Here is a 133,187-nt window from a genome sequence, read left to right as displayed (position 1 = left end):
AGCATACAACTCTTTAGACATATCATCAAGGGTCCGACATGCGTCTCCATCCAATAATTGTTGTAGTTGAGTATCTTCAAATTTGGTCGTTCCAGCTGCACTTTTCTTTAAAAGGTAATAATGAAGCATAACTTCCCGCAAATGCTGTTTTTTCGGGACGAACGTAGATATTTTTGACGTCAGATAAAGGATCTTTATGCTTCAAACGAAAGTCAACTACTGCGATCGAGACCTCACATAAGTATACACCTTCAAATCTCCAGTATATTACTAGAGCGAACACAAAAATAGTATCCCAATAAATAATAAAAAAGTAGAATAAAAATACTACATAAGCTCTAAAACAAGTATTAAGTAACAAAATGTTTTCGACAGCAAAAACAATTCACCATTACCGTAATGCTGCTGTGTTTCATTTCGCAATGATATTTGGCACATTTTTCAAGCTCTTTGTTAAGCCACACATTTTTCTATTTGCGTGCTAAATTGCACAGAAGGGATTATAAACCATATTTCTTGCTTAAATTCTACACCTAAGTGCAATATCATAATTCGTATGTACACAATTATGGTACTTATGATTTATCTGGTTTTCTTTTTTCGACATATTTATTTGGAATGCGTGGTATAAACACGACATTTTTAACTGTTTTCAGCGCGTTTTTGTGTCACATATCCCAAAAAAAAGGCAATAACAAAAACATTATCATAGCACAGCAACATGACAAATTGGCTTTGTCGTCGCAAACGTCCAATAAATCACTCGTATAAATTTTGTTCAACACATTCTCGTGCCTATCCCTTTCTTATAAAAACAAAATCTTCCTATGTCTCCGGCCGATTGCTTCCGAAAGCAGCGCTTTGCGACCGTTTCGCACGAAATAACCGACAGGACTGACTGGCACTTGCTTGATACATTGCATTTTTGCTCAACCAAAATTGTTGGTAACTATTGTGGCGTGCTCGCATTTATGAATGAATTTTGAGCAGATGTAAACAAATGCGTAAAAGCTCTGTGGTCGGTCGTATGAAGGAGCTTTAACTTAATCCTTCGTAGGTGTACGAGTATATATGTTTATATGTACAAGTACATATACGTAGATGTAGAAGGAAGTGGGTAGTTTACATCCCACTTGTCTGTCCGTGAGTATTTCAATCAAGCAGGTCTTTAAACTTTAATCTGAGGAAGTTGCAATCACTCACAGCGGATGTTTAAAATCTTGGTAGTTGTATAGTATGTGTGTATGCGCGTGTGTTGATCAAAGAAGATATTTAAGCTAACTGTGGTCTACTTTAATTTAAATAACTTCTGATGGATTGATATTTCAATAATAAAGATAAATGCTTGTCATCCGCATTAAGTTTTCCGCTCACAACTTAAAATGTTGGAAAAAGTTTGTAGCTTTTAAATTTGTAATTTATGCCTAGAAAACTGGAATTCATGTTCCTGTGGCTTTTACGATCTGCTTCCCATTAAAATAATGATACAGATTTGCGGCTGACAGTTGGATAAAAGTTGAGAATTGCGAAATATTGCGCATTGTTAGGAAGTTGAAATTTGCTTTACATTCTCAGACGAGCGTTTCTATGACACAATTGCGGATATTTTATGTTTTTTCTTGCATTTTTTTATCTCATCGCCGGGGCATTCGGCTTCGGCGGCCGCCACCGGCTCAGTATTGCTGTAATAAATTTTAGTAATATTCAGCTTGTTCTTCAACTTCATCATTCATAAAATCATAAACCTTAAGTAACGTTATTATATTGCCACATTAATAATAAAAAAGAGTTGGAGGTGCTTTTTCAACCCCAATGCACGTCGAAGCTACTAAGGTTAGATTTAGTTTACATTTCATAGAGCAGCATCTGTTTTATATTTCATAATAGTTTGGTATTTCATATTAGTATTTTTTATATTTCATAATAGTAATAATATGGAAAACAGAGATGTTATTTATTTTGTTTCATTTTATTTCTTAACATAAAATACAGAAGTCCATTCATTACAACAAAATCATACTGAAAATTCACGCCGCTTTTGTTTTTGAGTTTCAATGGAATGAGTGGACACTTTTTTGTATTTCATGTTGAGAAATGAAATAGAGTAAACTCTGTTTTTCAAATTTTGCAAACTGTCGTGCAATATAGAACTCTTTACAAAAAATCAGCAGCAAATAAGGTGTGAGTGACTTTCCGAAAAATTATTGTATTAAATGACAAAATTTGAATTGAATTTGAAAGTTGTTTGACTCTTCACTTTCGAATTATCTTTACTCTGGCCGTAGATCACACCGGACAAACGTTTTTTTGAGTCATAGCTGCTTAAAGCAGTTCCTGCTTTCAGCCATCCAACCAACTTCAGAAGATGGGTTAATAAAGGGTGGTTAAATTTCAAGGGCCGATGTTGAATGTGAACCACACCTAAACGTCAACGACTCCGTTGGACTTCTTTCTTTGGGGTTATTTGGCAGTTTATAGCCCGGCAGCATCATTGGGCCGTATTTTTTCGAAAATGAGGCCGGTCAGGCAGTTACTGTGCATAGTGTTCACTATCGTGAGATGATAACGAACTTTTTATGACCCGAATTGGAAGATATGGATGTGGACGATATGTGGTTTCAACAGGACGGTGCCACTTGTCGCACAGCTAACGAAACAATGGCTCTCTTGCGCGAAATCAATTGGCCGCCAAGATCATGTGATTTGACACCGTTGGACTTCTTTCTTTGGGGTTATTTGAGATAAAAGGTGTACGTCGATAAGCCAGCAATAATTCAAGAGCTAAAGGATGAGATAATTCGGCACATTAACGGCATAGAACCTCAATTATACCTCAGCGTCATCGGAAATTTGAACCATCGGATGGAGGTGTGCGGCCGAGGCCGAGGCGGCCATTTGACCATTTGTTCCTTACGTAATTGAGCAATACCAATATTATCATAATAAAGAGAAATTAAAATAATTTCCTAAAAAAATTGTATTTTATTCAAAATCAACACCGGCTCTTGAAACTTAACCACCCTTAAGATTTATATATCACTACTTTGTTGTTAAGGCTTAGTTTTGAATTTTTAGCCAACAGCCAGTATAGTTGTCTGAACTTGTTTTTGATTTCATTCCGTTTATTTTGTATATGTCGTTTCCAATTTAGTTTTTCATCTATAGTTATGCAAAGGTAATTTTTTGTTGTTGGGCTCGGTATATCTGCTGTAAATATCAGGTACAATAGAGGCCCTAGGACACTACCTTGGGGTACACCTGGTGTCATTTGCATCATGCTTGAGCATTCGTCTTCGAACTTTATAAAAAAAAGTCGGTTTTCCAGATAACTTTTGACAATGGTGAAGTGATTCCGTGGTAATATTTGGCTGAGCTTATGCAGTAGTCCTTTATGCCACACCCTGTCAAAAGCTTTTGCAATATCCAGGTATACAGCTATACAGAACCTTTTATTTTCCATATCATTTAAACTTAACCATCCTTTATATGGCACGAATGGCAAGGATGATTGAATGCAAGGTTCGGCCATCCGAAGCAAATTGTGAGAGTAAATTCGGCTGCCACGTCATCGAGAATTCGACAGTAGAAGTCTGCCCGCTCATTTCACACGTATTCACACACTCGTCCAGTCAATCATTATTCAATTGACAACGCTATGGTATTGGGATTGACTGCTTTGATTTTTTTTCGTATATCACCAGCACCAGCTCAGTTTTGTTATATACAAAACGCTGACACATCCCCGGTTACGTCAACAAATCAGATGATTTCTTCAAAATCGCTGAGAGCCGGTTAACGGCCACACCCTTACATTCTGCACATCCTGTTGTAATCTATCATCCCTGAGTTGCCGCTAAATCAAGTCAAAGCTGTCATCTTAATTAGCCATTTAGTGTTAATGCTTAATATTGATTAAGATTTTTTATATTAACTAATTTTTTATCGGGTGCCTTCCAAAGAAGACACATTTATTTATTATTTAAATTATTTTTAACTTATTATACAACAGTATTACGGCGGCCGCCGTAGCCGAATGGGTTGGTGCGAGATTACCATTCGGAGTTCGTAGGTTCGAGACTCCGTGAAACACAGAAATGAAGAAAAAGTGTTTTCTAGTAGCGGAAGGCAATGACAAATCTCCAAGTGTGTTTCTGTCATGAACAAGCTCCTCATAAAAAAATATCTACCGCTCGGCTTAAAGCTGTAATTGCAATTTTCCCCCGTTGGGGAACAACATCAAGACGCACACCACAAATAGGAGGAGGAGCTCGGCCAAGCACTTAAAAAGGGTGTAAGCGTCAATTATGTATATATATATATATATATATATATTATTATTTATTAATAAATGTACCAGTCTAATCCATGACAGTTTTGAGTTTGCTTTTCTGATCATAATTTCTCAAAGCAGTGCTAGAGTTAATAAAACTAATCCCATTTATTTTTTAAATTGATTTGTAACTTGTCTTACTGCAACTGCAAAAAAAACCCCTGTTTCATACCAGTTAAATGCAGTAAACGGAAAACGAGTTTTCAAAGTTGTGGCAGAACATTTTTGTCATACATAGCGCCAAAAATTGGAAAAGCCTGTTTAGGCTCACATGAACAGATTTTTTAACAATATTTATGTTGCTCCCTCATAACTACTAAAAAGTTAGGTTTTTTTTGGCGCTGAGGTTGGGTTATAAATGCCTTCGCACCATATAGTGACCGTCTCTACTACGTGTGTGCTGATTCCACTAAAAATATCTCTCGTCTTCTTTTGAATTTTTCCCTCCACCTCGGGACTGCTTCCGCATTGATTCGAGGTAGAGGACCAAGCCGGCTATGCAGGACTGTAAGGAGCATATCCGGGCCCCGGGGGAAAATTGCAAATGTGGGCCCTTTCCAATTATGTCTAATTCATATAAATACCTATGATCTCGAGTCCAGGCCCCTCTGAGAGCTCCGGGCCCGGGGTAAAAAGTACCCGATTCCCCCCCCCCCCCCCCCCCCCTCTCATCGGGCCTGCGGCCATGCTCAATGCTCTTCAGCATAACTTTCCATTTCACGAAATTTGCGACGGCATTGCATTTTTCTACCTATCATCATTTTCTCGATTATTTCTACAGGTATAAATACACCAATGGCTCGTTGCAGGCCTGTTTTCTCTATGTTCTACCTCTCGCATTTCAAGGTGTACTCCGCATCATCATACTCAGTATCTCCATATATGCAGTTTGGTAGGCGCACTTTTCGCATTCGCCACAAATACTTGCGAAAGAACCCATGTCCGGACACAAAATGTGTGAGGTAATAGTTAACCTCACCGTGCTTTCTTCCTACCTACTTTTTTTTAGATCGAGTATTAGTCTTGCTGTCCATCTATCGTACCATTCAGAGTTCCATCTTGCCTAAAAAGTTAGGTCAGGTTGGCCTGGTTGACTTGCATGCATTGGTTCGACCCATAGCAATATCAGATATATGTGGTTCATTATTGGTTGGACGTAGTCCATCCGCATGGTACCTGTTTCCATTAGCAATGTAAGCAGACATTTCCAACCCACTGATGAGATGCCTTCCAATACGTCAAACTGTGGTGCCCCCAAATATTTAAACGTGTTTCGAATAACGTAGGACATCCGCAGAGGAGTTTCTCTTCAGCTTCGCTTGAGCCTCGCTATCTACATTTGCTGCATTCATCGCTGTCCGAGATTTCTCTCTTCTAAGCATACGCAGCTACTGGGCTACGTCCCATCAGCATGTTTATCATAATTTTACAATCTCGTCGTGTTAGTGAAAGTATAAATGAAGTACGACGGTGATCGTCTTGTTTACACATAACTTTTGCATTCATACAAGTGGACAGAATCTGCCATCTTGTCCTGAATTTTTCTGATCAAGTTTTCGTCTACTTCGTTGCATTATATTCGTATTTACTTTGGAATTTTTTTAACAAGATCCGAAGATAGAGACACCCCGTTTTTTACTATATCGTCCACAATTTCGCCCCCTTCAATGCCCTTACGGCCTGGAACTTAATAGAAGTGAAGCTTACAATTCGCTGACTCGATCTTGCACGTTATACTATCTAAGGATGTTGGATGTCTGTTAAAGATAGTCTTGAAGCTGGTCTCAGTAGTAACACAGGCTAGGTCTGCTGCCTTTCTGACTCTTCATTGGGTTTAACTCTGGACAGTTTATGCCAGCGCCTACTCCAATAGTAATTTTGAAACTATCCATATAAAAGATAAATGTATTTCATTGGGAGCTGAAGCCCTTACCCATCCCTCTTTTACGATAGTGATCCTGAACCTTTTTTCCCCTTAAAAATAGGAGCCACATAGTTCTGCTTTATTGAGCTATGCCCATCGGTTCTTTCAGTCTTTCTGCAGAATTTGCTGCAAGATTTTCTGTAAACAGATCGATCGGTAGTAAGCTAAGTATGTATTCGAGTACCGCCGTTGGACTCGTTCTTAGCGCTCCTGCGATGCATAAAGGAACTAGTCGCTGAACCTTTGCTATAGGCGCTATGTAACATATGTATAAAGATCTGCTAGACACAGTCCACCACACCAGACTACCATAGAGCAATATTGGTCTGGCTACTGCTAAGGCCACCCATCATAGAGGGGGATAAACTCCAGGTTACCGCAAGCATTATTTTACGTGTGTAGAGGGCGTCATTGACCTTTTTCACTCTATCCTCTTCATTTCGGTTCCACAGTAACTGGCTATCTATTACCACCCCATGAGGACACTGCAAAGCACTTTTCCTGCAGCTGTCCGGCGTTCTCTAGAATAAGACTTAGGCCGTTGCGGTGCGTTGTTCTGAGCATAAAATGCATACTCTTCCGCTTCCGGATCTCCTAAAATTCATCAATGAATCTAAAAGATTCGCGGTGGAGTGACCTCCAGCCAATTTGCCCGTCTTATTATCCATATAATATCTATCCTGTCTCTCTATTCCTTCCACTGTAATCTATCCGGGTGTATACAATGGTCTTCCTGACTGAGTGCTGGGACTTGTCCCACCCGCTACAAATCTAATCGAATCCAATCTAACTACCATAAGAAACTTTGTGTGATGCTTTAGTATTGGGGGCTTTCACCGTGGGATCTTATATTCTCTTGTAAACAGTATACATAGTATCCGTTTTACCTGCAATAAGGCCCAATCCTGTCCGATCTGCCCATTGCTAAACCGAACTGAGAGTATTTGGCATGATATTACTAATGGTGGTAAGGCATTTCCCCGTTACTACTATGGCAATGTCATCCGCACATGATTTTAGTTTGGGGGCTTTCCCAAAATAATAATACACCACCTTGAAGGGTACCCCTGAGGGGCACTACTCTGACTAGCCTGACGGGTACAAATACAGCTAGAGGTGAGCTAAATTGGAATGGGCCTCCTATCCATTGGAATTAATCAAACTTCTGTGTGAAATTTTCATGAAAATTAATACTTAATTCTGCCTTAACTCAATAGCTCTGCGTCTATGCCTATATATAATATTTTTACTTTTTCACACCAAACTGCAACTTTTTGAACGAACGCGTTTTCATTTGTTTTACCAGCACTTCCACTCATTACGTCGCTGCAGGCGACCTGTGCGTATTGTCTTGCCACCTTCAGAGGAGCACTGCGACAGTCTATGGCACATTAGAACATTCCAGTTACATAGCAAATCCTGTGCTAAGCAATACGCATGCATGCATGTAAACGTTTTGCATTGAATAAATCAAATTAGATTTCTATTCAATGAAAATCTATTCAAAATATCTAATGAAACTTAATTAGCTGGAAATGTGCGGTTGTACGTAACCTTGCTGAGTAAATAAATGGCAAACTGTTAACAGGTTCCATTAGAAAGTTAATTGCATTTCACTTACATTTTATTATGCAAACAAAATTCGTTAATTGAAATGCGAAATCACTTTTGAAGCGGTGCATTCATGTTTTTTTGTAAACGCGTTATGAATTTTTATGCTATTCAAGTGCAATTGTTCTATTTTGGCAAAGCTATTTTTTCAGGAGACTGGATATGCCATCACGTTTGTGGATCCACCGGAGTAGCAGAATCCGTCGCTGCGCTTGTCGGAAATCTCAGTCGTTGTGTAGATTTTTCCACAACTGTTATATCTCAAAGTGCACCCCAACAGTTGTGTCGTAATCTATATGATCTTATGTTAAGCTTCAATATCTATCTATTTTACTGATGAAATAATTGTCGAAATCGTAAAATGGACTAATGCCCAAACGTGGGCCAGTGGGAACATCTAGGCTGTTTTTTGACGGACCACTTTCACTTGTCTCTTAGAGTCGAGCTGAAGACGCCAATGTAAGTGAAACTACCAGAAAATCAGAGATGATTATGTGTTATAATTAAACTAAAGGCGGAGTGGATACACGCAATCAATGTATTCTCTGATATCTTGTAGTAGGAAGACGTATAGATGACTGTGACTACTTTTTATGGGATGATAAATATTGCATGCATTAATGCTTATATTACATACAGCCACATTGTCAGTAGCAAAGGTGAAAATGTTCCATGTCCCAAAAATTTCATGAAAAACCTTAGCACGTCACTAACACCGCCATTTATGATTAAGAGATTAGAATCACCTACTTTAAAGATGTTATATTATCGAATGCACTCAAAGCCGGAGCGTTCGTATTCATTCGGTCGACATGACCCAACCAACTTATCCATCGAATTTTTATTCGCTGCACTATGTCTATGTCGTCGTAAGCTCATACATCTCGTTATTGGACACATAAACTAATTTCGTGCAATGATGAGTGGCTTAAAAGAAAACACGGAGATGTAGACTACCATCTGATACAATTTTTGAGCACTCCAACGCACGCCTCATTGGATATTGTCATCGTGCAAACTTCTCCGTCATACGTTAGGACGGACATGATGAAAGTCTTGTAGAGTGTTAAATTTGTTCGTCGAGAGAAGACTTTAGTGAAATGAAATTTGAATCTTCGAACCAAGGAGCACCAAGAGATTCAGTGGCTCCTAAAACACTCAGGCTAAAAAGTCCATTGTATTTAGAGCTTTGGAAAGAGGGTAAATAGTCAAGGGGGGAAGGAGGAAAGTATCAGAGAAAGAGATAGGAAAAAATAGAGACAGAGATAGAGATAGTTAGTCCTGTGAAAACTTTCCAGATTCTTTGGTAAATATGTAAATATCCTCCGGTTTTATAGAACGAATATTACTCATATCCATGACATCGGAACCCAAAACTCATGGCCTTGCTCTAGCAAAGGCAAAACACTCACCAAGAAAGTGCTCAGTGCTTTCCGCTTCCTCCAAGCAGACAGGCACATTGGGTGCTCAATGATTCTTATGGTGGTCATATGCTGACCCCATGGGTTGTGTCCTGTGATAATACCGGCCATCATCCGAATGTCTTTCCTTCCAGGTTTTAGTAGAAAGTCCGGCAGTTTATTGTGCGAGCTTGTCACAAAACACTTTGCAGTTCTGCAGCGATCTAGACCGGTCCATCACCTGGAACCCATATAAGCGCAAGCCTCTTCTATCTTGCGACAGAATTATGCTTCTTCTTACATTCTCGAGCAATCTTTGAGGTTTGCTTTGCGTTCTCCAGGGTCCTCACGCAATGGAAAAGTTACACCAAATTTCCTTCCAAATGAAACTGTGGGTATCAGGTCGTCTTTCGGTGCCAGAAACAGTGGATACAGCTCAGATATCAACTTAAATATTTCTCTGTGACCCGAAGTTCCGTCTTCGTGCCAGAAACCATATTTATGGAGTCTACACATTGATTTTATTACTTCCTCTGGTACCTTAAGATCTTATATAACTCCCTAGCACCTACTTGCTCTGACTAAATCCTTTCCGTCAAAGTTGTTTAACTCTTTCAGTTTTCGTATGATTTGTTTGAAATTTTTTCTATTATTAAATACATGAAATTAGAAGTTATAAAATTATCATAAAATATTAGATGAAATATAAATATAAAGATAAAGTCTTGCGAACAATTGATACAACTGGTCATAATGACAGCTCAGTAATTCCATTGTTAAATAAGCTCTACGTCCATCAAGCTTTGTTGAGATTATTGGTGCTACCAATCTCGTTTGGTTTTGATTAACCTAAAGCCTTTAGAAGAAAGAAGATCAATCCTCTCGCTTTCATTTGCTCATAATTTCATCAATGACAGTGTTGATTGCTCCTTTCTTTTGGAAAGAATTAATTTCAATATACCGCAAGTGAATTTAATTTAATCTCGGAACCTATCAAACTATATTTTTCATCTCCGAAAAGTGTATTTTCAAGTACTTTTTGTGCTATTTTAAAGGTTTTTAAATCTTAGTCGATAGTTACTCTACTTTCTGTAAAAGAATTGTGTTCATAGCCTAAATAAATAAATAAATACTTAGTTGTGTGTGTATAACATGTGTCTAATGTTAAATTTACTTCAACTCAACGCCTGAACTTAGTTAACCTAAAGCTCATATGTCGTGTTGCCCAGCTGCTGACCCATTGCCGTAGCTGCGGTTGTGGTGACTGAATTGCCAGCCAAGCTGACACAACAAGGCAATAGTTAATTTATGTTACGTCTCTTGTTTGCATGCACACATATAAATTAACAAAATTGGGACAGTAAATTACGATTATGCTCTTCCAGGCAAACCCCACCATTCACAAACCTTCAAAGCTCAACGTGGCGTATAAGCAACAATAATCGTAGTTGGATGTGGAAGTATTTGCGAACTATGCGTGGCAAGGAAATAGTTGTGTTTATATATAGATTGTTGCACAAACATAAACAACTGGTGGCCTTCATTGATATCGGCGGAAATGGCATTTGGTGGAAATGATTGTGTGCATTTGTTGCAACATTACAAGCATATGACCGCTAATTGGAAAGATTATATTTACACTTTATTGTGTTGAATTTCAGATGAAACTAAAATAACTTCAACAACTTTAAACAATTAAATTAATTGTATGTAAGAATTTTTAAATAATTTTCAGAGTAGTAAATCACAAACAGTAGCACTACTACAAACCGTATAAACTTGGCTTCCGGTGCATATGTCGCAGATTTTCAATTGATTTTTTTAGATTCACTTAGAGCAGATATCATCAAAACTTGTACACTCTATTATAACTCCATTAGGTTGAAATTCCACAGTAAAGTTAGAAAGGAAGTTTTGCTATGTCACTCACTGTGACACTATTTTTATTGCCAAATAAAGCGAGATGAATACTCGTATTAATATTTCCACATATTTAAAAAACATAAAAAAAGTAATAGAGAAATTCAGGTTAGGTTATGTTGAGTGGCTGTCATGCGACACAATTAGGCCTGAATAGTCGCATTTTGATACCACTGGTGCTCGTTCTTTACACTCCTGAGCCTTCTTTAAACCAAGTTGTGAACAGAGTGGGACATTTTGACCTACCATTAAATTGCAGTGACACTAATTTTTTAGTGGTAGTGAAAATCAGGGTTCCATTATCACTAAATCTTCAGTTTTTCAGTGTTTTAACTATCCGCTTATTCCATTAACTATTTAGTGCACTATGCCCAGCCCTGGCTGTGGATTTAATGAAGTTTCTTAATTTCGACAGCCATCTGTCAGGGCAATCCGAGATGCTCCACGACTTTCTCTTCTTCAATATCTTGACAGTTTCGGCAAAAGTGATTATGTGGTATACCTCCAGTTATTGTTGTTGTTGTAGCAGTATAAAAATTCCCTATACATGCACGGGGAATGCTGCTAAGTGACAGTCCTTGGCCGAATATAAGTCCGGGTCGTTCTGGTAACGTAGAGCCGACAGTCATGGGAACGACGGTGGTACCCCCAGTCTATTTTCTTGCCTGTCAGTTAGACAATGTCCTGTTAGTCCCGCTATCGTGTTTGCCATATCCTGTCTATTAAGACTTATAGTAGTAGGGATTTTGTACGGCAGTGCTTCCCTTCTGGCCAAGTTTGTCTGATTATTTAGGAAAACGATGATTGCCTCCAATGGGCATTAGTAGCATTGATAGAGTGTCTGGGTGAATATGTAGTGTTGTACCTTTCCTTGCAAGTTCCGCAGCTTTATGTAGAAGGTTACTCTACATTTATATGGTATATTTTAAAATATTGCGTATTCATCGTCGGCGGTTGGTTTTTCTTGATTTTTCGAAAACTTCTGGCAAGCAAATATTTGCATACCTCTCAGAATTGACTGTTTTAAGTTTCTCTGGCGGTACAGCTGCGACAAGAACAGATTTATCGAGAAACAGGTGGCCATTTGCTTTGGGGTGCTTCTTCCGCGAACAACTTTTGTTGCATTAGGCTGGTCTTGGAACACCCACACTATCGATTGCTCTTTTGTTTCCATCTCATATGCGCAGATCCAAGATTCTTTAGCTGTTAAGTTGCCATAGAAGTGCTTTGAATCGGGCTGAACCGCGACTGAATTTCTTCAATATTTCTTTACACCAATCGACACGAGTCCGAGTACTTTTTTGGATAATTTTCAAAATATCCAACAAGAACAAATCGTCTTGGCAATCAAATTCATTTAATTTTGAATGTATGCTGGGTCCACTAATGCCCAAAGATGCCTCTATGACGCGTTATGTCACATGACGTCTAAATTATTCTTCGACTGATTTTCTAATCAGCCCAAGGTGACAAAGTGATAAATTTTATAAATTCATTCAAAAATCAATAAAAGAGCATTATAAAACTAAGCACAGCGAAATATCTGTTTACCTGAAAAGTTTCTTTAAACTTTTGAAGCACGAATTTAAGTACTGCATAAGTACAAATATACAACACTTATATGTAATTTCTTATTCCAAGTTATCAAAACTAAATGCATTTACCATTTGAAAAAAATGCCTTTGAACTCTCAATTCAAAGAAATCAAAACCCATAAAGACTGCATATGAACGTATTTTTTCGTGTAAATTTTGTGTGAAAACAATAGCACACAAACACAGCAATCTTTATTTGATAAGTCAAACGTGACAAGTGCGTAACATTTATGCCAGTTTGTCTCATTAAAACTTAATGTGAATGTACTTTGCCAGACAAATTTAGACAGATTCCTGTAGTCTATTCTTAAGCTTATTCCAACAAACACAAGTTTGTTATACGCCTACAATTTGGTTACTGAAATCTTCATACAGCTTTTCTTTGGAACCGCTTATGCTAAGGTACTCAAATTTCATAAAGTCACATGAACTACAACTGCCATACTTAAGCGACAAAGGGATGTGGCACCTCACATGTAAACTGAAATTTTCAGATCGCCTTTCGTCGGAGCCATAAATGCTGAGGTAATGAAATTTGATACAGTTACACACATTGCCAATGCCTGTTGTATGGTGAAAAGTGGTGGGAATTGATAGAGGGCATCTCCCATACAAACTGAAATTTCCAAATCGTCACAGAGCCACTGAAGCTAAGATGATGAAATACAGTTACACACATCGCCAATGCCTGTTGTATGGTGAAAAGTGGTAGGTATTGGAAAAGGGCGACGGGCATCTCCCATATAAACTTAAATCTCATATTGTGTTTACGAATAAATAAATCAACGGAAGATTCACAAACATGGAACAATTTGTATGAATCACTGCCAGGGTGTGATAGGTATAATTCAATTGAAATTGATACTAGTCTAAGTCTTATGAAAAAGAGAAATGAGAATCTTCAACTACTAAAGTGAAGAAATTTCACGCAATCGATGATGTAAAGCCTATCTACTACTACCCTCATGTAGATGGACGAACTAAGGCGGTCTAGAAAGTATTTTAGGTCTCAAAATTAGCATAGTTTTTAACTTCATTGAAAAAAATGCATTACTCTTGGTGTGAACCACTTTTTAAAACCTTCTGTTGGGCACACGGGTCTGACCTTTTATCGATCGACAATTAAATTTAAGGAAGCTACCTTTATAAGTCGATAGACAATTAAATTTTACAGTCTGTGTCAGAAAAAAGAACCGGTTTTTTTCTTATAACGTCAAGATATACTTCGTTCTGTTTTTTGCTGCATAGTAGTACCACTCAAGAGCTACGACGCCAGTGCTAACTCAGGTTAGTGTCGTTCGAAACTCTCCCGTAAACGCAACCAAACAAAAATGTGTGAGAAGTACCTGAAGCGTTTTGATTTTTTATGCACGCATTCGAAAGGGCCGAAATTATCTTACACCGCGGCTGCAAACAAATTAAAAAAGTTGATGTGATGTGGAATCATCGGTATAAGACGTACAAAAATGTGGATGACTTTTCCGAGCGCGGCTTGAAGCGAGTGACGAAAAAAAAGCAGGATTAAGTTATCGTCCAACTTTTTAAGCGGGCCCCTTCTTTGTGACTACGCCAGGCGCGGTAAGTTCTTGCTAAACAGGGAATAGATGTGAGTATCAACACCACCAAACGTTGACTGAAGTAGGCATCACATCATCAAAACCCCTGCTCTTAGAAAAACACATTGAGAAACAACAAAACAAGCAATTGGCGGCACAGTATTGGACTGGCCTTCCTAGTCCCCCAACCCCATTGAAAATGTGTAGGGAACTATGAAAACACATCTTGCCGGAAGGCCAGTCCATGATTTGAAGCAACTCGTGCGTCAAGTTCCCAAAATCTAGTCCTGTTTGTCGACGAGCCACGCCGAAAAGCTGGTTCAAAGCATGGAAAAGATGCCAGGCTACACTCGACAACGATGAAGACTACACGGCTTATTGAGTAATTGCGACTCGTAGTTTTGTACATACTTTAATGTAAAAAAATTTTAAATATATATCTTTTATACTTCATGAATAATCGCGCCTCCTTTTTTCTGACACAGACTGTAGAAAGCTACCTAGAAGTTCAAGTCGTTAGCTATAATAGAAATATGTTAAATGCACGACCAAAGTCGAAAAAATATCTGGCTCGATCAATGGGAAAAAATGCAATAAATCGCCTTATTAACTACCTGACTTTCTAGCAAAAATTCGTGGTGTTCAACACCGTTGTAATCCATAAAAGCAGTGAGCATCGCTTTCTTTTTTCACTGAAGTCGACATGTTTTTTTGGTCTTGGTTCATTCGCAGCTCTCCACTCACTCGCTTGATGCCTGGATTGCGTGGTATACTCATAAACTCACGTCCCCTACGTCTCGCTCCAGTAATGGTGCGTTTGGTGAATGCTGGGTCGGATTCAGCCTTGGTAATCATCACTTTGACGATATTAAAGCGGTCCCTTTTTTGCATTCAGCATTCAGGTTCATTGGGGCTAACTTTGCAGCAACACGGCGCAAATCCAAATATTTAGCTACTTAACCAGATCCATAAGCAATATTAGAGTCCTCTGCCACTTAGCTGATGATTATTGATCAACTTTTTCCCCCTTTATTGAGGTTTTCATCAGTTTTCGATGTCGGGAGCCAGCCACTAAGATCGACATCCGACGTTGGACTCATGAGCTCTTCTGAAGCGTGGATGCCACTCGTAAACAGCTCCTTTCTTTAGATTATCTTTACTGAAAGTTTCACTAGCGGCCGCCGATAGCCGAATGGGTTGGTGAGAGTGAAAACTCCGTAAAATAGCAAAACGATGAAAATTTTTTTTCTAATAGCGATCGCCCCTCGGCGACAATGGCAAACCTCCGAGTGCATCTCTGCCGGAGAAAGCTCCTCATCTGCCGTTCGGAGTCGGGTTCAAACTGTGGTTTCTCCATTTTGGGAACAACATCAAGACGCACACCACAAATGGGAGGGGGAGCTGTGCCAAATACCTAACAGCCATTTTCGTGTTTTAGAAAAGTGTAAAACATAACTGGTAAGACTTGAGCACATGCACACATTTCCCAATGGGATATTAAATTTATCCATGTGCACACTCATAAGTATGTGTGTGTAAATGTTTCCATGCCGCTGAGTAGCAAAAAAGCAATGAGTACGTAAAAGTATTAGTTACTCAATGGATAAAGCTCACACGCGATGGTATAGAGCTCAAGCTGAAGTGTGCTTGTGTAATAATAACAACAAACGAAAGGAAGGCAAACGTGGTCTGAATATATGTACGTAGTTAACTATGTCATATGTCACTGTGTCTGAGTTTAAGTAGTATCCCAAGTATGAGTATCCTGAATTCTATTCGCCTTCGTAGTATCCCTCATGTGCGCGAAATGGTGAGCGAAATGATCTGTGAGATCACCGCGTGAGATTTTTGATGGCAAATTGAGGTTTAGCACAAGGCGTTGCCCGGCACATGAGATTGGGTTTAGCCAAATTGGATAAAGAAATAAAGAAATTAAGCAAATGAGTCTGTCCGAGGATGCACCAATGAATATGTAATTCGTACAAATACTCACACATATTCACATACATATATAGTACATTGGAAACGATATTAAGTCCGAAAATAATTCAAAGTCAGCAGAAATATTTTTGAAATGAAGCTTCTTAGGCGTCGACGGACGAGCGAGAATGGAGAGTAAAATTTCAAGGCCATGCAATGTTTTGGGCATTTTCGTTCCGCGAGAGAGAAAAAAGATATAACGTAGAGGAAACGGAAAGAGAGAGCTATACCTTATATATATGTCTTAGATACACTTTTGGCTATTTTTCCAGAGTTTTTCTTTGTCGTTGCTAATTTCTAGTGATAAATAAAACTGCCTACTTTTTAACGCTTGTTTGTTGGTGCCTACTGTTTGGGGTGTTTTTTGGTCCCAATTTTTTTGGCGTTTTTTTTGTGCCTACTTTTTGGCGCTTATTTCCGTGCCCTGGCTAGTACTTGTGCGTACTATAAAGTGCTATCCATTCCGGCGTCGGATTTATTGACATTGCCTTGCGGTAATTTGTGCCGTTGATGCGTTTACCTACACCGGTCGACCCTTCTTGCCAAGTGGTAATAAACTCGAGCAATATATAATAAATAATATTCCCTAATAGAATGGCATTCGTGAAACGGAGATCGGGCGAACACTTCGAAAAACTGCGCTTGGAGAACGATTAGGCAAGGAAGCAGCCCAATGATATTGGAATATTTAATCCTCTTAGGCACCATGACCATCTACCGAGAAAATAATGTATTTCTTTTTGGTCAAACTAATATTTTCAGTCCTAGAATTTCTTTTAGAACAATTGATTATTTTTAATGCAAAACTTAACCATATCGCACTCACCTTGCAAATTTACCACTGGACATATTTTATCTTAATAAATATGCAAATTTTTTGGTACACTTTCTAGTAAAAATTTTTAATAAAAACTTTTTCCTAATTTCCAGTTCAATACTCTTTATTTACTTTATAATATTTATTAAAATTCAACTACATAGATACGAATTCGTTTCCATTAAAGTAACAGTAAATAATGGCTTCTGCTATTAACCACCAGCAAGTCAATTTATTATGTAATAACTCTAATAATAGGTATATTATGAGGGCTTATAAAATTCATAGCTATAATATTTTAATATGTAAACTATTTCAGCAAGATTTTGGCAAATATTTAAAAAAAACAAGCATTTTTGAGAATCACGCACATTTCAGTTTAAAAATTTCCGCGCCATTTGCAGGAAATGTCGCAAATACTACATCATTAAAGTCATTAGCCCCATAGCGTTCCACTAAATGTGCCGGGAGTAGCTTAAAATATTTATCTTTAAGCATTTGTATATATTTTGTTGAAGCTTCGAGGGACTCACAGCAAGCGACAATGCAGCCACCCCAACTGAAAAGAGAAAACATGCACACAGTTAAGCGTATGCGATGTGAGGCATATCACATTTCCGTGTAATATAAATGGCGGAAAAATGGATGCTATATATTTTACTTATAAACAGCTTACCCAGCTCCGGTGAGCCGTGCCCCCACACCGAACGCATCGGATAAGGCAATCAATCGGTCCAGATCAACGTGTGAGCACTCGTACAACTCCTTGAGGCTTTGATGTGATTGACGCATCAATTGTGACATGGCTGTAAAACGTTTCATCGCATCTATTTGCTTTCCTTCATCACTTATTTCTTTGGTACTGTTTAAATTCAGATTTCCGTTAACGCCGTTCACACCATTGTTGATATGTGGATGGGAATACTGATTTTCAATATCCATATCGATGGCATTGTTTGTTGTTTGCTCGCAAATTTCACGAAATTTCGCAACACGCAGCGACTCTGTAAGGAAATGTTCAATAATTGTTATGCCAAGTTCCCTTGCTCTTGCCTCCACTCTCACTCACCCTGTATGACATGAAGGGCGCGTTGCCTCAGCTTGAACTGCGTCATTTGCTGTGTATTGGCTGTAAGAAATTCTTCCTCGAATTCATCATTGCTGACCTGCAGCTCGCGTGCACACAACTCAGCACGCGTGTAAATATCTTGTGGCAACCATTTCACCACCAATTCTTCCAACTCACCGAGCGTGCACTGTAACGACTCTTGCAATTGCACAAAGCGAGTCATTCCGCGCCAATTGCTGAGCTTGGTATGCTTTGCAAGAATGCGCGTCGCCAGTCGACATTCCACAACTCGCTCATTGAAATCCGATGAAGCAGCTTTGTTCTTTGCCGCTAAACTGTTGGCCACTATGAAGCATACGCCCGCCGATAACAGTACAGGTGTTGCGTTAAGCTCTGGATGGAATTCAATGAATTGCGCACAACCAGCATTGGCCAAGTAGGCGATGGCTTGATCCATACCCCCACCCTGTGTGCCAATGTAGCGTTCACAACGAGCCGATATGGAGGCCAACTGCTTGCGATGTAAAGGCAACTGGTGTACATATGCCGTGGCGAGTACAGCGGCACTAACCAATGCACTGGAGCTGCTCAAACCCGAAGCCGGTGGTATGTTACCGCTGAGCGCGATTGTCATGCCAATAGGAATGAATGGTTTATTATTTGACTGTTGAATTTGCTCGTAAACGCCCTTCACGCCGCACAGATAGTAATTGTACCATTTCGGGCTGCCAAGCGTGGGCAAATCAATGCTGTGGAGTAACAACGAATGGCGCATAAATGCTTGTCTATTAAACAATACATGGAATCTGTGTTAATTACTACCTTAGGGCATTCAAATCGCATTTGAAGTTCTCGTATTGTGTGGATTCGACGTTTCGCAGTTGAAGAAATGTATGCTCGGCATTATACCCGACAGCCAACAGGATGCACTGCTCAATAGCCATAGGCAGAACTGGGTAGCCACAATAGTCCACATGCTCGCCGATTATGTTGACGCTGTCATTTGATTATAGGAAAGAAGTATTTAAATATAACTACGAGTATGTAGGTGTTTATACAAGGAGCATTTAAGTGTAACTATGTAGTTGTTTGTCCATGTAGGATTTCAAACTAAATTAATAACTTAGTTTTTACTGATTACATGATTGTCACTCTTCCGCCCCATTATCCGTACGTAAACTATAATTAGATAAGTGCATGTCATATACTAAATACGAGTACTCTACCATAATTCTCTAGTCACTGTTTTTGTATGGCCACACACATATGGTCAGAAACACCTTCCATACACAAAATGATTTAAAAATATTTTCATAACCTAAGCCAAAGCTAGTGCGAGTTTATTTTTAGGGATCAGAATGCACATTTGGTAATGCTGCGTATGTGTGTGTAAACCTGCTGAGCGAATTGGAGCTTTTTGAAGTATCTATACCTTACATGAGACTAGGAAATTATTCGATTCTGCAGCCTACAGTATCAAACTAAACACGGAGTGGCAGGAAATTTTTCTCCCCATAAAACTTCCAACTCTTAATCTATGGATCGGAAGTACAGCATTTAAGGGGACAGATACCTATAAACGGCCATATTTTCCCTGATTTTCATTAAAATTATTTAAAATGAAAAAGTCAGTATATTTTTTTCAAAATTGGCATACAGTTTATTTATACATTAAAATAATATAACTTTTTTTTCTATTTTAATCATTTAAAATGGCGGATGTACACTCAATTCTTCCAGGAAGGTCGCAGCGGGGCTTCTCAAACATTTTTGACGTGATAACGTCTTATAATTCGATTTAACAGGCTGCACGCACGAAAAAATTTGTAGTTACCTTGCTCATTAGTGTTACCTTGCTCATTAGTGTTACCTTGCTCATATGTCGTTACCTTGCTCATTGCCGTTACCTTGCTCATTTGTCGTTACCTTGCTCATTGCCGTTACCTTGCTCATTTGTCGTTACCTTGTTCATTGCATTGCATGAACTGCAAGCGAAAGCGCGGAACGAACGACAAAGCAAACAAAGCAAACGAACGGCAACGTTCGACATCTTGCTCTCTCCTACTTAAGTGAGCGTATATATGTATGTATATGCGCATATGTACATATATAAATTCACGTATTTGTATTTGCATATGCCTTCTTATTGATTATTATTAATTTGATTCACTTGAAGAATTTAAAATAAAACCAAGTTTGTTAATAATACCTATTGTTTTAATGTTATTATTATTAATTTTTTTATTATATATGAAGGAAAAAATGTATGGTAATATTTACTTATAAAATATGTTGTCTATACTAATATTATTAAGAGGAAAACTTTGTTTGTTTGTAATGAATAGGCTCAAAACTACTGGACCGATTTTAAAAATTCTTTCACCATTCGAAAGCTACATCATCCACGAGTAACATGGATTATATTTTATTTTGGAAATAGGGCTCGAGATATAGGTCAAAACGTGGACCCGGGTAACCTTCGGATGTGTATGTACAATATGGGTATCAAATGGAAGCTGTTGGTGAATGCTTTAGTCCAGAGTACTTTTCATGCCGCTCCGTGACTAGGGTCTCGAGATAGAGACCAAAACGTGGACCCTAGAATGTGTTTGTACAATATGGATATCAAATTGAAGCTGTTGGTGAATGCTTTAGTACAGAGTATTTTTCATGCCGCTCCGTGACTGGGGTCTCGAGATAAAGGTCAAAACGTGGACCCGGGTAACCTTTGGTTGTGTATGTACAATATGGGTATCAAATGAAATCTGTTGATAAGTGCTTTAATACGGGGTAATTTTCATACCCATTGATGACTAGGGTCTGGAAATATATGCCAAAACGTGGACCCGGCGTGTCTTTGCACCGAATTAAACAAAACTTACACACATTGTTAAGGAGGTATTGAAGATGGTGTCCGTATAGTTTGGATACCTATTGGTAGATAGGGTCTCGAGATATAGGTCAAAACGTGGACCCGGGTAACCTTCGGATGTGTAGGTACAATATGGGTATCAAATGGAAGCTGTTGGTGAATGCTTTAGTTCACAGTATTTCCATCCGCTCCGTGACTAGGGTCTCGAGATAGAGACCAAAACGTGGACCCTAGAATGTGTTTGTACAATATGGATATCAAATGAAAGCTGTTGATAAGTGCTTTAATACGAGGTAATTTTCATACCTATTGATGACTAGGGTCTCGAAATATATGCCAAAACGTGGACCCGCCGTGTCTTTGAACCGAATTAAACCAAACTTACACACATTGTTAAGTAGGTATTGAAGATGATTTCCGTATAGTTTGAATACCTATTGGTAGATAGGGTCTCGAGATATAGGTCAAAATGTGGACCCGGGTAACCTTCGGACGTGTATGTACAATATGGGTATCAAATGAAAGCTGTTGGTGAATGCTTTATGATATGTTATGTTATGTTATGTTATGTTATGTTATGTTATGTTATGTTGTGTTGTGTTATGTTATGTTATGTTATGTTATGTTATGTTATGTTATGTTATGTTATGTTGTGTTGTGTTGTGTTGTGTTGTGTTGTGTTATGTTATGTTATGTTATGTTATGTTATGTTATGTTATGTTATGTTATGTTATGTTATGTTATGTTATGTTATGTTATGTTATGTTATGTTATGTTATGTTATGTTATGTTATGTTATGTTATGTTATGTTATGTTATGTTATGTTATGTTATGTTATGTTATGTTATGTTATGTTATGTTATGTTATGTTATGTTATGTTATGTTATGTTATGTTATGTTATGTTATGTTATGTTATGTTATGTTATGTTATGTTATGTTATGGTATGTTGTGTTATGTTATGTTATGTTAAAGTATATTATGTTATGTTAATGTTAACTCATTCTCTATATCCATACAAAATATCTATCAAACAACTAAAATTAAAATTTTCTTTTGAAAAACGCAACCATTCAATCAGTATTTTCTTATGACGTTATCACGTTAAACTATCGTCAGTAAACCGACTTTACAGACAACCTCTTTTTTTTTGTTTATTAATGTCATAGTTTCTATATGAATTAAACAAAAATGAAAAAAAAAAACATTCACGAAATAAAATGCTTTAAAAAAATGGATTTTGGGGCGAATTTTCCTATTATTTTTGCTTCGAAATAATTATTTTTTCGAAAAAATTTCGAAAACTTGTAAATTCACATAGAAATTAATATCATAAAAAAGATGTGTGCAAAATTTCATGGAGATCGGTCAATAACTTTTCAAGTTATCGTCTACGCCAATTCGAAAAATATATATTAGTTTTGAGAAAAACGCGTCTAAAGTTTGAATACAACGTAACTGTACCTCTCCCAGCGCTCGAACGCAAATAATAGAGTCGTCAAGGTTGACGATCTATAATATAAGAAATACTTAAATTTACGTTCTAACATATTTTTGACATATTCTTAAAGGATTATATTAACATTTTATGAAAACAAATTTTTTTTCGAAATTTTACAGGTATCTGTCCTCTTAAGCATACGCAAATACATCGCCACACATGGAAAATCCGTCGGCAATCAAGAGCGAACGACATGGACCATCTTCTAGTCGATAAACGTCTTGCTAAACGAAGTGCCTTCCGTGACTCTGACCATTACTTAGTAATTGAAAAAGTACGGTAACGAATGCCTTTATTCTTTTTCTTGATTGGCGCGATTTTCGCCAACTTCAAATAAACTTGATAAATTTATTCCAATTATCCATTTTAATCGCCTTTTAATTTAAATTTAGAACTTTGACTGAATTCCTAAATTTAGTTTCGCAAATTGTTATAAGTAAAAATGTATGCAGTAAAAACTTTCAACTTTCCTTAAGATGAAATGTCACTTTCTCTCTCTCTCACTTTCCTCTACTTTGCAATTTTTTTGATAGGTGAACAATTGTTACAAATTATTTGCTTCATGATCAGACCTAAGATATAAGTCAAATACCTTATCACAATAAAAATTTAAGGAAATCAAAGAACCTAAGGAACAAAATGCTTTCGTAAATCCATAAAACCAAAGAGTCTATTCATTTTTTGAAGTTTAAAGAATATAATATACAAAAATCTCTACCGGACAATCAGGTTATAGCCTATAGCATCAGTGACGGAACGGTCGGAAATTTAGTCTTAACATATGAAAAGTGAACGTTTTTTTTGTCCAATCTTCATTGTACGAGTATTTATGGCGGAGCTAAATGAGGTGGGCAGGTGAAGAAGGAAAAGCGGTCACTGCTCGTTGCCTGTAAAAGGGTTATGGTAAAGGATGGGACTCAAAACCGCTCTTAGTACGCTCGTACACTGGCTTTGCACTGCGGTTATAAAGCGAAATGGAAAGGTTTATAGCCTATATTCATGCTTAGCACAGGTCCTCTGCCTTCTACCTCAACCAAGGCTCTTGTGATCCTATCATACCTTCTCCCCATAGACATCTATGGTAAATTTTGCACTAATTGCAACACAATCAAACTGAGTGCGCGCTAAATTACACTACCCCACATTTTTTTGGGATTGTTTAATTTGATTGTTTCTGGACGTTAAGGACCTTGACCGAGTGTCAGGGGCCCAAGACTAAATATTAAGGTCGGAAGTGTCATCCGAATCAAAAATGCTGCAGCTGAACTTAACTTTACTGCTACCTGACTACAGCAGCGTCTCTCAACCTAAGTTAATAGCTATAAAAGAGGCTCTGCTTTGTGTGTTAGGAACTCGTCAGTTGCAGCACAGCCAACCACTAACTGCTCTGACAATCCAATCAAACTACCATATAATAGTCTACAGCGCAATAATACTTCTTCTAAAGTAGCAGTTGAAGGTAGAACTATTCTTAATGAACTGGCAAAGCGGTGCACCACGAATATTGTCTGGGTTTGTGGAAATAGAGAATTTCCTAAAAATTACATCATGGATGAGCTGGATAGGCAGGGAACTAATCTTAAATCAGTCAATTCTGCCCAATATGTGGTCATCCCTTTATCCTCAAGAAAGCTCTAAATCAGGTCGGTATATAATGTCCAAGCCAATACGACCCGCGACGACGAAGCCCACTCGTGAAATAACTGGAAAGTTTTGGCCTAGAAGAAATGAGCATAGAACTAGATCCGTCACCAATCTAGGCGGCCTTCCATTAGTGTCATCACCAGGCACTGCTTAATGAGAAGCGTATGGGTTTTCCCTCAAATGAGAGCGCGTTGAATGAGGTGAAGGTAGCCGACTTGGAATCGGCAACCATCTACAGTATTTTATCGTTTATCCGAGAGACGAAGTGGTTTTACCACATTAGGAATTCGAGGGCGAATTTGAGTCCAAACTGGTGGCATCACAAGGGGACTCTAGGCTTAAGTGGGCCGTATCCACATCCTTATGGAGAGTGGCAACCATTGTAACCTAACTTAACATAAATGAGTTGGGGAGCAATACGTACAGGGTCCGGCACTCGAAGTGTAGCCAATTAAAAAGGCCATACATTTAGTTTGGAAAATTACTTTTATTCAATTCAAAGAAAAAATTTGTGAAAATAATACAAAATTAAGAATTAATTTACTTTTGCTCGATATGACCATCTTTTGCCTTGACTATAGCCTCGAGACCGTCCAGAAACGAATCGCAAGCTGCCCGAATGTGGTATTTTCGTCCACTGGCGGACATTGGCTTTTTTCTGCACCTCGAGACTGGTGAATCTTTTAGTTCAGATCTTGCTCTCCAAATGGCCCTAAGGAAATAATCCGTCGAATTCGCGTCTGCTGCGTTTGAGAGACATTGTGTGGGCGTTATGAAGTTCGGAACGTTGTTTTTTAGCCATTTTTGGTTCACTCGAGCTTTGTGAGACGGTGCCGAGTCCTGTTGAAACGTCCACGGCTTCAAAGCAACCTCAGATTACTTTCCCGATAATATTTCGCATTTACCTTGCGCCAGACTCGATGAAAACGATTGGAGAACGCCCAATTGCCGTTACAGCGGCCCAAACCATTACCTGTGGTGGGTGCTGCCTCCTGGTGGCAAATCGATGACTCTAATTCTCGTATGAACGGTCGATCAAATAAATCATATCGCTTTGTGAGTTTACGAATTGCTCAGTTTAAAAAAAATTGCTCGTCAGAAAACACAATGATCGGAAATCGACCGCTTTAGGTCAAGTGAAGCAACTCCTTCGCTCTCCCAAGCCTGACTTTTTCCTGGTTTGGTGTGAGATCATGCGCCTTTTGGATCTTGTAAGGCTTGAATTTAGAGATCATTTTTCAGTATGCTTCGGAAGCTACGGTCAGATATTTTCAGTTCTTTCGCCATTTGATTGGCACTTCGTAGGGGATTTCGCTCAAGTCGTTTTTTCACTTTTTGAACCATTTGATGTGACGTCGCAGTCTTTTGATGACCACATCCATGACGTTTCGCGATGCTACCAGTATCATTCGCTATCAATCGCTGGTTGTGATTTTCTTTTTTCGCGTTCACTCTCCGCAAAATGCTTCCGCGGACAAAGCTCTGGACTGTCATTTAGCCAACTAACAAACAGCTGATGCCCGTGCATCAGTCGCGCGAGTGGTCTGAAGTTGCTTATACTACGAGTGTCGGACCCTGTATACTACGTTTGAGTGTGTTATTATTATTATTATTAAAAATTGGTGAAATATAAAACATTACACCGATATTTACACCTCACTAGCTGCTGAGGACCCCTAAGTGTATTTACTTTAGTGTAATTAGCGATAAAAAATAGCTGCCGAACTGTTAAAACAACATAGAAAAGAACGGCACTTTAAAGGTGTATTTTGTTAGCCCTTTCGCTATATTGTTGCCATATGGCAACAGTAAACTTTAAAAGGCCGTCAACACTCTCTTGTAAAAAGTATCAACTTTTTTGTTACATATTTTCAAAAATTGAAGTTTAATGGTTAAACAGAAATACACTCTGAAATTTGTATTTTGCATTTTTAGATTTTTGAGGCATTTTGGGCAAATGTTTTCAACAATTTTTGAATAAAGTATATAGAAAAATGTTCAATCTGTCATTTGGCATATAAATATTTTTTCGCTCGCAGCTTTAAAGGCTGTGCTAATTTTTAAAACTAAGCTTGTTGCCATATGGCAACAAATTTCTCGTAAGGTGTTAACTTGCATTAGATTGCAGAAGAAGTTTATTTGCGATTGAAACCAATACAAAACATTTGTTGCCATATGGCAACATTAAAAAAAAGGCACTTAACAAAAAAAATAAAAAAGAAAAATTTATTTGTATTGTTATTGGTCCTAAAATAAATACTCAGACAAAAATTTGGATGGCGCAATAAAAAGATGTAGCGAAAGGGTTAATCACTTTTGATTAGTTAAATAATATCAATCTTCTCCTTCGGATTATTAGTACTGGGCCAAACGCATTACCCGCAAGGACATTTTTTGACCAACTTTGGTATTCGTTGCAAAATTCTTAAAAAAATACTACAAGAGAACTTAAATTAGTTATTAAATATTTAAAAGTTCTGTGGCACAACACAAACTATTAACTTTCACTACTACTATCGCACCACCTACCGTCCAGGCATGCGAACGAAAAATTCCGGTTCCTGTCCAAACTGGCTGCAATAAAACTCAGTAAGCTTGCGTAGACGCGCATACAATACATGCTCCGGCCGAAGTTCCAAGTTCGACATACAGATGGCGCTCTGCGCACTTGCAGACATCTTGTAAGATACCCGCTCCAATACAAATCTGCTCCACTGCACTTATGTATGTTTGTTTGTAAGTTTATTGTTTTGATTAACGCTCTCAATACTAATTTCACGTAAGCTCTTTTAACAACAATAACATCAGCACAAATGATTGACTATATTTACTGTCGGCAAATCAGAATATAAATAAAACCATGTGAAGTAAATCGCGCGAAACAAGAACAAGATTTTGCGCACAAAAGAGTGAATGAACTGGCTGCAAGAAGCGACGCAAGTGCCACGACAATTGTATACGACGGCGAATTGATAAGAACAGGCAGTATACTCGTACAACAAAACTGGCAAGTAACAATAACAATCAATATGAATTGGGGTAAAGTGTTGATTAGGCTCATCAGCTGTGTATGTCACGAGAACATTTTTTTCCTCTCAATTTTGCGAGAATCAGCAAATACTATATATTATATTTTCACACATAATATTTTCACAAATAAATTTTATTAATGCATCCACTGCATTAGGCAGTTACGCGTTTGACTGGGGAAATAACAGAATTTAACACAGAAAGATAGCGACATTGCATTACAGCTGACCGCCTTTTGTTCTAGGAGGGAGTTTTCTAGGGAGAGTACTCATGAAAGCAACGAAAGTGGGTGTGGAGAGAAAGGTGATAATAGGAATGCGCGTATCGCACAGTGTCTTCTTTGTGTTAACAGAGGGAAAAATTTGCCAGCCTTGGTTTTTTTTAAGAACATGGAAAGTTTGGATTTTATAACAAGCTGTACAGCTCTTTTCAATGATTTATTTTATTAAAATGTAAGCAATACATTTGAATTTATTTCGAATAGTTTCCTGAATAAGTCATCTCGGCACAACATAAATGGAAATGATTGCTATGTATAGACGAAATAGGCGGGACTGAAAATATTTTCAAATCCTCTCTGCGGGCTCTAGCCATGCCCACTTATGTAGATATGTACATATGCACATACATACATATTACCTATAACTTTGAAATTAATTTACGTTCACTTTCCACGTATAATAAAATATTAATTTTGTCACGTACAATATTGACACTTCTACAGGTGTGTTCACATCACACGTTTCACACAAAACAAAACAAAAAAACAAAAAAAAATAAACACTTGTGCACATACAATTTAAAATTATTACAGTGTGCATTATTCTATACAGGCCTATAAAAATAAAAAAAACACTTCCACCGCCACCAGATAAACGCAAATCACTTAACGAAGAAAAATGTTTTATAGATAACGTACATATGTGGCTTTTTAAAGAAAGAAAAATTAAAAAATTACGAAAAAAAGAATTTGGGGAAGAATTTTCGTTCACACTCAACCGACGACGACTTAAAATAAACTAAACATTTTTTAAGATGCCTCGCGCATTTCTGCTCCAGTAAGTCACATTTCAAGACGAATCTATACAAGGTGAAACCACTAGAGCAACAACAAAATGTACATGTATTTTGTTTTTGCATTTTGGTAGTTTAAATGTCAAAATTTCAATCGGAATGTTAACAAAAAAAGCAAAAACAGACAAGCGGACCAATTTGATAGTCTGAACGCAGCCTACCGTCACCAAATCAGCATGCGTCCACAAAGGGGAAGTAAACTAGCCCTTTCTAGTGTACCGTACCCCGTACCTCCACGGGGAAGTCCACTGAAACACCTCTTCACAGAGTGCTACATATAGAGAAAGCGTTGCACTATGGAAAATATGCGATTGGAGTCTTCCTTGACTTATCTGGAGCCTTTAACAATGTATCTACGGAAGCTTTGATAGCGAGCCTGGATTGAACTGGTGTGAAACCTGCTGTGTAACACTAGATCGGCAAGCTATTAAAATGTCAGATAGTGATCGCCGAATGGGGGTCCGTTACAATCTCGAAATGGCAAGGGAATAGTGCTTTCCCTTCTTCTATGGAACCTAGTGATAAACCATATTCTCATAAACCTTTGGCATAGCGGACCGAAACTGATGGCTTATGCTGAGGACTAGGCTGTTATTATCTCAGATAGGTATCCACAAACGATGAGTGAATAACTCAAAAGGACGCTTAGAAAGATCTACAGGTGGACGGAAATGGTCGGACTGGAACTAAGCCGGACAAGACGGACTTCGTACTCTTTACAAGGAAGTACAAGATTTCTAACTGGTCACATCCGAGGTTGGAAGGAGTTGAGTTGGCGCCTAAAACGTCGACTAAATATCTAGGCATTGTTGTGGATAGCAAATTGTCGTGGAAATTAAATGTGGATGAGAGAGCAAAGAAAGAGTCTAATGCCCTAAACGCATTCGCAGAAGAATGCTCAGTAAGACTGGGGGCTTATTTGCTCGACTCACGCATTGGATATATGTACATAGCGCTCATTAGACCAATAATGCTCTAAGGCACATATTCGCTTACCCATCACTCATTTCTGTGAAAACAAAACTAAATGAAGAACTAGCTCTGGAAACGCAGTCGATATGGAAACATTCAGCCTCGTACACCTCTGCCAAAATTATGCTTAGCACTTTGAATACCATAACTTTTTATTTATTTTATTTTTATTTTATTACTGTCTAGGAAAGACTGCAAAATATTGATTGGAGTATTGGCGGGACACTGTGTAACCCCACATCCCACAGCCAAAATGTGTTTACTCCAGAGCGCTGCGTGTAACACATGTAACGAAGCGAATGCTAGGTGTACTTTGGAACACCTACTTTGCCACTGCTCTGCACTTTGCAAGACTCGACAAAAGTGCAAAAAGAAATTGAGGGAAGCGAATTTATAAAACATTTCGCTCGAATGAAGAGGTTATCGCTGAAACTGAGGTCTATTTTGAGGCAAGAGATATATTAAATCATTCTACAAAAGTGGTATTGAAGTGTTAGAGCGGCGCTGGAAGGATTGCGTTGTTCTTGATGGAAATTACATTGATGAATAAAGCTAATTTTTACCAAAAAAAAACGTGTTTTCTTGGTTAGACCCGAGACCTTTCAGCCCATGGGCAACTTTTAATTTTTTCTCCTTATCCACTCCTCTCGGGAGCATAGGGCCTCGACAAGACTCAGTCTTGCGTTGGTTTCGTTAATGTTTTTTGATTTCTGACAGGATAGGTGATTAGTCTACCGCTATCTTGGACAAATAATAGTATGTATTTGTACCAACTTTTATTGAAATATATTAAGTTTTGCTCGAGCTATCGTGCGAACGGGCGGACGTACGGATGGACAGATATGGCTAAATCGGCTCCTTACATCATTCTGCGTATTTTGATTGGTCCATATCCATTTCGATTCCTTTATGCTGTTACATACAACCGTTATGTGACCATAATTACAATGCCCTTGGACACAAAACATATCCGCTGCTCTAGTAACAACACCTTGTATGAACTTGCCTTGTCACATTTGTTATCGCAGCGCTTGTTATTGCTGCTTTCGGTCTCATATGTTTCTAACGAGACGTCTTATCAGTCAGTGCATTTTATCTTAATTAAAAATTAAAAACGTATTATATTGTTATACTAAGTATATGTATGTATGTATGTTTGTAGTGTGTCACTATGAGTTTCTAGCAAGAGAAACCGGTAAAATGTGTGTTTTAAATTCAAAAAACTATACTTGTGGTCAGCTTCAATGTCTGATGATACATTTTATCGTTTGTTGAAACCAATTTGGGACAAACAATTTTTGCAATATTTTAAATATTTTAATTAACTGTTAGATATCATTGAGTATTCGGATACTGATGTATCCGTTATTTGAAACGCACGAGTTTTATATGTTGCTCTGGTATTTAGTGCGTTGATAAGCAAAAATAATTTAACCTCGAACACATTCTTGAGTTGGTACTTCAGTGTGATTGTAGTTAAAACAAAAAATGAGGTTCGATTAATTGCTTTTTAAGCATCAAATTATAATAGAGCCCACAATGAAAGTTTCAAGCATAATTTTAATAAGACAAAAAAAATCTGTCATTAAAGCTGTTTTTTTATAATTTTTCTCGGCACTTTCATGTTATATTTCTAAATTTTTTCATATTATCGAAAGCTTCTTCGTTCACTTCATACTTCAGACGACTGAATGTAACGACGCCGGAGTCAAAAAACAAAATAATAAAAAAAAAAATATTTAAAAAAATATAAAAAAAAATAAAAAAATAGCCGGTGGCCAACACGACTTCAGCTGATCTGCTAATCTAAATTCAAATCTAATCTAAATTCAAATTCTTAATTTTTAAACCATTAGAGGTACGTGCGGAGACTTGAAATTGACTCAGGCTAAAAGGCCCATTGTATTCAAAGGAAAGTATTCTGGAAAGTCCTACCCTTTTTTAAACAAAGAGGCAAGGAGAAAAATAACAGAAATAGAGACTGAGAGAAAGGAGCTGTGAGAATTTTCCAGATTCTTTGGCAAATCTGAAAATATCCTCCAGTTTGAGAGAACGAATATAACTCATATCCATGGCATCGGAACCCAAAATTCGTAGCCTTGCTCTAGCAAAGACAGGACACTCACAGAGAAAATGCTCAGTGCTATCCGCCTCCTCATGAATTCGTGGAATCGGAGTTGAATATCTACAAAACATCGATTTATCGAATTTCGACTCATAATTTGGGCTTACGAAAGGTCTGTGCACGTTTCATTCCGTACAAGTTAAGTGAGGACCAAAAATTGCTCAGAATTCAGCATTCGAAAGACCTCCTTAAAGAGGCGAGAAAAGACGGGAACTTGCTTTACAACATTATAACTAGCGATGAAACGTGGTGTTTCCAACATGAACCTGAAACTAAGAGTCAAAATGCCGAATGGAAGGCCCCAGACGAGCCACCACACAAAAAATCGCGTTTGCAGAAGTCAAAAATCAAGTCGATGCTCATTTGTTTTTACGATTCCAAGGGAATCGTCCCCAAGGAGTTCGTGCCAACGGGCCAAACCGTCAATGCAATTTTCCTACTTCGCATTTTGAACCGTTTGTTGCATGGCATTCGTCGATTTCGTCCTGAATACCGCGAAGGAGGAAGCTGGCGCTTATTGCTTGATAATGCACCATCTCATCGATCCACTCTTATGACTGATTTTTTGACTAGAAATCGCATTTCAACCATCAATCCCTCACTGTATTCACCTGATATGGCTCCCTGTGGCTTCCACCCATTCGGAAAATTGCACTTGGCCATGAAAGGAAAACGCTTTGCGTCCGTAGAGGCCATCCAAAAGGCTTGTACCGACATCCTGAAGGACATTCCGGTCAATGACCTGAAACACTCTTTCGAAAAGCTTTTAGATCGCGCAAAACAGTGTATCGAGGCCAGAGGGGACTATTTTGAATAAATAAACTCGAAGTTATCAGAATAAAGCTCCAGTCGTTTCTATTTTAGCTCAGTCTTGTTTAATTTGGACTTCACCTTGTACGTTTGTGAAAGTGGTGGTAGTTTGTATGCGTGTATGCACGTTGGGCTTTCTGAACGGAAATTAGAATGATATTTCCTCATCAATGATTTAACTGAAGAGATTAAATATATGTATGAATGCAGTTCAAAAGCAGTATGAATTATTTTATATAGAAAATAAATGTCTAAATACCAGGTATTAGAAAAACCTATACCTATTTTAAATCAATTCTAATTAAACGAAATACAGAAAATAAAATAAGGGTATCGAACAAAGAAACATGTGTAAAGGACTTGAACCTGAGTCAAATACGGAACCAAAATTGCGTTGATGATTTGTCTTTCATATTTGTGCTAATGATTAATTCTAAATCGCTCATTTATTCAATTCGGTGTGAGCATGTGTTGAATCTGAATTCTCTCACGGTGAAAAGATTTTTAGAGGTGTACTACCTAGCAGACCATTATTCGGCTCTGAGCGAATTTAACAGATATGTCGACGTCATTCGTTTTGTATTTCACTAAGCTAAAACTAAATTTTGTGAGTGACGTAGAATACGAAGTTCCTCTCATAAAAATTTTTGAAGTGAAATTTCTTAGCCGACGATGGACGAGCGAGAATGGAGAATAAAATTTCAAGGCAATGCAACGTTTTGGGCATTTTCGTTCAGCGAGAGAGAAAAAAGTTATAACGTGGAGGAAAAGGAGAGAGAGAGCTATGCCTTATCTTAGATACACTTTACGCTATTTTTCCTGAGTTTTTCCTTGTGGTTGCTAATTTCTAGTGATAAATAACACTGCCTACTTTTTGGCGCTTGTTTGTTGGTGCAAACTTGTAGGAAATATATTTTTGGTGCTTACTTTTTGGCGTTATATTTCCTTGGTGCCTACTGTTTCGGGCTTTTTTTGTCCCATGCTTTTTGGTTTTTTTTATGCCTACTTTTTGGCGCTTATTTCCGTTTCCTAGCTAATGCTTGTGCGTACTATAAAGTGCTATCTATTCTGGCGTCGGATTTATTGGTATTGCCTTGCAGTAATTTGTGCCGTGGCTGCGGTCCTGGAATCGCTTCGTTTGTGCGGGTGATAAATTCTCGGAGTAGTGCGCGTTGTTGCCACGGTTTGTGTCTGGCGTTTACCTACACCGGTCGACCCTTCTCCGTTTTTTGTGAATTTTGTCTATTTGTATTCTCTGCAAATATTGTGAATTTACCATATTTAGATATATATTCTTTCCCTCTCTCTCTCTTTCTCTCTCTCTCATTCTCTCTCGGGTCTCTCCCTCTTTCTTTATCTGCCTTGAAAGTTTACTTCTGTTATGTGTACTACGCTACACGCACTTTTTTTCACCATACCTAATGAGCAACCCTGGTATTTATCTTCCTTGGAATTCTCTGTTGAAACTCTTTACTAGTGTGATAAAAACAGTAAAAATTTGAAATCCCCTACTAGTGTGGTATGTAAAATTCTGAAATCACTTACAAGCGAATCTTCAATTTAGTAATCGAGAAAAACTCATTTAATGTTATTTCATCAATTGGTCGTCAGGTGGTTGTCAAAAACGCGAAAAAGAAAGTAGCGGCTTTGGAAGACGTCACTTTAGTATTCTGTAACCGTGCGCGAGAAATCGGTTGCTTTCAATTGCCATTTCACATTTTGTAGCATCTTCCATTGTGCCAACTTCGTGTGATGCAGTTTTGTCGCTCTCTTACGAAAAATTAAAGATTGCAAGCCAGATTTTCTGGCAGGTGAAGACGACTAGTTATATTTCTAAACCACCTGGAAGCATTTCGCTTAATGCGAATCCATATGTTAATTCGCCTCGATTTCGCCCGGGCGTCTTTGTAAATATTTTCATTTTGTCAGGATAATAAAGATTAATTAACCCTAAGCTCAGTGCTAATAAACAAAAGGGATATGAGTAATATTTACATCCAAGAACCACCCACTTCAGGAAAGGTAAACATTACTTTCTTAATATCCCGTACAAGTATACGATAATATTTCTATTGTAGGTGCTGCTAAAGACTACTGTGGGTGACATAGATATAGAGCTATGGTCTCGTGAATGTCCCAAAGCTTGTCGCAACTTTATACAGCTCTGTATGGAAGGCTACTATAATGGCACAATCTTTCATAGAGTCGTTAAAGGTTTCATCGTGCAAGGTGGCGATCCAAACGGTGACGGTACTGGTGGAGAATCTATCTACGGGCATACATTTAAAGATGAATTCCATTCTCGCTTACGCTATGCCCGACGAGGTTTGGTCGGTATGGCGAACGCCGACAAGGATGATAATGGTTCGCAATTTTTCTTCACCATGGCCGCTACACCGGAACTGCAAAATAAAAATACGTTATTCGGCAAAGTGACCGGTGACACTGTATACAACATGCTGAAGTTAGAAGAAGGTTTAGTGGATCACAATGAACGCCCTATGTATCCGCAGAAAATATTGCGTGCGGAAATATTAAATAATCCATTTAATGATATACTTCCTCGCAAATTGGCGAAAGAGGATAAAAAGGAAAAGACAAAAAAGCGCGAGAAGGGTGTCAAGTAAATAAAAAGAGAATCCAGAATGCGTTTACTTATTATATTCAACATTTGCTTTACAGGAACTTTGGGCTACTCTCTTTTGGTGAGGAGGCTGAGGAAGATGAAGAAGAAACCAAACAGTTTGTGCAGAAAAATTCTGGTAAAGCGAAATCATTGCATGACGTTGTAGATGATCCCAAACTGAGCAAGGACGTCTTGCACATCGAAAATACAAATATAAGTTCCGAAGATGAAGAAGCATTGGAAGAAGAGCGTCAATTAGTACGTATTAAAAAAGAGCCGGTGGATGATGACGATGTAGAAGAGCGTAAGCAGCGCATAAAAGATAAATTACAACCAAAATTGAATGAAGCTAAAAAAGTACCTAAAATTGAGTCCACGCGTATAAAACTTGAAATATCGGACTCTGATGAGGATGTACTATTGACTCAAGAACAGGAGCGTAAAATTAAAAGCGAGAAGAAAAAGTAAGTGCACTCGCAAATTGCGGTGGATGAGTTTTAATTTTATGAATTTCGTTTTTGCGTTTAGAAATGAAATCCAACAAGAAATAATCAACCTCAAAAAGGAGTATCAAAAAGAAAAGCGAGAACGTGAAAAAATTAGTGAGAAAAAACCCGAGAACAGTAGTGTTGTTGAGTTACGTGCCAATGCGGATGACAACGAATTCATAAAGAATTTTATCGAGGAGAAAGAAAAATATAGCGGTTTAAAGTCGAAAATCCCCAAAAAAGGTGCTAGTCGAGAGGATTTCACTTTAAGTTTGCTTTCGAAATTCCGCAATAAATTGGAGACGCTAAAACAAAAGCAGTCTGAGTCGAAAGATAGTAAGGAGTCTCTGGATGATAGCGTTGTAGAGAAAGAGATACATGGAGATGATTGGTTGGCGCATACATTGAAATTTGAGGAAACGGTAGCCGTATTAGCCAAAGATGCATCAACAAAGGGTGATGATTGGTATGATGCATACGATCCTAGAAATCCAATAAATAAACGAAAAAGGGGAGAGGGTAGCCAAAGTGAAAAAAGCTTCAAACAACGAAAATAAATTCTTATACGACCCAATCATTGTTAGGCCTAATTTATATGGATTTCATGTGCAGCATAGTGTGTGCGGCTTTTGTTTTTTGTATGTTGTCTATCTATGTTTACATGGGCATTTTGTTTATGAATTTCTTTACGAACTCTTAAGCATTTTGAGCGAATCATGGTATTTTCATGTGCTTCGCTGAGTCTCACAGTGTTTTCTGAGCAGCAATGATCCAAAATTTTATTGTACCAAATATAGACGCAATGTTGGAATGTTTCAGAAAATTTTTTAATCCTTATCTTAGTCTTAATTTTATCGAAAATATAAAAACTAAAAAAAAAACAAATTTGATTTTCGGGTTCATTGTTTTTGAAGTTTCTTAATATCTTAAAAATATTGTGTGAAAATGTGAAGCGAATCCGACAAATACTTTTCGAGTTATTCAACAATTAACAAAGGGTGCTCGGGCGCTCCGGAGCTAGCTTTAAATGCGTTTTTCTCAAAACTATGTTTTTTAAACTGGTGATCACTGTAACTTAAAAGCCGCTTGAGAGATTTCCATAAAAAAACAAGTCGTGCCCGATCTAAGTTTTTTTTTTTCAAAAATTTCGATTTTTTTAACAATTAATTGTCGGTTTTTTTCTCTAAAATCTGAAAAATATTTTCTAAGGCCGCCATATTGTTAATTTTGAAAATCGATCAGGCACAATATTATCTATTAATAAAACTAATTTCTCTTGTCCGAATGAGTTTAGATGAACCTCCAAGGACTTGTGATGATCACCGCAAGGGACTTCTGGAGAAACAAAAAGCAAAACCCAGGAAAGTATAGGTACATGATTCGCTAATAGAAAAAGAAGAACGATACCATGCGAAGATATTAAATCGTCTTGAATTGCCGGATTCTAGAATTGATAAACGAAATTGTACGTATGGACGTGGCGGCTTATAACTGCATTCTCGAATTGGTGGCGCCTGCAATTGTTACAAAAATACATTAATGCGAGTAGCGATTTCACCAAACGAGAGATTATCCGCTATGTTAAGATTCCTTGCCTCAGGACAAAGCTAGGACAACTGGAAGTTCTTGACAAATACTTCACCCCAGTCCCTCGGCTTAATAGTAGTAGAAACATGCTCAGCAATTCCTTCTGCACTAAAGTCATTTAGTCTGCCCCATGGTCTGTTCTTTTCTCGATTTTCTTCATCTTTTGTTTGTCATAATACTAGCTCGTTTTGAGGCACTCAACTAACTGCACTATTAATTTCTGGCTCAAGCTCATTTTTTTCCGCCGAAGTGCACATTTTAAGCATGAAAATCAAAATTTGATATGTTAGCAATATTATAAATTTGTATGCTAATTTTTTGGGCTGAATTTAATATAAGAAGTTTAAAAACAAATGCACCTCAACCAATTTGAAAAAGTATTTATGTCTATATTTTCGAATAGCAAGAAAGTTAAACAAATTTTAATGTAACGTGCCTAAACTTTGTGCCACTACTGTATATTTCCATGGTGAAAAGGTTCTTAGATGTGCCAGGCGAATTGAGTACCTTAGGTGGCGCCATTAAAAACCAGTTACTATATTTTCCGCAATTTTGACAAGTCTGACCCAATACCTAAGGTACGCAATTCGCCTTGGTATTCTATCATCCTTGGTGAATACATGCGAAATGATCGAGCGGAATTCGACTACCGAATCTCTCTTATTTATGGAGATAGATTTCAAGATTTGCTTGCTAGCTATTGTGAAAATAAAGTGAGTTGGACTTTGACTCCACGTCACTTGGGAGAGATTAATAAAATAAAAACACAATGCATAACAAAAAGTGTAATGGGTATATGATTAGGTGAATACAAAAAAACAACGCTTTTAGCGAATTGTAAAAAGTTATGTGTTTTAAATTAAAATTAGGAATTTGGAAAAACAAGAAACAAACAATGTGGACATTGTTATATTTGAGTTAACGCAAGGGTTATAGGTACAAGAGCTAATTGTAACTATATGTGAGTGTGTGGGAAATCGAAAATACTTAAAGATTAGTTAGCTACGGTTTTTACGCTATCACAATTTAAAATCGCGCACTTCATTTAAATAAAACTATTAATTTTAATTAAAGAATAATTCACTTCAAATAACGCACTTTAATTAGGCACCCTAAAATTAGGTACTTTCGCACATTGGTATTCACCGTATTTGTAAACAAGCCGCTAATATGGCAAGAGCATTGGATGTGTTGATTTTTTTCGCATATCACTAACACAAGCTAAATTTAATTAAGCACATCCTAAGTGACGTCAGATCGTCTGCCGATTCTATCAACGACCAGAGGCGAATAACGAACTGCTGCATAGAACACCCCTAAAAATATTTTCCCCACGGCATCATCCTTGGTATATTCGACGTAAAGAAGAGATAACGCTAAAGCCAACTCTGACGCAAACAAAAAGTGATAAAATGCAGTGCAAAACGAATGTGGAAAATATATTATGACGAAAAAACAAAAACATATATATGTATATGTATGTATTTGATAACAACTGCTAATAACGGCAACCACACAGAGCGCAATGGTCCAAAGTCCAATTGTCAAGTAAATATGTATTAAACTTTCAATAACATTGTACATATTTTGCACAATGTTCAATAATAAAGCAAGAAGAAAGTCATATTTATTCGCATTTCCAACGTAGCAGAGTGAAGAACAAGTTGTCTGGCAAAAACTGTGCATACTTGTATTTAGATATCACTAAGTAACATTTTATAATTATTGTAACTATTGTGCAACCAAATATGGCTTTTTTAAATAAGGTAAGAAAGAAAATGTGACTCGGGTTTAGTATAATGCCGCATGAGCAATTTTACGCAAAATGTAATGAATTATTTATTGAAAGTAAAATATAATATGGAAAACTATAGTGAAGATGCTGAAAGCATTTTAAAGGTAAATAATTGCAAAACAATTATTTCCACAGTGTTGGAAGGTACAGAGTAAAGGTTGTTCGGGTATCACTTCCTAACATGTTCACAAAATTATTATTTATTAATAATTATTATTTATTAACAAATTAACTGAATTAATTACGTTAATGTTGAAAAAGAGTATTAGCTGCCAAGGCTATCAGCTCTACAAAAATATTTAAAAACACTAAGACTATGTTAGAATAAAATGAATATGTTTGTACTTATAAACCTACATATATACCAAATACTGAATGCGGAAAATGTATACTTTATTTAAATTCAGGCTCGGATATGCTTTATAAAGTTGTTGATATCGATTATATTGTCGGATGAAGGGTTTTTCAACAATTCAATCCAGTTCTTCCTCCGATAATGATTTCTGACGTCTACCAAAACAGGGCAATCTTGGAATATATGGTTTAAAGAGAGAGAGAGCTGGAGGTGGTTCCCCGGTCAGAATATATTGGTGTGTGTCAATAGTATGGCGGGAGAAATGTTTTGTTTGTGTTTTCCATACGCCGGTGGGTTATTGTGAAGATATATGCTCTCGGTTTACGATAGTGTTGTTGTTGTTGTTGAAGTGACAGTCCTTGGCCGGGTATAAATCCGGGTCGTTCCGGTAACGTAGAAGCGACTGTCGTGGGAACGCGTAGTGGTGGTCGGTGTAGTCATTTAGTCATTAGCCATTTTAGTTTCGTTCTGGTGTTGAGATAACGTCTAATTGCTGATAGCATATCTCTCTTTTCACATGTGGGATCTTTTGTTATCGATGCTGAGGAGGCTTGTTTAGCCGCACTTTGCCATCACGTTCCCGTGAATTCCTATGTGGAAAAATCAATATGATTTGCCTAAAATTGCTCATGCGGAATTATACTAAACCCTAAAACAATTGCATATTTAAAAAAATTAATAAATTTGTGTGCAGAAATTTCTATTGTTTTTTAATTTGGACTATTGGCCCATTTGGAAACAATAACCCGAAATCAGTGGGTAATTAATTAAAGCGTAACCTTTTTTCATTGCGCAAAGTGACTCCGTGCGACAAAAATGTATCGGTAGTATACTGAGTTGGATAATCCAAGAAAGTACGCTGGTTGTAAACTTATAAGCCTACAGTTTCTTATAAAATAGAATATCAGTACATTTGCTTAAGTTTGTTTTTTACCTTGTCTTTGGATAGACTGATTATTCAGATCTTCTTCAGCAGATATGTTGTAATGTGCCTCCAAGGTACTTGTGTTTACATTTGCCTTTTAATATGTGTCTGACTCTTTTCTCACTCGAGCATTAGTTGAATTTAATGCTATTTCAAAGGGGTTTTTTGATTTTGAACCCTAGATTCTAATATTATATAATAAGCTGAATAAATTGAAATTGAAAATCAAAAAATTGTTTTAAATACACTCCATTTATTTATACTCACTCCATGATATTAATATGGATATCAAACGAAAGCGAACACCCGCACGACACTAACCACCTTTTCACATGTCCCTCTAAACCCACTCATCTAACACCCCTCTCCCTCTGGTGCCAACCTGTCGAAACAGCATGTTTCCTGGACCTACCTTTAGATGAGCTAAATGAAGACGACCGGTGATATACACTGCACCGGCAGGGCTTGTATTATTGCTACAACAACAACAACACCTATGTAGTACATATGTACATATGTATTTTTCTGATTTTTATTTGCGCCAATTCTGTTCTTTGACCCCGTCTAGTTGATTATAACCGCAAAAACCAGAACAAATTAGACATGCGTCATCATCAGTTAACGCTACAACTTATAAACAATGTATCTGTCAATACCACTCTAAAGTCCATTAAAACTGATTGGTATTGCCAGTAATTCAGGTCGAAGAGGGACAGGTCTCCAAAATTAATTATTTTCAATCAAGTCTTTGTGATTTCTGTTTTTCTAATCCTAAACTCTTTTTAACTCGGTACCGGAACTACAGGCCATTATATCCAAGGAGTAATGTATTAGGAATTTGTTATGCTATTACAGCACTAACATCATTTTTTGGGGACTACTATTGTTAAACTTGCATGTTTTAGGGACTAAAACAAAATTTATTTCAAGGATTTATAACATCGAAGAACTCTTTTTAAAAACTTGAGTTAAAAGCAAAGTGTTATCAGATAGGAACAAATTGTTATTATGAAAGCTTATGTATATCTTTATTTTAAATTCCATAAACAGGCAAAAGTCTGATTAAATAACATTGTGCACGGGATAGAGAATATAGAAATGTTGACATCCGCGAACTAAGCACTTAGCTACTTCCAAGTTTTCATCTTTGATCTCACTACTACTCTGAACTTGAACAGATGAGCACTAGAGCAGGTAGCGTAAAATGCGAGACCAACTGTTTGCTCCGCTCCAAACTACGTTCCGTGACTGCTAGTAGTTCAGAGTAATAATTAAAAAAAAAACACAACTGTATAATTCGAATAGTAGCAAAAAACTTGAAATTGGCTGGAGTGCTACTTGCGAAATTATTCATGTGTACTCCAGCTACGGCAACTACTCTCACTTCTGTGCCACTACTACAACTCCCATAGCTGCTATTTGAGCCGTGTTCGTTTTTGTTTTGTTAGATGCATTTATTATGCGTTTTTGCGGAGCTATACAGAAATTATAATCGGCAAATTAGGTATGTCCGTACACTGTTGGTTGTAGGTATGGCTGAATACAATTTAAAATTACACTTTTTGTAGTTCTCAAATACGCCAAAGTTTTACGTTAAAAAAAATCCATCATGATGAACTAAACTATTGATATCTTGACCATTTTTTTTTTTTTTTTTTGGCGATTTCTTTATTTACATATATGGTACTCGTAAATGTATAATTTGGAATATGGAGCTCTATATCATATTCTACGCAGAGAACGTTGATGTATAATATAATGCTCGTGAGACTTCTCTATACATTAACGTTCTCTGTTCTACGTCAAATCGTATGTATATGTATGTACACTGAAGAGCAAAACTGTAACAAAATGTAATACTTTCTATTTCAACACATTTTTTTTAGACATGTTTTAACAAATCAAATATTTTTTTTGCATAACTTTATTGGCATGTATGTACTCTCTCTCTCAAACCGGTTTGGTGTCAATGCAACAACAACAACACTAGTAGCAAGCAATAATGCAAATAAAGACAAATGTTACAGTTTTGCACTCACTCTTAATTTTCAAATTTTCCGTTATTTTTCTCGTAATTATATATTTGGTGGATTTTTAATTATTATAAACGTGACCGTGAATAAGACAAAATGTTAAATCGGGAAGTACAACGCCAAATAATTGATTTGCTGAAGAAGGGCGAGTCTATAAGAAAAATAGCTAAAAAATTCGAAGTGAGCCACATGGCTGTGCAAAGGCTGCGGAAAAATGTACCAGACGCTGTTCCCAGTAACAAAGGAGGCCGGCCAAGGAAGATAAGCGACCGCGATGCCCGCCATCTGGCAAATTTGGTAACAAGCAGCAAGGCGGTCACTCCCAAAGAAGCACTAAAGATGCTGGATATTGATGCCAGTCAGTGGACAGCCAGGCGCAGCCTGTCAAAACTGGGGCTAAAGGCAGCGGAGAAGAAAACCAAGCCAATGCTGACAAAAAGACATGTGCGGTTGAGGCGGGATTTTGTTGCGGCTCACCAAAGCTGGACAGTTGAAGATTGGGATCAGGTACGTCTTTATAAATGGATTATAAAAGAACTTTTTTCATAAAATTTCAAAACGATTGCAGGTTATTTGGTCTGATGAAACCAAAATCAATCGATTTCAGTCAGATGGTCGGGCCTGGTATTGGGTTAAAGACCCAAATGCAGTCCAGCCACATCACATCAAGCAGACAGTAAAACATGGTGGTGGCTCCATTAAGGTGTGGGGCTGCATTTCCAAAAATGGTGTGGGTCCTTTAGTACGAATAGACGGTATAATGCGGAAAGAGGAATACCTGGCCATATTGCAACAAAATCTGCCGGGTGTATTGGAAAGTATGGGTCTTGCTGCTGAAAAAGTAATTTTTCAGCAAGACAATGACCCTAAGCACACCGCACATGTTGTACGAAATTGGATGCAACGCCAAAAATTTCGTAACTTGAAGTGGCCTCCACAATCACCGGACATGAACCCAATCGAAAATTTATGGAGTCATGTAAAATCGAAGCTTGCCGAATATTCAAGTCCGCCCAGTGGAGTTAATGAGCTGTGGGAGCGAACACGCGATGTATGGGATGCTATTCCGACTGACTTTGTCTTGAGGTATACACGAAGTATGCCCAATCGTATCCACGAGCTGAAAAAATCCAAAGGATATTGGACATCTTATTAATATTTATTTTATTTATTGTAAAAAATAAAAAATGGGTTGAGTGCAAAACTGTAACATTTGTCTTTATTTGCATTATTGCTTGCTACTAGTGTTGTTGTTGTTGCATTGACACCAAACCGGTTTGAGAGAGAGAGTACATACATGCCAATAAAGTTATGCAAAAAAAATATTTGATTTGCTAAAACATGTCTAAAAAAAAATGTGTTGAAATAGAAAGTATTACATTTTGTTACAGTTTTGCTCTTCAGTGTATGTAGAACCGCAAACTAACAATGGAATATTTCTGCTTCAGAAATTTATTTGAATATTTTATTTATTAACTGCATATTGAAAATAAGCTGGATATTTACAGAAATACATCAATGATTAATATTTATTTACTACGAATAAAGATTCTCTTTTGAAACACTAAAATACAGACAGACAACAGATCTCCACATTTTTATTGTTATGGTTTCCTTCGCCTCACGACTTTTAGCAGGTAGGCGATTAATAATGCGTCAACAACAAAGGATTGAAGCTAGCGACACTGGAGAAACCTAAAGAAATGCTTGATTTTTACAAATAATCACTTCTGTTAGGTGTTTGGCCGAGCTCCTCCTCCCTTTGTGGGGTACCGCTTGATGTTGTTCCACAAATGGGGGGACCTGGTTCGAAACCATTGAATCGACAACGAGGAAAGCCATAACAATAAAAATTTAGATTTCTGTACTTTCGTGTTTTAAAAGAGAACCTCTACCGTTACATATGTATGTGTGTTGGTACCGAAAAATTCGGAATTCTGGCAACTGTTTTCCAATAAATGTACCATTTCTTTACATTTTATTTTTAGATAGCTACTACCACCTTGCGTCAATTGGCATCTCGCAGTTATGTCGCCGTTTCTCACGTCACGCCTACTGGTCCTTCCTTCGGCATAACGGAAGACCAAAAACAAATGCAGGAACTTACACGCAAATTTGTGGCGGAAGAAATTATACCGGTAGCGGCGCACCACGACAAGACTGGCGAATATCCGTGGGATGTTTTGAAGAAAGCATGGTCATTGGGTTTGATGAACAATCACATACCAGCCGATATTGGCGGCATGGATCTAGATTGCTATACCAGTTGTCTAATTGCTGAAGAGTTGGCTTACGGTTGCACTGGCATTATGACTGCCTTGGAAGCGAGTGCTTTGGGTGTAAGTGCAAGATTTTATTATGCAACTTGTAAACGAGTGAAGATAGATTCATTAATTTTGAATCTTTTTGTTTTTGCAGCAAACACCCGTTATACTAGCCGGCAATCAGGAGCAAAAAAAGAAATATTTAGGGCGTCTATTGGAAGAACCACTTGTTGCTGCTTATGGTGTCACAGAACCAGGTGCTGGTTCCGATGTTAACGGTATTAGAACGAAGGCTGAACGCAAAGGTGATGAATACATTTTAAATGGTCAAAAAATGTGGATCACTAATGGTGGTGTCGCCAATTGGTACTTCGTGCTGGCGCGTACAAATCCTGATCCAAAAGCGCCTGCTTCAAAGGCATTCACCGGCTTCATTGTCGAACGTGAAACTCCTGGTCTTACGCCCGGTCGTAAAGAACAGAATATGGGGCAACGTGCTTCCGATACACGCGGCATTACATTCGAAGATGTTCGTGTGCCCAAGGAGAATGTTTTGATTGGTGAAGGGGCCGGTTTCAAAATTGCCATGGGTGAGACAAATTGCTGTTAGAAAATTGAACTTCCTTAATAAATATCCATTTACTTATATTTTTTCCAGGTACTTTCGATAAAACGCGTCCGCCTGTTGCTGCTGGTGCAGTCGGTTTAGCGCAACGCTGTTTGGACGAAGCATTGAAATATTCACTCGAGCGTAAAACATTTGGCGTGCCAATCGCATACCACCAAGCCGTGCAATTCATGCTCGCCGACATGGCAATTGGTGTAGAAACATCACGTTTAGCCTACCGTCTATCTGCATGGGAAGTGGATCAGGGACGTCGCAACAGCTATTATGCCTCAATAGCTAAGTGTCATGCGGCGGATATGGCAAACAAAATCGCCAGTGACGCTGTTCAGATTTTCGGCGGAAACGGCTTCAACACCGATTACCCAGTTGAGAAGCTGATGCGCGATGCCAAAATCTACCAAATCTACGAGGGCACATCTCAAATCCAACGTCTAATAATCTCTAGAAATATGTTAGATGAGGCTAAACAATCATCGAAATAAGTTAAGAAATTTATTTATAAGCATAGGTTGATATGTAATTTAAACCATCGATTTAGGAAAGTATTTAAAAAATTTTTAATGAATATTATGAAATTTTTGTACGAACTTTTGCTTGACTGTTACAAGTGACTGTTACATGTGATTTGCATAAAAAATGAAATATGTATACATAAATATTGATAAGTAAACATTTACATATATTTTTGATTTGGATTTTATGGGATGCTAGCATACAAATTACCTACTATAACAATCCATTACAAGCATATTTTCAGCTAAACTTTCGTTCTATAACGGGGGGAAATACCAGACAACGGACGTAGTGAACTGGGCAAGGTCGGAGGCCTGGGTCGACCCAGTGTGCTTTGGTTGTTGTTGTTGTAGCAGTAATACAAGCCCTGCCAGTGTAGTGTATATCACCGGTCGTCTTCGTCTAGCTCATCTAAAGGTAGGCCCGGGAAACATGCTGTTTCGACAGATTGGGAGCAAAGGGAGAGGGGTGTTAGATGAGTGGGTTTAGAGGGGCATGTGAAAAGGTGGTTAACGTCGTGCGGGGTGTCTTCACATGCAGGACATGAGTTTGGTATGTCGGGGTCAATTCTGGATAGGTAGGAGTTTAACCTGCTACAATATCCAGAACGTAGTTGTGTCAGTGTTACGCGAGTCTCACGGGGAAGCTGGAGCTCTTCATCTGCTGTAGGTGGTGGTTGGACTCCGATTACGGCATTCGGTAGTCGGGAGTTTAGGAAGGTGGTGACGGTCTCCCGATGAATGTCGTTTATTGTGTGTCTAAACACTGTCTGGTCCAGTAAATGTCTGTTCGTTTTGCCCTGAATCTTGTCGGCGTAATTGAGGAGGTGTCTCCTGATGTACCTGGGAGGCTGCTCTGGCTCAAGCAGGTGTCTGCAAGGGTGAAACCTGCGGTAGCTCCCTAACAGGAACTGCTTGCTGAGCAGTTTATTGTGCTACATTACAGGGAGCATCTGTGTTTCGTTGTGAAGGTGTTGAAGAGGGGACATCAGGAGGCAACCCGTTGCTGTCCGAATAGCAGTGTTTTGGCAAGTCTGGAGCTTTATCCACTGCGTATCATTAGTTCCAAGCGACCAGAGAGGCGCAGCACAGTTTAGAACCGGCCGGCCAATTTCCTTAAATATCGATGGCAACAACTCTTTGTCTTTGCCCCAAGTGCTACCGGCAAGCGATTTGAGGAGCTTGTTGCGATTTTGGACTTTAGTGGCAATAGCGGTTGTGTGCGCAGAGAAGGAGAGCAAACTGTCGAAAGTTATACCCAAAATTTTGGGATTGTTAGCAGTCGGAATTGGTGTGTCATTGACTTTTACCGCGCGATACAACCCAATATTAGGCACATACCTTTTGACTCGACGTACTGAACAATGTCCATAACCTCCCTCGAAGGAGGGGGGATACAGAATCGTATGGTAGGTAGGCGGAGATGGCAATGGGCTCGGCTTGTATCTCGCCAGTACAGTAAGCAAATTTTATCGCAGCGTCATTTTGAGAGCAGAATTCTATTGAATTTTAATCTTATTAGCGATGGATGAGCGCTTCAGAAAGTATTATATTATTCCCGTCATCCTCCTGTTTCCTAACACGCACAGCCATATTCCTTCGATTTGGGCAATTGGCCAGTACACAGTTACAACAACATCCATTGATAAGGTCTGATTAGTCATTCGCCTAAACCCTCACTCCACTGCAAGGCGCCTGTCTTCGCGAGAGGCATATTTATTTATATGCTCGTGCAAACATATGCAAAAGGTGATATAGAAAAGATAACACAGTTTAAACAAGCTATTTACCTTACCATATACAAGAATATTTTGTAAAACAAAACCAGGTATGTTTTCATCTAATCTTTAATACCATCCTTTTGAATGTTCACTTTTTTTTCTAATGCGCAATTTTCTGATAATAAACCACAACTGCGCATTGATTTACTAGTATATTGAACACTCATTCAGAAAAGGAGAACCGGTTCTTGAATAGTCTGTAAGTTTTTCCAATTACCCACTACCTGGACAAAGGAGTTCAAAGTGCAACTTAAGGTAAAAGTCGGCGACAGACCAATACCGGCTGTTAACAACCCCAACATCTTGGGAGTTACCTTCGACAGTTTGCTCTCCTTCTCAGCGCATACAACCGCTATTGCCACTAAAGTTCAAAATCGCAACAAGGTCCTAAAATCGCTTGCCGGCAGTACTTGGGGCAAAGACAAGGAAATGTTGCCATCGATATTTAAGGCACTTGGCGGGTCGGTTCTTAACTATACTGCGCATGTCTGGAACGCATATCTGTCGCCTGGAACAAGTGACTCGCAGTGGACGAAGCTACAGACTTGCCAAAACCCTGCCATTCGGACTGCGACGGGATGTCTACTGATGTCCCCACTTCAACACCTACTCAACGAGGCTCAGATGCTCCCTGTGAAGGAGCACAACAATCTGCTTAGCAAGTAGTTCCTGTTAGGGTGCTACCGCAGGTCCCACCTTTGCAGGCACCTGCTTGAGCCCAGCAGCCTCCCAGGTACCTCCTCAATTACGCCGACAAGATCCAGGGCAAAACGAACAGACAATTACTGAACCGGACAGCGTACAGACAGACTATAAACGAAATTCATCGGGAGACACTTACCACCTTCTTAAACTCCCGACCACCGAATGTCGTAATGAGTCCAACCCTCTCCTACTGCAGATGAAGAGCTCCAGCTTCCCCAAGAGTCCCGCGTAACCTTGGCACAATTCCGTTCTGTATACTATAGCAGGTTAAACTCCTACTTACCCAGAATCGACCGCGACATACTAAACATATGTCCGGCATGTGAAGGCACCCAGCACGACACTAATCACCTTTTCACATGCCCCTTAAAACCCACTCATCTAACACCCCTCTCCCTCTGGACCCAACCCGTCGAAACAGCATGTTTCCTGGGCCTACCGTTGGATGAGCTAGACAAAGGCGACCGGGGATCTATATAACACTGACAGGGTTAAGTATACTGCTACAATAACAACCACATTATACGTTCTAAGCTTTGGACATCCGAAGAAATACTATGAGAACAACTTTGATTGTTATATCATAGGGGATTTGACAGAGGAAGGGGCGAATAAAATGAAAAAAGAGCATGTAGCGTAGTACACATAACAGAAGTGAAACTTTCAAAGCAGACAAAGAAAGAGGGAGAGACCCGAAAAAGAATGAGAGAGAGAGAGAGAGAAAGAATATATATCTAAATAAATTCACAATAGTTGCATAGAATACAAATAGACAAAATTTACAAAAAACAGAGAAGGGTCGACCGATGTAGGTAAACGCCGGACACAAACCGTGGCAACAACACGCACTACTCCGAGCGTTTATCACCCGCATAAACGCAGCGATTTGAGGACCGTAGCAACGGTACAAATTACCGCAAGGCAATACCAATAAATTCGACGCCGGGAAACGGAAATAAGCGCCAAAAAATAGGCACAAAAAAATGCCAAAAAATTGGGACCAAAAAACGCCCCAAACAGTAGGCACCAAGGCAATATAACGCCAAAAAGTAGGCACCAAAAATCTATTTCCTACAAGTTTGCACCAACAAACGAGCGCCAAAAAGTAGGCAGTGTTATTTCTCACCAGAAATTAGCAACCACAAGGAAAAACTCAGGAAAAATAGCATAAAGTGTATCTAAGGTATAGCTCTCTCTCTCTCCTTTCCTCTACGTTATATCTTTTTTCTCTCTCGGGGAACGAAATTGCCCAAAACATTGCATGACCTTGAAATTTTACTCTCCATTCTCGCTCGTCCAGCGACGACTAAGAAGTTTCACTTCAAAAATACTGTGTAAAGTGAAGTTAAATGAATGCAATCAGTTGTTCAGACCATAGATAACTCAAAAGTGCACAAAAGATTAGATTCCAGAAAAAATAAATTTTTTTGTTTACAAAAAATTCAGTCATATGTTAACGAACGTTTGCTTGCAAGAATTAGGAAAAACTATTGTACCACACATTTTTGTGATATCGAACGGAACTAATTTTTTTGTTTATAGACTTTAAAATTTAATAGACCAAAAGCCAAACCTATTACAGGGTAATACATCCAACACCTGCCCCTTCTGCCAAGCAACAGTCAGTGTACATCTCCTACTGGTATCCTTTCCAGAACTTGCTTCTCAAAGGCATCACCACTTCAGCAACACAGATCTTCTTCTACTTCTAAAAGAAGCCACTGAGGAAAACATCAAAAATATTTACAAATTTCTGAAGGACACCGACCTTCTCCGTCGTATCTGATTCAACATATAGTACATCACCAGACAGCCGAAAGCCTCTGCTGCTAGCGCTGCGTTTGCTTAGTTTACTTTTAATTTTATTATCATGTAAGCTTTAAAAAATTAAATAAAAAATAAATAAATTGTTCTTATTGTTTTTGCTCGTTGTTGTTGTCGTTGTAGCAGCATAAACATGCCCCATACATGTACAGGGAATGCTGCTGGGGTGACAGTCCTTGGTTAAATATAAATCATGGGAACGATCTTTGGTTTCAGCAGAATTGCGCACCATTCACGCGGTTCATCAAATAAGCGATCCTGTGGGTACTACATTCCAAAGTGTATTAAGCAAGTATTTGACATAGACTTATTTGAAAAGAAGAAAATAAGCATTTTATTTATTTGTGTGCGCTAATCCGTTTGTATATTTTGTACCTGAGGTACTTGCTCTAATTTTAATGATTTCATTTTCTGACTGCCAGGCATAAACTGAAAAATACTAAAATCACACATAAGCGCCTAGTGATTCCAGTAGCCTCCCAAGAGGCACTTTGTGGCGACCCAATGAAAATAATATCTTCGGTTCCGAGATGGGTCATAATTCACGATCATCGAATTTATTATTTACTTAAAGGAAACTGATAAAAGTTGATTTTTAAAACTACACACATACATACATACATATATTTACAAATTTAATTGTTAAAAATCTTGTTTACAAAAGTGCGTAATCTATTTCGTAACAATGCCAAATATTTAACAGAATAACTCCCATAAAATTCCTAATAAATCCATGTAAAGTTCCATTTACCATTTATTACCAATGCTGATGGAGATCCTTATCATTAATGTACAACAACAAACAATCAGAGTAGGATTTTATTTGTGCTTTCTCGCTCCAATGCAATTGCCACAGACTGCGCAAGCGTCGCTCATATTCATCGTAGTTGTCTGCTATTGTTAATGAGATAAAACTTGGTATTTGCTTCAGCTGCTCCATCTTCTCCAAGCGTTCGTCATCCACTAAGTGCATACAATTCACCGCGCACAACTTGCGCAACTGTGGCAATTTGCCAAACACCATTTGCAAGGCAGCACCGCTTAATTTTGCATTGCCACTCACTGCGAGCAAATCTAAATCGCACGCCTTTTGCAGATTTTCAGTTATTTTATACATGTTCATATCACTAAGATGGCAGCCACAAAGTTGGATACGTCGAAATTTCTCGCATGTGCCACTCTCGAAGAAGGACGTAATATATTCGGCATTCATGCCGGAGTTACGCTCATCCGTACATGAACTTTTTTGCGTATAGCTTAAATTTAACTCTCTTAAACGGGATGCATTCAACTTGGTTAACAGTTGACGCAAGGAATCATTAGTGAGTTGATTGTAGCTTATATCAATTGCACTCAATTGGTAGAAAGCCAGATCATGGTCGTGCAAATTCGTTATATTACAATTTGATAGCGAAAGTTGTTGTAGGGACTTTCCGGCACTACTGTTGCAAAATCGTTCCAAGATACGTAAACTGGCATTCCCCAATGGATTTTGACTCAAACTTAATTCTTCTAGTTCTTCAAGCCCACCTGGCGTTGAAAGCAAAACGTCTACCCCCTCCGAAGTTATAAAGTTACCTTGCAAATTCAGCGTTTTCAGCTGTTTTAGTGTTGGTATAGATTTGGCTAACTGTCGACAGCCCTCGTTTTGTATAAAATTATTCCTTAAATTAATGACGCGCAGATTGGCCTGATGGAGCACTGCCTTGAAGATAGGTTCGGTGATTGGTGGCAGTAACCAAGAGTCAGTTAGACAAATAACATTAGTTGTTTGAGTTTGTTCCAAAGCAGACAAAATCTCGCTATTTACATCTGCAAAATAAAATTAAATCAATTAGGTAAACTTGTTATTGTTTAATCTGGATACAAAAAAGGAATTAGGCCTTCCTTAGATGATTAGAGGGGCCTTCTTCACACATCGATTTAAAGAATTTCATTTCGCTCTCTATAAGAGTACCCACTTGAGCTTAAAACCAAATTTAATTAATTATTTACAAGGATATACGCAAACGGCATTACGAGGGCACCTGTATTTAATATTTTTGCAAATTTAGGTTCATAATAAATGCAAAACTCTCTACGTGAGTTTAAGACAAAAAATATTCCGCTCCCATGACAGTCGGTTCTACGTTACCGGAACGACCCGGATTTATATCCGGCCAAGGACTGTCACTCCAACAGCATTCCCCGTGCATGTATGGGGAATGTTTATGCCGCTACAACAACAACAAAAATATTCTAGAAGTTTTATACCCTACATAGGCACCTCTAGAGGGCAATAAATGCAAGTCAGATTAAATGAATTGTAAATTCTTATTTTGCTTATAAGTTTGAACCGAAAAGTAATAAGAGTTTACTCTAGAACTTTATAAGAAAATTGTATTTTAGTAACTGGAGTGATTAATAAATTGATCAACACAAAATTTAAAACATTGCGAGTTCAGCCATGTAATAGGTTTACATAGAAAAGAAAGACTAAGTTACAAATGTTAGGATTTTCGGTAATTTTTTTTTTTTAAACAAGGGTTATTGAACTTGTTATTATGACCCTTACAAATGCGACGGCAAAAGTTATAGTGCAAGGAGAATGTACGGAACCGTTATCTATTGCCTCAGGAGATAACAAGGAGAAGCCCTCTCAACACTGATATTTAACCTGGTGCTACATGCAATATACATAATTGCCGCGTACACCCTTTTTGGGTGTTTGGCCGAGCTCCTCCACCTATTTGTGGTGTGCGTCTTGATGTTGTTCCACAAATGGAGGGACCTACAGTTTCAAGCCGAAACGAATTTCGACGAACGGCAGATATTTTATGAGGAGCTTTTTCATGGCAGAAATACACTCGGAGGTTTGCCATTGCCTGCCGAGGGGCGACCGCTATTAGAAAAATGTTTTTCTTAATTTTGGTGTTTCACCGAGATTCGAACCAACGTTCTCTCTGTGAATTCCGAATGGTAATCACGCACCAACCCATTCGGCTACGGCGGCCGCCATGCAATACTAAACGAAATTAACCCGAATGAAGCCTACAACAAGCCATTTCAAATGTGTGCCTATGCAGATGATATACTAATAATGGTAAAAACTAGAAATGAGCTGCAGTTCAAAAAGCTGGAGGCAAGAATACATCTAGCTGGACTGATTACACTAGTCTACAAGGAAAAGTATCCGAAATAATTTAAACTAATATCTGCTTCTCTGTCCATGCAAAATTCGGATTGATAACTAAAATTAATTTATTAGTTTGAGTTTTCGAGATATCCTAACCTAAAAGTGCAAAAACCCCCATTTTTGCCCTTATTTGAGGTTATGTAGCCTTGCAGATGTTTTCTTTCACCAAAATTAAAGGATGGCATCTTTAAATACAATCCTTCTTTTTTCAAATGGCGTTTTGTTTGCTCAAATATCATTTTTTTCGCAGAGATATCGCATTTTGAAATTTTCATGTTTCGAAATTTTCCTACACCTGAAAATCGATTAAGATAACATAGACATGATATAGTCGCTTACTAATTTTCTTGGGTTTGAGGGCCTGAAATATATGGATTAATAGTATGTAAATTTGGAGTTTGTGGGAAAGCCTGCTTGCGGTTATGTGGGTTAGCCTGCTCGCGGTATGATAGGGGTGGTTTCTAGGGGTTAGGGCTGTGTGTGACTCGGTACCCAAAGGTTAGATAGTGTAGGGATGTGGTGAGTCAGCACACTTATGGTGTGAGACAAAATTTTAAGAAAAATAAGACTCAATTCAAGAAAATTAGTAATCGAATATATCATGTCTATGTTATCTTAATCGATTTTCAGGTGTAGGAAAATTTCGAAACATGAAAATTTCAAAATGCGATATCTCTGCGAAAAAAATGATATTTGAGCAAACAAAACGCCATTTGAAAAAAGAAGGATTGTATTTAAAGATGCCATCCTTTAATTTTGGTGAAAGAAAACATCTGCAAGGCTACATAACCTCAAATATGGGCAAAAATGGGGTTTTTTGCACTTTTAGGTTAGGATATCTCGAAAACTCAAACTAATAGAGCAATTCTGAGGCCAGATTTGGATTCAGCGCATCATAAACCTTCGGAAATATATAGTCTGGTTTCTGGGTCTGAATGTTGGTTAAATTTTGTCGGCCTGTGTTATCAATGCAGAAAAAACTAAATGACAAGGATCTGGGGTGTGGGGCATACATATTCCAATATGTAAATCAGTTCACCTACTTGGGCATTGCATTATCAGCCAACCAAGACATGTCGGTAGCAATCAATGACAGAATACGGACAGCCAACAAAGCATATAATGCTAACCTAAAATTGCTCAGATCTAAAATATTATCACGTGAGCAAAAATTAAGAATGTATAAAGCGCTGATACGTCTTGTGCTTACTTATGGCTGTGAACTATGGACGCTGAAAGCTAACGAGACAAAACAGCTAATGTGCTTTAAAAGAAGAGTGCTCCGAAAGATCTATGGTCCGCTTAGACTTGCAGATGTCATTTACCGCATTAGGCACAATGCCGAACTGGAAGACATTGTTAAGAAACAAACTATAATAAGACTTATTAAGTCTCAACGACTTAGATGGCTGGGGCATGTGGCTAGAATGGCACTAGATCTTCGCCCAATTGGAGAAAGAAAAAGGGGACGCCCGAGAAAAAGGTAGCTAGAAGATGTAGAAGCTGATCTTAGGAAAATGCGCGTGCAATGTTGGAGGTAAGTGGCTGTGAATTGAGATCGATGGCAAGAAGCTGTGAAGGAAGCCATGGTTCAGCAAGGACTGTGACGCTAAGAAGAAGAACTAAAATACTTTACGCGCACAGGCGCGGATAAAATCTATTGTATACATATGTATGTAAAGTTCAATTCATTCACCTTTCTTCAGCTGATGACACATTTCTTCGTAGCGCTGCGCAAGTGGTGATATCTGCCAGTCCAGCACAGTTGCCAAAATCATATTCTGCTCAAGCGCCACATTTACCGAATCATTTTCTTCGTATGCAAATCCATCCGCAGTTTTCAAACGCAGCACCGGCTTTAATCCCACCAAGCTGTAAGGAATGGCAAGCATAATAAAAAGCATAAATTGATATGTACTACAAATAGACTACTAAGCAAATTTTGTATTACTTATAATAACGTCTTGCCGCCTCCTCAGCCAACCAACGTATATTAATATCGTTTAGCTTTTTCCGTTCAATTGGCACTAACAACAATTCATTCTCTACTTTAATCTTAAATGAAACAGTTGTTGGAATAACTTGTGTGCTTTGTACTTTAATTGGTGACGACTTTGAGGGAGATATCAGTAAATGTATGGATGTTGTCGTTGAATCTGCCTCGTTTGAAAATGAATTGCTTGGCGCCACATCAAGGGAATCCTCGCCAAATCTGGGACTTTCACTGCGAAAGCGACAAAAACCATTATCAAGCAGCGATGACTGTTGCTTTGTTTTACTTTGTTTACTATTTGACAAATTCGAATTGGTACTAATATTGGATGAACCGGACAAACGTAATTTGCGCGCTTGTTTTTGACGCTGTTGCTTTGTGGTACCGGCCGATGCATCTAAAAGCACCTGAAAAGCATCATCGGGTGCTAACACTGCATCTGCACTCCAACTAGAATTTATTGAATCGGTGTGTAAGTTTTCTTTAGAGGTCGATGCTGCTTCTTTAATAGGGGTGTGAAAACGTCTTTTTTTGCATTCTGGACCTAAATCATCAATTAGCCAATCATCATCATCTACTTCATTCGCATCCAGCAATGCGCTGCGTCGAGATTTCAGAGTATTTGAATAACTGGCCGCGCAATTCAAACTCTCGTAAGTATCATCGTTAAGTGTGGTTGATCGATTTGGGTGTTTCAATTGTGCCATTACTGTTTTATACTCCATGCTAGCGGATTTGTCACGTGGAGATTTCTTGATGTACTCCTTAAAAAAACATAAGCCAGTAAAATATATTATTAATTTCACAAATATGTTAGTGGTTCAGTAGCTAAGCAATAAACTGATAATTAGAAATTTATTACATTTCTATTTAGTTAGATACATCTTTTTTTTCTTCTTGAATAATACCTTGGAAACCCTTCTGCTTTCACCAGACCGATTTAAACTTGAACGTATACGTCCGCCACTATGTAATTCTTCTCCTACCAACGTTTTATCACCGCTATCGGACTCCACATCTGATACAGACTCAACTTGTGCATTTGTTAATGCTGCCGCTGGCTTCTTACAAATGCCAGTCTTTGAAAGTGTTGTCAATAGTCTGGCTCTTATCATTTCATACTGTGCTTGTTCGCCCTCCGTTAAAGTTGCTGATCGCCGCCATCTATCTAAGCCAACCAAACATGTTTCGCCAAAATCTGTTTTAATGGCCGTATCAGCGCCACGATCTAATAGTAGTTCAACTACATCGAGAAACCCATTCGAGCAGGCATCGTAAAGTGGAGTTATGCCGTCGCAACTTAAACCTCCTTTATCGTTAATGGCAACAGCTGAACCGCGATCTAGTAGTAGTTCTACTATATCACGAAATCCATGATTGCAAGCTTCATGCAATGGAATCCAGCCCGCATGATCCCGCACATTGACCACATGCCCTTGGTCGAGAAGTCGCCGAACTAGCTCAATATTTCCCGCTATACACGCTTGGTGCAGCTGTGTTTCGCCTTTATTATTGCGCTTAATTGTAAGAGCGCGTACACCACGTGTAGCGCGATGTGGCCGTGGTTTTTCTGTCTCATCTAAATCACTCATATCTGAATCGGTTAGATCATCGAGACAAACATCATCACCTAATTCGGGTGTGTTTTCATCGTTGCAAGCTGCCGAGTCCGCCTCTGACTCAGTGTCGCTTCCATCGTCGTCAAGTTTTAAATTTATGCCTATAAATAAACAGAAAAGCATTTATAGTGCTATCTGCGTAATCCCGGCACGCTATAGTCCGGACACTACTTCAATTTTGAAATTTCACATTTGTTCTCTATAATTGGGACACTACAGTAATGTGCACGGCCTTGGCATTCTGGCTGTCAGGATTACCGAGATGACACTACATATCTGTTAATGTACTTTACCAAAGTGCTTACCTTTCTCCTTAGCTTCCTCTATTAATTCATCTGCCAACATTTGCATTTTGTGTTTTAGCATCAATCTTTTGAGCCGCACAAAAACAACTCGCTCTTGTTTTTTTCGTTCTCTCTCATTATTGTTTTTTGCCGTTTGCTGCTTTGCCTTTTGATAAATATCCTGTATGGTCCAAAATGATTGTCGCTGAAGCTCGCACACGTCAGCAATAGCACATAGTGTTGAAAACGCTTCCGTCGGCACACCTTCATTCAGCTCATATTCTTTCCACAGATATATTAGCGCCTGGTCATATTCTTTGTTGTCTTTGTAGGTCTGATACAGACTGACATAAATTGGTATTAAATTTTTCTCGGGCTCAGAGTTTTTTTCGGCGCAATCCAACATTTGCTGGTAGTACTCGATAGCTTTAGAGTAGTTTTGGAGTTGGCAACATCCATCGCCAAGTTTCTCATATAAAGTTTTCCGCTTTGTGTAGTCAAGTGAGCTGGTGGTGACCAATTCGTCTAAAATTTGACAAATTTTCACGACTAAAAATAGGAAAACACATTAGTAGCAAACAAAACGAATACAAAAAACAATTACTTTTTTCTATTGAACCAACCTACGCGCAGCGATTTTTCAATTATGGTCCGATCATTTTCGTCGGGAGTGTTCTTTTTGTAGGCTTTAGTTAGGATTTGTTTAGCGCTTGCAAAATCGGCATCTTTGATCAAAATCTCCGATTTTGTAATAAGTGTTTCGCAAATTTTCTTGACCCTATTCGGCAAGCGTTTCGCAACTTCCAACGCTAAATTGCAAAAGCGTAGCGCTAAAATCGAGTCATGTTTTTTATAGAAATAAAGCAAACTCATCGAAATGTAACATAAGTGTGTCAATTCGAATATATCATGCGATTTGCTTATTTTAATGGCTTTTTCCATGTATGAAATTGATTCTTCGAATTCTTCCATATGTTCTTTCACAACACCAATATTAAGATAGCAGCGCGCTTGCATATCCAACTGCTCCAGTTTTGAAATCTGACCTGAAAGTCTTCATACAAATATGTCAAGTTATTGTTTTTGAAATACTTATGTTCAACTCACTCCTTAATTAAAAGTAAACTTTTGAGAAAAGCGCGTTCAGCCTGCCTCAGTGGATCCATTGCGTTAGATTTTGAGCTCTCTATAACGTTTTGACCATGCAACAAGTGTGCACGCCCGAGCGTCGCGTATGCCCGTTGCTCCTCCACTTTGTTGTGTAATTTCTTAACAATATCTTTCAATAATTATTAAATTTTATTAATTTGTTTTCAATTCTTCAACATCAATAACTCACCGAGATATAGGTTTATATGCTCCTTAGCCTTGCCAAATTCGCTAAGCAACATGAACATTTCACCAATCATTCGATTCGCTTTCGCCATTTCCAGCTTTTTACCCAATTTGGTGTAAATTTCAGCTTCTTGCTGATATTCATTGACGGCATTTTTATATTTACCTTGCTGATTGTAGAAATCACCTAAATTATTGCAACAAATGGCCAATTGCTGATAGTTGCCTTCACCTCGCGCCTTCTCTTTTCGTTTAATATATCCTTTCAAATAAAGCAATTAATTATATGGGTATTCTTGTCCAAAACACTTTCAAAATCACTTACGTTTCTCATCCATCCGTTAACGTTTGTATTCGAACTACTGCATAAGCTAAAATAATGTAAAACTTCATAAAAAGTAGGATATATATTTTTTGCGTTTTAAATTACTCTCAAATTGCAATTTGGAAATATACAATTATGCCTGATGTGTAGGCTTGGCGCAAATTTTGTAAACAATTGGTGATGGGTAGACATCGGTATATAAGAGGAAGCACTCAATAATTTTCTCATCACCGATAAGAATTTCCAAGTATCTCATTTCGCGTTATCGATACTCAACATATTGAAATTACATGACAATGACAAGTCGAATTCATTAGAGGTGGTGATACTAGACAATTGTACATTGCATAATGCACTATACCTGGCCTAAAGCTGATATCATTAGACCAGTTTATTTTTTTAAATATGTCAGCACAAAATAAAATGACGAAAAGCCGTTTCATTCACATCATCGACGTGTGCTTCTACCTCCAAATGCATGTCAGCTTTTCAACGTACCTCCTTGAACAGAATTGCAGCGGACAGCGTGTAACGGGTTAAGAGGTGCCCGCTGCCAAAGTTAGAAGACATTTAATAGCATGAAATTACAAAGAATTGCGGTAAAATAATTAGATTCATTTCTGTTTTATCCGACGTGCTGAAGGCTCAGGGTTGCTTTTCGTATCTTTTGATGGCAGTGGGTTTATTACAAGCGACAGCAGGCGTAACAAGCAAATAATATTTGATTTGTACAAAAAAGCCGGCAAAGTATCAATTTTTTAGAAATAACCAATAATTATACACATACAAATATATATATAATTGGCGCGTACACCGTTTTTGGGAATTTGGCCCAGCTCCTCCTCCTATTTGTGGCGTGCATCTTGATGTTGTTCCACAAATGGAGGGACCTACAGTTTCAAGCCGACTCCGAATGGCAGCCATTCAGCTACGGTGGCCGCCAATTAATTAGAAATAACAATAATTATTGTAATCACAATAAGTCAGATGGATACGAATTATAAAAATACATCCAAAGGCAATTTTTTTGCGATTTTAGGCGGATGACGCCATGGCAAGAAAGTGTATGGGTGTGTATATTTTTACGGCATTCGGCTACTTTTCCCCGCACACAGCGAATTCGGAAAGCGCAACCTTGTATCTTATCATTCTTGATGTACAACCAGTCCAGGTGGAACCAATTCCTACAGGGTAACTTGCCCAAATAAAAATATATAGTAACATTTTTGTACACAGTGGTAACATTTGATTTATTTTGACAATTCAGGTTTGTTATGAATTTAAAAAATAGCAGTTTTGTGGTTCCTGAAGCCGCCAAACAAATTAATAGGTATTAATTTAACATCCAAGGTGGCCTAGTTTATTCCGCCAAGGTGTATTGAGTAGAGAATAATTAGACCTTAGCACAGAGCACTTCGTTAAAGCAATACTAACAATAACATTGTGGAAGTACAATCTAACGTTTGAGAGCCACCGGGTCACTAAAGCAATGTCTAAGGCAGACCCAGTTAAAATCAAATTTCTCAAATTAGAGGAATAATATAGCATATACATATACAGCTCCGTAAAAAAATCAAATTAAAAAGTTTTTACTAAACATGATCTTTCAGGTCGCAGTGCTAAATCCCTTTATTATATTGCTTAAGTAAACATATTTGCTTCCGAAAAATGGGTGTGAAGGACTTATGGTCGGTACTAACTCCACATGCCGAAAGAAAGCCGCTGTGTGAATTACGTGGTAAAATAGTTGCCATTGACCTATCTGTTTGGGTCTGCGAAAGTTTGAACGTGGTAGATTACTTTGTACACCCCAGGCATCATTTAAAGTAGGTACTAATAACGTAGATAATAAACATTTAATTTTATAAATATTTCACATATGTTTGTATGTGTATCGAACAAAAGAAACCTCTTCTTTCGGACATGCTACTTAATTTGGGAAGACGTGACACCCATTTTTATACTCGAAGGAGCGGCCCCCAAATTAAAAAGTCAAATAATAGGCAAACGCGCTGAATTGCAGTTTCGCGGTACCAAACCAAGTCAAAGCAAGAAAGCTGACACACAAACATCGCAGCCGAAGGATAAGGATAAAGGGAGAACTCGATTTAATCATGTGCTGAAACAATGCGAGAACTTATTACAATCTATGGGTATACAATGTGTTTACGCACCAGGAGAGGCCGAAGCTTATTGTGCGTTTCTCAACAAAAAAGGGGCATGTATAGATCATAACTAATGCATACCAATTCTTGATTGTAATTCATTGTTGCAATAAAAAACTCACTTTCATTCTAGTTAGTAGATGGGGTGATCAGCCAAGATTCGGATTGCTTTGCTTACGGTGCTTTACGTGTCTATCGTAACTTTTCAGTATCCACTCAAGGCGCACAAGCCGCTCAAGGCGGGGCAGTTGATATTTATGACATGCAAGAAATTAGAAAAAAGATGGGTTCGTACACTTAAGGAGCCTTTGAATTTTAATTGGAGATCTTTATTATAAATACATTCACTAGATTTTGGCCAACACAAGACCATTGTAATGGCGCTACTCTGCGGGTGTGATTATTGTCCCGAGGGTATTGGTGGCATTGGACGTGATAGTGTCCTAAAATTGTTCAATAAATATAGAGAGGTGGAAATTTTAGAAAGGTATGAAGGAATGTGAATATTTCAGGCGAATCAGTTAAGACATTTTTAAGATTTTTTATTTAGAATAAGATCTTGGCGACATGAAGACAGTAAATATACTGCGCTGGAGATGCGTGTTGATGATAAAATGATTTGCAGTAATTGTGGGCACATGGGACGTACACAAAGTCATACAAAGAGTGGATGTGGCATTTGCCGTACTAGCCACGGTTGCGATGAAAGTCTATGGAAGTAAGTTTAAGACTGGCGGTTATATTTTTGAGTTAATGACAATTCTACCGTGATGTCAATAGACTTCTTATGTGATAATTTAACTGATTTTGCATAAACCGGCACCTCTTAAACAAAATATTTTTTTCTTCAAGTAAACTTATTTGAAAAGAATTTATTTTTCTTCTATCAAATTTATTTATGTAATAATATTTCTAAGCTTGATACAATATGTTCCTAAAACATTTGGAGACGTTATTTTGTATTTATAGGGAAGAACGTTTATCTTTAAAAACTGAACTGATGCTCCGTAAGAAAGCTTTGGCTGATCCCTCTTTTCCATCTGAAGAAATAATCACGGAATTTCTTAACGAACCTACCACTATGCCCAGATTAAATATGATTTGGCAGCAGCCTAACATAGTAAAGTTTGTAAAACAAATCGGACACCTTCTCCAATGGACTGAAATTTATTGCTTTCAAAAATTTCTACCGATTTTGGCACGTTGGCAGTTACGAAACATGCAACGTATAAAGGAGTTGAATGCAGTCACATATTTATCTGTCAAAGAAATATTAAAAAAACGCATTGTGCGTGGAGTAATCAGCCTTGAAATCATTTGGCAGGATGAGCGTGGTTTCTTTAATGGCCTCATACCACAGGAACAGCTGCACGATTTCGAACAAGAAAATCCCAAAGGGCTTATAGAACTTTGGAGTACGGTAGAACCACTTTGTTTGGTTGAAAATGCTTATCCAAGCATTGTAACGGCATTCATGAAATCGAAAGAAAAACCGCCGAAAGCAGCTAAAACTCGTCGAAAAGCTAAAGTGCCTGATAAGGGGGTACTCAGTTCATTAGAAAATCTTACTGATTTAATAACAGCCACCGAAGAAGTAGCTAAAAATATTAAACAAAAACCCAAAAGGCAATCAAAACGTACAAACCAAAAAAAAGGCTTGCAATTGATTGATAAATTCTTCAAGCAACAAAAACATTCTCCTCCATCTAAAGTATCAGCTGAGGTTCACACACCAAGGAAAAAATATACATTTCATGTTATCACACAGTGCTCTACACCTGTAACGAAAGCCTTGCCGTCGGATTTAGAAAGTGACTGCGATGAATTAACCCACAATATATCAGATATTGTAAAAGGAATCGTTTGTGTCCATGACCGATTTGGGGATCTTACAACTCATAAAGGCCGGCCATTACGTTACGAACCGCTTTCAAAAGACTTGAGTCTTTTATTGAATGAATGGAGTATTAAAGATGATTTAGATTTAATAAGCCAAAAAAGAAATTTATCAATTTGCTCTCAAAAAGATGAAAATAGTTCGCCTTTATCGAAGCGTATATCCTTAGATGATAGTTTCGATGCTTTGGTCAATGCGAAGCGCCACAAATTGCATAGTTTAACAGAAAAAGCCAAAAAAATGAATTTGTTTAACGCTGTAGCCTCACCAGTAGGCACAGTAAGGACACATTTAGATCGCTTTAAAGAACGAAATTTTTTACAATCTTCACCAAAGCAAGCACAGCAGAAAAGTGAAAAAGAAGATGACGACGTTATGAGAGCGAATGAGGAAGCTCAAAATGTCAGTTATTTCTTCGACAAAAGTAATTATGAAAACGACGAGTTCGAGAAGTTAATGGACTTAAGCATATCGAATAAACCAACAAAGAGCACAGACTGCAATGATTCAATAGATTGCTTCGTTATTAGCGAAAGCAGTGACGAATGTTGATGGTTTATAACGCTATTTTATTTTATTTATTTTTATTAGTAATGTAGCACGTTTCTAGTATGTATGAAATGCTAATATTGTATTAATAAACATAAGTAAATTGTGATAATTTGATAATACGAAAAACATACGTAGTTGTCAACGTTCATTATAAGATAAAATTAAATCTCACCACATTGAAAACGCACCTTGTCATACTTTTAAAAATGTATTATATGAATATACTTGTAACCACCAAACTTATTTTATTTTGCTACAATTTTTGCTCACATGTTTCGAAAATTTTTTTGAACTCATATTCGAAAGTATAAAATTTTACACGACATAAAATGCGTTAAAATTATTGGAATTTATATCGCAAAATTCTTCTGTTTTTTGGGAATCGTTCGAATGAGGCGACAATTCAAAGATTGGTGAACAAATTTCCAGGAACTGATTCTGTCGAGGATAGAAAGATGACTGGCAGACCAAATAATGGACTTTCTGTGGCGAATATTGCTGATGTGGCGCAAAGTGTTGCTGAACAACCTTCAACATCGATATCTCGACGCTCTCATTAATTAGGTGTTCATGAATCGACTGTTTGACGGATTTTACCTGTAGACTTGCTTATGGGGGACATTTAAATGATGTTTTTTTTTCACATGTAATTTTTAATACTTGTATTTGAATAAAAATAGTGAAACCCGAAAGAATCAAAACTTGTACATGGTCTATTTTAAAACGACATCTAGGGGTGCCTTTTGAAAGACCCTTTATATATAATTGCGACAAGTCTGTTTCTTGATAGCCACGGAGGTGGAGGGGGACTTTAAATGAAAATATGATTTTTCGCTAAAAATGTGTAATATGTTTTTAATATTTCCCAATTTTTTTAAACAAAATGTGAATTTTTTTGTAAATGCCTAACTGTAGACTAAATTTCTGGCAAATCACGGATGTTAATTTAGGTGTTGAAGCTTTAAAGCTGTTAAGGGGGCAGATACCTGTCAAATTTCGAAAAAAAAATATATTTTTTTTCATAAAATGTTATTATAATCCTTTAAGAATATGTCAACAAATTTTAGAACGTTTATTTTAAGTATTTCTTATATTCTAGATCGTCAACCGTTACGACTCCATTCTTTGCGTTCGAGCGCTGGGAGAGGTATAGTTATGTATTTAAATTTTAGACGCGTTTTTCTCAAAACTATATTTTTCGAATTGGCGTACACGATAACTCGAAAAGTTATTGACCGATGTCCCTGAAATTTTGCACACATCGTTTTTATGATATTACTTTCATTGTAAATTTACAAGTTTTCGAAAATTTTTCGAAAAAATTATTTTTTCGAAGCAAAAATAGGAAAATTTGCCCCAAAATTTAATTTTTTTTCAAGCTTTTTATTCCGCGAATTTTTTTTTAATTTTTTTTGGTTTTTTGTATTCACGTCACTGACGCCGATGCTACAATGCCCGCCGATTGAGAAGCCCCGCTGTGACCTTCCTGGAAGAATTTAGTGTACATCCGCCATTTTAAATAATTAAAATAAAATAAAAATTTCTATATCATTTTAATGTAGGTATAAATAAACTGTATGCCAATTTTGAAAAAAATATATTGACTTCTTCATTTTAAATAATTTTAATGAAAATCAGGTAAAATATGGCCGTTTACAGGTAACTGTACACTTAAGAGATTATACGAGTATACAGTTAGAATTTGCAAAAAATCGAATTATTTTTTTTCTTAATGTACACATATTTCCGAATACCAATAGAAAATTTAATATCGTGCCGGTGAATATTTTTGAAGTTACACGCAAATTTGAAAAGGTGTTGCAGAGTGCTTGAAAGTCAAGGCCGGAGCGGCCGTTGCAGTGCTTTTCAAACTTTAAATGCGTTTTTCTCAAAATGGTGTTTTCAAAGTCGGTGACCAAAATTACTCGAAAACGGCTAAACCGATTAGTCTTAAATTTTAATAAGGAGCTTCTGGAATATATTTTTTAATAATTAATCGAAAATTTTTTCAAACGTTAAATATTTTTTTTCTATAAACTATTTAAGGTCGAAATTTTGGTCAAAAATCATTTTTTTTTTTTGAGAGACCGCCATTTTGCCAAAAAAATTTATTTTGCTTATTCGCCTTCGATTAATTTCTAGATTAACATAATTTAATGATATCTGTTCGGTATTTTAATTTCAGAAAATCCAATTCAGAGATATAGAGGTCACCGCAAAACTTCTTTTTTGAGAGGAGCTCCCGGAGATCAGCTGTAGTTCCCATACTAGTTGATTCTACGTTACCGGAACGCCCCGGACCCCGGCCAAGGACTGTCACTCCAACAGCATTCTCCGTCCATGTATAGGGAATGTTTATGCTGCTACAACAACAACAACATCAGCTGTAGCTCCTTTCCAAATAAATATTTAAAAGATAACATAATATTATATGTGTACAAATTTTTAGATCAATAAATTTAAAAGTGTTCTCAGAAAAAATTCTGGAAAATTCGCTTTTTTCACCATAAATAGGAGGAGGAGCTCGGACAAACACCTAACAGGAATATACGCGCCAATTATTTATATATGTATTTTTTTTTTAGTATTATTAATTCACTTCAAATTGTTTTAAGATTTATATTAATAATATATTTGAGATTGTATCATTAATAATTTAAAATTGTTTTGTATAATGCATATCTTAATGAAAATAGTGAGGCATTTAAATAAAATAATACATTTTTAAAGGTTTTTATATATGTTGAAATTATTTAGAAAACAACTCAAAATCTCTATCAAGTAATTACAGGTTGTCATAAAATAAAGATCAGATCAAATAAATCGTACCTTAGATAGTTTTAAAAAATCATTTACGTAGAAATGCATTTTCTTTTATAGCTTTTCCGTGTTTTATACTTTCTTTCCCTTTAGTCACTTCCATTCTTCTGCACATAACATTTTGTTTCCATAGAAACAGTTAACATTTTTAGACTTGCTCATCGTCGTGCCTACGTATTTTTTACTAATATTGAAAACGAATTTAAATGGAAGACTTATCAGATTACTCCTCAGAAATCATTGAATTTTTGCCAACTCAGCAATTGGAAAAACAAAGAAAATTGATCGAAGCATGTGTAAGCACTGACCCAGAGCCATCGAGTCAGAATAAATCCGTGGAGACTTCACGTCATGCAAACACCGGCACACAAACCGAACTCTTCACCTCCCAGGAGTGTCATGTTAACGAGAGAAAACTTGCCGATTGGCTACGAAAGATATGCCCCGCTGTTGAGGAGCAGCTCCTCAAAGGACCTACTCCGCTAAATGTTACTTACGATAGCCCCAGCTCCTGGGCCGACCAATTTAAAATACAAACATATCAAAAGATCAGCCTGAGTGGATTGGAAAACTCACAGGGTATCGCTGCATGGTTATCAGTGCATACCAACAATTCACCCATGTTGGTAGTAAGCACCCAGGCGCCACACGACGACTGGTGCGACCATCTGCAACAAACGCTCCAGCTATTCGTACCAAAACGTATGCAGACCGGAAATTTAGTTGTGTATACTCAAGTGAAAAGTGTGCTGCTAAAAGCCTGTCTAAGCAGCCTCAGTACGAATGGTTATAATAAGAGTATATTTGCTGGTTCCACCATGGATGGCAACATACTTGTATGGCTATGCCGATCGGGTAGTCGGGCTGGTGGTGGCAACATGAGCGTCAATACCGCAGGCACACATGAACTTGAAGAACTTTGCTGTGCAATATCGCCTCAGGGATGTGCTGTGGAGTTGGACTGGTTAAGTGAAAATCGTTTGCTCAGTTTTCATGCAAATGGTGCGATAATCTGTTGGGCGGTGGGCGAAGAATTGCTTTTGGAAAATGAGTAAGAATGTTTTATTACTAAAACAAAGTGTTTGAACAACGAGTAAAAAAAACTGCCGGGATAACAAATTAATAGGCATAAACTACTCGTTTGAGGTTTTTCTATTATGTTATGTAAATAGTGACTAGTAGTAAATAAAGGACTACCATTCCGAGAAACGGAGAACATTGGTTCGAATCTCCGTGAAATACCACAATATTAATCATCCTGTTTTGTTTTTTGAATAACTTTTTAACAAAATTAAAAAAAAAAATACTTTGAATGATGGATATCTTTATTTTGAACTTTACGCGCTCCCTTTCTTGAGTGTTTGTATACTGCAGCTGTCTAGTTCACAAGTGTCAAATATGATTGACGTGCGTCGCGATTTGCAAACATTTTAAATCTTTCGATGAGGTTATTAATCATAGATAACTAGATGTGAAACTTATTCATTTTGAGAGAGAGCGCGCCCATGAGGACGTTTAAAAACTTGGCAGCACTCACACATTATGGGATTTTGAACAGCTGATAGGCGAAATGGCAGACTGCCAGAAGAAACGCGCCGAAAATAACAGACGAAAACAGTTCGTTTTTGCTTAATGGAGAAATGACGTGTTGCAATGTTTATAATTATTTGTCTTAAAATTAATTCAAATGAAATGTAATAATTTGAATTGAAGTGAGTTTGTAGAATCCAAAGCTCGTTATATCCTTTTCGACTTCTACTTTTAATTAGTCTTATGTACATAATGTAATTTTATTGAAAAGTGTGTGTTGGTTTATGTAAATTTGTATATACGTAAACATTCTATGGTTGAAAAGCGTAGGTAAGGGAACTGAGTTTGTGTTTGAGATATTTTACAAAAATTAAAGGTAATCTGCTTTAACTTATTCTGTTCGTTGTTTGAGAATTTTTGTTTTTTGTTACCCACTTTCTGTGTTATATTAAAAAATTGCAATAAGTCATGTTTTTAATTATAACTTATGTTTTTCGGGTTCATAACTTTATTATTATTAAATTACTTATGTATATCAGTTTTAAATAATTTCATTTACATATAAATTTTTAAATTTTTTGCTTATTTATGTACATATTTCATACGGATTGTGTTTATTTTTAGTATATGTAGGTGTTTACGAGTGATATAAGGCTATTGGGCAACCGCACACTAAATACTAACCTCAATGGTGGTGTGGAAACTAAAAATTCCAGACCTTTGATTCGAAAATACCCAATTCATGTTTCTACCGGTGTGGCAATATTGGAAAATGTTATAAAAAATGCACATTTTTCAGCGCTCTCACGAGAAAAAGAGTTTCACATCTAGTCATCTATGTTATTAATTTTGCACCATCTTTCACCTGAAAAATACGCCTTATTTTAACATACATATATCTCTCTCTACACCAGTTGAATTTTAGAAAATATGAGCGAAGAAAGTTAGAAAAAGTCATTTAGATTTTAAAATGGTCAAGTAGATTTGAGAACAGTCAATTTATTTTAGAAAGGGTCAATTGAATTTTAGAATAGTCTATACACACTTCCAAAATACACACATAAAGATGATCGATTACTTACACATATTACATTTTTAAAATCGAATAAGAAGTATTTATAGCGTCATCCCACAGCAATATTTGGTATTAATCAGAAAACAATTTATGTATAACGTATAAATCAATAAAAACTCCAATTGACCAATATAAAGGTCTAACTGGAAACGGTTCAACATTTCCGAATATCATTTCTTCTGATTTTGCTGCCTTGTGCTACCCAGTGTTTATTACTTAAGCGTAGATTGAACGGATATCGTATGAGTCAGTTATGTAAAAATTGATTTTGTTTACTCAAAATTGTTTAGCAGACATTTAAGTTTTCTTGAGTATTTAACCCGTTGTTATTTTCAGTCCAATAATATACGTCTTTTAATGTGTTTCTATTTCTATACTCACATAGTTTCCTACTGAAACCCCAAGTCAACACCACCAATGAAATCACAGCAGCCGTTTGCTTGAGTTCGAATACTTTCGCGGTTGGGCTCAAAGATGGATCCATATTTTTGTGCACGATAACCAGCTTTAGTGCAATGCGAAAACAAATGAAAATTATAGCATTGAAAAAGCACTTATTCATGATCTCAACATTGCTAAAAACTTTTATGAATGGCCGCCAGACAATAATAAGTTGTGATCTAAGTGGACAAGTTTATTGCCACGGTATAACAAATACGGAAGAGGTGAGTAAGAGAAAAGGCAATTTTAATTTCCCAATTAAACTTTTAAACATATTTTATCGAGATATTGTGTTTGGAATATTTTATAAAGTTTGTTTTCGACGTTTACCTCGTTAAAGTATTCAAATCCTTTTCAGAAGATCAAGATCCCACAGATTATGCATAAATGCACTGTGTAATTCAGAAATTATTTGACTTCAATTCAAAAATGTTCCATATTGTACGTATTAGGAGCTCGGAGCACAAGTGATGCGTCTCCGTTTTATTTTTTTTATTTTTTTTATGAGTATTCATTAAATAAACTGTAAAACTCACTTGAAAGTAGAAAATGTAAGAACTCTAAAATGACGTTAGCTCAACAACTGATTCTGGCAAATTCACTGGGAACCTAGTAGCCGTATAGCGATATGAGCAATGTGATATATCCCTCAACCGTAGTTATACTACTTTCATTTATTTCTCTGATTTCAGATTAAATTTGCAAATAATGGTCTAGTTTTTGAGGTAATCCATGAAGTGAGCTAACTTTCAATTTCTTGGAACTAATGTATGTTTCGAAAAAACTAGAAATAGGAGAAATACAATATCTGGTAAATACGACGATTAGAGTGTTGGATAAGCGTTGTCAGTTTGGATTATCGTGCCTTGTCTCGATTTTCTTACATTTGCCTTTGATTTGTTATTATTCCATACTTCTTTAGGAGCTTAAGGATTCAACAAAAGTACTCCAAACATTTCTATTTCTAGACATAAATCTCAGTTCATTAAATGATTTTCCAGTTTCATTGCGGATAGTCCTTTGCCAAGTCTCCAATGGTCTGCCTCTTCTTCTCGTTCCTTCCAAGTCAAGGCGGCATGCGGTATTTCCTCATAAGGCTTGCGCAGAGTATGCCCTATCCATCCATATTTCCTTTTCTTTATTTCAGAGCTCCTCGTTTGTTATAACTCTTGGCCATCATATCTTAAGTATATTACGCAGACATCTGTTTATAAACGCTTGCAGCTTTGCGTTCGTTGTCGAAGTTACCAACCAAGTTTCGGATCCGTACAGCAACACGGTCTTAACGCAAACGTTAAAAAGTTTAACCTTTGTGCGAGTTGTGATGTTGGAGCGCCATATATGTATGTATATATTTCGAAGCCTGGAGTATGCGTTACGCGCCTTATTTATTTGGTTATTAATGTCACTTTTTGCGCCACTGACTATGGAGATCATACTTCCCAAATAGGGAAAACTGTCAACGTCTGCAATGGTTTTATCACCAATTGTAAACAACGCAGCGTTGTTAGCTTTGATACGCATCTATTCCGTATTTTGACGTGATAACGTCTTATAATTCGATTTAACAGGCTGCACGCACGAAAAAATGTGTCGTTACCTTGCTCATTTATCATTACCTTGCTCATTTGTCGTTACCTTGCTCATTTGTCGTTACCTTGCTCATTGCCGTTACCTTGCTCATTGCCGTTACCTTGAATAAACTGCAAGCGAAAGCGCGGAACGAACGACAAAGCAAACAAAACAAACGAAAGGCAACGTTCGACATCTTGCTCTCCCCTATTTAAGTGAGCGTATATATGTATGTATGTATTTGCATATGCCTTCTTATTGATTATTATTAATTTGATTTACTGGAAGAATTTAAAATAAAACCAAGTTTGTTAATAATACCTGTTGTTTTAATGTTATTATTATTAATTTTTTTATTATATAAGAAGGAAAAAATGTATGGTAATATTTACCATATACCTTATAAGATATGTTGTATACTAATATATGTATATTATATAAACATGCATATACATATACAATTTTCGCGCAATTTTCAAAAAGAACAAATCTATATGTAAAGATGCATACAAATCATATGGACATATCAAATATACGAATCTATTCCGTACGCAAGCAAATGTAAGCTAATGTGCTTGAACTGCAAGCGAGAGCGCGGAACGAACGACAAAGAGCACAATCGACCCCCGCGTTCGTCAACGTTCGACATCTGGCTCTGTTCTACTTGAGTGAGCATATATATGTATGTATATGCGCATTTGTATATAAATTCACATACTTGTATTTGCATATGCCTTCTTCCTGTGTGCATGGTAATAAACCATTTCTCTGTTGAGAATAGGATGATGATAGAAAAAGTAGGAAATGAAAGGGAGTGTTCCGAGTGTAAAGTGTCTTGAAAAAGGCTAATCGATGATGGTGCCTCTTAATGTTGTTGACTTATTAACGTCTGATGCACAATCGAAATTGAACATATCTTTCATGAATTTGATAAATGTTTCGTCATTTTCCACGTTTGTGTAAATGTAACTTGACCTATTCCATTGGAATTCCATTTATCTCCTCCTCTATATCCATACAAAATATCTATCAAACAAATTAAAATTTTGTTTTGAAAATTGCAACCATTCCATCAATATTTTCTTATGACGTTGTCACGTTAAACTATCGTCAGTAAACCGACTTTACAGACATCCTCTTTTTAATATTAATTTTGAGTCCTGATTTTGCGAACTCCTGCCGAAGCAAATTTAATTTCATCTTCATATGTCGATGCGAATGCGAGAGTAAAAGAGAGTCGTCTGCATATTCCAGATCTTCGAGATTGGTGTTCATTCTCCAGGTAATTCTACGGTTTATAGAGTCGAATATTTGAAAAATCCAGTCCTGGGGACAAGACACACACTTGTCGTACTCCAGTAGTGGAGCTTAAAGGTTAACTGAGCTTTCCATTGTGAAGATCTCTACAATTCGCACCATTGTAGCTATTTCTAATTAGATTTATGATTCGCCTCGGTATATCCTAAATAGGTTGGGTTGGCTTCCCATATGTATTCTCTTTCGACAAAGTCAAATGCCTTTTCGTAATCAACGAATGTCATATATAGGGTGGTATTATATTCAATACATTGTTCAATTATCACTCGCATAGTGTTGATGCCATCAATGCAGGAACGGTTTTGCCGGAATCGCGCTTGTTGCCTACGCAGCTTACTATTTATTGGCTCAACAATGCGGTCTAAAATGATTTATTAAATATTTGCCTTTGATTGCTCCCATAAATTGCATTCGTAATTCATTACATCAGCTCTAATCTTTTCAGTTTTAAGAAATATTAAGTATAAAGATGAGCTCACCCTTTATATTTACCAAATCATACATGCATATATATAGAATTTCGATCTAAGCCCTATACTTATCACAACACCCAACCAAAGCCAGTAACCTCAGTAAACCTGGAGTATGAAGCTGGTTGGTGCTGAGCATTTGCATTTATTCTGGCCGTACCAGACCGACATGTCTACTCTAACTACTCGCTATGGCAACGTATTCGAAAAGCAAGAGTAGTGGTGGATATCCCTGGCCTAAGCAGAAGGCTACACAATCTGCAGAGACCAGTGAGAAGAGGGCGCAAAATTAATCATAAATTTGTTTTTGAATAACTTTTTTACTAAATAAAAAAAAATTGTTTGAGGAATGGAAATCTTTATTTTGACCTTTACCCATCTTGTGCACAATTGTGAAGTATGACTGCACACAACGCCATTTGCAAAAATTATAAATCTTCCGATGCGGTGAATAGTATAACTGCGCTATTTGGATATAAAATATAGCATACGAAAGATATAACCACCCAAAAATGGTATATAATATATGTATATAATATTATAATATAATATATGTATATACAATTATATATTATATATACATTGTTTTAATGAAAACTCGGTACACATTTGTAGGAAGGCCAGGATGTCATACAAATACCCTTGCCGTTCAAAAACGCTATCGCCTGCTCTAAAGATGGAAATGTTATCTATTGCCCTGGAACTGATGGCTGTTTGGAGTGTTATAAGTATTTTTTGTTTTTGTATCAAACTATATATGCAATGTTATATACAATACGAATTGTCATTCCAGCATACGCGATGGTGCTCACACTATTATACAAGGTGACTTGAGAGGCAAAGGAAATTTCATCGCATCCAGCGATAATGGGTAATTATTTGATGAATACACATATTCGTGATATTAAATACAATCTTATTAATTATTAGTGATTGATTATTTTTGTATCATTTATTATATCCTTAATACTATCTGAAAACCGGCGTAATTTGCTACATAATTAAAAGGGCTTACACTTTATATATTTTTAAACGAAACAATTTCATTAAGATCAGAAGTGTCAATTTGTCATTTATAGCCTCAATGAGGCAAATATGAATAATTTATTTATATCGGAACAATATATACAACTGACGCTTGCACGCTTTATTTGGAGTTTGGCCGAGCATCTCCTGCAATTTATGGTGTGTGTCTTCATGTTTTCCCACAAACGTCTTCCCTACAGTTTTAACCCGACTCCGAACAGCCGTTGGCTTTTTATGAGGAGCTTTTGCTTGGCACAGATACGCTCAGAGGTTTGCCATTGTTTGCCGAGGGGCGACCGCTATTAAAAAAAAACGTTTTCTATTATCGGAACAATACATGAATATTAATTGAAGTCAGAAAGACTCTTCTAAGGGACAGTTTACCAGTGCTAGTTTACCTATGCTTTTTAGTTAAACTATATTTAAATGCTCAATTTTGCAGTCCACCATAATTAGCAGTGAAAACTTGATCCTAAGCCATTGAATATCCATGAGAAAAAATGCACTTTTCCATACATTCGTATAAAATGTTTACACATCGATATTATTTAGTCTCATCTTTCAACTCTTAGGTGCCTTATTTTCCTAAACAAAAAAATAAATACTTTTATAGTGACCTGGAAAAACCCCAAAATTTAAGAAAATGTTAAAAAATTAGAAAACAAAAAAATATTCGTCCCGTTTTTTCTTACCTTAGAAATTTTTATTAACATAAGACTGCTTAAACAATTTATTTATATCTAATAACTTTTTTATCTAAAGGGAAGTGCTTGAATTCATGGGCTAGTCTACATTTCTGTTGTATTTTATTAAAAATATAAACTATAAAATTAAAAGTATAAACTGAAAAAATAAGAAGATGCTTAAGATACAATTGTTATTGTAAATTGTTCAGAGTTGGTGAAATTTCAAAAGGAAAAAGATTTTTCTAATAGCGGTCGCCCCTCGGCAGGCAACGGCAAAACTCCGAGTGTACTTCTGCCATGAAAAAGCTCCTCAAAAATATCTGCCGTTCGGAGTCGGCTTGAAACTGTAGGTCAATCCATTTGTGGAACAACATCAAGACGCACACCACAAATAGGAGCAGGAGCTCGGCCAAACATCCAAAAAGAGTGTACGCGCCAATTATATACACATATATATATATATTTTATTATTTTCCTTGATATTCTCGAAAATTTAAGCAATTTCTTAAATTTGCTTGATTGTTGTTATTGTAGCAGTTTGCTTGATCGTGTTGTCAGGATCGGTTTGCCCATTAATTAACGTCGTTGAAATCATCTGCGTACCATTTCGGCGGACTCAGACCAAAGGGACAGAGGTGTGAGATAGTTAGTTTTTACGAGAAGACTACCAAGTACTCGAATCCCTTTTTAATTTTCTTTAAATCTACTCGGGCTCCGAAAAAATTTTAGTAGATCTTGTGGTGCCAAGGAGCCAAGGAGGTCGCTTCTTAACACATCACCGCCAAAGACCTCAAGCCTGATTCGAGCGAAGGCTGGGAAGACGCACAGAAAGTGGTCCGCCGTCTCATTCTCCTCTCCACATGCTGGGCAGAGTACAGAGATGCCCAACTTTTCCATGTGCTTTGCCCACAGAAAGTGGCCTGTCATCAGTCCAACCAGCCGCCGACAGTTCCCTCTGCATAGTGACAGGAGGAACTGCGACAGAAAAGGTGGTTAGTACCGCACGGGATTTTTTCACATACATATTGGCCAAACTAATAGCTCTGGTTCCTTGTTTACGGTAAGTGGTGGTTGGTCTCGGTTACGATATTCGTTCAGCGACACTCAAAGAATATCGTGAATTGTCACCGAGTGGTTCTGGCGTACGTATTGGTGAACGTCGGTTTTTAGCACAAAGATATTGCTTTTGATCAAGGCTGATAGATTTACAAGGATTGCTGTTGTTGTTGTTGTAGCAGCATAAACATTATATAAACCATACATATACGGGGAATGTTGCTGAAGTGACAGTCCTTGGCCGAATATAAAACCGGGTCGTTCCGGTAATGTGGAACCGACTGTCGTGGGAACGTACTATGCTCTTTAACTATGGTGAAAAATAATATTGTGAAGGGAACTTCGGCTGCCACGTCAGTTGGGATATTCGGTAGGCGAAATGTGCACGATAATTTCACACATATTCACACACTCGTCCAATCAGTCGTTGCTCAGATAGCTACGAAGCAACATGAGGGAAAGTTGTGTTAATTTGATTTCATATACCACTAACACAACCTTGTTACCAGTCGGAATCTGCACATAATTTCACACATATTTTAAACCATAGAAAAACAAACACATATTCACTCGTCCAATCAATCGTTGTGCAGTCGGCAACGAAGTGTCATTGGATGATTCTTTACGAGTTTCGCCTACACAATCTCGGTTCTTTTGTAAACACACCTCAAGTGACGGCAGCCCATCAGCTGATTCCGTCATTCACATTTGATGTTATTAATGTATCCACCAAATGGTTGGAAATAAACTAATGTTTTTTTCTTTTCAGAAACTGGATTATTACTGGCCCCTATCAAAATGATTTTCAATTGTTTTACGTGGAGATCTGAAAAAGCGAATGATTTTCAAAAATATATATGAAAATAATATATTTTGTATTCGGAATAAGAGCATAAGAACTCTAACTATGCTATAATCGAAGATAAACATGAATACATTCATTCAATGAATGAAAAAACAATAAAAACAATACAAAATAATTTATATTAAATGTAATTTATTTTATATGACTTTACTATATACATATGTGTTTAATTAATATATATGCTCTGTTTATCAAACTTATGCACAAATATTTTTAGTTTTTTTTTTAATTTTTGATACCTTATAGCATAAATTTCCAAGACTCCACAATACAAAATTAAAGATGCTCAAAATAAAACATTTACATATTTGGATGTCTATAACCTGTTAGTTAATATATAAAATAGATACAAACACGCACAATCTTGCATGTGTTTTTCCATTGAATATTTTTATCAAAAATTTATTTAGATTTGTTTACAGATCACAGACACAAAATAGTTAATAAATGTGCTTCATTACTATTATACATACATAAACACTTGCTCCACATATTTTGTTACGTTACTTGTAGCATAATTATGCCAAAAATGATTGCTGAATATAAACAAGACATGCCTGCGATCCAATACAACACGGGGAAGACTATACAGAAACAAAATAGAGACACGAAAAGCATTCGTATATATATATACATATAAGTATATGTGTGTATAGTTGTTGCGATATTTGACCTCGATCTTTGTACATTGCATTATGCGGTTTTGCATTTTTCTTTTCAAAAAATCACACACAATCGAGATATGAAAGGACACATAAAATAATGCAAATATTTATGCTCTTACAACTATGTTTCACGTAATTTCGTTTTCGTAAATATATAATGTAGATTACACAGTTAGGTGCATTTGTTATAATTTTATCCTAAATGACCCTATTTTTTCCTATTTTATAAATAAAATCGTTGATAGAAATATAGTGTTGCTCTCTTTGTAAAGTAACGGATGCAAGGAAAATATTAAAACTCGTTGAGAATATATTGCAAGTTTCGACAATTCACATAAAACATATCAAAAATATATAGAAACTTGTAATGGAATAAGTTGGGTTACATTTACACATCTAATTGAATATTCCCAGCTGTAGAAATAAAAACAAATTTGGCACCGCCCAAATAAAGTGCTGCTAATAAAATAAATAATAGATAAATACAATACATCAGGAATACATACATACATAATGTGTGCTAAAGATAATAGAGCGAATTTCCCAGCCATACATCATCTACATGTGCATATTTTAGTTAGACTAACAATAATGATATCGTAAATAATTCAGCTACATTATTCTGGTACAGCAAACAATCTGCCTCGATGATAAACTGCCGACTGGCTAGGATGGCAGATGCTCGGTTCTTTAACGCGCATCACCTATTAGTTGAACAAGACAGTGTTTGGATCTTCATTGTCCATTTGCTTAACGTGACGTAAAACATCCTTCTTGGTTATAACACCGAGCAACCGGCTGGAAAGTTGAAAATAAAAAAATGTTTACATATTTTACAGGGCCATTGATGAAATATATACAATCATCAATTGGCAACTACAATATTAATTCATTCAATCAATTTTTTGTAATAAATATGTGAGGAGAACATGGTTTATTTACCCATTGTGTGTAACCAGTGTTTGCCGTAAGCCCAACTTTCGGAACATATCCACCACAGTTTCCATGGGTGTCTGATCTGTCACCGTTATCGGTGCCATATCAAGTATTTTCTTTAGTTTAAGCGGTGGTGGTCCCAAATTTTGCGTTGGCGCTGCAGATGTGAATAATACTATTGATGCGCCAGTGATACCTTCGATTAGACGTTTCGCATTTCCTAAATTCAAGCAAATATCAGTAATTATTACATTTTTTTACAGCTGTTTAATAGTTTATAATGTTTAGCCACCTATTGCTAAGTTGAGATCCCTGCGCAGCACGAACCCCACTAAATATTGGCTTTCTTTAGACACTACAACTGGATACCCATTATGCTCCGTTTCCTTTAGTAATGTCTCAATATCATCTACAGTCATTGAATCTTGAGTAATAACATTGAGTGTTTCATTCCTCCTAAAGAAGTTAACAAAATGTATTTAAAATTTTTCCAACACAAACAACAATTGAATTAACTTACTTTGGTTGCATTACGTCAGCTGCCAGAGTTGTATGGGCAAACTCTTCTTTGCTATCGAGGAACGGATAACCGTTCAGAGCGATGTGCGCATCATATATACCCTAGGCGAAAAAGAACAATTTACATCAAAATTTTAAGCAAAAAATTAAATATTCATGTATAATAATTGTCAGCTTTCTACATCTTTTTATATTAGCTGTATTGTTTTACACTTAGCAAAAACACACAAAATAACCTAATTGAGTCAATATAACCGACTTGAGATAAAGGCGCTTAACTATAGGCGACCTGATTAATAGTAGGCCTCTTCTTTTCGCCAAGCGTTAGAAAGTAGCGAATAGATGAACCAACTGGTGTAAATGGACATATCTTTGCAACGCTGGAATAGAGCTGCCCAAAATTACATTTGTTTGTAAGATAGTGATACCATAAGATAAGATAGTTGTACCACTCGCTAGCGGCGAGTTTTACTCGATAACTTTATTGTTGCTTTCACATGCAAATTTTTCGTCAAGTGAGCCTAACAGAGAGAAAGCGAGCAGAGAACAAGCGAATAGAAGAGGCCTAGTATCGCAAAGTAAAAACACTTACTATAAATGGGTCCTGGGCAGTGTTGCCACTCACTTTGTAACGAAAAATATAGCCAATTTTTTAAGCTTGAAATTATAAAAGGTAGCCATAAAGGTTCCATATGTAGAAGTCCACGCAAGTGGGGAAAGTTACTGATCGCTATTCACTTGGGAGTGGCCAGGACGATTCTACATATGGTTCAAGCAGCTCACAACTCCTCTGAGTAGCTTCCGAAAACCCGTCCGTGAGCGAGCCAACGTAAGAAGGCGAAGCATCCTAGGATAGCTGGTTGTGCGCTGGGTTGGGGACCCGCCACCCGAGAAATACGGCTACATATTCAACGGTGATTGTGGAAAGTTTGAAATAATAGACACTAGGCCGGGTCGATTTGTGAGGAGGCAAAAAAAACGCCCATTGCTCTGTGAAAATCATATTCTAGGGATCAAAATAAGAAACTTTGCCGAAGGAACCATACCTCTAAAACGAATTCTGATGTCCCCCAATTTGGGTCGAACTTTTAGTGTCTTTTGTGGGGAGGCAAAAAAAACGCCCATTGCTCTGTGAAAATCATATTCTAGGGATCAAAATAAGAAACTTTGCCGAAGGAACCATACCTCTAAAACGAATTCTGATGTCCCCCAATTTGGGTCGAACTTTTTAGTTTCTTTTCTCATGTAAAGGCCAAAAATTGTGATATTTTGAAATGATTGTATGGGGAACCCCCCAGGGGAGTTCCAGGGGGTGTGCCACTGGCATGGGTGGATCGGCCGTCCAAAGTTAGTGGGGGTCGATCATACATTTGGACTCGATTGGAGCACTCTAAATGGGTCAAAGTGGGATTTTCCGTTCGGGCATCCGCCGTATACTGAAAAATTATCTCAAAGTCAAGCCTTACAAGATCCAAAAGGCGCATGATCTCACACCAAAGCAGCAACAAGTCAGACTTAAGAGAAGGAAGGAGTTATTTCGTTTGGCCGAAAGCGGTCAGTTTCCGAAAATTGAGTTTTCTGACGAGAAAATTTTTCAAATTGAGCAATTCGTAAACTCTCAAAACGATAAGATTTATTTGGCCAACCGTTCATACGGGAATTTGAGTCATCGATTAGCCACCAGGAGGCAGCACCCGGCAGAGAAAATGGTTTGGGCCGCTGTAACCGCAGATGGGCGCTCTCCAATCGTTTTCATCGATACTATCGACAAGATAAATGCGAAATATTATCGGGAAAGTATTCTGGAGGTTACTTTGAAGCCGTGGGCACACAAACATTTCGGTGGCAGACCATGGACGTTTCAACAGGACTCGGCACCATCTCACAAAGCTCGAGTGAACCCAGAATGGGTAAAAACCAACGTCCCGAACTTCATAACGTCCACACAATGACTCTCAAATTCACTAGACGCGAATCCGGGAAATTATTCTCTTTGGGCCATTTTTTTTTATTTATTTATTTATTTTCAATTAATAATATTAAGTACTACAATAATAGAGAGAGAGAGACCTTGGAGAGCAATGTCCGAACTAAAAGATTCACCAGTCTCGAGGCGCTGAAAAAAGCCATTGCCCGCGAGTGGACCAAAATATCTGCAAGTCACATTCGGCAGCTTGCGATTCGTTTCTGCACCGTCTGAAGGCCATAGTCAAGGCAAAATGTAGCTATATCGAGCCAAAGTAAATTGATTCTTAATTTTTTCTTTTGAACAAAAGTAATTTTCCAAACTAAATTTATGGCATTTTTAATTGATTACACTTCAAGTGTGGTCGCTCTTTTAAAAACACAAAAACAAAAAACAAAAACAAAAATTTTAGTAATTTTCATTGTTTTCTATTACCACCTTTGTTGTAATGATCTAAAAACAGGCTTTTAATCCGAAAACCATAAAAAAGGAACGACACATCTTCGAGTATTAGTTAAGGCGTACATATCCTAAAACTTGAGGCAAAAGCTCGTCTCAAACCTGTCAACACTGTATGCCCTATGACATTTTTTTACATTTTTAACATATGTAGATAATTATTTCAATATCAAAACTCACCTGTCTTCCGAGAGCATCGCCCACCCATTTCGAAGCCATAGCTGCTGCCATTAAGGGAACTATATAGCCAACACCGCCTGTTAGCTCAAACATGATGACTACCAATGAGACTGTCATGCGTGTTACGCCACCCAAAGTCGCAGCTGCACCCACCATCGCATATAAACCGGGTGTAATAAGATTTTTGCCATTAACACATTCACCCGTAAAGAGCCAGATATTTGGATAGCTATAAGCGAAACGTTCGACGCCTGTAACGTAAATTAAATAATTCAAATGGTATGAAAGTGCTAAATAACGGACGCTTACCAATTCCTACAATACGCCCCATAATTGAACCTAGTAGGAGGGAGGGAATAAACAAGCCCGCTGGTACCTTCATGCCAAATGTGAAAACAGCCAAAGCTAATTTAAATACGAAAGCTAGTAGCAATAAAATTATCGCATGGTATACGCCAGCGCCCGGTTCTGTCACTTCTATGGAGGATGTAGCGCCATTCGTAATGTTCATACGCTTGTAATCGCTGCAATAGTGTAAAAATTAAATCTTGTTAATAAAGCAAATTAAGTTCAAGTTGAACTTATTGCTACAAACCATAACGGATTGTTGGTTTCCCCCGGCGAACATTGACTGAAGAGTAAATAAATAAGTTCATTCATGTTCATGCGTGTGAATGGATTGGGAAAGCACAAAATACCGGTGACAAGTGTCACTACTAGTACTTCAATGACGGGGTATTGGCCCAACTTGCTAAATTTACGGTAACGGCACCACCATAAATTCGCTTTGATGAAAATAGTTCCGATCACACCCTGATATATAGATTATTGTAGTGTTAAAATCTCATTTAAGGTAAATAATGTTATTCACTTACGCCCATTATTCCTAGGAACACGAAAGGTATAAGTTCGAAAAATATCCAAGGTTTATTGTATTCGACGAAGAATAATACTGAATGCTCATTGCCGAATGGTGTCAACGAACGTAAAACGAACGCGGCTATTAATGCGCAAAAGAATGAACGCCATAATGTCTTCAACGGAAAATAGTACGAGACTTCCTCGAGTGAGAAGAGCACACCACCGATGGGTGCACCAAAAGCCACCGAAACGCCAGCAGCTGCAGCTGCGGATAGAATCTCACGCTTCTTCGCTTCATTTCGTCCATATTTTGGAAACATATGCGAGAATATATTGCCAATGCAGCTGGCAATATGTACCATAGGGCCTTCTTTACCCAGCGTCAAGCCCGCTGATACCGAAAGCATGAGACCAACAGATTTGATTAGCAAAGTCCATTTACCCAAATAACCGCGTATAATAAAGCCCGAAAGAATGGTCTTAATCTCAGGTATACCAGAACCACAAGCGTAGGGAGCAAACATGCGTACCAATGAAGCACTCAATGCGGCAAACATTAGTGCCCATATAATAAACCAGAAGTAAGACATAATATAGGCACCAGTGCCATTGCGATCCATGCCCATAATCTCCGGCCAAGTTTTCCACTGTAATTATAAAACAAAAACAAAAAAGCAATTTGCCATAAATAATAGTTCAGCCGGGGTAGGAGTGCACTTCATATTTACCGTTGAGCAATTGCCCTCTTCAAACACCGACTGCTTGGTTGGCCAACAACATTGCTCGCGATTAAACCAAAATGCTTGTGGGCAAATGCCATGCTTCAAGTCAGACATCCAACTAGCGCCAATGTCGATCATGCCGGCAACAAAGCCAGCAGCAATACCAACAAATAGCACACACAGCCAACCAGACCACGCATCATGAGCACCCTGCAAAAACGTTATTTCGATTTACAAAAATTTTAAAGTCAAATGTCTGAAACGTACCTTCAGCAGGTCCCATAATGAATCCTGTCGTTTTTTAACTATATACCGATGACGCATGCGATCGCGAGCAATATCGCGTTGCCAGTCGATTGTGTGAAAATCATCGTATTGTCCAATTCCAGGTATATCATCGTGTGCATCTGCATATCGAATTTAAATGGAATGTGTAAATATAATGCATAATTTCATTTACGTTCTTCTAACACTTACCCGACGCACCATAGAATGCCATTCCACCTTTAGCAACGAAGAGAAAAAATACAATACAAATAAGTAGGAATAATTGAGTGAGCAAATAAATGCATGTAGTTACATATACGAGTATGCATGTGTAAATGTATGTGCGAGTATAACTAAATGTGAATGTGAAACGAAATATTCAAATATGCAAATTTTAATTAATTATGTATAAATGTAATATATAACGCTGCTTTATTTACTCAAGTGAGCAAAGAGCTTCCAACGGACGATAAATGCGGCGCGATGTTGCTCTTTTTATTTACATTTATGTATCATACTTATTCGCCAGAGTTTTGTTTGCCAATGTCTGTTATAACTTATTTCACCAAGAACTGAACTGCAGGTAACAGCCCGAAATAGATACAAGCAGTTTCACCCAACACAGTTAAATGAAACAGCTGATTTTCGTTTACATTTGAGTATGGCTGGCAATAGATATCTATCAGAGTTGTCCGCATTTTTACATAAAGAGAGTGTGAAGCTTTCGGATATACTTTTATTCATTTCCAATTAATACACAGGGTGGTTCATATAGAGGTTTCTTTTTAAAAATTAAGCAAACCAAAAATCATTTTCTTCGACACATTACATTGGGTATATTCGAAAGAGCAAACATTCCCCAGTAAATTGCCACTCTCGGATACATTGATTGGGCTCTCGAATTTTTGATTCCCAGATCTCGGCATAACCGCCTACATAAAAATGTGATTCATCAAAGTGATTTTGAAATATTTTCAATAAGTGTTTGGGCTACACAACATTGCTTTTGGAATAAGTTTGCAATATTTCTTAACGTCGTTCAAGCGTTAAGCAATTCATTTCGCTTCACGGGAATATGATACTAACTTTTTGTCAAGACTTCCACAGGAAAGAGCTAACACAATCAAAGTGACATATAATTAATATGATTAAAAGATAGCATCAAGTCGAGCACGTTTTGTTCTCTACTTTGTTTCGGGACTTTAGTATTTTTCTAGCAACTCTGAACAAAAAAGTCCATGAAAAATTTATGCATGCGGTACGAAAAATTCTTTTAGGGGTTTATTTAGCATGACAAAGTTGACTCAATTTGACAAATTTCAATTTTCATCAAAATTATCAAATAGGATTGATTTTTGGCATTTTTTTTTTGCTGAGGATTTCGGCGAATGATTGGGAAATAGCTATAATTAAAACTATGGAAATATTAATTATCCCCCGTTTCAAAAATGTTTTGGAAGCCAATTTGATGCTTTAAGGTATCGCCTCACAAGTATTTTATTTAGCGGTATATCCATAATACTGGTTCAAGAGTCGTGAGCATACAAAATATGGGCCTCACAATTAGTACCAAGGTATTTGAGATATCTTGCTGGAGAGGCCCAGAGCATGTATACATTTTAATAGCAATTAACTTTATGCAGTTCCTTAACCGAGATCCCTTTATAGGAGACAACAATGCCGTCCTCCCAGTAAGAGAAGTCTACCAATAATAGGCTGCGATGCTAATGCGATCTTCAACCGGAGGTGTGAGTCTCTATAAAAATTTATCATCAGTAGTGATCTGTATATATGTGCTACATGTCGGTTGTACACCGACATTTGTCACGAGGAACAGACAGGAAGTTCTTGCGATATTTTCCTCCAGCCTCAGACTAAAGGAACATATAGTTGAAGCTGGAAACAGATGTTACTCAAGAACATCTGAGAAAAAACCCCAGGAACTCTGACTAGAATAAGTTTAGGAGTCTACTAGGTATGAACCCACCTAGCATAGGTAACCTTCCACGATTTACTGACTCTATGGAGTTAGAAGTTTAAACAGCTCTATTAGTCCTGACTTTGAGTGCAGTTCTCCTGAGATCAAACCGACAGGCAAAACCACCACGCCGGGAGCTGTGACTCATATCCCGGAGCAATATACTGGATTTTCAAAACCAACATTTATCCTAGGCGCCAAACTTAACTCGAGAAGGCATGCTGATGCAACCTTGTTGTCCACATGGAGTGCAGGAAAATTCTTAGATTGTAGCCCAAAAATCCTTCCAGAGGGATGATATCACTAAGGTAATTCAATAATTCAAAGATATTCATGATCGAACTGGAGTAAACTTGCTTTCGAAAGGAAACTTCAAGTACCCTGCACTCGTATACAGATGGCTCGAGAGCACCTGAAGGTATAGGCGCTGAAATATATCGCCTCAAAATAAGCGGTCTGAGCGGATGAGCAGGCAGTTCTGCATTTTCGACAATTCGTGAACTGCGTTTTCATTTTTCAAATGGGTATGGGAAACCGAAAAAATTGGAAACGAATTTTGCAAGGCAGCAATTTGAGTAACGGGGCCTATTTTAATCTTTCTGGCTTCGTCCATAAACGACGATGCGCTGTCCATTTCGAAGCGAGATACCGAGTGAGTTATGTATGTATATTTGTTTTCTAAGTTTGTTTGAAAGATCTATCAATAAACACGAACAGGTTCATATATTGTTAAGACAAATATTCTTTATGTGAGTCATCGATTAAATTTATTTATGCTAACCAATCAATTTAAAAATCACTGTTTGTTTGCTAATTGGTCGCTAAAGATATAAATAAGGATATAAATTGAACGGGGAAAAATTATATGGCTGTCTTGACCATATGCTTATAGCAGTGGGGAAATTAATATGCATACTTGACACACAGCTTTTCAAATATTGGCATAGTGCATAAACAATGACTAGTTCGCACTTGCAAGCACGACTAATACCACGCGCTACTTAAGAAACCTATTCATTGCCCATTTCCATTGTAACATGAATGGAAGTTCAAATAGCCCATATTGGCATTCAGTTTACTAACTTTTCTTTTTCCTCAGTTATAGTCTTCGCATCATTCTTCCCGCATAACACGCCTCCTTACTTGTTGCTAGATGCTGTCGAATTTGTTTTTCTAATAGATCGCACAGATGCTCAAAAGGATTGAGATTAGGGCGAGTGTGGATGTGTTTTGGAGCGCTGTTCTCGTACAAGACCCAAAGCTTGACCTTCTCGGCTGTGTGTTTTGGGTCGATATCTTGTTGGAACCAAAACGTTCTTAATGAGCCAAGATTTTCGGCACTCTGTTAATAATGTTCAAATACCCCCATTTACCAATTGTCGAATCAATAAATTTTAAGTGACCCCCACCATTTGCTGCCATGCATCCCCACACCATAACTCCATCACCGCCGTGTTTGATTGTACCAACAAAATTTTGTTTCTCAAGAGCAGTGCCTGATTTTCGCCAAACAGTTTGACGACCTCTTATCTCATTCCCTTGGCAGCCGGTTCTACGTTACCGGAATGACCTGGGTTTTCCCCGACCAAGGGCTGCCGCCCCAGTAAGCTAGGCCTGTCTAGTGTACTGTATCCCACCATCCCACGACCTCTTATCTCAAACATACAAAACTTACTTTCATCTGAAAAAATTACTTGTTTCCAAAATTCTGAAGGCTTATTTATACAAATATTAGCAAATTCAATGCACTTTCTTCTGTTCACAAGTGAAATAAACGACTTTCTTCGAGCGACTCTACCATGAAATCCAACTTTATGTAAAACTTTTCTAGCAGTTTCCGCACAAATACTTTTTTTAAATGTTTGGTTTACGTTTTCAACAATCTTTGATAATGTAATTCGCGGGTTAACCTTTGCCATTTTGATTAGGCTGCGCTCTTCTTGGACCGATAATGTTCTTGGACGCCCATACCTGGGCTTAGATGTTAAAATCCCGGTTTACTTAATATTGTTTACTACGCGTTGAACAGAGGAGAACGTTCTGGCAACAACTTTGACAATATTTCGGAAAGTATTTCCATCTTTCCACAACTTTATAATTTATTTTCCTTTGGTTTCCATCTTTTCTTGTTATTGCCATTTTTAAATAAAATGTACCACTGAGTTCCCTCAGTTATTTCATTATAACAAATAATGAAAGGTGTGCAAAAGAAAAAAATCTTAATAAAGTGGTATTATTGAAAGAAACAATCTGTACGCAGACTTTCAGGTTGTTATATTTATATGTTGCTGGAATTACTTATGCAAAAAACGAAGTGAAGAATCTTGTTATTTTCTTTTGCTTTTGTAACTTAAGAATTTAATGAAAGAATAAATAAATGAAATATGAAATGAGTTGTCAAACAATTTAAAGGGTGGGTTAGGTGTAGTCAAAATTTCAAAAAATTGGATATCTTTTTGCATTTTCTTAAAGTATCTTAAAAATAACGCGAGAAAATTCCGAGTGAATCCGGCAAATACTTTTCAAGTTATTCAACAATCAACAAAGGGCGCTCGGCGCTTCGGAGCGTTCGAGAGCAAGTAGCTAGCAGCAGCGCAAAGCAACTGACTTCTCGGGGTTTATTGTTATGAATGTCCATTTTGATGTAGGCAACAGCAAATCGATATTTTGGAAGCTGCTGTGACGTCTAAAGAACTATGGCCCAGGAATCGATGAAACAGTGTAAGTAATTAAACAATTTGAATAACTCGACATAAATCGATAGCAAAACTTTAAATGCGATTTCCTCAAAACTATGTTTTTAGATCTGGTGATCACTGTAACTTAAAAACTGCTTAGTAGATTTCAATAAAATTTATACTGCTTTTGAAAAACATAAAAAACACGAGCCTGATCGAAGGATTTTTTTTTTAATTTCGATTTTGTTTAAACAATTAATTGTGGTTTTTCTCGAAAATCTGAAAAACCTTTCCTGAGGTCGCCATATTGTTACTTTTTGAAAATTTTCAATTTTTAAAAAACAAAACAAAAGATCAGGCACAAAATTATCTATTAACAAAACTAATTTCTCTTGTCCGATTGATTTTAGATGTATATCGAGATAAACGAGCTCCCTACAAACAGCGATAGCTTTTACAATTATTGATTTTTTTTTTATTTTTTTTGAAATTTTATTAAAAGCAAGTCGAAACATGATGTATTAATGCTATGTTTTTATTTTTGTAAAATAAAGCAATTTACTACCAAAACAAAATTATTGAAAATCATAATTTTTTCGGGCCTCTGACAACCCCAAACCCCTTAAGAATATTTTTAAGGGGTACGCAGACTGTATGTGCTATGCATATGTATATACAGCTGTTGTCAGCTAATTAGAAACGCTCCCTTTTGATAAACGCTTGATGAGCATAATATTAAACTGTTTAAATTTACCGTTATTTTTTCTCTTAAAATCATTTGCATTGCTTTTGTTACTCTATTTACTACCCAATGCGCCTAGTTTTGTAGTTGTGAAATTGAAATACCGTTAATATTATCCAACGCAGTGCATGGGTTACTTAGTTCAAGATAAATAAACTGAGACGAGTAATTAGAAACAGTTTAATAGTAATATAATCGACTTTTTGGTATGTATATTGTATATTTTAAATTGGTTGTTTAAAAGCAACTAAAATATTCGTCTTCAAGATGTGTAATGGGAAAAAGCAGCAGCTGTACACCTGCCCTGCGGAGCTCCATTTTTGACCTTCGTAAAGCTGGAAAGTCGTACAGTGAAATTTCTAAGCAAGTCAAATGCTCGAAAAAAATGGTTTTTAACGCCTTAAAGCATATCCAACTTTTTAAGACTGTTGACAATGTTCCACGTAAGAAAAGGCCCCGGAAAACTTCAGCAGAAATTGACCGCAAGATAGCAATCATCTCCAAAAGAGACCCAAAAAAGACGTCCACTGACATCCAACGGGAAATTCAGGATCAATATAATTTCGAAATATCCAAGAGGACAATTGCTCGGCGTCTGGTCGAATCTGGACTGCATGGCAGAGCAGCACGCAAGAAGCCCCTTCTAACTAAGATACAAAGGAGACGGCGAGTAGTCTTTGCGAGATCCCATTGGTCATGGACTCCAAATCAATGGAAATATATCGTTTGGAGCGATGAAACCAAGATAAATCGCATAGGCCCAGATGATAAAAGGTATGTTCGACGGCCAATCAACCAAGAATTCAATCCTCGCTACGTTTCACGGGTAGTGAAGCATTGTGGAGGATCAATCATGGTGTGGGGGTGTTTCTGGTGGAATGGTGTTGGCCCAATCCATAGGATTGATGGAATTTTAAATAAGGAGAAATACGTCGATATACTAAAAAATGTAATGTTGCCGTGGGCTGAGGAAAATTTGCCTGTTATATGGAAGTTTCAACAGGATAATGATCCAAAACACACGGCAAAGTTGGCGAAAAGGTTTTTCGACAAAAATTCCATCAATGTTTTGGAATGGCCATCATCCAGTTCGGACTTAAACCCAATAGAGCATCTCTGGGGTGACGTTAAAAAAGCCGTGAGTGCCAAAAATATCCCAAATATGGATGTCCTTTTTGCCGAAGTAAAAACGGCATGGCAAGCAATACCTGTGGCGCGCCGTCAGAATCTCATTACATCAATGCGCAATCGATGTGAGGCAGTGTTGAAGCAAAAGGGTTATGGAACCAAATACTAACATAATCTTTATGTTGATCTGATAATACATTACTGTCTCTAATTAGTTGCCCTATCCAAATCGTGCATTTCACATGCTTTAAAAAAATATATATATATTTAATAAAGAATTGCGATTAAATTGTTTTCCACTAGTTTTTAAGTTTATCATATGTGTAAATAAAATTGGCAAAAAGTTATGAAAATACGTGTTTAAAAGGAAAATGGAAAATTTATTTTGAAATAAGTGTCGTTTCTAATTAGCTTTCAACAGCTGTTTATACATATTTGGGGCGCACATCCTTATTGGGTGTTTGGCCGAGCTGAGGGACCTAAAGTTGAATTCTGACTCCGAACGGCAGATGGTTTTTTATGAAGAATCTTTTCATTACAGGCGAAAGCTGTTAGAAAAAACCTTTTCTATCATTTGGTGTTTCAAGCCAAGTGTGGGTATCTAACCCGTGCGCCACTGACTGGTAACCGCTTACAAATCATTCGGCTTCGCCGGCTGAATTTCTCACACACAGAGAAATAAATTCAGATTGGTTGATGATTATAAATATATTATATATGTATGAATGTACATACATACATACGTGCATATTGAATCGTATAATATAATTCATTTGCTTTCATTTTTAGTTTCATTATTTCTTTCGAGCACTTAACGCGAATACACTAATTTTGTATCAGTCTAGCCCAGCACCGTATACGAAAGCCGTTAGCAATTCAAGCATACATACATACATATGTCAACAATCGCAAGTGCCAAAAACTTCTTAATTTCTATACTCACTATCATTGATATCACCGAAGGCGCTATGTGTTGGTACATGGTGGTGATTGCGCGAGTAATGATGCTCTCGCTCTCCCTCTAAATCTGAGTCCGCTGAAGTGTGACGCTTGTAATTGAAATTCGACGAGTGACCGCCATCGCCTGGGCTTGAATGTGGTGTGATATCAATCATTTCGTCGTCGTCTTCACCAACTGTGAGTGCAGTTGTTGCTGCAGTGCCGTTAGTTTCCTTTGTTAAAGAGGACGTAGCCAATGGATGATCCTGAGCAGCAGTAATGTCTCCTATGGCACCTGTATGACCGTTCGACTGAAAGAAAGTATTTGTATAAGCAAAACGAAGAGTAATAGAATATACGAATATATTATGCTAAAGTTACACTCTTATCTAAATCTGTAGATCTTCATGAGCGTACATATGCGAGACATCACCCAGTAGGAAAAATTTGCATAATAGTAAAAAATAAATATTTCAACAATATATCATAACATAGAACGACAAAATTTTAAGTATCCTTCAAAACTAAAAACCAGTATTTACGTTTCTAAGGGCTTTTGATATATTAATATAATTCCAAAAGTTAGGCCCAACTCATCAGATGCCCTACATTTATTATTATTATTATTATTATTTCTTTATTAGTTATATATAACTTTTACATTTATAATTCATTTTACATTATTATTTTACATGATATAAAATTCCAAATTCATTTAATTTATATTTAATTTTATAAAATCCACTACAAGTTTTCTAAAGTGAAGCAAATTATTTTCATTTTTTATTACATCAGGTAAAGTGTTGAATAATTTTAAGCCATTATACATTATTGAATTCTGAGTGCTTCTCTTATTAAATCTTCCTAATCTGAAGTCATTTGCTCTTCTCAAATTATAAGGTTGAATATCTCTGACATAGACGAGCTCATCTTGGAGGTACTCAGGAAACATACTGTGCTTTACATTGAACACAAAAACTATGACTCTTAACGCCAAACGTTGCTTTACATTCAACCACATTAACATTTGTAACATAGAAGACGTTGATGTGTATATATTGCACTTGATTATTACACGCATTGCTTTATTTTGCAAAACTTGAAGCCTTTTTTTAATATCATTATTGCACATATAAAGAATAGTTGCACAGTAATCAAAATGTGGCAATATGATTGTGTTAAAAATCATTACTGCATTATCAAAACTCAGTCTTTTTCTAATTCTGCTCAAAAATCCCACCTTTTTACTAATTTGATTGCATATATAGCCAGCATGTTCATAGAAATTTAATTATTTGTCGATTATGACTCCTAAGTATTTTATTGTGCTAACTTCACCTAAGCTTTCACAACCAATTTGTAATCGCAAATTTTCATTCGAGTTGAGAATCGTGAAATGGTATTTAGCTTTAATTTATTCATGCACAGCCATATTTCTAGATTTTTCAAGTCCTCTTGTACCTTGTTATGGATATCACTTAGATTTTTATCAGCTATGTATAGCAAGGTGTCATCAGCAAACAAAGCAATATTACACCACTTTAACACCGTATTTATTTCATTGATATATAGCAAAAAGAGATCCACTCCTAACGTTGAACCTTGAGGCACTCCAATATCTACATGTTCCTCTTGAGAAGTAAATTCCATAATTTTTGTTTGCTGCGATCTTCCACAAAGATAGGATTCAAACCATTTCTTTTCAATACCTGACTCCATAGCCTTCCAATTTCTGAATAAGGATACCGCGATCAATTGTCTCAAAAGCTCTTTTAAAATCAAGGAATATTGCAAGTACTTTGTCTCCAACATCAATCCTCTTTTTCCATTCGTGAATTATCCAAATTAAGGCCGTCTCACAAGAATGACCCTTTCTAAAACCAGATTGCTGCCGAATTATAATATTATTGTCTTGTACGAATTTTGTGAGCTGCTTACTAACCACCTTTTCAATTACTTTTTCTAAAGTTGGCAACATATTTATTGGTCTATATTCTACAGCTGTTTTTGGGTTTGACACTTTTGGAACTGGAATCACTATTGATTTTTTTAAAGTTTTCGGGAATGAACCTTCGGTCATCGACTTATTTAATACATGCAGAATTTCATTTCCAAGATTATCGATATTTTCCAATAATATTTTTGCACTAAGGCCAAACAAGTCTTTTTTTCTAAATATTCAAAAGAGATCATGAAACATTTATTTTTTTCGAAAGGTCGTAAATGTTTCTCAAACCTTAAAACTGTATTTATCTCTGATATATCGTTTATTGAATTTACAGTTGTTGCGAATTCCCCGATATGAAGAAACAGAGTAGAATCAGGTAAAATATTAGAATACGCAAGTTTATAGATCATTCAATTTTAGTATAATACAATGAAAGTTTGAAATGGCTCAACAGTCTCGTTGATTTTTGATAATATTTTTCCTTGACGGTGTTGCATATGTTCTCCATATAACGAATGCGTGACATTTTTTTTTTTAATCTGGAAATTTTGATGAATATTTGTCGAATTTTTATAAATGTCATACAAAATATGAAACTTGGATTAATATGGTGTTTGCTTTAGAATGAACTAAATATATTTTTTTACCAATAGAAGGTGGTCTCTGACTAGTAAATCTTAAAAGGACAAATTGTCTGCTTGGATGCAACAGATCAATTACAAGCGCCCTCACAGGTGTTATAATGGGTCACTGCACTATTGGCCCCGTATCCAGAATGGGTGTACCTCACAATGACTTCTGCAGGAGCTGTGGAGATGAAGAAGAAATAGAGTCAGTAAAACACCTTCTCTGTGAATGTACTCCACTTCAAAGAAGCCGTACCAAATATCTTGGCGATTGATTATTTCTTTGAAGACCTGGGAAATTTGCAAAATGTCTCACTGGAGCGACAAGTTACCTTCTTAAAAAAATCGAAGTGGTTTAAACAACTTAATTAGGGAATGGAAGTCGAATACAGGTAGCACAATGGGCTTAGAAGCCACCGAGAGTCTTGTCTTAGACAAGCAACCTGGCTATATTTTTTATAACAACGTAGTAAGGAAGTGCTAAATTTGGTCCGCACGAAAGTTTATAAGTCGCACGAATTTTAGTAAAATTTAATTTGGATTGTGGCGGTTAATTTTTGGAATCAAAAAAATTTGAATCATAGCTTGTAACTTCAAATAGACGGGCGGAAATTTATTTTTAACATATTAAAAGTGGGCGTAGTTGCTGTCCAATCTCAATAATAATTAAATCGAATCTAAATGAGGTGAGGGGCAATATTTTTTATTGTTTCGTTATTTATTTATTATTTGTACTAACTTCACATTTCTTACATTGTATTATTTCTCGTTTTCCTAATGAATTCTAAACATTTTTTAATGCCATATATCTTGTCTCCTTTTTTATTTCCATTGGTAATGCATTATACAATTTCAGACCAATATAAAACATTGAATGTTTATTGCTTTGTCTACACTTAATTCTAATGTCATCATATTTTTATTACATACTTCTTTTGCGTATTCAGTCCTAATCTTCTGAACTGCCATAAGGGTATTTAGTTCAAATCTTTCTTTTATATTAAGTCACTTTAAAGTCTCTAGCATTACCTTCATTGATGTATGTACATATGTATATTCAATTAATTTGTTGTCATTACTTATTCCTAGATATTCGATTGTTAATTTTTTCAGTTTTTTGTTGTTGTTTATTTGTAATTAATTGTAAATTACCAATAGCGGGACATTGTTAATTTCTATCATTTTTGTCTTTTTTTCATTTAATTTAAGTTTGTTCATTTTTAAACATTTAGTGACCGCGCTAATATTTTATTTTACATTCTTCTTCACTTTCTCCTTCAGCATAAATCAGGGTATCATCATTTAGTACTATTTCATATCTCCTTATAACCATTTCTAAATCAAAAATTTACTTGTACCGTGTTTCTGCTTTTGGGTTCATCATTTATATCAAATTTAAGTAACTTTGCATTATTCATAACGAAAATATAACGTTTTTTTTGCCTTTTTTGAAAATTACCATTATATTTGTGTTGGGCCCGGTTATTGACCGATTTCACCCATTTTCAATTCCGACCTACCTTGGCTAAAGAGTAATTATACGTTTTCACCAAAGACAAGCATCATTATGTTCCATCAGAGGCAATAACTTTAGGACATTGGTAAAGTAAATGGCTCAATGGGGCTGATAGTGGACATTTGAACTTATGTAAGGAGGCTTAAGTATGGATTGTCGGCTTCTGTATCGATTAATAGGGCCCAATAATAGACCAAACTGAGATGAATGTGCAAATTTTTAAATGCTTCTCATATTTTGTCCGGCAGATTTAATTTAGCTGTTCGCAGGCTTGCAGTCTATATGCCTACCAAATGTATTCTCGAACGACCATTTGGTAGGCTTAATTTTCAATGATGATAATTCGCGCTAAAATTTTATATTATTAAACGACTTATCCAAGGCACATTAAACAGGTAGTTATTTAAGTTTTTTACAAAAATTTAGTTCATGCCACATCAAAAACGATATAAGCCAAAGTTTCAAACTTTGTACAAAATTTTAGAAAATTCAATAAATTTTCATCAACATTTCAAACCGCTTAGTCAACATTTTTAGAAAAATGTCCACTATGCACTTTTATGTCCCAATGATTTTTTTTTATAATAAAGTCCAAGTTTGAAGTGGCTCAAAAACCGCGTAATTTTTTTTTTTTTTTTTCAACGGTGTTACACATTTTCTTCCATATAACGAATGCTTGAAATCATTTCTATGTATGTATATAGAGAAATTACACAAGGCGACCAGCAGAAAAAAATTGTCAAAACTCAACCGGTTTTTGAGCCAGTTCCCACTTGAACTTCATTATACAAAATTCTGATTAAAAAGTTTGAAATTTTTATAAAAATTGCAATTGAATTGATACATTTTATACAAAGTTTGAAAATGTACATAAATTTTATGGCTTTTGTTTGGTTTATAAAAGCAAACAAAGAAGACAACTGTGTATGTTCTTTTTTTAATTATTTCCTCTAAATGCTACGTCTCATACACTCTTGGTATCTGGCCTCCGTACTCAGTGCTGCTTGATGGAGAAGTGATGTCGTCCCCAGAAAACCCTCGACGATTTTCAACAAAATGTGATCCAATTATTCCATTGATTAACAATGTACACCAAACCGCCACGTTGGGACAATGACGTGGCTGTTGAGTTTTCATACAGGGTTGTTGTTGTTGTTGTAGCAGCATAAACATTCCCCCTACATGTACGAGGAATGCTGCTGAAGTGACAGTCCTTGGCCGGATATAAATCCGGGCCGTTCCGGTTACGTATTGGATTCTGTCATTTAGATGATCAACAACGGCTATTTTACTTATTTATGCTTCTATTTAATTGAAAATGGACTTCACCACAGCGAAATATAGTGGTTACCGTACGAAATCGCTTCAATATTGTCTGAATATTTCATGCATAATACGTTTTGGAAGTACCAGAGCAGCCGCTGTCTTACGCACAGACTGACACGAATTATCGTGAAGCTAAAGCTAACAGCCAGCGGTTATAATAATAAATATAAATAAATAATAAAATAAATATAAATAAATAATGAAATAAATATAAATAAATAATGAAAAGATATAAATAAATAATAAAATAAATTTAAATAAAAAATAAAATAAATATAAATAATTAATAAAATAAACATAACTATAATTTAAAACCTAATTCTGCCACCGGACACCTTGTACAGAGCATGTTTTTAAAAAACAATAAAAAAAAGTAGTAAAAGTAAATAGTACAAACTTTGCAATATGTTGTGCTGCTATTATTGTAAGCACTGGTGTACCATATATACTATACAATAAAGTGCATTGTGCGTTCTAGTACATTTACACTTGGAATGAGTGTATAAGTATTTAAAATCGTATTATTGGAAATTGATACTGATCATTTTCTATCGTTTTATGATTTTATTTGAAACATAAATTGATATAATAACCAACAATGCTATTGTTATTAGTAATTATCTAGTTTACGACCCGGTTGCCAAAATTTGTCAAAGTCCATAAGCGGACACTTTGATTGACATGTTTTGGTCCATTTTGGTCCCAATATTTATGTCCAAAAACGGGTAACCCATTTGGGCATAACAATCCGAAATCTGTGGGTTGTAATTTAAATCGGGCCACAGAAAGTCCTTTAATTGTATTAGAAATATAACTTAGCATAACATCTCCCACAAATGCATGCGCACATATAAATGAATACCATTTATGGTGGGCGTACGACTTACCTTTTTCAATACTGATTGATATGCAGTAATATAGCTATTACCTTCAGCTGCAATCTCTCTACTACCTTTCAATGGAAATTTTTCCATAACGAATTTAACTTATGCTTTAATTACAGTTTCTCTGAAATAGATCATAAAAAGATGCTGGTTATAACTTGCTTGCTTTCGTAAGGCACGAACACATTTCATTTAAGGTATACAAATACCACTTAATATAATAACGTTGCTTTAATTATTCTGTAAGCATGCAATTTTCACAATCCAATAACCAATATTTTGTTTTGAACTGCGACAAATAAAGGAAATAGTTTTCTTTTTATCGCCGTCATCGTCTGCCTAACAAAATTTATTTCGAGGATTGCAATGAACATATCTGAATGCACATACATATCTACACACAAATTTGAACAGAATGGCACCGTCGTAGATACCAAAAGGAAACAACAACACTTAACACATTTTAGTTTTTACGTACTCATTATAAAAATTTAAACAAGTGCAAAAACTTAAACAGGATTCACTAAAATTCTTTCTGAAAATTGGAAAAAATTCCTTTGCACTCACACACGATCAACTCGAGAGAAAAAAACTAATGACGTGCTAACACTTTTCGTCGCTCAGAGTTGATTTACCCAAGTAGCAGATTAAATTGTATTATCACAAGAAATTATTACAGTAAGGCTAGTGATAATTCCACAAATTTTGGATACAATTTCCGGCAGCAAACGAAACGGTGCTTGGTTTTATTACCTTTCGCAATCAAAAGTTTTCATTGATTAATAATTAACATTTAATAATTTTATTTGTTGTGTACTCTGGTACTTATTTTTTTATCTGCAAATGCATCTCTGCGTCATTTAACACCTCTGAACTACATTCATATGTGAAAAGCATTGTTGCCAACTGAATCCTTTAAGCCAAGAATAATAGAATGCATGATTTGGCAATCCGAAGCAAAAGTAGAGATAATCTGTTAAATGAGAGCAACCATACCATCACGCCATAACATTAACCGTGGTCTTAACCATAACGATATTAACTGTAATCTATTATTGGTGCCAAAGCCATAAACAATTGATGTTTACATAGGTATAAAGCCATTTATTTGTTCATTTCGAAAGTGCAGAATCTAAAGAAAAGATAACAACCTGAGCAGTGACGAGGAAATCAGTATGTTACTCAGGCGTTTGATGCCCATACTATCCAGCGTTACGAGTGCCCGTGAGATACACAAAACTTGACCCCGTAGAAAACAGTTGCTTTCGTTTGGTTACATATTTACACAATACATCGGTTTGTATGGGTTTGTCTTTAGTTGTATCGATACAATGTTGCCATTCATACTTTTGCATACAATCTTTCATTGTATAATAAACCAAAGTCAAAAACCAACAAATGCAAATAGTTCATTTAAACTAATACATTTGGTATTACTGAATTATATGTTGCATTACATGCACATTTTTTTACTTTTTTCAATTATGCATAAAAATATTCTTGATTTTAAAAATATTATGATTTTAGTGTGGTAGAATGATTTCTTCAAAGTTTTGATGCCTTTTGAAATTCAAGAGTTGACAATACTCAATTATGATATGTTACCAAATTCTTGGAGGATGAATGAAAAACAAAATTGAGGGAAGAACATCGGCTGTCACGTCACCGGGGCTCAGCAGTAGAATTAATTACCTCAGCCCATCAGCAGATTGTTTAAAATTCGCTAAGACCCGGTTAAAGCTTCGAAATTGGCCACACCTTCTGAATTTTGTTCACATGAACAGCACTGGTGAAATTTCAGCTGTCTCTAAGAGCAGGTACACACATTGAAATTTGTCTTGAGACAAGTGGGTCTTGCAGTTAGTGCAGTTCCGTAAATGCAGAAATGTTCGTAAATTTTTTTTCGGGAAACAGTGCTAAGTGAGTACTCTCTTCCACGTAAGATTGTTAGCTTACTTTCTTTTAAAGCAATACAAATATAACCAATAATAAAAATATTTCCAGAGTTGCCATGTAAGAAATTTTTTACTGCGATATTATTCCCTAGCCCCGAAACTTGGTAATTGGTTATGAAAGTAGCCCATTATATATGCCAGTTTCTCGTAAATTGAAGTGTTGTCGTTATACTCCTGACGACACAGAAATAGTCGAACTTTCTAAAAAAAGATCAGAAGCAATACTCCCTTTATCTTAACATTTTTAACGTTTTTTACTTTAATCGAGTAAAAAATGTACATTCGAAAGAACTGCCAAATCGCTGAGTTTCGCAATTGCTTACGAAAAATGAATAGTTATACAATTTTATACATTAACAAATATTATCGTAATTGACAGAGCAAATATATGCTGAGACGTACATCCGTATCCATATATGGCAACATTGTATTAAAAAACAACATTTACATTAATTTTGTTTTTGCAATCTGGTAATGTATTTACTTTTGTAACGTTAAATTCAAAATTTAGAATTAAATTATCTGATAACTATGAATAACATAGAGTATTGTAGAATATTTGCAGAAAGTAAGGAATGCATAATCGATTTCAGCTTGACCAAATTCAACAACTTCACATTATGGTGTGGCAATCAGAAACGCACTATGCAACAACCCTACGAAAATAACTGGGCTGTCACAATGGGTCCTTTACGTCCGTTGAGGTAACGCATTTGACTGACGTGACGTGTAAAACGTACCGTGGTGCCACAATGAAAGTATTGCCGCAGAAAAATAAAAAAGAAACAGATGTTCTTGTTGTGGAATCAAATATTATATTTATAAATAGGTTTTTTTTTAGTTATATTATAATCCAAAACGTGGACCCGGGTAACCCTAGGATGTGTTTGTACAATATGGGTAGCAAATGGAAGCTGTTAATGATTTCTATAGTATAGAGTATTTTTCATACCGTTCCGTGACTAGGGTCTCGAGATATAATCCAAAACGTGGACCCGGGTAACCCTAGGATGTGTTTGTACAATATGGGTAGCAAATGGAAGCTGCTGATGATTCTATAGTATAGAGTATTTTTAATGCCCCTCCGTAACTAGGGTCTCGAGATATAGACCAAAACGTGGACCTGGATAACCCTAGGATGTGTTTGAACCACATGAGTATCCATTTCGGCAAAAATGTAAAGCACTTATGGATTTAATTGTGAAATTATATGTATTTGGGGAGGTGCGTTGCCATATGTACTCCATCGAATGGCAGAAAAGGGGATTGCCGCACGCACATATACTAATTTGGCTGGTACATAAAATAACTCCGGATCAAATCGATAGCCATATATCAGCTGAAATTCCTAACCACACTTCTGATCCTGAGTTATTTCAAGTTGTCGTTATATACTACATTTCCTTGGTAATCTTATAACTCAAGAACCGCCAAACCGATTGACACAAAAATTTTAGAGTTCTTTTCTATCTTTGAGGAGGTGGTTTGTGTGAAGTTTGATTGAAATCGGTGCAGCCGTTCCTGAGTTATGATATTTTATGTGAGTAATGGTTTCCTCTCATACGAAATGCCTGTATGGGAAAAACAATAACAAATACACAGCCGCTTATGAGCGTTTCTGTTGTACTGTTGTGGTTGTAAGTGTATTATGTTAATATTAATTTTGGGCGAAAATATAATAAAAACTGGAGCATTCAAGGAACTGGAAAAACATTTTTAACTTTATTTATTTTAGCATAATTTATTTAGCGTAAAAAATTGAAATGGAAATTAAAGAATCAAAGTTTAATTACAAGTTTTTATCGGCTCTTTCACCTTACCTGTATATAGGTGACCACCACAATCAAATTTTAAAAAAGTACAGAAAAGGCTATTGTGACATCTTTAGAAAGAATGAAAAAAATCAACTAATTCAACTGTTTAAAGATTTTACGAGTTCTATAAAGAAAACTTAATATGAAAAATTTCTTGCGATATAAAAAAAACATTTTATGTATGGTGGTGCGAAGCCCACTGGGTGATGCTAGTATATTATAAAATTAATGCTTATTGAAGCGAAAGAGGGTCTTAATAGAATTCATGGTAGTCGTCGACGGTGGGTGCGACCATAACTTCGGAGATTGGGACGCATATTCATTTTTCAGGACAACTTGGTTGAGCCTAGCCTTTCCTCCACTCTTTCAAAATTTTATCGAAAAGATAATGGTGCATTTGAATTGACTCAATTTAGATTCCATTTATTCTCTGCATTTAATTTGATATAATAAAAAACACCATCGATGAAAATTTGCCCGATACAAAACTATTGTTCTTCAAACAGTTGTCGTTTTCGTCACACGGCAAAAAAATTTAAAGTTGCCAAGGTTTATGCATTCCGGCATGGTGTACGACTCAAATACGCATAATCTATTTTGCTGCCAGTCAAATTCGTTGCCGCAACGGACGGAACGGATCCATTGTGACGGGCCTAAAAACACCCAACAATAAGTGTAAGCGCCGATTGTACACATACATTATTATAATTATATACATATATTTTATTTGACTAAATTAATCTTCCTTATTTCATCCAAAATACCCTTACTTCCCACAATATTGGAGAATTTTCGTTCGTTTGTAAACAGGTTAGCATTTCTAATCTTTTTCGCGATTTCATTTCGGATTAAACTAAAACTTTCAAACAACAAGGAAAGTCTAAATCGTTTATAATCGTGGTTTTGTTTGACAATTAGGCTTTTAATTTCGTTATTAAACAATTGGCTTTGACGTTTTCGTATAATTATTCTTTATACGGAACAAACTCCTCGAATAACAATGCAAGATTATCGTATACAAGGTGAAGTCCAAAATAAAAAAGGCTGAGCTAAAATGGAAACGACAGAAACTTTGTTCTGATAACTTCGAGTTTATTTATTCAAAATAGTTCCCTCTTGCCGCGATACAACGTTTTGCGCGTTCTAAAAGCTTTTAGAAAGAGTGTTTCATACATATTTCTTAATAAATCGTACAGAACATGCTTTTGTCTCCTATATAAACAATATTTTTGGTGAGCGCAGTCTGGAGCAGGAAGTATTTTTTTTGTTTATTTAAAAGTTGGTGTATGCAAATTTAAAATTAAATTAAGAAAAATTAATAAAACAAAAATATATTTAAAAAAAACAGAAAAACATTAAAAAATTTTTATATTTTATTAGACCGATCTGCTCTGATAGAACTTTACAATTATGGTACTAATTATTAAGGGAGGGGTCTAGGGTTTGAGCATTTTTTTTAATGAATTTTTGAGACTTTGCTTTAGAGATATGAATAGTGAAAATGTATTTAAACTTTTTGTACATTATAAAGCATCATTTCAACAATATTGTACTAAATTTTTGTAAGAAAATATCGGGAAATAAGCCGGTGAGGTAACTTTTCCGAAAACGCCTTTTCCAAAAGGTGATTTGCGGTGACTATCGTATCTAGTTGTAGAATCACCTGAAATAAAAAAAACAGAATTATTTGGTTAAATTATCACCAAAACCTCCCCCCCACTGGCTCCGATTTTTTTTTTTTTTAATTTTTACGTTGCCAGCGCGTTTTTGAAGCAAAAAGTGCGATTTTCACTGATTTTTTCGCTGTATAAGTGGAAACCGCCCTTAATGTAAAACAAAAAAGTGAAAAATCTCTCAGTGGGGGGGAGGTATTTTATATATAGAAGTTGTATACCAAATTTGAAAAGGATCGGTTAAATATTGTTGAAGTTCTAATAGTCACGGACTTTGAAAAAGTGGTTTCGAGAAAAACGCGTAACGCTCCGCTCCAAACGCTCGCAGCTGTCGCAGAGGAGTGGGGACAAAAACGTCTATAACTCCAAAAGTTTTGCTCCGATTGAGCTGAAATTTTGGGACAATATTTTTGAGATGATTTATTATAAGAAAAAGCTATTTCCAAAAAATCGATTTTTTGAAAGTCAAACCCTAGACCCCTCCCTTAAGGCAGAGAATGCCGTGTTCATTGATTTTAATGGATAGGGGGAAAATTACAAATTCCAATACGATGAAAATCATTTGCAAATTATTAATTGCAATAAAAAAAACTCAAAATTATAAAACATTCAAAAATAGGTGCAAGCTTGTTCCTATTTAATATATAACTTCAAATAATCATTATAAAATGTATCTAATTTACTTACATTCTCCATTTCGTATTCGATTTTTGTTTAAATTTAGAATTTTGACTCAATTCGCCAATTCTCATTCGTGTTTATTTTTACTTAGCGATCAGCTTGCAACTTCCCCTCAAAATGAAATGCCATTTTGCTCTCTCACTTTCCCCTACTTTGCAAATGTTTTGGATACATAAGCACCTACATAAGCTTCATGAAATAAGAGTTTGCACAACACCTTCACCGCTCAAAGAGCTTTGTTTTCTTGAACCTAGATATAGAAGACTACGATTGTATCGACTTCCGCAATCATACGTAAAAACAAAATATAAAAAAAAGATATATTGCTAGAGTATCTTATTTGAATGGAACAAATAAACATGCATCATCATTCCACTTTACTTATATGCTCGTCAATTATGTTTACACATAATGCATACGGTATTTAGGTACGTGCATATATGTGGCTTTTACTTCCCGAAAGCATTATTTTTCTTTTTCAGATAAGACATAGAGGACTACAACTTAACTCAAGCAATGAAGAGACATGCAGTTATCGTCGCGATATGTGCAAATCACACCGATTTAGAAATCTCTAATTTTCTTAAATGCGCAGAATTTATTCAACAACTGCAAGTTATTATTGCCGAGGACCTTTTAAAACCAATGAGGTCCCTTGTGAGGGAGCTTAATGTTTCTGAAGGTCTTATCCGTCAAGTTGTCCATGAAGATCTCCGATATAAAACTTACGTTATGCGCAGAAGACAGGATATGTGGGAGTAAATACGATAACAGCAAGTTAGTCAATCAAAGCACCATCTAAAGAAAATGAAACACCCTGAAGTGCCGTAAATAATATAGTTTTTTACTGCCAAAAAAATGTCGACCAAGACCAAAAGAACAACCGCAGCTGGCTGTTTTCAAATTCTACACAGGTTCCTGTTGTCATACACACGAAGTTGCCAGCCACTGTTACGGTTTTAGCTGCTGTGAGCAATAAAGAATTTCGAGTGAATTCTGGTACAAATATTGAGGTTCTAGAGACCCTGGATTGATAGTGGGCACGGTGACTCCTCATATGTACATCTTTCCGCAAGACTCTGCTCCTTCACACAAAGAGATGGCAACACAATGCTGGGCAGCTAAAAATTTGCATGACCACATAACAGCGAACTTATGGCCGCCTAACTCCCCATACCATAATCCTCTGAATTACTACGTATGGGGCGTAGGTGAGCGTGAAACCAATAAACATCCTTACAATTTCTTCTCTAAAAGCTGCAATTAATACCGTTATGGCCAATATAAATAAATATAAATAATGAGCATTTGATTCGGGCATGCAATTCCTGAGCCGAGTCCAGGAGGTTAATGGCTAATGGAAGTTTTCTTGAATAACTTTATAGATATACTTATATATTGAGTTAATGTTGTGTAAAAAATTCGTGAGGTTTCATTTAATTTTGTTCAAAATGAAAGCTAAATTGTTTTACTTTGAAGAGTTTCTCAAATACCGTGTGCCTCCAGTATTAGCGGAAAAATTCAAAAAAAAAAAAACGTTAACAAGTCGATTTCTTAAAGTTTCTATTTTACCTAAAATAAATCAATATTAACTTCCACCTGTTTTATTTTTCAAGCATTAATGCATACAATTTACGCAAGTGGAGTCGTAATACCTACACACATCCATCAAGGCATTCCTCACATCCCAACACACATACGAGTGCACACATATATACATACATACATAAGAATGCAGAGCATATAGTTAATTGTATGTACATATGTACATACAAACAAGTATATCCTTAAGTAAATATATCCTAATGGAAATACCCGTAGCACCTATTTATTTTGTCAACAATTATTTAATTAACATTTTAAGTTTATTTATTTTGTTTAATGATTCTAATAAATTCTGTAACCATATGTAAAGCCAATGAGCAATACACGATTGCCCATATACATATGTATGTACCACACATACATATGAATTTGTATACACCCCTGCATATTCGCTATATACAAATGTACAGCAAATTTGCTAGCAAACAAATCGTAAAAACCTTGGATAACAGCAAATAAAACAATGCATAATCAATTGCCTGCGAAATATCTGCGTCGCTGATTTGTTTGATCTGGAATTGACACTCACCCTAGTTGCGTGCGCTGAACTCCTGCTGTGATGGTTATGTCCAATTCAAGTATAAAAACATTTGAAAATCTTCACAGTTTATCAGTTATCTGAAATCTTTCGAATCGTTATCACTTCTCATTGGAATACCGTCAACTAAAGAATAAAATATGGCCAAACTATTGTATTTTGTTTTAACTTTGGTCCTAAGCTCAATATTCATTTCATCTAAAGCAATGCCGACTCCAGATGAGGAGCGTTATTTGGATAAAGAAGTAAGTCTTATCAAATTTATATTTTTCCGTTAACAGATACAAATGTAAAAAACAATCATTTTAGTATAATCGTGAACTTTTGAACTGGCTTAACTTAGTACAATACCCTCAGCCATATGCAGTGCCATGCAAATACTACCCGATCGACAGTTTGACTGGCCCAGTACCGAAAAGAAATTCAGAATTGATAAATTCACTTCTCAGTCTGCCAAAGAGTATGAACGAAGCGGGAAAGTAAGCTAGAAACTTCGTAATGTTAAACTTATAATTTTGCGCTTTGTTTGTATTTTAACCAAAGCTTATGATAACAACCCGCAATGATTAAGGACTAAGTATGTTTTTTTTAATATATATATACATATGTACAAATATTTACCAAATTTACAAGTGTTACAAAATACTACAATGTATCAAAAAGTAAATATGTGTAAAAAGGCGTACATACACATATATGGACGCACGTCCACATGCTATATAATAAATAATATAGTAAAATTGAATCGTTATACATAAATGAATAAATTAATATGGATTGAGCATGAAAATATGTTAAACAAATAAAATAGTGACTGAAAGAAAAGAATTTGCCGTATTATTTTATTACCTAATAGCATAGCACTAAAATTAAAAATCAAACTTCATTCATCATTTCTGAAATGAAAGCACCAATTCCAATTGCCTGTCCTGCCAAACTAATGACAAAAAAAAAACAAATCATAAATAGATCCAGATCAGGATCTTATTGAAGTGAAACTTCTTAGGCGTCGATGGACGAGCGAGAATGGAGAGTAAAATTTCAAGGTCATGCAACGTTTTGGCCATTTTCGTTCCGCGAGAGAGAAAAAAGATATAACGTATAGGAAAAGGAGAGAGAGTGCGCTATACCTTATATATATATCTTAGCTACACTTTAGGCTATTTTTCCTGAGTTTTTCCATGTGGTAGCTAATTTCTAGGAAGAAATAACGCAGCCTACTTTTTGGTGCTTGTTTTTTGGTGCAAACTTGTAGAAAATATATTTTTGGTACCTACTTTTTGGCGTTATATTTCCTTGGCGCCTACTGTTTGGGGTGTTTTTTGGTCCCAATTTTTTTGGCGTGTTTTTTGTGCCTACTCTTTGGCGCTTATTTCCGTTTCCTGGCTAGTGCTTGCGCGTACTATAAAGTGCTATCCATTCCGGCGTCGAATTTATTGGTATTGCCTTGCGGTAATTTGTGCCGTTGCTGCGGTCCTGGAGTCGCTGCGTTTGTGCGGATGGTAAACGCTCGGAATAGTGTGCCTTGTTGCCACGGCTTGTGTCCGGCGTTTACCTACACCGGTCGACCCTTCTCCGTTTTTTGCAAATTTTGTCTATTTGTATTCTCTGCAAATGTTGTGAATTTATTTAGATATATATTATTTCTCTCTCTCATTCTCTCTCGAGTCTCTCTCTCTTTCTCTCTCATTTTCTCTCGAGCCTCTCTCTTCCCCTCTCATTCTCTCTGAAGTCTCTCTCTCTCTTTCTCTCTCGACTCTCTCTCTCTTTCTTTGTCTGCCTTGAAAGTTTGTACAGAAATACAAGTAAAAACACTCTTCTTTTTCCAATTTTTTTTGACAGGTAGGTAGGTAGGTAGGTAAGATGGCAAGAGTACCCCAGGTACGCTACAAGTAGCACTTACGTGCCGTTTTGATACCATAAAGTGGACCACTACCTGTGAAAGGATTAAGGGAGGAGATAAGACCGTCTACAGCCATCCAGTGATGTTGATGTAGCGGAGGAGAGAAAAGGGATCTAGGCTGGAGAATTTCATCAAGTCATCCCCAAAGGGGACGCTGAGGAATCTCAAGCGCCTAGCCGCCAAAGCCGGACATCTGCAGAGAAAGTGTTCCACAGTCTCTTTCTCTGTAGGATCCCCACAGCTTCTGCAATGGGGGTTGTACGGAGTTCCAAGCTTCTCCGCGTGAGTGCCGATCACCCAGTGGCCAGTGATCACCGCGATGAGTTTGGAAATTGAATGGCGGGGGGTTCCCATCACCTTAGGCGTTCTGTTTATATCGTATTGAGGCCATAGTGCTTTTGAAATGGCACACGATGAGACAGACCTCCATCTGTCTTGCGCTTTTCTTAGAAAGAAGTTGTGTAGTTTCCCTTTAACGACGGCCAAGGGGATACCGATGTCTGAGAAGAGGGCAGCTGGACTCGGTTCTGCCGCCCCCTTCCTGGCAAGCTCATCGGCAATTTCATTTCCCTCTATATTCCTGTGCCCAGGAACCCAGATGAGGGAGATGTTTCCTGCACGTTCGAGGCGTTTAAGTTCCTCCTTACAGGAGTTCACGAGAAGAGAGCTGCAATGCGGCGACGACAGTGCCTTGATTGCAGCTTGGCTATCGGAAAAAATATTTATGTCTCCCTCCCAACAGCGATCCCGAAGCATTTTGCATGCCTGCAGGATCGCGAAGACCTCTGCTTGAAAGACGCTGCTTGTCTCCGGCAGTTTATAGAAGACCGAAATGTTGGCTGATTTGGAGTAGACCCCCGCTCCCACTCCAGACTCCATTTTGGATCCGTCAGTGAAAACAGAGGCCTCTATATCCGCAACAACTCTCCCCTCTTTCCAATCTTGCCTGCTCTGAAAGATAGCCCTAGCACAACCCTCAAAGCACAGTTTGCGGATGGAGAGGTCGGTGCGAATATCAAAGAAGGAAGGGGAGATCTGCTTCAAGATGCTGCTGTGCCCAACAGGGAGTTGTCTCCAAAGGCCAAACTCCTTCAGTCTGATAGCACTCTGAGCAGCAATGGATTTAACCTGCAGATCCACAGGAATTAAGTGGAGTATAACGTTGAGCGCAGCGGTGGGACATGTTCTGCAGGCACCAGTGATGCCCACACATGCAGTTCTCTGCACTCTCTCTAATTTAGTGAAGTTGTAGCCCTTCTGAAGAGCTAACCACCAAGCTAGGCAACCGTATGTCAAAATTGGCAGAACCACTAAGTTGTACATCCAGAGTACGACACGTGGCTTGAGGCCCCATTTTTTGCCGAACATAGATTTACAGGCGTAGAAGGCTATATTAGCCTTCTTAGCTCGATTTTCTATGTGCAGCTTCCAGTGGAGCTTGGGGTCAAGTATTACACCAAGATACTTGACTTCCAGGTACCTAGGTGTGTAGTAATTTGAGTGCTTGGTCTTTTTGCTCGAGAGTATTGGAGGGATTGCTAAAAACAAGAAAATATCGTAAGAAAAAATACCAAATAATATCTTTGATTTGGAAAATTTACAATAACAAATATTTTTTAGCTATAATAATGTTTTTTGTTGGGAAATATTGGGAAATTGTATCGTTTTTTATGCAACGTTGATACATAAAAGAGCGTTTTGGAATCAGGTTATCTCAACTTCTTATTTATGAATCTGTACAATGTTCCTACCCAATGGTTTTGATTTTTTTGTAAATCAATATTGCATCAGCTGTGTCTACACGACCGTGTATGTATGTAGATAAAAGAGCAGCTGTATCACAATTAAATGATAACTTTTGAGCTAAACTATGTGATAATTTATAAAAATTGTGACTTCCCTTATTTCTTTATTAACAGTATGACGGATGGGCCGCAATTTATTCTTATCTGAACCCAACAAGCTAACTTATTTGCTATATAAATAAATAAAACAACTAAGGAAGCGCTAAATATGGTCCAGACCCGCGTATGGTTCGATTTTACATACGCGCTCAAATCATAAACAATGAAAGTTATAGCTTGTAAAAACAATTATTCTCTGGCAATGGCAAACGTCCGAGTGTATTTTTGGCATACAATATTGTGATTTGTGAGATTTAAATAAAACAAACTAATGAAAACGAAGTGCCGCGTGTTAAATTGTGAAAGCATAAATTAATATAATCCTCCAAATGCGGTTTTTTGTGTTTTTATGCGGTAGACAGATTGTAAGAAAGTGAGGGTGTCTGCTTTTAGCTTCTAGTTCTTGAAAATTAAAGTAGCGGTTTTGAGATGACGCCACCTTCAGTATTAAATTCGCCTTGCTTGCAGATGCAGCCCAAACTGCCATCTCTATGTTAGTCCACTGACGTTTCATTTGTTTATATTAAACATTAAAGCGGAGGGATGCAGTAATTGTATTACGGTGCAACTCTCGAAGAAAAAAGTAGAATAATTATTTAACCGTAATTGTAAATATGGCTGGGTTTGTAGCAGTTCATACTGGTAGGAGTCTTGGAATATTTTATAGATGGAAATATCAACACATTTATATGTAACACCATTGTTTATCTAGGAGCTGGAAATTGCATAGATGAAACCAAATATCAGCGTGTTATAAAGGAAGCATGCGTACGCGCAACGGATATACTAAAGAATGGGGGTACCGCGATGGATGCGTGTGAAGCGGCAATAATGCGTCTTGAAAACTGCGGTAATACGAATGCCGGATTTGGTTCTAACCTTTGTTGGGATGGTCGTGTGCAATGCGATGCATCTATAATGGATGGTTCAAATTTACATTTTGGCGCCTGCACAAACGTGAGTACTGTACGAAATCCCATACATCTGGCTCGTTTACTATGCGATGGACAGTCTACTATGCTGTCAATGGAGCGTATCCCGCCAATGATAATGGCTGGCAGTGGTGCTGAAAGATATGCCGAAGAACTAGGCTGTACAATGATAGATGCCAGTGCCATGATTTCTTCCAAGGCAAAGTTTTCCTATAACCATTATAAATCCAAAGTAGCGGTAGCGACATCTGCAACAGAAGGACATACTAGCACAAGCAATGGTCTATCTCTATCACCAGTTGTCACGGCTCAAACCAGTGCTCTTGACACGGTGGGAGCAGTATGTGTAGATAGTAGCGGTAATACAGCTGCTGGTTGTAGCTCCGGTGGACTATTGCTGAAAGTGCCTGGGCGCGTCGGACAAGCTGCCACATATGGAGCTGGTTGCTGGGCTACCAACACCAATGAGTTGTCCGTGGCCACTTGCACAACCGGAAATGGGGAATATTTAATGAAAACTTTGTTGGCAAAAGAGATTTGTGGAGATTTACTGACAACTGATTGTGCCGTAACGAGCTTGCATAAAATCTTCAAATGTAAATTTTTAGAATCACCGTTCCTACCTGCCGATCAAGAACTGTATGCGGGAGCACTCTCGCTCATCTATTATCCACAATGTAATACCGGTGAAGTGTTATGGAGTCATACAACGAAATCTTTCTGTGTAGGCTACATGTCCACACAACAGAAAGCGCCGAAGGTCAGTGCCCTAAAAAATAAATAAATATTTTTTTCATTTATTTTTAATTTACTTTAGTTTATATATTCACCACTGCCAACGTACAGTATGCCAGGCAGATCGTGTGTGGTCAACGGGCATAATTTCCATTTACGTGTCTAGTCACCGCCGCCGACGCAGCCGGCATTAAAGATGACAGCATTTATTGTGAGTGCTGGCGTTGCATGCATTAAACATTCTTTATTTTCGTATTTTATGGGGTAACTACAAATTTGTTTGTACAAAATATTACAGTTCGAAAAAGCCAACAAAAATGTATATTTACATACATTTATGTGTAAATAAGGGGGAAAAAAGCACAATTGTGATTAAGAATTTTCATTTAGAAGTCATTTTTATTCATAAATTGTGTGTTTATTGTTTGTAAAATTTGCACTAAATTAAAAGGCGATTTATAAAAAGTAGATACATATGAAAATATATAATATATATAGCACATTTAATAAATATATCATGTGCATATATAATTATAATCATAATCATTTTAACAAAAAATAAATAAATTTTTGTATTTAATTGTGAGGAATTGCTTTATTTTGCCAAAGCGAATACTAACCGGATCATCGATCATATTAATGTAGATAATTTTAGTTTACAATTTATTCTTTAAGTGTGTACATAATACTCGTAATGTCTGTGTCTATTATGTGAGATAAAGGCAAATATGGTATTTTGAATGCTGGCAAATATACATGCATACTATTATATTGTAGTATTAGACGTATTTATTTTTCTATAAATTAAAAGATGTGTGCATTTATGGTTACCAAATGAATTATTTTATAATTAACTAATCTCTTAAGCATATAATAAACTAATGCTATGTAGTTTTTTCGTTGTAGTGTACGTTTGGAAGAGCTTTTACATATTTTGAATTTATTTTTTAAAATTGCTTTTCAAATTCCATAATGTTTATGCAGTAAAAATATTTATGTGCGCATTTAGCTAGTTTGTATGATAATGCAAATACAACTATGACAATCAGGTTAGTTTAAAAATGCTTGTGTCACAGCTTAAGTTTTCGCTATGTGGTAAGAAAATATAAATATATTGAAATACATATTCGGATATGAAAGCATGTTTTTTTCTTATTGGAAGCAATAAAATATTGGTAGCTTCTGCACATTCATTGAATGTTTATATTCTGTAGTACATATAAAATTAAATGCATTTGTATAAATGGGGAGATGCAGCTAATTTTAAATTTGCGTAAATAATGGATTTAAATGAAATGTAATGAACATTTTGATGTAAATTCGGTCGATTGCAAGAAGTAATACTTTTACTTAAGATAGATACTATAGATGGTGCATAGAAATGTTGAAAATACATGCATTAATTTGGAAGTGTGTAATAACTTAATGGAGCTCCGAAATGTGTAATACATTTGAAAGTACCTACTTAGATGGTATTATTTCGAGTAAATCATTAAAAGCGCGATTCGAGTAAATTTTCAAACATTGAATTGAGTGCATGCATACTTGTTTCAAAAAAAAAAAGGATTTCTAGATTGAGTAACAATTCTGCACCTTTAAAAAACGGACGACACGAGACATAAATATGTATATAGATCTTATAGGTTAACACAAATTTCCACTACTTTCATATCTTAATCCTTTTGATCATTTACTCATACAAAATAATGTTAAGTATTTATATTAAAAGCTAATTATTTTAAATTGCTTTTTCCTAAACACATCCGTACTCATACCAAATACTATTACTTTTATCTTCTGTGCGTTTTCGCATTAATTTGTCTTCCTGCGGTGCTGGTGTCGCCGACGCTGGCGTCGCACCATTGTTTGGCGGTAGTGTGGCATCACGTGATGTACCCGGGGTTATATTGCCTTCAGTGCCAGTATTACTGCCGATCGTCGTATTTATACGATTGTACATAAGGAATGTGGTCGGATTGTCGTTTTTTGGTAAGGGTGTCACAGTTGTAGGTATCTGCGGCTCGGCCATGCCTACACCAGCAAATCCAACTCCTATATCTGCATCCATACAATCGCCACTAGCAGCGCTGACACCTCCTAAGGTGATCGATGATAAGCAGTCGCTTGAATTTAGAGGCGAATGAGAAGTCGATAGTCGACCGCTTGCGCTTATATCACTACCATTGCTATTCGTCGTCGTTTCGGGAATTTTTTGGTTTTCATCGATCAAATAAACTGTGCGTCGAGAACCGGCTGTACCCAGTGTCAAGCTGCTGCCCGTCACATCTGGCGCTTCAAGACTATCAAAGAGAAGAAAAAGAAATATATTAAGAAATTGTAATAATTTCTAAATTTTATTCTTTTTGTTGTAACAAAAGAAAAACATTATGAACGCAAAAGCAGAAAACTGCAATATGTCTACGTATTAATGCAGTATACAGGGTTGCCAAAAAAATCATCCTAGATACTTTTAAGGACATTATTATTTTGGTAATTTCAGATAAAAAATAGATAAATAAATGGCGCGTCCACTTATGTTAGGTGGTCGAGCTCCTCCTCCAATTTGTGGTGTACGCCTTGATGTTGTTCCATAAATGGAGGGACCTACAGTTTTAAGCCGACTCCGCACGGCAAATGGTTTTTATGAGGAGCTATTTCATGGCGGAAACACACTCGGAGGTTTGCCATTGCCTGCCGAGGGGCACCCGCTATTAGAAAAATTGATGTGCATGCAAGGAGATTCGAGCCTACGCACTTCCGAATGGTAGTTACGCAGCAACCATTGGGCGTATTTTATTACATTTGTTAAGTGACATGATGTTCAAAATAATAGTTTCCATACAATTCTGTTTTTAGTGATGTGAAGTAGGAAATAGGGAGAAATCATAAATTCAAAACTTTATCAAGCATTGATGATTTATTGATGACTTTTTTTCACTTTTAATTAAATGGCGGGATGAAAATTCACAGAATGCCAGGGGCTCCACCTTATTTTTTATTTTTCAACATAAAACTGTACTCGCCGGTTTCGTTATTACGGCACCTTCTTCTTATACTTTGTGTGTATTAAAAACGTCGACTAAAAAACAAAAAAAAAAAACCTAACCCTTAAATTAATATTAAGAAAAGTGAGTGTACAAGCAAATTCAAGGGAAACTACCTAATTAATAATATCCTTAAGATGACTTCCTCGGTAACCCTGTATCTTGTATGTATCAATGTATAACAGAATATGGGATCAATTATTTTGCGCTATGGAAAGGGGCGAATTATGTGTGTGAAGCAAAGAGCAAGCGAAAATGCAGTCGGACGCCATATAAAAATTAAAACGATTAATTTTTGTCATTAAAACTACAACAAAACAGCTGTTACTTGGCAGAAGTCTCGTAATTTTGCGCCAACAAACGTCACACACCGTAAACATTTCAAAAATCTAATACTTTCAGCGTTTAAATTAGTGGTTGTAGGCGTACGCCAATGACCAGTGAAAGGCGGCAACAGCTGCTTGGAAATAAGTTTTTAAATATCTGCATACGATCGTGTACAGACAGACATACACTACAAGGTTAAGGTTGCCAAAAAAATCAATTAATAATAAACATATTTTTATACCCGCGCGTACTTTTGCACAAGACTATTATAGATTGGTTCACATAACGGAAGAATGCAGCAGCATTAAAGGTTCGCAATACGTATAGCCATAATGTACGAGTATATAACAAAATGTTCAGAATGATGAGAGAAGTCGATTTAGCTATGTATATCCGTCCGTCCTTCCGTTGTTGTTGTTTTAACAGCATAGTTAGCCCTGTCAGCGTAGGTATATCATCGGTCGTCTTCGTCTAGCTCATCTAAGGGTAGGCCCAGGAAACATGCTATTTCGACAGGTTGGGTCCAGAGGGAGAGGGGGGTTAGATGAGTCTGATTAAGGGGGCATGTGAAGAGGTGGTTAGTGTCGTGCGGGGTACCTTCACATGCCGGACATGTGTTTGGTATGTCGGGGTCAATTCTGGATAAGTAGGAGTTTAACCTGCTACAATATCCAGAACGTAATTGTGCCAATGTTACACGAGTCTCACGGGGAAGCTGGAGCTCTTCATCTGCAATAGGTGGTGGTTGGACTCCGATTACGGCATTCACAGGACGGGAGTTCATGAAGGTGGTAACGGTCTCCCGGTGAATGTCGTTTATTGACTGTCTAAATACTGTCCGGTCCAGTAGGTTTCGGTCAGTTTTGTCCTGGAGTTCGTCAGCGTAGTCGAGGAGGTGTCTCCTGACGTGCCTGGGAGGCGGCTCAGGCTCAAGCAGGTGTCTGCAGGGGTGAAACCTGCGGTAACACCCCTGCAGGAACTGCTTGCTGAGAAGTTTGTTGTGCTCCGCGACTGGGAGCATTTGTGCCTCGTTGTGCAGGTGTTGTATGGGTGACATCAGGAGGCACCCGGTCGCTGTCCGAATGGCGGTATTCTGACATGTCTGAAGCTTTGTCCACTGCGAATCACTAGTACCAGGCGACCAGACAGGCGCAGCATAGTTTAGAACCGGCCGGCCAATTGCCTTAAATGTCGAAAGCAACAGTTCTTTGTCTTTGCCCCAAGTGCTGCCGGCCAGCGATTTGAGGACCTTGTTGCGATTTTGGACTTTAGTGGCAATTGCGGTTGTATGCGCAGAGAAGGAGAGCAAGCTGTCAAAGGTTACACCCAAAATTTTGGGGTTATTCACAGTCGGTATTGGTGTGTCGTCGACTTTTACCTTAAGGGACAGCTTGACCTTCTTTGTCCAGGTGGTGAAAAGGGTCGCCGTGGACTTGGTGGGGGAAAGTTGGAGATTCCTCGCAGTTAAAAAGCGAGAAAGGTCGGTGAGGTAGTTGTTCACTTTGGAACACAGGCCATCGATGTCATTGCCCGACGCCATTATCGTGCAATCGTCAGCGTATGAGATCAGGGAAACTCCCGCTGGTGGTTGGGGGAGCTTCGAGATGTAGAAGTTAAAAAGCAAGGGTGAAAGGGCACCACCCTGCGGTACGCCTTGCTTAATCTTCCTCTGCTTTGACATTTGATCTCGAAAAATCACTGACGAGTGCCGACCGCTCAGGTAGTTCGCGGACCACCTCTTCAGCCCTGGCGGGAGTGTCGACTGATAAATATCATCTAGTAGCGTGGAATGGCTGACTGTATCGAAAGCCTTCTTTAGGTCCAACGCTACTAGGACAGTCCTCTCGCAGGGGCGGTTTTGGTTAAGCCCGCGATTTATCTGGGCGTTTATGGCGGTGAGTGCAGTGGTGGTGCTGTGCACTCGTCGGAATCCGTGCTGATGTGGGGCTGGGGCCAGGTGTGTCGTGTAGAGTGGGAGTAGGAGGGCTTCAAGTGTCTTCACTACTGGGGAAAGGAGAGTTATCGGCCGATAAGACTCCCCTTGGTTGGCGGGTTTCCCAGGTATCAATAGTGGGACCACTCTCCCTGCTTTCCACTTGTCAGGGATGATGAGAGTGGCCAGAGACAAATTGAAGACCCTTCTGAGGTATCCTACTCCCAGGGGTCCCAGATGCTTCAGCATCAGCGCGTTCAGTCCGTCCGGGTCAATGGCTTTCGATGATTTCGACTTGTTGATGGCCCCCTGAACCTCATCACCGGAGAAAGTAAGTGGCGCACTGTCGTTCGTCAGTTTGTGCAGCCTTCTGGTAACACGACGTTTGGTTGTGTCGCCCGGAGGATGCAGTGTAAACAGCCGGCTAAAGTAGCTCGCGCATCTCTTCGGGTCCGACGAAGTACAACCGTTGAAGGTGATAGCCACCTTGTCGTTGTGTTTCGTCGGGTTCGACAGGGACCTAACGGTGGACCAGAGCTTACTCACTCCGGAGGTGAGGTTACAAGTCTTCAGGTGCTCAACCCATTTAGTCCGCTTGTGTTGGTTTACCAGTGCCGGATCTCCAAATTGAGATCCCTTATGCGGGGATCCCCGGGATCGGCCTGGCGTAGGTGGTCACGCTCGTTTGCTAAACTGGCTGCTTCTGCTGGGAAATGAGGACGGATGTCCTTATAGCATCCAGCTGGGATGAAGCGAGCCGCAGCAGCTGTGAGCACCTTGCGGAATGCGCGTTCGCCGACGCGCACATCAGTGGGGATGGGAAGAGCGGCGAAGGTGTCCTCGGTGAATTCCGTGAAGCCGGCCCAATTAGCTTTTTTAAAGTTAAAATAGGACCGGTGGTTCGCGGAAACGAAATCGGCAGGTCTCTCAATCGAGACGATAATGGGCAAGTGGTCTGATGCAAGCGATAGCATAGGTCGCCACGTTATGCTATTTATCAGACCCGCGCTAGCTATTGTTAGGTCAGGCGAGCTGCTACAATTGCCCACTACCCTGGTGGGGGCGTCGTCGTTCACTGTGCTGAATGTCGAGTCGTCTATCTGCTCTGCCAATTGCTGTCCCCTATGATCATTTGGCAGGCTTGAATGCCAAAGATCGTGATGCGCATTAAAGTCACCTACAACCAATCGGTTTTCACCTCTGATGAGCGCACCTATATCAGGGTGATATCCTGCCGGGCAGCAGGTGACAGGGGGTATGTATATGTTAAAAATTTCGAGCTCGGAATCGCCTGACCGGACAGCTATGCCTTGACATTCTAAGGTGCTGTCCCTGGGGTCGATTCCTTCATCGATAAGACGATACTGCACAGTGTGGTGGACTATAAACGCTAGGCCACCACCGTTGTCTCGCTCGCGATCGTGTCTGTGCACGTTGTAGCCATCCCTGGTGATCAGAGATGACCTGGCGTGCAACTTTGTTTCTTGGACCGCAGCTATTTTGATACTGTGCCGGCTCATAAAGTCGACTATCTCGTCGACCTTACTCGTAAGTCCGTTGCAGTTAAACTGGAGAAGCTTGAAGCTTCTCGGTGAGGTCAGTGTAATCCGGGGGGTGAGGGACGCGTGGGGTTGTCTACGTTGGACCTGCTGTGCAATCCACTGTGGTTGTTGCGGCCTGATGGTGGTGGGCGGCCGCGCCTCCGGGGGAGGTAGTGGGTGCAGAGCTCTGCAGCAGGGGGCAACGTAGGCAGTTGTCCACTCACGGGTGGTGCGCAGGCCGGAACATCTCCGAAAATGGCACCAGCCACTGCAGGAATTGCATTGGACTGATACCAGATTCCGAGGTATTACGGTCTGACACACGGAACAGACTGTACGGGGGACCAGGAGCTGCTGGTTTGTCCCCGCACTGGGGTTGGAGCAGGAAGGGATGGGAGGGGTTGAAGGGGAGTTGTGTTGCTCCGATAGGCTCCTCACCGTGGAGGTGTGGGTTGTGGTGGCGGTTGGTAGTGCCGGCCCATCAGGGGGTGTGGTAGCCGTGGAGGCATCAGACGCCTGTTGGCGGGAGCAACACGTGACCACATACCGTGTGGACCACTCCCTGTGCGACTTAAGGCCTGAGCAGGTCTTAAGGTGGCTCCACCCGTTGCACTTATTGCACCTAACCGAGGTGGAGTTCGGGTGGAGCCGTTGATGGCAGACGCAGCAGTAGAATACTTCTGGCCCAGGGTTGGATTCGACTCCAGCCCTGAGGAGAAGCATTTGGAGCAGGTTTGCTGCGAGAGTTTGCTCCTGTGACGTAAGGGGTGGGGTGATATACGATACACTAGACAGGGCTAGTGTACTGGGGCGGCAGCCCTTGGTCGGGAAAAACCCGAGTCATTCCGGTAACGTAGAACCGGCTGCCGTCCTTCCGTCTGTCTGTGCGCATCATAACTCGTGGGAAAAACAATATATTTCAAGGCACATTGAGCATAAAATAAAAAATATCAATGTATTTTGTTTAAGATTTTGCTCCCTCGAATGTCAACATCTATAAAAAATGAATGACAGTTTAGGGTAATTTAAAGACCAAATAAATGGAAAAATGAGATATGTTGTTCTAATGACATTAATGAACCTTGATATATTGTAATGAAACTTGGTGACTTGGTAACTTTGGCCAAGGTAGGTTCGCCGGTCAATATTTATGCCAACTTCCCACTAAACGGTAATTTTCAAAAAAGGAGAAAATGTGATATGTCTGTTATAAGTGCAAGAAAATTATTCAAATTTGGTAAAAGTGATAAACCCAAAAAGAGATACGATAAAAGATAAATTTTAGAGAGTGTGCGTTGCCACACGATTTAATAAAATTTGCTTAACCCTTTGGGGACAAGTGTAGGTATACAGTCGCCCAAATTATTTCGTAGCTGCAAGGCTCGTAACGTCTGTCGTTCTGAGCGATAAGATACGCATAGGTAAAGTAAAAGAGTCACGTTTTCATTCAAAGACATTAGGGGCCATTAGCGATGAAGTCTTATCTTCCTTATAATGTACACATAGTAATGTCTCACATAGTAAGACGACGGTAGAGTCAGAACGAGTTTCACTACCAGAGGAACCAGCAGACTTTTTATATATTTTATTCTACGCACGATGGCTAAGCGATCTAGAGATGATACGTTAGATAGTGACATTTCTAACGAATATTACTTTGAATCTGATAAGACGGAAGATGACGGCATTACTTCGTCAAGTGGAAGTAAAATACGTCCAATAATGAATCCACTCAGGCACTCCAACATTAGCAGTGATAGCAGTTTGTTTATAATTATTTTTTGACTTTATGAAAAAATTGTCTTGTGTTAAATAAGCCCTTAGTTTTTAAAACGTTCAACGTATTTATTTTCTTTACTGCGCACTCCAATAGCTCTCGCCCTCACCGACGCTCGCCCGTCGAGCGGCTCCGTCCCCAAAGAGTTAAACCTAGTGTACGTATTGCTTACCGCCTCATTTTGATCTGACATAAATATTATTGAAATTATATGTTCAGATTAATATCCGGCCGTCTGTCTGATATTACCAACTCTAACTCTCATTACTAAGGCCCCACTGCTAAGGCTCTTGTTACATTTTTTTTAAGTCATAGGAATATTAAGATTAAATATTTAGGCGAATTAATAATTTTGCGTTAAAATGACATGGATTTGTTATTGCATATTTTTACATATTTTGCACTAAACGCATTTTTTTTATTTATTTTATTTCCTTAATGTACAAATATTTAAGAATACACACAGAAAATTTAATATCGTGCTTGAAGTACGAGGTCGGAGCGGCAGTGCAGTGCATTTCAAACTTTAAACGCGTTTATCTCAAAATAATGCTTTCAAAGCCGGTGACCAAAATTACTCGAAAACGCCTAAATCGATTAGTATCAAATTTTAACACGAGCTTCTTAAATATATTTTTTAGTATTTAATTGAACATTTTTTCTCACCGAAAAAGGCCGAAATTTTGCTCAAAAATCGATTACTCTTTTTGAGACATCGCCATTTTGCCAAAAAAATATATTTTGCTTATTTCTTCGATTAACTACTAGATTTAACATTACTTTAACGAAATCTGTTTGGTTTTTTAATTTCAGAGGATGCAGTTCAGAGATATAGTCGTCACCGTAAAACGTCTTTTTTGATAGGAGCTCCCGGAGATCAGCTGTAGTTCCTTTCTAAATAAATATTTTTACTAATACTAAGTCTTAAGTCTCAGGTACCTGATAATTTTATTGCCTAGATAAAAGATTTCCAATAGAAGCAACACGAAACCAAGTATCGGGTATAACAGTTACTATAGAGTTTATTTCATGCTGCCAAGCGACGTTCAAATGTGGATTAGTACGTTTAGATGCAGTTTTGTTCAATTTACTTTTTATTGTACACACCAGAGATCTGTCATGTACCGCATTTTCGTATACACCGCAAAACTCTTATTTACAATATGGCTCAATAATATTTAGTATAAAAATCAAATGGAGACATTTTGTGCAGCAGGCCAAAGCTCACACAGAGCTGTAGCGCCAAATGATGATGATGATAAAAATCATCCGTCACCGCAATTACTGAAAACTCACTGCACTGCCAGGGTCGTCTCTTGCGATCGATCGTTGGCGGCGGATGATCTTTGAGCGATCGCGATCTTTCGCATGCAAACATGGCAAATTAAGCGTAGCAAGATACAAGCGTATACAAAGTTTATAGTATTTTGCCTATTTTTATACTGATGAAGCAAATGCAGGCCATTGTTTTAACCCTTTGGAGACGAGTGGCGGCATATAGCCACCCAAGCCATTTTGCCGTTGCGGACGCGTGTCGGCATTTAGCCGCCCAAATTAGATCGTAGCTGTAAGTCTGTCGTTCTGAGCGATAAGATACGCATAGGTATATTAAAGGAGTTTGAACCTGATAAGACGGAAGATGACGGCATTACTTCGTCAATTTGAACGATACCACACAATACCGGAATATAAAACGTATAATATAAATACAACCAAACATATTTTTTTCTGTTTTTTTTTATAATTATTTTATGAAATATTTTTCTTGTGTTAGTTTTATAACGTTCAAAGTATTTATTTTCTTTACTGCGCACTCCAATACCTATCGTCCACGACGACACTCGCCCGTCGAGCGGCTGCATCGCCAAAGGGTTAATGGCGAACGATCGCATTTGTTGTTGTTGTTGTAGCAGCATAAACATTCCCCATACTTACATACGGGGAATGCTGCTGGAGTGACAGTCCTTGGCCGGATACAAATCCGGGTCGTTTCGGTAACGTAGAAACGACTGTCGTGGAAACACTTAACGATCGGGTTTAATTACGTTGTCGAAGATTTTTCGTGCCAGCGAAACGAAGGCTTGTTCGCTCAAGCATTTATCGCGATAGATAGTTTTAAGACAAGAATAACGTATTTTTGAGCGATCGCGATCGAGCTTCTCCGCACCCTGCCTACAAGAATTCGATGAAGGAAACTAATTCACGCAAATCCGTATGGAAATGCTTTGGATATATGATAACGATTTTGTGTAGCCTAGCCGCACATGTACACCTTCTACTACATGGCAGCCGGTTCTACGTTACCGGAATGATGCGGGTTTTTCCCGGCCAAGGGTTGCCGCCCCAGTAAACTAGCCCTGTCTAGTGAACCGTTTATAATCATCATCACCTTCTACTAAATGTGTCTTAAGGCCGGTGGGCCAATTAAAAGGTAAAAAAAAATCGATTTTTTTTTTCCTGAAATCAATAGCTTAAATATTCAAGAACATGAGACACAAATTTTCAGAGTTAAATTCCAAGTATTTGCAGAGCTACAGAGCCGAGCGTAGTGCGTCGTCGAGCAACCGTGCGCTTATTGTTGTAACTTTGAAGCGCGTTTTCTGGGCTTTTCATTTTCACGATTTTACCTAATGCGTTATCTTCAGTATTGTTTTCTCTTCTATGTGAACTAAAAAAAACATCCAAAAACTTTTTTTAAGCGACTTTTTTACCCAGTTGAAGAGTTTTTTTTTCCTTGAAAAACCACTTTTTTTTTCTACCTTCCCCAAAAATTCGAATTTTACGTGTTTATCCCAATTTTCTTAGTTCACATCGAAGATAATTACATCAAAATTAATAATCTTGTTTTTTTTTTGTTTTCAGATGAAAATTGCAAGTTGTATCTTGTACAGAAGTTGGATACTTCAGTGGCAAGACGCTCAGGGAATCTATTGATAACTCGGCTTACAATATATTGTTGGAGATTGTACAAATTTTTTTTTTTTTAGTTCAAATATATATTAAACTATCCCCAAAACTTCATTTGGCTAATTGTTTTTTTTTTTCTCATCCTACAACGCCTCGCGAAAACTACTGAATTTAGGACATCTAATTGGCCCGCCGGCCTTAACATTTGTAAAATTTCTGTTTTGACTTTATCCATCAGTAAACGGACACCTTGCTTTCTTAACATTTCCGATCGCTGATTTAATACAGCATTCGAAGTTGTTGTAAGTATTTCAAGCTCCTAAGCTTCCAAGAAAAATTATTAAAAATTAAATTTTTCAGATTGCTAATAAATCTGTAATAATGGACCAGAACAAAATAACGCACTCAGTTACGACGGGCGAAATTTGTGATAGCACCCAATATGAACTAGTCAATATGCAACTCTTGCAGTTGTTGTTGTGGTAGCAGCATAAAAATTCTCCATACACACTCGTGTACGGCGAGTGTTACTGAAGTAACAGCCCTTGGCCGGATATAAATCAGTGTTACGTACAACCGACTGACGCGGAAACGCTCCTCTTACAGTCATACACCGCAAGACTTCGAATATTAGTAAAAATACAGGATAACATTTATGAAATGTTTCTTAGCATACATGTATACATATTATATATAAAAAAAAATATAACTGTTCGATTTTTATTTATTTGTGATGAATATTTACTTCAACGTAAACTACAAAGAATCATTAGAAGGAGCAGTACAGCTCACGTACATATACAGAACAAAATCCATAAAGTACAAGATGATGCAAAATCACACGTATACAAACGTGTGCATCGACTTTTCATACTGAGATTAAAAATGTGAAGAAATTTGTCTTCGGGCAGTGTCGAATATTTCCATTATATGATCGGTCAAATAACTATCACTGCTCTTGTAGGGTTGTGTACCTACCTACCACCTATATATAACACATATTTTTATTTTATTTAATTACAATATATAACATACATACTTATGTATGTATATTTCAAAAGCATGTATGTATGGATTTTAATTTTTAATTTAATTAAAACGGAATTCATTAAAAAATAATTTATTGGTAAATAAAACTTAATATTATATCTGCGTAAATATATTTATGAAAATTTGCATAATAGGAATGCACAAATAACAGGCTGTCAATTGACTGCAAGAACATTGCAATTGCAAATCAACACCACCCCATCACCAATAATTTTGTCTAGCACGATTAAAACGTTCCCACTAATTGCCATTATTATGATCTATATTTGATTGAAAATTGGTCTATATTTGAATATAAATGCGGTCTTTGACTTGTTGCGGTGTAGGAATGTTTATAAAAGTGGTCATATGTATATGCCATCGGGTGTAAGATCATGGCAAGAAAATGTGATGAGGTTGGTTGCAATGCCAATCATACTTAGGTACATTGCATTATTTTTAATATAAGTAACTCGATAACTTAATAAAAATTGCATCTCATGCAGATCTCTGGTACACATGAATACAAACGATTGACATGTACAACAACAAATGAAATAGTGAATTCCGATAAGCAATATTTTACACTCATACAAAGCAAAGCATATAGTACGCATGGCCATACGTATAAACATTTTTATAATTTTGAATGGCCTTTTTTGCAATATTTACCCAAAAATCGATTCCACATTTTTATTTTCTTTCTACACCCACTACCAAGTTCATGCCAAGTTGTCATTAACACATAAACAAGTACATATTTGAAAATAGAGGAAAATTTAAGGAAAAATTGGATGGGATAAATATAAAATGAACTGCAAGAAAGTAATATAAACAAAAATAATGATACGATAAAGAAAAGGTTTTTTTTTTACCCGTGCACGCTATTTCTACGAGAATTATTCAAATCCGTACGTTTTTGTGCTTGTAAACTACTCCGTATATCACCACGTGAAAGTGTGTTATCCATTAGATCGCTAAATTTAGAAAAAACAAATTCACATTGATGTAGCTATAACTAATAAGAATTTTATTACACGAATGAACCATTGTAATGCAAACAAATAAACAAACGAATTTCTTAATTCACTTACCGTTGCAAACTTTGCCTCATCGGCATGTTTCGTTGCAGCAGATGTGTATCCGACGCAATGGACATTGGCTCCTCAAAGCTATTATCAGAGTCATTGCCACCAGACTCGGACCCAATCATGAACTGCGACGATGTTAGACGCGAATCATCCACCCACGATCGTCGATTCTGTAAAATGGAAAATCCATTTAGTGCTTATTCAATACAGAAAAAAGTGGACAAGAAAGCGAGTAAAACCCACCCGACTTTTTGGTACCTTATTTATAAAATCCGATCCAGCTTTCTTCACACGCCGAACAATGCTGCTGGCAAAAGGTTTCCTATAAAAAAATAAAAGTATGGCTTTAGTTGTTGCGAAAATAAAAATGCACAAATATGTAACTGGATATATACTTTTTTGGTATGACAGTTTCGGGCTTTTTATAGTGTTCCATTATTTTCTCCTCCAGCTTTTCTTTCTGGCGGCTCAAGTTGTGCAAGCGTTCGGTGTAGCTTTTTTCTTCCTCGCGAAAATGTTGTTTATCTTCCAAGGAGTGCGAGAGCAACTCGTGATACTGGGATAATAACTGGGAAATATTGTCCATTAAAGTTTTTCGATCTATATCTAGATGAGTATTCGATTGCAGTAACACCTTAAGGAAAAACAGTAAATAATAATACAGTAAATATTTCAAATGATTTTACTGAAGGGGGGAGCCTGGTTTATGAGGTCTAAAAATTGCATCTCTTTGCGATTTTTTTTTTTAAAGAAAAAATTAATTTAGCACTGCAAAGTTGTTTCTATCTTTTAATGAACATTTAAAAAGTATAAAAAATTTTTGTACTGGTTAAAATAAGTTGAAAAAATGCTTAACATAGAAATTAGTAGAGCGCTACAACGCCGGAGTTTCCAACTGGCGTACAAGATACAGCTCGTAATTATTATCTAAAGCAAAAAATTCAAATGGATATCTAATTATCATGATTTTTTATTCTAGATGAACTAAGAAAACTGAGAGAAATTCCAAAATTTCAACTTTTTGGAGGTTTTAAAGAAAACAATGTCTTTCTATAATAAAAAAATCACTTCAACTTGGTATAAAAATCTTGAAAATTTTTTTTTTATCTATTTTGTTAGTTCAAATAGAAGAGAATTTAATACTGAAGGGAACAAGCTATGATTCATTTCAAAAGTTTCATTAGTTTTTTTTCATTCATGTACGCCAATTCAAAGAAATCATAAAAATGAAAAGTCGAGAAAAGAAGATAAAGTTTGTACTATAGCTGTCCAGTCACAGCGTAACTACCTAACGCTCGCCTACCTTTGGCTTTGTATCTACGGAAATATTGAGAATTATTAGGCTCTGTAACTTTGTTTGAATATTCTAAAATATATTAGGAATCGCTTAAAACGAAAAAAAAAAATGATTTTTTTGACCTTATAAACCAGGCTCCCCCCTGAAGTATTTACTTCACACTGTTGTGAATAGTAAGCGGCATCATTTTCCATGGTTTTAATTTGGTCACTCTTCACGTCCAGCTCACGCAATAGTTCTGTGTTTTGCTTTTTTAGTTTACTATTATCTGAGCGTATCATTTTGTATTGCTCCTGAAAAAATTAAATATTGATGTTAGCAAAGTTTGTTTTAATCTGATAGAGGGAACATATTTTTAAATAAAAATTGTAATTTTTAAATTAAATAAATAAAAATTAAAACTTTTAATAAAAAAATAAATTAGAAACTTCATCTACCTGTATGTTTTTGTATTCATTCTTGAAACGGAACAAATTTCGAAAATCATCAGTCAGCTTTGAATGCTCTGTACGCAATATGGCCAAATCATCCTCATAGGCTTTCATGACCACATTTTCTTTTGTTAGTTCAACAATTCGCTTTTCTAAACCCAAAATATGTTCGCGCAGCTCGCGTGTCTCATTTCGTGAATCGCGCAGCAGCAACTTGAGCTGTTCCTTGCCTGTGGCAAGTGACTCGTATTCTGTTGAAAGCTGATCGTGCAAAGTGCGTAACGCCATCAAGTCATGTTGTACATTCTGATTTTGTTGTTTAACGGATTCACTTTGCTTCAATAATAGGTCCTTTTCAGAGGCAAGTTGTGAATTAGCCACTTGTAGTGCAACCAATTGTGTGTTCAGGGATGATATCTGTGAACCCAGCGTTACTACGTCTACATCGAGACGCGCCTTTTCGGCTTCTAATTGAATATTGGCAGTTTGTAGCGTCGCATAACACGCACTCAAATTGGTGTTTGCCTCTCTAAGCCGTAACATTTCCATACGGTCTTGTCGACTTGTTGGTGAGCTTAAGGTAACTTTGTGTTCGAAGCTTAGCTCCTGGGGCTCAATACTGGATGATAGTTCAATATTTTTTTCAACAGTATAAATCTCTTTGCGATGGCATAGCACGCAAATATCTGACTTCGAATTTTCGCTTTGACGCTGCTCTTTCGATACATTCAACATAATTTCCCGCACTGTTTTGAAAGTTTCGGGATTACGTACCAATTTCTCGACGACAGTTTCCACATTCAAATCGCCATTTCCATCTGCCTCCCCACTGCCGGTCAAGCCCAGTTTTTCCAAGTTCTGCCGCACCTTATTGGTGGCTAAAGTACCAGACACTAAATCATTGCGTAAGGTTGCTATAGTTTCAGCATCAATATCACGCTGAGAAATTAATTCCTGGTTTTGCTTTTCGAGTTCTACGATTTTTTGTTGTATTAGATCTGTTTCAGCCAATTCTTTTGTAAGTCGATCAATATCTTTGGTTTGCGCTTCCACCTTCGCTGTAGACTCATCTAGTTGCACCGATTTTTCTTCACTGTTTTCTTTCAATTTCGTTACCTCTTTCAAAAGGCTATTATTTTCGCGTTCACAAACACTTAATTTTGCTTCCAAGTCGTATACTTTTTCTTTAACCTTACTCACTTCTTGGGAGCGTTCTGTCAGCTGCTGAATTTCCTTCGTACGCGTGTCTAGTAGACGATCTAAGTCATCGGCGCGACGCTGTATACTTTCGTTCAGAGTTTGTAAGCGTTGTTTCTCCTTGTTCAAAGTTTCTACATGCTGCTCCAAGTCCATTAGCTTATTACGTTCCAACTCACGTTCCTGACCTTGGCGTTCATACGATTTTTGCCGATCATCCATTGTGTCCTGCAATTTTTTATTCTCTTCCAAGGCGCTTTTAAATACATCTTCTAATGCAGCGTTTTGTTGCGTTAATCGTTGAATGTTATCTTGCATTTGTTCAAGTTTTAGAGATAACTTTTTCTTATCTTTTTCAAGATCCAGTATTTTATTTGTAGACTCATGGAAAGAGTTCTCCTTCAGTTGTTCCAAAGCCGCCGACAGTTGCTTATTTCTTAATTCTAATTTTAAAATTCGTGTCTAAGAAGGAAATACAATAATTAAGTAAATAACGTACAAGAGAGAATTCCAGTCACAATTCGTATATGAATATACACTCATGGGTAAAATATTTCTTGATCAGTTTTGACTACTTTCCTTCTATTTTAATTTGTATTTGGAAAAAAACTATCAAAAATCTACGAGAATTTTAAACCAAATCACTTTATTATACCAAAATTTAATGCGTGCCTTTTTTACTCTTTTTAAACATTTTGAATTTCTGTTGAAAAATTGTTGATTTTTTAAATCTCGTATTAAGTTCCGAACTTTGATTTATATATTTGTAGTAGATTGATGAAAGTTAAAAAAAAAGTAGTCAAAGCTGATCAAAATATCGTGTATTTATTATTTTGTCCATGGGTATATATGTATTGTATATATGGCTATACCTGAGCATCATTTGTTAGTTGCTCTGACAAACTGTTGTCGCCAGAATTACATTCATCTTCGTTATCTGAAAAGGCGCTATCAAGTCTTTGGCTGCTATTAAGATTTTTCGCTACTAATTGCAACTGAGTGTTTTCTTCCAAAAGTTCTTCTAACTTAGTACGATCTAAAGTTCGCTCCAGTGCCATATCGTTTAGCTTTTGTTTGTATTTAATAATCTCAGATTCTAATTTCATCACATGTTCTGATCGCTTTCGTGCCCGTTGCAACTGATCTTCCAACATTTCCCTATAAACACGAAATTCAATAAAATGATTACATGCAAAAATACACTTACTTTGTTTCCAGAAGCATACGATTATCCTCACGTAATTCTTCTACACGAGTCTTATAAAAGTCTGCGTCAGTTAGTTTTTCCCGAAACTTTTGTACCTCAATTTCCAAACGATCAGCGCGCTCTGCACGTTCTCTTAGAACATCTACTTCATCACGGTACGCATAGGCACGTTTTGCTTCAGCGTACCATTCTTGGCTCTACAAAATTAAAGAACCACCGTAAAATGTGTTCAAAGCTTGATTTTTCTATTTTTTTACTTACCTCTGCGCGCAATTTCTCGTATTGCGCATTTTTATGTTCTAGTTCTTCACGCAATTCAAGTTGATTTTCCGACTTCTCTTCTCTGCAAAAATAAAAAAAAAATGTTCTTAAAATTTCTTCTTTTTTTTTTAATTTCCTGTAGTACTTACAGTTCTTGTCGCAATTTGCGAATTTTGGATTTCAAATCAGCTAGCTCTACTGCCATGTGATTATTTTCATTAGAAGTTGGGCAAGATGTCGTCAACGCGCAAGAGAGTGGTGAAAGAGGTATACTTATCGAACCATCACCACAAGCACTCATATTTAAATCAGACTCTGAGCACATAGAGGTAATCCAACGCAAGTAGATATTGTCTCGTTCCTTTGTCAAACGCAATATATGATTATACATATTGACAGGAGTGAGTAAATTTACAGATTCCTTTGTAAGCACAAGACTTTGGTCCTCAGTTACCTATGAGAGTCAAGAAGGCAAAGTTAATATACATATAGAGATTAATTCCAATCATTATATTTAAAAAAAAATATGCCAGCATCAATTACTTGTTTGATCAAACCAACAATTGCATGTTGAGTTTCCACGTCTAGCATTTTAATGCGTCCAATGAAAATTTCACGATTAGGACATTGTACTGCAGCGCCCAATAACAAAGTTAATAAAATCTTCATTTGCTCCAAACCGTGTCTCGATTCGGGATGGTACCCTAGTATATACACGTCGGGAAGTACGAGTATAGTGTGTTCCAGCTCTTCCTCGAAAAGGGATTTTAAATTGCGGGCAATGCATTCGAAGTTTTTTGACCGAGCTATACACAACGAAACTCCAACTAAATCGCGGATATCTGTTGGATGATTTTGTGGTTCTGGATCGATTTGCAACCACACACTGTGTATAATATTGCCATCTAACAAAGAAGAATAGCCGGTAAGTATTTCTGGACGCGGCAAACATGATTCCAACTGAAACATAAATTCAAAATTTAAATTTTTCAAATATTTGTAAAACTTCATATTATATTATATAAAAAATGCAGCTCTTTACTTTAATGATTATTAAAAAAAAACTTATTAAAAAACGATTATAAAATAACATAAATTTGCACACAAACTAAAAATAGAGAATTCTACCACAGATAATAGAGAAAAAAATTACAACTATTTGTATTTGTATTGTAAATTACAACTATATGTAAATAATTATAACTAATGTATATTTAACCGTTTCCATAAACTTTTCAATCTCATGTTGGATTGATAATTAATACACCTCTCGGTATTTATATGTGTGTATTCTGGGTGTTTATATCTAGGAAGGATTTACATATATCGGTAAAATAAATATAAATTTGACGGTAATTTTAAAATTTTGGGATACAAAATCGCTTGAATTGTGTCAACTAATGATGAAAGCTAGTTAACACTACCGGTATTCCCTCAACATGTTGGCGTTCGAGTCAAAGCCGCGTTGCAAAAAAAAAACATTGCTACAGTAATTATATTGATACTCTAGACGACTATGCCCTCACGAGTCAATAAATCGAAGAATTTATTTAAATGACTCTTTGTAGGTATAGCATTACACCTGCAAATCCTACAAACATCCACACTTAGTAGAAAAAACATAGACATTCGCCTACCTTGTCAACTACAAAACTGGTCAATAAGCTGCCATATTAGGAAGCAGACAATTTCAATCTTATGCAAATTACGAATAAATCAAATTGTTATTATTTATAATCAATTCTGTTTGATTTCAAAATGTTAATTAAATAAAATACTTGCACTAGGTTTCTAGTTTTAATGTCAAATTTAGTGTGACTTAAGAGTATATAACTGTAATGTTATAGTATATATTAATGCCAACAATTATAGTATTCAATACAAATATTATGTTAGTTACCCAATTAACCAGAGCTCCATTTATAAAATCATCGATTTCCATGGGTGTAGCTGTTCCTGCGTTAGCCATTTTCCCCAACTTTCGCAATTAAACCGAGACTCTGCTTGCAGCTTCGAAGTTGGAGGCACTACACAATAGAAGCACGTTTGCCAGCAAAGACGCTTGATTTCCGCTATATCTTACAATTTGTTGCGTATTCACTTACTATTTCTTCATTACAATGTATACACAATAAAGAAATCTATTTTTTTTATATTTTTCTGTACACATATGTAACCACAATGCAGCTTCAGGGAGTCACCAAACAACAGTACATATACATATATATAATAAAATGGTGAATGTTTATGTTTAAGTTCGATTAGGCCTAATCATTTTCATATAATTTAAAATATTTTAAACACTTCCTTCTTTTTCCTAACAAACTTTTAACTTTGTGTCCCGAAATTCAGAACGACAATTCTTGACTTTGTACCGCAACTAAACCAAAAATAGGTAAAAAAGCTGCTATAGTAGTTCGGTACTAAGCTGCCAGAGTTGCGAAAAGTCACAACAAGGCTGTACGTGATGAATTTTAGTTTTTTGGATAGCATCCAAGTTGCACCTTAAATATTGTGGTTTCAAATAGATTACACCTATTGCTTTTAAAATCATTGGCATGCCACTTGATAGTCAATTTTATTCTCAAGAAAGTTCCGAAAGCGGTTGGGTATTGGGTAATGCTGCAAGAGCAATTTAGGCAAAATATGATGATTTATTTAATGAGTTGTGTAGTTTTGCCAAGCAGCTGCACTAAAGTTTCGCACATTATAATATATTTTTTTCTAAACTTCACTTCAATTCATGAACTATATTTTATATGTTTGTATTCACATGCAAATGTATTTATATTTATCACCAGTTTCTAATTTTAAACAAGAATTACAATTCATTGAATCTTACAACAATATTTTTTAGCCTGATACATGCAAATGAAAACAAAAATACGAACTTTTTTACAAGCCGAGAAACTTTGCGAACCGACTGGCACCCAAGACGAATTGAGTATCTAACATGGGGCCGTGTGTTAAATTGTGAGAGCACAAATTGATATTAAGCCTCCAAATGCAGTTTGTTTGTGTTTTATACGGAAGTCGCCGGGGCAAGAAAGTATAGGTGTGTGCATATAATTTCTTGTATTTGGTTGTTTTCATTGCTTTCGCCTACTCTTCATCTTCACAAATAAGTAATTCTCCTTCTTTTTGCTTGTTTATTAATGCGCTCTTACGCCACGGCGAATCCGGAAGGCGCAATCCTCTTCTTTATCATTCTTGATCAAGGCGAATTGAGTATCTACGGTGGCGCCATTGAAAACAAGTTACTTTATTATTCGCGATTTTGACAAGTCTGACGTCAGCTCAGTTCGCAATACAAAACAAACAAAAGTAGGAAAAGTTACATGTTTGTGAACAATGATTTGGTAGTATTTTGATTTGTGAGATTTAAACTAATCAAACTAATGAAATCGAGGTGCCGTGTGTTAAATTGTAAATTGTGAACGCACATATTAATATAAAGCCTCCAAATGCAGTTTGTTTGCGTTTTTATGCGGAAGTTGTCGTGGCAAGAAAGTATAGGCGTATGCGTATAATTTCTTGTATTTGGTTATTTCCATTGCTTTCACCTACTCTTCTTCTTTAAAACAAGTAATTCCCCTTCCTTTTGCTTGTTTATACATCCGCTCTTACAACACGGGGAATTCGAAATTCACAATCGTTATTGTATAATTCTTGATTCTTGACTGATACCAAAACCACACGAATGGCATACCAACAACATGAATTCACCAGAGATGCCAGTTGCCAAATCTATAAATAACGATCATTGTTAAACTAGATGAATTGAATCTTAAGTGACGCCATTAAAAAACAGTTACTTTATATTTTGGGATTTCGACAAATCTGACGTCAACTCTTTTGCAATACAGAACAAAAAGTTGTTGATTTATAGATCGACTCTTACGGTACGGCGAACTCGCAAGACGCAATCTTTTTCTCTATCATTCTTGGTTCACCACCAGACCCATTCGCAGAAGTAACAACGCGGTTGTTAAGGCCGATGATATCAATATCATCTCTTGAGACTGAATCACTCTATTACTTTTCCTTTATTTGCTTACAAGTTTAATTTCCAACTGAATACCTCATATGCATGCACCTCGGCTTAAATACATTTGTTTAATAACTATCATAATTTCTAGATCTGGCAGGTCCTTTCTTCTGGCGGGTTTTGTTGTTGTATTAGTTTACTCAAGGCGAATATATTAAAGTTGGTGTTGGTAAATCAGCTGATTTATTTTTTTTTTCGCTGTGTCCATGTGGCTGTCAGCATAGAATAAAGCAAGGCGAATAAATTTTTTGTTTTCTATTTTTCTAATACTTTGCCGTTACAATCAAACATACAAAATATTGTTTTTGGTCTAGTCCCGCCACCTTTAATAAATGCTCCTTGAGTTTACTTAATCCTGTCTGTGCGATGTAGTGACCTGTCCTCTTCGTCTAACTCGTCTAGCGGTAGGCCCAGAAAGCGTACACTGTCTCGCTATCTGCTGTCACCATCAAAGCTTATTCATGCTTTTATTTTGGCCTCTCGTTCTCTATTGTTGCCTGTCGGTTCGCGAAAGTTTGTTATTGCAATAAATATTGAGATTAAAAAAATTTGCTGTAATATTACGTTTCCACCGCAGCCGGAGTTTGGGTTCTCTGCCGCTATCGTGTTCTTAGCGCAAACACCAAACAAAACACCTGTCAAATCCCATACAAAATTAAAACACAACTCCATACCTAAACCCACTTTTCAAAGCGTGTTTTGTTGGGTTTGCATCTAATTTAATTATTAAGTGGTGGCAATGTTGCTCATTTTCCTCATTTATTATTGCATTCTTATCGAAACATGGCAACAATGATTGCAATTTGTCAATATGACATTTGATTGACGTTTAATATTTTTCTTGTGGTAAGCGTAAGTGGTGCGCGCAAAATATAAAATTAAAGTTCTTGATTTGGAGTTGGCGTTTTAGCTCTTAAGCTGGCCAAATAAGTCTTCAATCTTTCCTCAGGAATACTGAATCAACTCGTTGCGGATAGTATAACAGGTATTTCTTTTATTTATATATGTAATTTTATTTGTATTTACATCTAATTGTATAATGTTAATTTCTATTTATATA

The 133,187-nt window shown here is 37.1% G+C and overlaps 10 protein-coding genes and 1 long non-coding RNA gene across 19 annotated transcripts; 7 read left to right on the top strand and 4 right to left on the bottom strand.

The window, feature by feature from the left end:
* Positions 1 to 17,247: 17,247 nt before the first annotated feature.
* Positions 17,248 to 28,273, bottom strand: LOC128862117 (N-acetylgalactosamine kinase). 5 transcript variants are annotated; one of them, XM_054100562.1, is made up of 6 exons: positions 28,047 to 28,273; positions 26,750 to 27,050; positions 19,025 to 19,198; positions 18,203 to 18,951; positions 17,810 to 18,137; positions 17,248 to 17,692 (listed from the first exon to the last, which is right to left on the bottom strand). In XM_054100562.1, the coding sequence occupies exons 2-6, from the start codon at positions 26,896 to 26,898 to the stop codon at positions 17,497 to 17,499; spliced, it is 1,596 nt and encodes a 531-aa protein (XP_053956537.1). In that variant the 5' UTR covers positions 26,899 to 27,050; positions 28,047 to 28,273; the 3' UTR covers positions 17,248 to 17,496. The 5 variants fall into 5 exon arrangements, with proteins under 5 accessions (XP_053956537.1, XP_053956539.1, XP_053956541.1 ...); XM_054100564.1 differs by having other exon boundaries at positions 28,063 to 28,273; XM_054100566.1 differs by having other exon boundaries at positions 28,082 to 28,273.
* A 5,821-nt stretch (positions 28,274 to 34,094) lies between these two features.
* Positions 34,095 to 36,228, top strand: LOC128862119 (spliceosome-associated protein CWC27 homolog). Its single transcript, XM_054100567.1, has 4 exons — positions 34,095 to 34,253; positions 34,310 to 34,854; positions 34,914 to 35,321; positions 35,386 to 36,228. Exons 1-4 carry the CDS (start codon positions 34,212 to 34,214, stop codon positions 35,900 to 35,902), a joined length of 1,512 nt encoding a protein of 503 aa, XP_053956542.1. The 5' UTR covers positions 34,095 to 34,211; the 3' UTR covers positions 35,903 to 36,228.
* A 2,301-nt stretch (positions 36,229 to 38,529) lies between these two features.
* Positions 38,530 to 45,608, top strand: LOC128862120 (medium-chain specific acyl-CoA dehydrogenase, mitochondrial). The gene is made up of 4 exons (XM_054100568.1): positions 38,530 to 38,698; positions 44,029 to 44,379; positions 44,459 to 44,894; positions 44,963 to 45,608. Exons 1-4 carry the CDS (start codon positions 38,681 to 38,683, stop codon positions 45,412 to 45,414), a joined length of 1,257 nt encoding a protein of 418 aa, XP_053956543.1. The 5' UTR covers positions 38,530 to 38,680; the 3' UTR covers positions 45,415 to 45,608.
* Positions 45,609 to 50,123: 4,515 nt separating this feature from the next.
* LOC128860536 (tonsoku-like protein) lies at positions 50,124 to 58,650 on the bottom strand. The gene is made up of 10 exons (XM_054098124.1): positions 58,591 to 58,650; positions 58,486 to 58,531; positions 58,165 to 58,422; positions 57,933 to 58,104; positions 57,449 to 57,879; positions 56,847 to 57,374; positions 55,831 to 56,642; positions 54,881 to 55,686; positions 54,626 to 54,801; positions 50,124 to 51,566 (listed from the first exon to the last, which is right to left on the bottom strand). The coding sequence occupies exons 2-10, from the start codon at positions 58,496 to 58,498 to the stop codon at positions 50,512 to 50,514; spliced, it is 4,251 nt and encodes a 1,416-aa protein (XP_053954099.1). The 5' UTR covers positions 58,499 to 58,531; positions 58,591 to 58,650; the 3' UTR covers positions 50,124 to 50,511.
* A 1,083-nt stretch (positions 58,651 to 59,733) lies between these two features.
* LOC128861277 (flap endonuclease GEN) lies at positions 59,734 to 63,641 on the top strand. The gene is made up of 7 exons (XM_054099292.1): positions 59,734 to 59,815; positions 60,096 to 60,311; positions 60,391 to 60,703; positions 60,784 to 60,937; positions 61,002 to 61,137; positions 61,201 to 61,368; positions 61,620 to 63,641. The coding sequence occupies exons 2-7, from the start codon at positions 60,154 to 60,156 to the stop codon at positions 63,097 to 63,099; spliced, it is 2,409 nt and encodes an 802-aa protein (XP_053955267.1). The 5' UTR covers positions 59,734 to 59,815; positions 60,096 to 60,153; the 3' UTR covers positions 63,100 to 63,641.
* Positions 63,642 to 66,028: 2,387 nt separating this feature from the next.
* On the top strand, positions 66,029 to 76,435 carry LOC128862163 (uncharacterized). The gene is made up of 5 exons (XM_054100633.1): positions 66,029 to 66,970; positions 68,910 to 69,189; positions 72,940 to 73,052; positions 73,118 to 73,195; positions 75,862 to 76,435. Exons 1-5 carry the CDS (start codon positions 66,126 to 66,128, stop codon positions 75,920 to 75,922), a joined length of 1,377 nt encoding a protein of 458 aa, XP_053956608.1. The 5' UTR covers positions 66,029 to 66,125; the 3' UTR covers positions 75,923 to 76,435.
* On the top strand, positions 69,672 to 70,855 carry LOC128862164 (uncharacterized). Its single transcript, XR_008454430.1, has 2 exons — positions 69,672 to 70,046; positions 70,113 to 70,855. It is a non-coding gene; the product is annotated as an uncharacterized LOC128862164 (long non-coding RNA).
* LOC128862161 (H(+)/Cl(-) exchange transporter 5) lies at positions 76,249 to 96,898 on the bottom strand. 3 transcript variants are annotated; one of them, XM_054100630.1, is made up of 14 exons: positions 96,776 to 96,898; positions 96,301 to 96,421; positions 90,002 to 90,308; positions 82,743 to 82,769; positions 82,533 to 82,672; positions 82,272 to 82,475; positions 81,558 to 82,190; positions 81,278 to 81,495; positions 80,992 to 81,206; positions 80,683 to 80,933; positions 78,079 to 78,179; positions 77,851 to 78,014; positions 77,565 to 77,778; positions 76,249 to 77,420 (listed from the first exon to the last, which is right to left on the bottom strand). In XM_054100630.1, exons 2-14 carry the CDS (start codon positions 96,385 to 96,387, stop codon positions 77,330 to 77,332), a joined length of 2,652 nt encoding a protein of 883 aa, XP_053956605.1. In that variant the 5' UTR covers positions 96,388 to 96,421; positions 96,776 to 96,898; the 3' UTR covers positions 76,249 to 77,329. The 3 variants fall into 3 exon arrangements, with proteins under 3 accessions (XP_053956605.1, XP_053956606.1, XP_053956607.1); XM_054100631.1 differs by lacking the exon at positions 96,776 to 96,898 and adding an exon at positions 96,688 to 96,706; XM_054100632.1 differs by lacking the exon at positions 96,776 to 96,898 and adding an exon at positions 96,507 to 96,633.
* Positions 96,899 to 104,513: 7,615 nt separating this feature from the next.
* On the top strand, positions 104,514 to 105,372 carry LOC128861097 (protein PDF). Its single transcript, XM_054098992.1, has 2 exons — positions 104,514 to 104,808; positions 104,873 to 105,372. The coding sequence occupies exons 1-2, from the start codon at positions 104,704 to 104,706 to the stop codon at positions 105,044 to 105,046; spliced, it is 279 nt and encodes a 92-aa protein (XP_053954967.1). The 5' UTR covers positions 104,514 to 104,703; the 3' UTR covers positions 105,047 to 105,372.
* Positions 105,373 to 108,885: 3,513 nt separating this feature from the next.
* Positions 108,886 to 111,176, top strand: LOC128862309 (threonine aspartase 1). The gene is made up of 3 exons (XM_054100869.1): positions 108,886 to 109,012; positions 109,083 to 110,062; positions 110,120 to 111,176. Exons 1-3 carry the CDS (start codon positions 108,985 to 108,987, stop codon positions 110,201 to 110,203), a joined length of 1,092 nt encoding a protein of 363 aa, XP_053956844.1. The 5' UTR covers positions 108,886 to 108,984; the 3' UTR covers positions 110,204 to 111,176.
* Positions 111,177 to 111,204: 28 nt separating this feature from the next.
* Positions 111,205 to 130,476, bottom strand: LOC128862308 (girdin). Of its 3 annotated transcripts, none has more exons than XM_054100865.1 (13): positions 129,980 to 130,476; positions 128,623 to 129,039; positions 128,229 to 128,533; positions 128,080 to 128,161; positions 127,819 to 128,015; positions 127,484 to 127,769; positions 125,421 to 127,073; positions 125,139 to 125,276; positions 124,082 to 124,320; positions 123,930 to 124,008; positions 123,690 to 123,856; positions 123,471 to 123,572; positions 111,205 to 112,337 (listed from the first exon to the last, which is right to left on the bottom strand). In XM_054100865.1, the coding sequence occupies exons 1-13, from the start codon at positions 130,046 to 130,048 to the stop codon at positions 111,791 to 111,793; spliced, it is 4,281 nt and encodes a 1,426-aa protein (XP_053956840.1). In that variant the 5' UTR covers positions 130,049 to 130,476; the 3' UTR covers positions 111,205 to 111,790. The 3 variants fall into 3 exon arrangements, with proteins under 3 accessions (XP_053956840.1, XP_053956841.1, XP_053956843.1); XM_054100866.1 differs by having other exon boundaries at positions 123,945 to 124,008; XM_054100868.1 differs by lacking the exon at positions 123,471 to 123,572.
* Positions 130,477 to 133,187: the final 2,711 nt, after the last annotated feature.

The sequence above is a fragment of the Anastrepha ludens genome, chromosome 4 (assembly GCF_028408465.1).
Source record: "Anastrepha ludens isolate Willacy chromosome 4, idAnaLude1.1, whole genome shotgun sequence".
Lineage (NCBI taxonomy): Eukaryota > Metazoa > Arthropoda > Insecta > Diptera > Tephritidae > Anastrepha > Anastrepha ludens.
Note: the sequence above shows the minus strand (reverse complement) of the source record. Positions and strands in the feature narration are given on the sequence as shown.

Excerpts from the sequence above, each read along its gene's own strand:
- LOC128862117 (XM_054100562.1), bottom strand. The coding sequence starts at position 26,898 with ATGTCTGCAAGTGCGCAGAGCGCCATCTGTATGTCGAACTTGGAACTT. Across the intron at positions 18,952-19,024 it reads TGCGATTTGAATGCCCTAAG|CATTGATTTGCCCACGCTTG; the intron begins GTAGTAATTAAC and ends GTTACTCCACAG. Across the intron at positions 17,693-17,809 it reads GCACGGCTCACCGGAGCTGG|TTGGGGTGGCTGCATTGTCG; the intron begins GTAAGCTGTTTA and ends TTCTCTTTTCAG.
- LOC128862119 (XM_054100567.1), top strand. The coding sequence starts at position 34,212 with ATGAGTAATATTTACATCCAAGAACCACCCACTTCAGGAAAG. Across the intron at positions 34,254-34,309 it reads AACCACCCACTTCAGGAAAG|GTGCTGCTAAAGACTACTGT; the intron begins GTAAACATTACT and ends TTTCTATTGTAG. Across the intron at positions 35,322-35,385 it reads ATTAAAAGCGAGAAGAAAAA|AAATGAAATCCAACAAGAAA; the intron begins GTAAGTGCACTC and ends TTTTGCGTTTAG.
- LOC128862120 (XM_054100568.1), top strand. Across the intron at positions 44,380-44,458 it reads TGGAAGCGAGTGCTTTGGGT|CAAACACCCGTTATACTAGC; the intron begins GTAAGTGCAAGA and ends TTGTTTTTGCAG. Across the intron at positions 44,895-44,962 it reads CGGTTTCAAAATTGCCATGG|GTACTTTCGATAAAACGCGT; the intron begins GTGAGACAAATT and ends TATTTTTTCCAG.
- LOC128860536 (XM_054098124.1), bottom strand. Across the intron at positions 57,880-57,932 it reads AGTTTACTTTTAATTAAGGA|ACTTTCAGGTCAGATTTCAA; the intron begins GTGAGTTGAACA and ends ATTTGTATGAAG. Across the intron at positions 55,687-55,830 it reads AAAGCAGAAGGGTTTCCAAG|GAGTACATCAAGAAATCTCC; the intron begins GTATTATTCAAG and ends TGTTTTTTTAAG.
- LOC128861277 (XM_054099292.1), top strand. The coding sequence starts at position 60,154 with ATGGGTGTGAAGGACTTATGGTCGGTACTAACTCCACATGCCGAAAGA. Across the intron at positions 60,938-61,001 it reads AGAAATTAGAAAAAAGATGG|ATTTTGGCCAACACAAGACC; the intron begins GTTCGTACACTT and ends TACATTCACTAG. Across the intron at positions 61,369-61,619 it reads TGCGATGAAAGTCTATGGAA|GGAAGAACGTTTATCTTTAA; the intron begins GTAAGTTTAAGA and ends TTGTATTTATAG.
- LOC128862163 (XM_054100633.1), top strand. The coding sequence starts at position 66,126 with ATGGAAGACTTATCAGATTACTCCTCAGAAATCATTGAATTTTTGCCA. Across the intron at positions 66,971-68,909 it reads GAATTGCTTTTGGAAAATGA|TTTCCTACTGAAACCCCAAG; the intron begins GTAAGAATGTTT and ends ATACTCACATAG. Across the intron at positions 73,053-73,117 it reads GGCTGTTTGGAGTGTTATAA|CATACGCGATGGTGCTCACA; the intron begins GTATTTTTTGTT and ends TTGTCATTCCAG.
- LOC128862161 (XM_054100630.1), bottom strand. The coding sequence starts at position 96,387 with ATGGAAAAATTTCCATTGAAAGGTAGTAGAGAGATTGCAGCTGAAGGT. Across the intron at positions 82,191-82,271 it reads AAGAGGGCAATTGCTCAACG|TGGAAAACTTGGCCGGAGAT; the intron begins GTAAATATGAAG and ends TTATAATTACAG. Across the intron at positions 81,207-81,277 it reads GAAACCAACAATCCGTTATG|CGATTACAAGCGTATGAACA; the intron begins GTTTGTAGCAAT and ends ACACTATTGCAG.
- LOC128861097 (XM_054098992.1), top strand. The coding sequence starts at position 104,704 with ATGGCCAAACTATTGTATTTTGTTTTAACTTTGGTCCTAAGCTCAATA. Across the intron at positions 104,809-104,872 it reads AGCGTTATTTGGATAAAGAA|TATAATCGTGAACTTTTGAA; the intron begins GTAAGTCTTATC and ends CAATCATTTTAG.
- LOC128862309 (XM_054100869.1), top strand. The coding sequence starts at position 108,985 with ATGGCTGGGTTTGTAGCAGTTCATACTG. Across the intron at positions 109,013-109,082 it reads GTTTGTAGCAGTTCATACTG|GAGCTGGAAATTGCATAGAT; the intron begins GTAGGAGTCTTG and ends TTGTTTATCTAG. Across the intron at positions 110,063-110,119 it reads CACAACAGAAAGCGCCGAAG|TTTATATATTCACCACTGCC; the intron begins GTCAGTGCCCTA and ends AATTTACTTTAG.
- LOC128862308 (XM_054100865.1), bottom strand. The coding sequence starts at position 130,048 with ATGGCTAACGCAGGAACAGCTACACCCATGGAAATCGATGATTTTATA. Across the intron at positions 127,770-127,818 it reads CGTATGCTTCTGGAAACAAA|GGAAATGTTGGAAGATCAGT; the intron begins GTAAGTGTATTT and ends TCGTGTTTATAG. Across the intron at positions 125,277-125,420 it reads ATGAATACAAAAACATACAG|GAGCAATACAAAATGATACG; the intron begins GTAGATGAAGTT and ends TAATTTTTTCAG.